The 137,752-nt window shown below is 46.0% G+C and overlaps 15 protein-coding genes and 5 long non-coding RNA genes across 43 annotated transcripts; 8 read left to right on the plus strand and 12 right to left on the minus strand.

Moving 5' to 3' along the window:
* The first annotated feature begins 10,724 nt into the window (after positions 1–10,724).
* LOC120667147 lies at positions 10,725–13,055 on the plus strand. 2 transcript variants are annotated; one of them, XR_005672081.1, is made up of 3 exons: positions 10,725–11,131; positions 11,924–11,992; positions 12,750–13,055. It is a non-coding gene; the product is annotated as an uncharacterized LOC120667147 (long non-coding RNA). The 2 variants fall into 2 exon arrangements; XR_005672082.1 differs by having other exon boundaries at positions 10,725–11,097.
* Positions 13,056–13,376: 321 nt separating this feature from the next.
* Positions 13,377–20,178, minus strand: LOC120667145 (pumilio homolog 1-like). 2 transcript variants are annotated; one of them, XM_039947193.1, is made up of 10 exons: positions 19,446–20,178; positions 17,190–18,424; positions 16,802–16,943; positions 16,605–16,712; positions 15,790–16,002; positions 15,591–15,701; positions 14,353–14,547; positions 14,041–14,215; positions 13,874–13,952; positions 13,377–13,757 (listed from the first exon to the last, which is right to left on the minus strand). In XM_039947193.1, exons 1-9 carry the CDS (start codon positions 19,839–19,841, stop codon positions 13,912–13,914), a joined length of 2,616 nt encoding a protein of 871 aa, XP_039803127.1. In that variant the 5' UTR covers positions 19,842–20,178; the 3' UTR covers positions 13,377–13,757; positions 13,874–13,911. The 2 variants fall into 2 exon arrangements, with proteins under 2 accessions (XP_039803127.1, XP_039803126.1); XM_039947192.1 differs by having other exon boundaries at positions 13,377–13,952.
* Positions 20,179–24,449: 4,271 nt separating this feature from the next.
* On the plus strand, positions 24,450–26,600 carry LOC120667148 (E3 ubiquitin-protein ligase RDUF2-like). Its single transcript, XM_039947194.1, has one exon. It carries the CDS (start codon positions 24,918–24,920, stop codon positions 26,109–26,111), a length of 1,194 nt encoding a protein of 397 aa, XP_039803128.1. The 5' UTR covers positions 24,450–24,917; the 3' UTR covers positions 26,112–26,600.
* Positions 26,601–37,347: 10,747 nt separating this feature from the next.
* LOC120663990 lies at positions 37,348–38,424 on the plus strand. Its single transcript, XM_039942947.1, has 2 exons — positions 37,348–37,850; positions 37,933–38,424. The coding sequence occupies exons 1-2, from the start codon at positions 37,603–37,605 to the stop codon at positions 38,072–38,074; spliced, it is 390 nt and encodes a 129-aa protein (XP_039798881.1). The 5' UTR covers positions 37,348–37,602; the 3' UTR covers positions 38,075–38,424.
* A 677-nt stretch (positions 38,425–39,101) lies between these two features.
* Positions 39,102–41,923, plus strand: LOC120663991. Its single transcript, XR_005670677.1, has 3 exons — positions 39,102–39,323; positions 39,524–39,683; positions 40,967–41,923. It is a non-coding gene; the product is annotated as an uncharacterized LOC120663991 (long non-coding RNA).
* A 2,750-nt stretch (positions 41,924–44,673) lies between these two features.
* LOC120668095 lies at positions 44,674–45,472 on the minus strand. Its single transcript, XM_039948039.1, has one exon. The coding sequence runs from the start codon at positions 45,337–45,339 to the stop codon at positions 44,971–44,973; it is 369 nt and encodes a 122-aa protein (XP_039803973.1). The 5' UTR covers positions 45,340–45,472; the 3' UTR covers positions 44,674–44,970.
* Positions 45,473–55,363: 9,891 nt separating this feature from the next.
* On the plus strand, positions 55,364–58,982 carry LOC120663992. Its single transcript, XR_005670678.1, has 2 exons — positions 55,364–56,262; positions 56,352–58,982. It is a non-coding gene; the product is annotated as an uncharacterized LOC120663992 (long non-coding RNA).
* Positions 58,983–61,396: 2,414 nt separating this feature from the next.
* Positions 61,397–65,063, plus strand: LOC120663995 (uncharacterized protein At5g02240-like). 4 transcript variants are annotated; one of them, XR_005670681.1, is made up of 9 exons: positions 61,397–61,676; positions 61,883–62,154; positions 62,283–62,319; positions 62,494–62,591; positions 62,736–62,797; positions 62,884–63,007; positions 63,205–63,396; positions 64,686–64,748; positions 64,859–65,063. XR_005670681.1 is itself a non-coding variant. In XM_039942952.1 (7 exons), exons 1-7 carry the CDS (start codon positions 61,484–61,486, stop codon positions 63,322–63,324), a joined length of 906 nt encoding a protein of 301 aa, XP_039798886.1. In that variant the 5' UTR covers positions 61,397–61,483; the 3' UTR covers positions 63,325–63,543. The 4 variants fall into 4 exon arrangements, 1 of the variants encoding a protein (XP_039798886.1); XR_005670680.1 differs by having other exon boundaries at positions 64,703–64,991; XR_005670679.1 differs by lacking the exons at positions 64,686–64,748; positions 64,859–65,063 and adding an exon at positions 64,348–64,585.
* LOC120663994 (scarecrow-like protein 9) lies at positions 64,304–70,199 on the minus strand. 2 transcript variants are annotated; one of them, XM_039942950.1, is made up of 3 exons: positions 69,839–70,199; positions 69,609–69,698; positions 64,304–66,074 (listed from the first exon to the last, which is right to left on the minus strand). In XM_039942950.1, the coding sequence occupies exons 1-3, from the start codon at positions 69,848–69,850 to the stop codon at positions 64,551–64,553; spliced, it is 1,626 nt and encodes a 541-aa protein (XP_039798884.1). In that variant the 5' UTR covers positions 69,851–70,199; the 3' UTR covers positions 64,304–64,550. The 2 variants fall into 2 exon arrangements, with proteins under 2 accessions (XP_039798884.1, XP_039798883.1); XM_039942949.1 differs by lacking the exons at positions 69,609–69,698; positions 69,839–70,199 and having other exon boundaries at positions 64,655–64,789; positions 64,908–66,591.
* Positions 70,200–70,772: 573 nt separating this feature from the next.
* LOC120663993 (scarecrow-like protein 9) lies at positions 70,773–73,640 on the minus strand. Its single transcript, XM_039942948.1, has one exon. The coding sequence runs from the start codon at positions 73,339–73,341 to the stop codon at positions 71,443–71,445; it is 1,899 nt and encodes a 632-aa protein (XP_039798882.1). The 5' UTR covers positions 73,342–73,640; the 3' UTR covers positions 70,773–71,442.
* Positions 73,641–74,870: 1,230 nt separating this feature from the next.
* Positions 74,871–78,479, minus strand: LOC120663997 (scarecrow-like protein 30). Its single transcript, XM_039942953.1, has 2 exons — positions 78,079–78,479; positions 74,871–77,382 (listed from the first exon to the last, which is right to left on the minus strand). The coding sequence occupies exon 2, from the start codon at positions 77,295–77,297 to the stop codon at positions 75,093–75,095; it is 2,205 nt and encodes a 734-aa protein (XP_039798887.1). The 5' UTR covers positions 77,298–77,382; positions 78,079–78,479; the 3' UTR covers positions 74,871–75,092.
* A 1,215-nt stretch (positions 78,480–79,694) lies between these two features.
* Positions 79,695–81,920, minus strand: LOC120663999 (respirasome Complex Assembly Factor 1-like). Its single transcript, XM_039942956.1, has 4 exons — positions 81,495–81,920; positions 81,293–81,396; positions 80,216–80,345; positions 79,695–80,132 (listed from the first exon to the last, which is right to left on the minus strand). The coding sequence occupies exons 1-4, from the start codon at positions 81,618–81,620 to the stop codon at positions 80,094–80,096; spliced, it is 399 nt and encodes a 132-aa protein (XP_039798890.1). The 5' UTR covers positions 81,621–81,920; the 3' UTR covers positions 79,695–80,093.
* Positions 81,921–82,201: 281 nt separating this feature from the next.
* Positions 82,202–85,234, minus strand: LOC120663998 (kinetochore protein SPC25 homolog). Of its 2 annotated transcripts, none has more exons than XM_039942954.1 (8): positions 84,869–85,234; positions 84,696–84,761; positions 84,187–84,333; positions 83,933–84,049; positions 83,756–83,845; positions 83,528–83,653; positions 82,882–83,066; positions 82,202–82,650 (listed from the first exon to the last, which is right to left on the minus strand). In XM_039942954.1, exons 1-8 carry the CDS (start codon positions 85,077–85,079, stop codon positions 82,639–82,641), a joined length of 954 nt encoding a protein of 317 aa, XP_039798888.1. In that variant the 5' UTR covers positions 85,080–85,234; the 3' UTR covers positions 82,202–82,638. The 2 variants fall into 2 exon arrangements, with proteins under 2 accessions (XP_039798888.1, XP_039798889.1); XM_039942955.1 differs by having other exon boundaries at positions 83,528–83,650; positions 84,869–85,230.
* A 4,527-nt stretch (positions 85,235–89,761) lies between these two features.
* LOC120664002 lies at positions 89,762–94,080 on the minus strand. Of its 15 annotated transcripts, none has more exons than XR_005670687.1 (7): positions 92,961–94,038; positions 92,313–92,818; positions 91,497–91,525; positions 91,353–91,405; positions 90,517–90,839; positions 90,288–90,341; positions 89,762–89,999 (listed from the first exon to the last, which is right to left on the minus strand). XR_005670687.1 is itself a non-coding variant. In XM_039942963.1 (7 exons), the coding sequence occupies exons 1-5, from the start codon at positions 93,376–93,378 to the stop codon at positions 90,752–90,754; spliced, it is 564 nt and encodes a 187-aa protein (XP_039798897.1). In that variant the 5' UTR covers positions 93,379–94,067; the 3' UTR covers positions 89,762–89,999; positions 90,288–90,341; positions 90,517–90,751. The 15 variants fall into 15 exon arrangements, 5 of the variants coding, with proteins under 5 accessions (XP_039798897.1, XP_039798899.1, XP_039798895.1 ...); XM_039942963.1 differs by having other exon boundaries at positions 92,722–92,818; positions 93,082–94,067; XM_039942964.1 differs by lacking the exon at positions 89,762–89,999 and adding an exon at positions 90,006–90,165 and having other exon boundaries at positions 92,722–92,818; positions 93,082–94,079.
* Positions 94,081–94,262: 182 nt separating this feature from the next.
* Positions 94,263–96,942, plus strand: LOC120664001 (PGR5-like protein 1A, chloroplastic). Of its 3 annotated transcripts, none has more exons than XM_039942960.1 (7): positions 94,264–94,750; positions 94,934–94,996; positions 95,099–95,185; positions 95,294–95,528; positions 95,655–95,728; positions 95,830–95,928; positions 96,713–96,942. In XM_039942960.1, exons 1-7 carry the CDS (start codon positions 94,580–94,582, stop codon positions 96,722–96,724), a joined length of 741 nt encoding a protein of 246 aa, XP_039798894.1. In that variant the 5' UTR covers positions 94,264–94,579; the 3' UTR covers positions 96,725–96,942. The 3 variants fall into 3 exon arrangements, with proteins under 3 accessions (XP_039798892.1, XP_039798894.1, XP_039798893.1); XM_039942959.1 differs by having other exon boundaries at positions 94,268–94,750; positions 96,383–96,781; XM_039942958.1 differs by having other exon boundaries at positions 94,263–94,750; positions 95,830–96,942.
* Positions 96,943–97,085: 143 nt separating this feature from the next.
* On the minus strand, positions 97,086–101,038 carry LOC120664000 (receptor-like cytoplasmic kinase 176). The gene is made up of 6 exons (XM_039942957.1): positions 100,252–101,038; positions 98,759–99,084; positions 98,516–98,651; positions 98,280–98,422; positions 98,072–98,195; positions 97,086–97,706 (listed from the first exon to the last, which is right to left on the minus strand). The coding sequence occupies exons 1-6, from the start codon at positions 100,316–100,318 to the stop codon at positions 97,288–97,290; spliced, it is 1,215 nt and encodes a 404-aa protein (XP_039798891.1). The 5' UTR covers positions 100,319–101,038; the 3' UTR covers positions 97,086–97,287.
* A 5,941-nt stretch (positions 101,039–106,979) lies between these two features.
* Positions 106,980–108,714, minus strand: LOC120667344. The gene is made up of 3 exons (XR_005672158.1): positions 108,554–108,714; positions 107,422–107,592; positions 106,980–107,319 (listed from the first exon to the last, which is right to left on the minus strand). It is a non-coding gene; the product is annotated as an uncharacterized LOC120667344 (long non-coding RNA).
* An 8,380-nt stretch (positions 108,715–117,094) lies between these two features.
* On the plus strand, positions 117,095–118,512 carry LOC120667338 (dehydration-responsive element-binding protein 2C-like). Its single transcript, XM_039947439.1, has one exon. It carries the CDS (start codon positions 117,254–117,256, stop codon positions 118,154–118,156), a length of 903 nt encoding a protein of 300 aa, XP_039803373.1. The 5' UTR covers positions 117,095–117,253; the 3' UTR covers positions 118,157–118,512.
* Positions 118,513–129,060: 10,548 nt separating this feature from the next.
* On the minus strand, positions 129,061–130,023 carry LOC120664007. The gene is made up of 3 exons (XR_005670694.1): positions 129,957–130,023; positions 129,325–129,613; positions 129,061–129,235 (listed from the first exon to the last, which is right to left on the minus strand). It is a non-coding gene; the product is annotated as an uncharacterized LOC120664007 (long non-coding RNA).
* An 8-nt stretch (positions 130,024–130,031) lies between these two features.
* LOC120664005 lies at positions 130,032–135,459 on the minus strand. Its single transcript, XM_039942966.1, has 8 exons — positions 135,214–135,459; positions 135,001–135,077; positions 133,012–133,112; positions 132,575–132,626; positions 132,266–132,333; positions 131,999–132,036; positions 130,454–130,528; positions 130,032–130,377 (listed from the first exon to the last, which is right to left on the minus strand). Coding segments are annotated over exons 2-7 (336 nt in total). The 5' UTR covers positions 135,003–135,077; positions 135,214–135,459; the 3' UTR covers positions 130,032–130,377.
* Between the last annotated feature and the right edge of the window lie 2,293 nt (positions 135,460–137,752).

Consider the following 137,752-nt stretch of genomic DNA (forward strand, 5'->3'; position numbering starts at 1 on the left):
CCAGATGGAGAAAGGAAAAAATGAAGGGGAAAGGAGAGGGGGGCGGAGAGATAGTGGGCCCCACGCACGTGGGTAGAAAAAATCGACCGCTAGAAGAAGAAAGTTACGGTCGGTTGTAATTTCAGCATTGGCCACCTGCGACTAGTCCCTTTACTCCGTACCCTAGAGTACCAAATAACAACACACAAAAACCACATGCTACTTATGGTGCATGCATGCCATGGTGTTGTGCATATCGTTCGTAGCATGGCATGGACTTTCCTATGTCTGGACTGTCAGTCATGTTACCTCTGAAGAAATGTCCCAGACGGCAATGGATGGAGAAGCTAACACCAGCTCTATTAAAATATGCGATCTCAACCTGGTTGGTTGTCCTGACGTTGCTGACATGCGAGCTGATCGTCGATTAGGCCAAAGCTCCACTGCTGGATGTTTAGTGGAGCAACAAGGTACTCAACAAGCTGACTTTGAAACAACTCTCGGTAACAATTCAAGTAGTACTGACACATTTTTATTGGGAAATAAGATAGTACTGAAATCAAATTGCTAATTCATACATTCATGATAGCTGCTGAGAGGCAGGTAGGAATGATCAGAGAAATGGTCACTTCAGCAATCCAATCAACAATTCAGTAACTTAACCAATTTACCCAACCGTCACAGAATCAATTTGATGCAGATGAGACCCTTTTCTTGATGACAAAATCAGCATTACAGAATCAATTTGCCTAACAATTGTTCATCTCTCACAATGTCAAACATTACAGATTCAATTTTATGCATTGCAGATCACTACGGCAGCCCCCCCGGCGGTCGCCCTCCTCGCTAGCTGCAGCCTCGACGGTCACCCGCCGCCTCCTCCACGCGCAGGACAGCTCACGGCGGCAACCTCCTCCACACGCAGGGCAGCTCGCGGCGGCGGGCCTCGCACGGCATTGCAGGCCTCTCGCGGCGGGCGCCGAGTGCCCTCCCCACTCGCGCGGTAGGGCAGACCCCAAACCACGGCCTCGCGCGGCGCCGCACCCTCTCCGATCACGGCGCCGGATCGACGCGCCGGGCTGGGCGGCCGCCCGCGTGCACCAGCGTGCCGTCAGGACCGGCGGTCGACCGCCTCCATGTGCCTCCGGCCGCGGCGGCAGGGCAGGGTAGGGCCTCGACCCCGACCTCGCGCGGCGACCGCCTGGTGGCCTCCTGTAAGGATCACCGGGGTATCCGACCCTAGAGGGAGAGGGGGTGAATATGGTCGCTAATCCCTTTCTATCCTAGGGCTCAATCTATTTGCATGAGATAAACCTAACACGTCTTACACATGCTAGTTATGACTAAGGTTTATCTATGCTACTCTCAACTTACCCCTAAAAGACTTGCAACCTATAGCCAATCCTAATCAAACTAACTAGGAAAGTAAAGGTACGCAAGATAGAGTAAATGCGGAAACATAATACGGTAAGTAAGAGGTAAGGGAGAGAATATGCAAACTCCCGTGAAGACACCAAGACACACGATTTAACGTGGTTCGGTTAGGACACCAAGTCCTTCCCTACGTCCACGGCCACTTGTCCAACACGAACAAATGTGATGTCAAGTCTCTTCGCTTGATCACCGTCTTGCGTTTGCCACCAAGGCTCCCGGCAAATAAAGGCTAAGTGACCCCAAGTCACCAAGACAAGGCCACCACCACCGTCTCTCTCGAAGCGTCACCAACGGCACCGTCTTCACTATTGGAGCTTCTCACCAAGAGGGGTCTCCTTCCCCGCACAAAGTGTCGTTGCCTCTCCACACCAAGTTGGAGGGTCACACGACGAGTACATAAGATGCTTGCCGCAGCAAGACTTCTCTCAAGGGAGCTCTCGCAAGAACTAATCCCTATTACAAGCACTAAGCACTCTCACAAATGTGCTTAAGCCTATATGATGTACAATGAAGCTCTATGGTGGTTGGAGGTGTTCTTCAAGTGTTATATGCTTCCTTAGTCTCCAGCAACAACAAATGACCCGGTCTTGGGGGGCATATATAGCCCACACACCCCAAAAGAGCCGTTGGGAAAGGCTGACAAAAATTTTTATCATCGGTTAAACCGACGCTCCAGTTTTGCCAACACCGGATTAACCGGTGAGTGCACTTTCCCTTCTACTAGCCGTTACAGTCTTCCAACGGCTACTTGATCAATCGACCGACGCTCTTGAATTAAACGTCGGTTTAACCGGTGAGTGCAAGTTCAGAACCCCCGAAAAATGGAGTCTCTGGACAACTACACCGACGCTCACTTTTTCTTTATCGTCGGTTTAACCGGTGCCTCTGGGTCTGTCTTCACTTCAAGTCATTGCACCGACGAGTTGTCTTCAGGCATCGTCGGTTTATCCGGCGCAAAACCCTAGCCTCAGCTTCTGGTTCCAATGCACCGATGAGTACAATTTGGCTAACGTCGGTTTAACCGGTGGTAGCAAATTGTCTCTGTATTGTTCGTTTTGACTTGATTTCTTCATGGTCTCTTCGATTCTTGTCCCTTGGACCGAAGAGGCAGAACCACCGGTAGGGGCGGCCCTTCGGGCCTAGCTACGCATATCTTCTCTTTGTCATCACTTGAATCTAAAAGCCTGAGAATGGTCATCTTAACAATCATATTAGTCCAAGTGTTGTGTTGTCTATATCAATCACCAAAACATTATATTGAAATATGGCATGAGAGTCCATTTTCGCTACACCTCCACACTCGTGGCGGCGCGGCGGCCTGGAGGTCTCGGCAGCGGGGAGCCTCCCAGCTAACTCGCGGCGGTGGCCTGACACGGGCAAGCCGAATTCCGACGAATCGAGGGACGGGGGGTTGGAGGCGGCGTCGTGAGCGTGCAAGATTGGGACGCCGTCTCCTGTCTGTTAACCCCAAACGGGATTTGTTCTGTCTGGGTGCGGGCCAAAGGAACATGATCGTTGGATTAGATTTGGACATCCGAGATTCTCTAAATGTCACCTTGTGATATGCCTACACAATGTCACTCAATCTGCGTCCCCTCTCTATCTTCATTATCTCCACCGTCGTCCCAATCTCTCCCCACCACTCCCTCTATCTCTCACTCTCTACCGTCATCTCTCTCTCTCTCTCCCCCCCCTGCAGCAGCGGCACGAGCGCGGTGTGGTGGCTCGAGCCCCTGGCGGCAAGTGCACGGCCGTGGGGCGTGGCGGCAGAGCGCAAGGACCCGGCGCAGGGTTGAGGGTGCTGCGTGTGGCGGCGGTGCGGCGCCCAGCGCAGCTGCTGCTCCAAGCAGCTGCTTCAGCTTTTTTATTTTTTTTATTCAATCAGTAGGAGCGGGTCGCGGCGTGATCCACTCTTGAAAATCCATTTCTAGGGTTGGGTCATTTCCGTCACCCACTCTATAAATCTATTTGTTGGGGTGGGTGAGGGTATAACTCACCCTTAAAATGGATTTTGAGGGGTGGGCACGTTACCCGACTCTACAAATAGTATTTTCGAAAAATAGGGACGAGTACTGTACCCGTCTCTAAAAATAATTTTTTTACCCATCCTAAAACCCTTTTCACATTAGTGTGGAATGCATGGCAAGAAGATTAGCCGGCTGCAGTGTTGGAAATATGCCCTAGAGGCAATCATATTTTCTTGTATTTATGGTTAATAAAGTGTTTCTTGAATATTCATGGATGACAACTTGCATTGATTAATGCTTATGTGAAGTATTTGTGAAACTCTTTACTTGTATGAATATTCTAAAGTGTTCCTAGTTGGAGTTCATGTGAGGACACACATAAATATTAGACTAGCACATGTATTAGTTGATTGACTACGTTTCACAAGTCATGGATATGGTGATGTCAAACTAATAATGTGGGCTCATGTGAGATATGAGATTGAACTGACCCAACACGGGATGATGACTTCTCATTACACAATATGTACGCTGTGTCCTAAGACCTGAGATCGTCGTATGTACTCAAGATGTGAACCGACTTATTTAGGTGCCATCAAACGCTGCACCGTAACAGGATAGTCATAAAGGTGACTTTCGGGTCTGTCAAGAAGCATGCTATAAGACATAGTCGGTCAAGATGGGATTTGCCCATCTCTACAAGAGAGATATCTCTGGCCCCTCGAGTGATTTGGATCAGGAAATGCATGACCATACTGGGGTTAAGAGTTAACCAAGGATTCTGAATCACAGGATCGAGAAAGAGTGGTCGGCTTTAAGCTAGACCAAATAACGTGAGGCAAAGGGAACGGCATGTATATGATATTGTAGCGGCTCGTCTGATATGATCTTTGTGTGCGTATAGGAGTTCACATGTCTTGCTAGAGGTCACTGTCTACTATTGGGCCGAGTAAGAGTACTCGGACCATGTCTATTCACATGTGAGCCCATAGAGTCACACACTTAAGGGGGAAAAGCCTGATAGGGATGAGATCCGAATTAGACTGGACTTAGGTGCACTAATTGGCATTTTCGGCCCAAAAGGAGGCGCCCAAGGTGGGGCCCAAGGCAGCCCACCTAAGGGGCTATATAAACAGAGGGAGGAGGCGCCTAAAAACCCTAAGCTTGCTACTATTCACACGGATGAACAGTAAGGTGAACATTACCAACTGCACTTGCTTCTTCCCGTACGTGTGGACTTTGTGGAGGTGTTGCGCTTGAGCCGTTCGTGAGGAGGTTCACGCAACTGCACTGCCGGCTTCCATCTGCACTACACCGACGCACTACAGAAGTTCCGCAACCGCGCATTTAGTGGTAATCCCGTGATCTATAACTGCAGTAATCCTGATTTATGTGGTAAAAAAATTTTATTTTTACTATCCCATATTCCTACATGCAGGACCGTGTGTGGACGGTTGCGGCAAGCGGACAAGCCACAGTCCCGTCACCTGCGACTAGTCCCTTTCCATACCCTAGAGGCCTAGACTACCAAATAGAAGTAGCCAACAAACTATCAACGCACAAAAAACACAAGCTACTTATTATCTCTAACAAATGGTGCCTGCATGCCATGGTGTTGTGCATACATCGTTCGTAGATCAAACAAAATTGCAAATGAAAGATACATGAACCTGGGGCTGCGCGACTAGCTAGTCCCTTTCCCCCGTACCCCAGGCTACCAAGTAGAAGTAGTCAACAAACTCTCAACACACAAAAATCACACGCTACTTATTATCTCTAACAGATGGTGCATGCATATGACATGTGTTTTGTACAACAGAAGATTGGTCCAAAATGCTCATTGTGCATAGACTTCATCATCAAATGCAATGCATATCGTACGTAGATCAAACAAAATTGCAAATGAAAGAGAGGCATGAACTTGCATGCACACTGCACACCAGCCTGACCTGGACTGCGCTCTCAGCTCCATTTAAACAAGAAACATGACATACATACCAAAGAGTCCAGGACTTTTATTTTTTGTTTGAGAAAACCAAAGAGTCCGTGAATTATAGGAAGGCCCTAGTCAAATATTACAATAACATCAAAAAAAATAAACATTAATTAATTGAGCTTTGTTACAATGATCATAAAGTATTGATGGTTACTTTCAGATACTTTTGCCTTGAAATTTTTTCTGGCTGTTGATCAGTGAAAGGTATTTACAAAAATTAAATTAAATTAATATTCGGTCCCACTTTTTGGTACTTGGTCCCATATTTTTGTACCACCAGATACTTTAATCTAGGTACTTCCTACTTTGACCACCGTACGATTCTGTCAGATGGACGATTCTTATTTTTTCAATCATTGTAGAAATTCTTTAATTATATACATTGACAGATCTAATTAATAGCAGGGCTATTATGCAAGGAGACCACCACAGCGTCCGGGATGGTTGGATGGAAAGCAGCAGGCGCAGGTCGCTTCTAAAGTTTTTCATTCTCAACTTCCTGTTTATTAGCTCTGTCTTTCTCGTTTGTCTTGAGAAGCACATTTGTCTCTGGGCTGTTTTCTGCAGTTAGGTTCTGCTTGTTTTGTACTCTAAGTCATGGTTAGCCTGGTGTTGGACTGTCTTTTCTTATAAAAAATGGGGACATTGGTTGATACTACTATCTTACTATTACTAATTGGAGGCTCGTTTTAACACCTCCGTGTAAAGCCATCTAGGATCCTAGGTGGATATCAAAGACAGAAATCCTAGAAATTTTTATAGAAAAACAAAACGTCGAGCCATCAAGTCGGTATTGATGTAATCATCATTGCTACTAGTAGCCATTGAATCTACTCTTTCTAATGAATTGCCCACTATTATGAAAATTAGACTAAAATAACCCCCTATATCTATATCTTAATTACCACACCAGCCATAATGAAAAAATCACCCAAACAAATCGATTTTTTGATCATTCCTATCTTACTTTTGAGACCAATCACTAGACCTCTCAAGCATTGTAGTTGCACCCCATACGAAATAAGTGCCGACCCTAGCAAGTTAACGAGGAAGCTTACCGTTCTTCCTTCGGACGGTTATTCAGCTAGGCAGGATATCTCCTATGGATCACATTCTCAGGCTAATTTAAATCTTTCCTAAAGTTTACAAACTTACTTTTATCCCTTCACGTTACCAAACTCAATGCAGCAAAAAACTTGCACATCTGTTCGTTCAGAAAAACTTGCACATCTTCTCTTTGAAAAACTTGCAAAATAAAAAACTTGCACATCTTCTCCTCCCCGTCACCATCACGAAGAAGTTGTGGCCCGAGATGGATCTCCACGTGGTGGTGCCCATCCATCTGATCAGGAAGGAGAGGCTGGCCCAATGGTTAGAGATAGATCTCAATGGTGGTATGGCACTGTGCATGGCTGTGCTCACCGCCATAGTAAGATTTGCATCCATCCGGCCAGTTCATCTCATGTGAGTTACCACACTAATCTAAGATTTATATTTCGTACATTTCTAATGGAAGCTGTTTAAGAGTCTAAATATTTGATGGATTATTAACAATTTTAATCATTAGCTATAGATATTAATTCTTTTGTAAATTTATAATACTTATCTCTCACAATTACTAGCCCGTGTGGATGTACGGATTGATGGACCAGTAGAAACATATTCACTTATGTATCCATGAGGAGCAGTTACAAATAAAATATAACAGATGGAGACGAACATTAATATTTATCCAAATGCATAATACACTCATGAAAGCATTATTTATTTATGCATTCCATCAATTTTATTACTTACAGAAAATGCCTATTCTGCCATCAATTGTTGATATCACTTTTTTATTAGTTTCAAAAAATGTTATGATACTCCTTACAAGTTGATGTTGTAGGACTGGAACAACTGCACCCCCCCCCCCCCACACGTCGCCCTCACAGGCGACACAGGGGCGATTCCGGCGGCGGCATCCTCCCCCCTCCATTCACTGCCTCCGGTGGTTGCCGCGTCGCCGGCGGCCGACCGGCCGGGTAGCGGTGGCGGCCCGCGGCTGGACCGAAGCCAGCTAGCTTGCCTCTCATCTCTTCTCCCTTTTCCACCGAGCTCCAAACCCGGGTCGCAGCCCACCTCCACCCTTGCCGCCGCCGATCGCTGAGGGCCAGATCTGGTGTTGGGGTTGCCGGATCTGGTCGTCACATGGGCGGATTTGCTGTCGTCGGGCTTCACTGCCTCGGCGCCAGCGGCCTGCCCCGTGCATGCCCCCTATCTGGCAGTTCTTTGCCTTCGTGCCCGCGCCGGCCTTAACCCATGCACCATCGTGCCTGGCTCCCCGGTGGGTCGCTAGCGCTCGGTGGATGGGGTCCCGCAGTCGACGCTCGCCTTTAGTTCCTCATCGGCCTCGCACCTCCGGCCAGCCCTCGTGTGGCCAGGTAGCCTTCGCCGCTGCTCGGCCCGAGGCGGGGGCTGCCCAACCGGTGGCTCCGGTGGCTAGTAGCTGCGTTGCCAGCACCATTCGCCCTCGGGTTGCCGGTTTTATGCGCCTTCATCGGCCCTGGTGGCCGGGGTTTGCCGCGCCGTCGCCGTTCGCCATGGGGCTGTCTGCGGTAGGGTGCAGGCCGGCATGCTCTTCTACGCTGCGGCGTTCTTCGGCCTTCGGATCTGAGGAGGGAACATGGTGGAGGTGAAAGTTTAGATCTGCGCGCGGGCTAATGATGGTGACGCCCTTGGGCGCTGTTTACCTTATTAAATGTGTCATTCTTTACCACTCTTCCCTCCTCTCCGGTGAGCTTTCCGGGCGAAAGCCTTGACCTTTTGGTCGGACGACGATGACGCCTGTGGCATCACTCCCTTCCTGAAGGAGGCGTCGTTTTGAAAGCTCTGCTGTTGGTGGTGGTGGTCGTCTGGTCTTCTCGGAGAGCCTCCGCTTCTATGCGTGCCTTTGCTCGTTTCATCTGCATCGTCTAGGTTGCAATGGTCGTTGTTTGGCGGATGCTTTGCCACCCTCTTGTTGTTTGACGGATGCTCTGGCAGATGCTTTGCTGCCATCATCGTGTTGGTGTTCTCTTCAGGATGATGCTTTAGTGGTGGGTCGGGTGGATGCTTTGCCACCTTGATGTTGTAGTTTCTTTTAACTGGTCCTGATGTGGTCGTATCTAGATTTGTGGGTTGGTCTGTGTCTCCTCCGTTTTTTTTTCTTGTTCTTGTTTGTTGTACGGGTGGTGCCACTTGTTTGGTGGTGCCCTATTTTCACCTTAATAGCCTCTGCCTATTAAAGTTTGTAATAGTCGTATTGCTTTTTTTTAATAAAATATGTGCTCAGGCACGTTACTGAAAAAATATTGTGATAGCCATACTATACTATATATATGTACAGAAGAGAAATAGATCGATCTCTGTTGACAAACCTGTTGCTGAGACGATGAACTTTCTGGGTTAGAGTATCCAATGAAGAAATCACGCCATATGGATGGGCGGAAATTGGAAAATGCCAGTGTTTTGGCTCAGGCAGCTGTCAGCCTCATCAGGATGATGCCGCGGAATCCTGCTGCCATTGGCGGCATTGCAATGTGGTATGCTGCTGCCGCCGCCGCCACAGGTTGCGATACGTCCGGTGTGGCGCCGATATCTTCATTTGATCCTTTCCCATTACCTTTCTTCAACCAAACAAAAACAAGTTTATTGTCAGCACTGCCGTTACAGCTCTGGACTCGTTCCCTTTACGTTTGGGTTGCCGTTCTACAAACAAAGACCACCTAGATTCCTTGTGCAAATACGGAAAGCCTACGTGCTCTAGGCTGCACTTGTTTTTGATAGGTGCTCTCTAACAATACTTAATAAGCACACGAGGCACACGGGGTGGGAAAAGGAACACAGTTCCTATCTGCTCTAGCAGACTTCTTGTTTCCGCTTTTTGCAAGCTAAACCACTCAAATTGAAATGTTTGCAATAATCAAATTCTTGCAAAACTTCCACTCCTGTCAATTGTCGTCAGGTGATCGGTAGGGCCTTACTTTACTTTTCACTTTGCAGCAACTTTGACGACCATTTCCACAATTAGTACTACGTGCAGCTCTCTAGAAGCCGATGGATGTACGTTGTTCTGTGATTGTTTAATTAGTGCAGCTATGTACAGATCAAGTGAGACTTCTATGCTCAATTAGTGATGGATATGAATCCACATGCTATACTGATGATGAGCGTCCTTGTGCTCCGTACAGAGCAGGTTCAGATAGCTACCGTTTGACCTCTTCATCGTACATGTTTGGAGCTGCAAGAACATTCAGGGCAAAGCCCATACACACGAGGCACCGTCAAAAGCTTAATTTCTTTACACACGGACAAGGTGCCACAACACAACCACGTGGGTTGATCATGATAGAGAGCAACACATCTCTACTCCTAAAAATTCTGTAAGCGGGACGCTCCTTTGCGTCGTACGTCGCCGCGGTGCGACCGTCCCACTAATCGTTTTTCGTTCAGCCTCCGAAACCCGTCGTGGAGGTTATGAAAGGGAAGATAAGGAGAGAGAGGATACGGATGAGCTTGCCCTCGCCTGCGAGAACAACGAACGGAGCTAGAGGGGCGAGCAGCGCGGGTCGCGGCAGATCTCCAGGCAGCAGAGCAGGCGCACGCGGAGGTATCGACGTTGGCCTCAGGAGAGGCTGGCAGAGAGGCTGCGCGGGCGAGCGGTGTTGGAGAGGGAGGGGATCGGACGGGGAGGAGGGAGCGAGCGGCGGGACGAAAGATCGGACGAACGACGGGTTTCGGAGGCTGAACGAAAAACGATTAGTGGGACGGTCGCACCGCGGCGACGTACGACGCAAAGGAGCGTCCCGCTTACAGAATTTTTAGGAGTAGAGAAAAATGTTACAAAAAATATGTCCAGATTATGAAGATATCTCTTACAGTTGACAAGGCAATCATTCAATATTTTTATTACATACTCCTATATCATATGGGTTTCTCGGTTATGGCACCATTGTGATGGGTTACAATTTTCCGGAATACTCTGATGCAGTAGAATCCATGAAAGCACTTGGGCTTGCGCAGACATTTAAATTGTCGAGGCCAAGGGAAGGGAAAGCCATTGATTAAAGGTAAACAATTAAATGCCGTGTCAGTGTGTCACTACAAAATTATCGTAAAGTTTTAACCTTCATGGTGAACAATTTTTTGAATGCACAGCTGGTCATAAAATGTTGCATTGCATCACACTTCTGATAAGTAGTACAGATTGTTCTTTTTCTGAAAAAAGAAGCACCAATCTGTTGATTTCACCCAGTTGCATTGTTTTTTTCATGGAAATTACAGTAGTGAGATGTGGATTTTGTATGCTTGCATTATTATAATTCTATTACACAACATGCAACACAGCTCTACTTTTAACTAATGCTGGATCAGAAACAGTTCCAACGCATTGCTTAAAATTGACCTCTCTGTTGTCATACTATTGCTGGATAGTTAACAGTACCGGTGGATTGCTTAGTGCTTAGTACAGAGTGATCAATTATAGAGAAAAAAAAAGCATTTTTAAATCGTCAGTGGTGGTGTTGTGCCTGATCGATCCTGCGAAGCGAGGTCGAGATCATGTGAGATCCGTGACTGCTTTGCTGTTGAGTTCTAATGGCGATTGCGTTGTGGTGCTTGCAGACTTTCAGGGATGCCAAGGGGCTGTACCTTGCCAGTGATTCGGACGAGCAGCTGCTGACCTACATCCCATTCTTGCAGGTGTGCTGGGGCTAGATTGGTGCCCAATTGACAGGTTAATAAGTTCATGTTGGTTCTGCAAGGATCTTATGATTTCATGAATTAATGTTTGCTCCTGATTTAGTTGTTGTTTTGGTGCTACTTGAAACTATGATTTTTTTTGTTCCTTTGTGTTTAGTGTTCGGACTTGCAACTGAGTTGTTTGCTGATGCTAGATTGGAGGAAATTGGTCGCTGTTTGTCAGAGCTTTGGATCTTTGTGCTGTTTAATTTCTTTGGACCTTTGGATTAAGTTTGAGATTCAGGATTTAACCTAAGAAGTTTTTTTCTGATAAAAGATATGTCAGGACCATATACAAATTTATAATTTTGAAGTGCATGTTTCGAATGCAGCATGAACTTAAACCAGGGAACTTCTTATGTTTAACTCTGTTGATGTGGTTTATTGAAAATATGCATATCTTTACAGGAAAGCTAAATAGCTGTCCATAGCTTCTGTTTGTTGAATTGCTGTTGTAGGCAGATGAGTGATTTACTTGAGTTGTAACAGTACATACTAGGGGCCCTAGATGCTGAACCCAAATCCAAACTGACATGGGTGTGTCATGGATACTGCATGCAGAGTTGGTTTGTAACAGTTGGCTTGAGAAATTATTTTGACTATACACGGTGCCATCTACTGTGCAGGAAACCTTAACCAAAATAGAAATATCACTGTTGACTTGCATGTGATTTGTACAGAGTTATATCTAGCAATTTATGTTGATTTCTTTTCAAATGTTGGTATTACAAGTTCAATGAATATATGTGAATGGTTTCAGCTAAGTAATCATTGCTATTCCCTGCAGATTCCATAGTCTTTCAGTGTTGATACCTTGGGGTTGTTTCTGGTGTCACCGGAGTGCCTCGCCATGAAGGTATATATGTAACAGAAAAGTTTCTATATCGATGTGCTCACTTTGTTTGTCTGAAAAAATAACAATGCTGGTTGCATAAAAGGGAGCTAATGTTTGCATAGAAGGCTAATGTATCGGAGTGCCTCTATAACAATGCTCTTTGCTTAAAAGGCCAAAGGCAGTAAAATGATAATGTCGCAGTTTTGAGGTTCACCTCGATTAGCCTTCTATGCTATGTTAACTCTTAAATTTTTATGAGGATAGCACAAAGGAGTGAGCAGAACAGACAACAGAACATAAAGAGGTTGCCTGATGCTAAAGTGCAACTGTAAAGATTTCATGATACTAACTTGGTTTAGGAAAGAGGTTGGATGCATAATGGATACAAATATTATATTTCAATGGTGATTTTCTTCAATTCCAAAAATATTAGTCCCATTTTTATGTTGCATCAGATTGCTTTCAGTCAACATCTTTGCATTTTGTGAAAAAGTAACTGAGCTGTGAAGCAATTTTCTGATCACCTTAGCTTATTATTATTCACTTTAGTTTCTGACTTGATTCACTGTAGACTGTAGATGTATTAGTGAACTGCTGTTCAAACTAGAAAAGAAGTGTATTTCTTTCCTTTCTGATTTATAGAGAAGCTACGTAATGCTTGGGCCTTGTCTCTATCTTGATATGGTTTTCTTCATTGTCTCAAACTAATGTATATTGATGCTTGGTAAAGTGCATGGGAGAGCCCTAAGTGTACTCTTGGTTCCTATCAATTTCATAGGTCATGGCTAATAATTGTGAGCAATGGAAGGCAATGGTTTGTGGTAACTATGCAAGCAGACAAAAGTAGACCAACTCCCCATAAGATCATGTGTCGTTTCATGTGTTGACCATGTGAAAATTTTCAGTGTATTTTACCATGATCAACACCATGCCCTGAGGAGCCTTTAATTTCTGAACCAGTATCAATTCTAAATATAGTTTATGATTTAATTTTAGTGTATTCTGAATATATCTTCTCAATTGTAAATCTATATATTTTGGATTGTAAGTATCAATGAATTGATTTATGATTTTTTTTTCCATCCTTGTACAGGCTTGAGAAGAATAAAAAAATTGGGGCAACGATAATGTCTCAGTTGCTACATGTCTTGTAAATATTTGATACAATGATCATTGATGTTTATGGAAATAAATTATTTTGCCCGTAGCAACACACGGGCACGATCCTAGTATAATAGGAAATGTACAACTTCGCTCTCTTCCTTCAAAATTCAAATAAAAACAAGAACCATCATTCTCATCGACCAAAAAAAACAAAGTATCTCCAAGAGTGTGGCATTGTGAAATATGCATGCTGCCTATGCCTATAAATCACCTTGGAAATCATGTTTGTCTCAAGCAAAACTAGAAATGAAACATTCACATCTTCGACCTGGATTACATGAGACTCCATTAGCACAAGAAACAAGTCATAATACATACCAAACAGTCCAGGAAAGCTGGTACTAATAATTCAGCTTAACTGTAAAAGAAGGCTAGTGCGCCTCTGCTTATGTTACAACAAAGGCCAAACAACAGGAAGCCACTACTATATCAACAGATACAACCAGACGGCTTTTCTTTTAGACAGCTAACAGCTTACTTTCTCTCACTCTAGAGCTAAATTTAATTTGTACAGCGGCAGAGTAATAAACGTGCTTCTTACTCCCCTCCATCTTCCTCCTCTTTACAGCAGCTTGCAGATCAAACTTGCATGCATCACTCCTCCCTTGATTCTGCGTGGGGTCTTCAGCTAAAGGATTAATGTACACTCTTCGGCGCAGACATACAGTATTTATTTCCGGCAAGGCTAAAATGGCCCTTTTATAAGGTTTTCAGTAGAGAAAAAACGTGAGTCCAAACCTAGCAACTGTTAGCTGTACAACTAGATCATTTGCCCTTCAGGCAGCAGTGCATGCTGGTTGAAGCCCAAGGCGCTTCTCTGCAAGCATAAGAATATAACATTGTTAGCCCCCTGAATACTGACACAATGTGAAGTTACTGCAGTAATAAAGATAGCCCATATATACCTCCAGCAGCAACAAGTTTCTCTACGCGTGCTACTATGTGCTTCCCGTAAGTGTACTTCTTGAGGGTGTTCAGGTGTGTTTTTATCCTTGTAAGGATCATCTCTCTCTGCTGATCATCACAAGTTTCTAACACCTTCTGCACCACATAGTTAGCAAACTGGTCTTTCATCATAACCTAGCAACCACAACACAAACCATTTCAGTAAGGCCTGAAGATACTGCAAACTTGCAACATATCCATTAGCCAGATAAGTGGAAAAACATTTGAACTGTTTCGCTTAAGAATTTTTTACAGAATGGAGTGTTCCATACCTCAAGAGGTTCACTTTCACTAGTGGATCCAAGCATCTCACCAATAAGAACCTGGCGCTCTACAGGATTTCCAAAGGCTAAGCACTTCTCAATGACATTTGAAGCAAACTTTTGCTGGCTCATTTGCACAATTTGGCCAATTAACTTCTCAATAATAGCAGATCTCTCATGGGGTTTGCCGTGTTCCAGAACATGCTTTAAATTTCAGCACATAGCTAGTTAGAAATAAAATATTGAAAAACTGAAACACCTAACATAAATAAACCAAAGGAGAAAGTCCGGAAGATCTTAGAAGCATGACTAAGAATGCAACAATGGCTATCCCGTAAAACACATCGACATTGTAAGTTCCACAATCAATCATAATTCCTAAAAGAAGAATATGTACACTGGTTCCAGAGGGGCAAAAATAACACATTGGGATGTTATTGTGTTATTCAATTGCCCCAACAGAAACAATATATGTAGAGATATCCCCAAAAATAATTCCATAATATTTACAATTTTATAAACACAAATAGACATCAGCAGTCCAAATCAGGTTAAAGGCCATTTTTCTCCATAATAATACTATTTATTTAGAACTTGTGGAGAGTAATAACAACCTATCACCATATAGCTACAAAAATCCATCAAGTTTCCTACACATTAACTGGGGAAAGCATAAAAAGGAAACCACTTAAGATATCAGAACAAGACTTCAGCAATGGAATGTCTATACTGAATTGACAAAATTCAATTTGTGCCCAACCCAGGTGCTCAAATGTTTGTGGTGAAACAATTGCAACAGGTAACACGTAAAATTACAGTTTACATGAATTGAATGGCAACTAAATTCTAAAATCACTCAGTTTTTTTCTGAAGCAGAATCACTCTGTTTGACAATATCAAGATACTAGAGTAAAGATTGCACCTCTAAATTACACTCAAGTATGCATATTTATTTGTTACTAACTTCAAGAAGAGACTGCAAGCTCTAAAATTCACTTAACAGCGATTTCTGAACAGCAGGAGCAGCATAGCTGACAAACAAAATAGTTCACCTCCATATCATTGGACAGAGGGAAGGGGATCAACAATCCGCATTCCAATATTGATTGATACTAGTTATCAGGCAAGCAACATACTATGATCAACATAATAGCCTTGAGATGCTACTGCATGAGAGAGCACACCGAAACAAAACCAGGTAAGCAGGTACAGCATGTATCTCTTTCGAAACTGAACACGGCACTGACCTGAACAACGTAATTGCCATACTGGTCCTGAGCAAGCAAGCAGACAGACTGGAGAATCTCATCCATCATTATTTGCTGTGTTTTGGGATCATCACAGTGTTCCAGAACCCTCTGTAGCAATTCATGTGATATAACAATAAGAAATTACATACTACTACTGGTAAAGCTCTAAATGGATGAGAATGATGTATTAGCATACCTGAATAACTCGACAACCATATGGATGAGTGGATAGCATTACAACTTGGCCATAGAATGTTGAGACAATAAACTCAATAGCATGCTGAGGAATGCACTCTATGCATTTTTGTATTACATGGTTACCATTTTGATCACGTACACAGCGCATTACATGTCCCTCCAGCTCCGCAACCATTTTAGTCTGCAGATCTAAATCAACGACCTCTATAGCCTGCATATATATCATCAATAGCACAAGAAAACATATTGCCTGTTACAGTCATGTAGCTAATTATGTCAAATTGTCAATTATACAGATGCAAGGGGTTAAACAATTTTACAAGGACAAACAAAATGCATGCAATTAAGCTTTCTAGCAATCATCCAACATATTTTTTTTCTCACACAACTGCTTCAGTGGTTTGCTTCATGTGTTCTCATACTTAGTTGTTTGTTATATGGAAAAGAAAATTACGGACCAATAAAACTACACCGATATGTAAGCCAAATGACAATTTGATCGCTCAGAAACAACAAGCTAGCGAGGCAAAGGCATTGTTCGCCTACACGGCCGTTTACACGGCGTGTAAACGCTACTCGATGGGTAGCCGTGTAGGCCGATTAGCCGTGGAAAGCCATATAAAACCGTTTCGACCGTTTATAAGGCCATTTAAACAGCCGTGTATTTCGACTATTTGCTACACGGTGGGTGACCGACCGTTCACCGTTTAATGTTTAGGCTAAAGGAGCAACAAGCTATGCTTATTGAATAAACACAAAAAGAACTTTTAAAAAACATATTTGTTAGGGGGGAATATTTCAACTGACAAGCACCTTCTGTATAACCCGGCACCCATACATCTGAAGACTGAGAGCAAGGACACGTCCAATAAGTTGACCAGCCAATTCCTTTATCTGGGCAGTGCTTCCATGCTCAAAAAACTGAGGAAAAAAGGATCAATGAGAATTAAGAGAGGATATAACACAGTCAACCTCAAACAGATATATGGGAAGCACTTTCATGTCCCTACCTTTTGAACAACGTAATTTCCAAATACATCAGTCATCAATGTGAGAGCTTGGGGCATGATTTCTGAAAAAACCATGTCTTTTTCTTCAGTACTGGCTGTTTCTAGCTTTTGTTGTATGAACCGACTCCCATATTGATCCGCACTACAAAATGATTAAAAATTAGTAAGACAACACAAAAAAAAGCTTTCAGGAAGTAAAAATAGGGAGTAAGTCTACTTTGTGATGGAAAACATTAGCAATAAGTGACTGGGTTACTATATAGTTTGAAAATGTGCACTCGCAAAGAACTCCAAAATTATGGTGTATCCTTTAACAGTGCAAGTCACTAAGATAATTGGCATGTAAGTATAATATGATGTTTATGGCAACATAAATGAGAAGATGTACCTGAACTCAACAACATGGCCAGCTATTTCTGAGAGTTCATACGATTTACTTTTGTTGCTCTTGAATTCCTCCAGAAGAGAGGGCATCAAATTGGCATCCATCTTCCCACCCATGCCTGAATTCCATGAACCAAAGGAGCTACCAAAGTTTCTCATTCCTGACGGAAAGCGCATGTTGCGATCACCATGCCTAAGCGGACTGCCTGGTGCAATAGGTGAAGAGGGGAGAACAGGACTAGTCAATGGACTTCCACCATAACCAAGGTTAAATCCAAGATTGCCATAGTAACCATATTGCTTTTGTGACTGAAGTAAAGGGCCAAGGTTAGCTTTCTGAGGACCAAGTAAGTCCATGTAAGAATTCCCCACATGGCCCCTGTCCATCAGTGGATCATCACAGGTAGCTGCAAGTTGAGCAAGGTACTGGATATACGCTGGATCAATAGGAGTCTGAAGAGAAGGTGATGCAGTCGGACTTCCAATTCCACTGTAGTTTAGCATGTTAGACATACCAGCTAAATTTTGTCGAGAAGATACAGTCCCTCCAGGGGAACTAGAACCAATCCCAGGGGAAGCAAAGCCAGATCCAAGTGACAAATTGTCAAATGATGTGAAACTGCCAGCATTAATCTGGTTTCTCATCGTAGATGAATTGGCTAAATTTGCCGAATAGCCATCAGGTACTTTAGACTGTCCATGCTCAGGACGTCTCATGTAGGAGTGCTGCTGATTGCCATTTGCTTGGTCACCCTGTCGATCGAACAGAAACTTCTTGACATTATCAACGTCCTGATAGAGCTGAGACTGGTCCATAGTTTGCCCACTCATTGTCCTAGACGATAAGCTCATCCCAGATAGAGCTGCCATAAGATCATCAGGTTCACCTATAGCAGATGAACTACGACGGAAAGAAGATGAACCACCATTAATCTTCTTGTCATTAGCACTAACTTTCACACCAATTGGAGGTAGAGATGGACTAGGGGCCCTCCTCACAAGCTCAGGATCTGGAGATGCACTTCGAGAAAGAGGTGACCCTAAAATAGAAGCGTATGTATTTGATGATAAATCATTGTTCTGAATTTCATCCAAGCCTCGTGAATTATTACTAGAGTGCAGGCCTCCCATAGCTCCAGGTCCACGATGTAGGCCATACTGTATTCCAGAAGAACCTAGCAAGTCATTACTATTGTGGTTGGCAGTCTGCCTATCCATATCCCGTTGGTATGAGTCTTCCTGCACCAATTACAAAAAGATGCACAAATCTGATTTAGATTAAAACTAAAGCAGAAGGAAAGAGCCGCAACAAAAACAAGGAATCTTAACATGTTGATGCTCAAGACAGGAATTCAAGGATTCTAAATTACATAGTCGTCAATAAGAATAAGATTGACAAAGGGCATTCTACTGAGCAAACCACAAAATTTAGAAGATTCTATGTAGGACTAACAGAGACAATGGCTCTGCCAATGCATAAATGTGTTGCAATTGATAAGTTACAACAGAAGGTTGCCAAACATAGAGGTGCATCCAAGTATTACACTAGTGAAATATGAAGCAGTACTTCCCAGGATCGGTATGTCATTTCGAAAACCACTAACCATGAACTCTTTGGAACTAGATTAGTTAATTAGTATCATGACATCTGCAACACCTTCATGAGCAAAATCAGAACAGCTTGCTGAAAATGTTACTTAGCTCTCTAAACAAGGAAAGTGAATATATTCTGTCCCTTGTGTAACTCAAACCATGTATCTTTCTATGTATGATATTCTGATCACAATAAGTCAGATCATATAAAGAAGTACACCTGCAAGGCTGCAACAGATCAACAGATCCCATAACAGTATAATAAAGACAACACCAAAAATCCACAGGTCTAAAGTGCAATCACGCATTCACACGGACACGACAGTGACTGCACAATGACTGGAAACCTAATACATGTCAAACATAGCAAAATCTAAGAGATGGAGCATCATCTGCCATACAAAAAAAAGAAACGGTTGAAACCAACAATAGAAGAAGCAAATAACGATTAAAAATAGTATTTCACCGCTAGTTATACACTCCACTATAAGTGGGATGGACTCAGACTCGTCACTCAGCAGTCAAAAATAGCAGCATGACACGCAACTAGTACAAGGTCAAGGCATTCTCACAAGACGTATACTAGCATAGAATGAAGATACATGTAATACTTAACAAAAACTATAGAAAAAAAAGGAAAGGGGGAGAAAAGATTCGATCTTTCCACCTGAAAGACGTTGGAGAAGCTCCTCTGGCGACCAAGATCGATCCCGGGCAGCCCCACCGTCCCTTCGGCAGCCGCCGCCTGCGGCTGCTGCCTCCTGCCGTCCCCGATCCCGCCAAGGCCGGAGGAGCGGAGGCGGTGGTGCGAGGAGCGCCAGTCCTCCTTGGAGAGCAGCGGCGGCGGGAGGCGCGGGTTGAGGTGCGCATTGGAGTAGTAGTAGCTCTGGTAGGCCGGGTCGGCGCGGACCTCGTCGTCGAGGAAGAGGCTGCCGGCGGCGGTGGCAGCGCCCATGGCACCCTCGACGGTGGGCGGCGCGGAGCCGCTGCGGAAGACCTCGAAGTCCCGGTCCGCCTCCGCGCCGAACGCCTCGCCGCCGCGCGCCGCCATCTCCGTCACCATCGCGGTGGGCGCAGAAAAGCCAAGATCTTTAGGGTTTAGCGCGCTAGAATCCCGCCATTATCGTGCTCCCGCGACCAAAACCGAGAAAGCCACAGCTTTTAACAAAAAACTATCCGCGGAATGAGCACTAGCCGAGATCGGGAAGCGGCAAGAACCGATTTTGGCTGCTCAGGATGGACAAATCGGGGACAGAGCTTCCATCTGCGGGAGAGAAGGCGTTCGAATTCGGTGAAATGGTGCGGATTTGCGAGGGATTGGAGCTCCCCCTTTCCGCTGCAAGTGTGAGCAGTGGCGTGCTGGTAGTGGGGGAAGAAGAGTAGAGACTGGAGAAGAAGGGAGTCGGGCCTGGTTGCGGCTCGATTAAGTACAACGGCCGGAGCGATTTGGGTCGTTGGATTCGGGGTTGGACGGGAGAGATCTCTCCGAGGGCTTTGGGTCCTAGGGTTTTGTTGCTGGGGCAGGATGTGAGAGAGAGAGAGAAAGTGAGATGCCAAGCTTGACCTGCTCTCTTTTTTGTTGTTTAGAAATGGAAACTTGGTGGTACTACACTAGAACCTGCGTGCTTACTCCATTGGTGTGTGAGTGTGACTGACTGAATATGTTGTAGAGTAGAATTCCTTTCTTTTTTTTTGTTCATATATGTTGCTGCTGCTACTTTGGTGATTGAAAGAGATGTTTTCAGGTCAGTTTCTCAAAAAAGTTCATTCTTCATCAGGCAGGATCCATCCCGGGCACCCTTTTCCTTTTCTGCTGCACCTTAGGCTGCATTTGTCAAATGCCGTTAATTCTGTTCAGACAGATTACCAGCTCGAGCTTGTGTTACAAAGACAAATACAGCAGAAGTTTGTTTTGTTTATGGCATGGTACGGTTAGACCAGATTTGCGTGCAGCGCAAAGAATCACAATCATAAGCCGTGCATTGAGGTACAAGTTAGTACAACCAAAGGACACCAGTGTATCTTCTCTTCGTCTGCGCCCCCCCCCCCCCCCCCCCTCTTGTCTGGATGAACAATAACAACCTTCACAGCATAAATCACCATAGAATGAAAGGAAAAAGGCTTTTTTATTTTTTATTTTTACTGATGGGTCAGAGACTCGGATTGTCATGCTGTGGAGAGAATCTGTAATCCTGGCAATGGAAAGGAAGAGTCCAAAAGTCCAGCGGAGCAGTGTGGTAAGAAGAAGTAACCGTGGGTGGAAAGTGAAACTGTCAAAGTGCTTGGAGCTGGTGAGTAGAGTAGGGGTAGAGTAGTGACTAGTGATGAGTACGTGCACGGCGCAGGCAGGCTGCTGCCGCTCGCGTGCGCGCTGTCGCATGGGCAGTGGACCGGGGAGGAAGAAGATGGAATATGATTATTCAAAAAAGAAGATGGAATATGGAGAGCACGTGACGGATCGGACAGTGGATTAGCCGCTCCAAATCAACCATTAGCGCTAAGCAGAGGAGGAGAGGGGAGGAGGAAGGAAAAAGGTGAGGAGAAGAGGGGCAGGCCAAAAGAAAGAAGGCGTGCCAACACCAGCAGCCCGTGCGTGCATCTCGAGGCGGTCAGTCGGTCTACCGTCACTCAAAGGTTCAACTCTCTGTTTTTCTTTATTTTTTCCATCGTTTTTTAGCCTACTGTAACAGGGGGGAAATCTAATCCGATCCATCGTTCTATATAAAAAAATCGAATTAGCAAAACAGAAAGGGCTAAAAGACACTTAATCGATGACACAGGCGGTGAGCCGGCCAAAGCTGGCGCTGTGTAAAATAAGGAGTAAGGCCAAGACAAGCTCCTTTCAAGGCAAAAAAAAAAGGATAAATAAACAAAGAAAGATCCATCCAGAGGTCTTCGCTTCATTCTTTTTCTAAGGCACACAAAATTATAACAACCTCAGGCGAAGAATCCAAAATCTTGTATTAGTTGGCCCATTGTGCCGACGAGTCCAGAATCTCGTAGATGCAGCCCATCTAACTCAGCATTCCGGCCCAAGAACCTGACGGCTCGTGGCATGGGCTAAATTCACTATCCATCGACTTGCAGCCCAACAGTGTCATTCTACGTTGAACTTGAAAGTTGAAAATTTGAAATGGAATAATAACCCTGGTCTCACTGAACCACCAGTTAACTACTGTACCATAGTGTGGAGCAACAAAAGTGTTATCGGGCTGAAATTATTCTCGCTGGCCTGCAAACAGCCTTTAGGCGATGGTTCCAAAAAATGTTGCGCGCGTGATGTATAGTTATTGCGCACATTTTGCCTCTTGCATTTTTGACAAACACCTGCTCATATATGCATTCATCAACATGATTAGGCTAATTAGTTTGCTTATCGGCAGCATCTCGACTCTTGACTTTAGCTTTGTCGAAGATGGCTATGGAGTCAATACGACTCGATCGAGGTCCAGCAGGATGTGGCCAAACCAAGAACGACTTGCTTGCTTTCGTGCTATCAGGCCAGCCGGTAGCTGGGACCATGCATGCTCTAATGCTCGGTTGGCAGCCACTGGGCTCCATAGACGGCGACCCATGCATCGGCCGAGGTGGCAGGTAACGAGCTTTGACTAAATCGACTGTCAGACCGCCCCTTAAGTTCTGAAGTTCATCTCAAACACAACTTGTGCAAGAAAAAGAAACAATACTATACTATAATACAAACTAAAATCTGGCCCAGAGGAGTGGATACGCACTATTAATAATTAAAGCAAAACAAGTGCTTGGTCCACATGGCATTCAGATGCAGGAGCAGGCTGGCTTAGTGGTTAAGCATATGCACATGCGTCTCCTTTCATGTATGGGGGTAGACATCATGCGTGCAAACCAAAAAAAAAAAGTAATAAAAAGCGAAGTCTTGCACCCCCAATCACGGAACTGGCCGGTCATCAGTGTGAGGATTGTATGCGCCAAAGCACTCTTGACCTAGAGCGCCAAAACGCCCTTGTCTCTCGCAACATTGCCCGCGGATTAGATTAAATTACACTATTAGTCTTCTTAACCTGTTTGCATTGCTTGATTTAACTAGCTAACTAAGAGCATGTACAATATGGGTTTATTAGCCCGTTCATGGCAGCGCCCATCCTATGTGGATGAGAGATAAATAAGGTGAGAGTGTCGTGTGCTCTCCAGCAAGAGACGCCTCTAGTACGAGAAACAAAGCACAAAAGTCCATTTCGAAGCCAAACCTGTCTCCAGCACAAGAAAGAAAGCACAAATGCATGCAAAACTTAATGTTCCTATGCCCCACAGGTTACAGTCTGAAAGACAAATTATTGTAATATATGTTTCCAAGTTGTGTCTCTGGATGGCATAAAAGGGGCTTAAAGCCGTCTTGCTCTAAGGTACTAGCAAGGTGCACAAAAGGAACCGGTTTAATGTGCCATCGTTTCCTGATAAAGATGTGATATTTCAGAGACGAGAAAAAAAACATGATTACATTTGGTGCCTTTGACCTATAAGGTAGAAGATGATTTGTACGTGTGAGCTTCCAAATGCAAAGCTTAAGATGGGGGTGGAGGACCAAGCGAGAAAGCAAGCAAGCAAAGCCCAGGCTCCAGTAGGAGAAGATCAAAAGATCATCGGAGGAGCGAGAAGAATCCAAGGCTTCCCATCAAAAAAAAAAAAAAACCAAGGCGGGGCACGCGTGACGGAAATACCCTCATGTCAACTGCCTGTCAAGCGCGTCGACGGAGAAAAGTTGTTAACGAAACCAAAGGGCATTCCGGTCAACCTTGGCGTGCGGCGGCCGAGGAAGCCAGCGGCGGCGGTCCGCCGTGCACATGGTGCTGCCGAACCGGATCGAGTCGGGCCAGACCCAGACTACGCCGAGCTGCTAATCTGCTGGTGACAGGTGGGCCAACGAATAAAGCGGTAGGCGTGCGTGCCATCAGCCCCAGCACGTCGCCGTCGTCGGCTCGTCGCCGCCGTCAAGGGAGCTGGGGGATGGGCGCGCGTTGACCGGCTCCGGCCGCCGCCTCTGCCCGGCCCCGTCCGCGACCGGCCGGCCGGCCGGCCGGCACGCCTTCGCTTTGCGTTTGCGTTGCCTTGATTACTCCGTGTCTCTTTTCGTCCCCGTTCTCTGCTGGTCAAAATACAGCCTTTTGCAAGCGTGTTGCGTAGCATCGCATTACGTTTTATTTCTTTTTTCTCTGGCACCAGCAAGCAAACTCTGTGGCGGTATTTAAGACTTTTAGCCCTGGTTTGGCTGGGAAATCGACGAATTATCAGACCTCGCAAGCAGTGATGGTGTTTCTATTCACTAGTAATCGAGTTCACTAGTCATCCGTAGGCATCCCAAGAGGCGAGGAGCTATCATCAATTCATCATCAGTGAACGTAGACGCGCGATGACCTGATCGATAACAGGGCACGTCGACGCAGCAGCACTTGGTTGCGAAAAGTGTGATGACTGATGACCGCTACCGCACGTGCGAAATGATCGTCCCAACAGAAGCACAAAAAGAAGAAAAAAAAGGGGACCTTTTCAATTGCGTGTGGATCGAACCCGGGAGGGAAATTTCGCGACGCCGTGGTGGCGTCGGCGAGGACCGCCGAGGACGACGACCGGAGGCGGCGGAATCATCCTCGTCGACGCGGCCGCGTCTGTCTGATCAAAGTCTGAACGCGCTTTCCCTCGCCCGCGTCGCCTTCCGGGCAGCGCAGCGGAGCGGGAGGCCACTCCCTCTTGCAGCTGCTCGCTTTTTCATTTCCTTCCGCCCGCCGGCCGGTTAAAAACCTCCCCGAAATCAATTCAATCATCGACCAAACAAAGGGGGAATCGGAATCGGTCGCCTCCTCTCCTCCCCCCACCACCAACCCTTCTTCCTCTTCCGGTCTCTCTCTCTCTCTCTCTCTACTAGTCTCTACTGCCGCCGTCGCCGCCGCCCGTCCGCTTCCTCTCGCAGCTCCCCTGCCTCCTGCAAGCAGCTGCCTTTCTTTCCGCTCAGCTCCCTGCTCGCGCGGCCGGCCGGCCGGATCGGCGGCCTAGCCTCGGCAAGTCCCCTTGCTGTGCCGGCGGTTTCCGCCCAGATCTGAGCCTCTCGCCCCCCCCCCCCCCCCACAAAGGCCCCGTCTTCCGCCCAAAGCCGCCGCCTTTCGCGATGGCCTCGTCCCCCACGGCGGCCCCCGGGGCGTCCTACTGGTGCTACCAGTGCGACCGCTTCGTCCGTGCCGCGCCGCAGCAGGAGGGCGGCGGCGGCGACTCCCCGTCCGCCGCCGTCGCCTGCCCGGCCTGCGGCGGCGGCTTCCTCGAGGAGATGGGCGCGCCCCCGCCGCGGGCCGCCTACCTCCGCCGCCCGCGCGCGCACCACCACCACGCCGCGGCGGCCGCCGACCTGCGCCTCCGCCGCGCCCGCCGCGGCGGGGGCGGCGGCGCCGGGGCCGACACCCGCGCCTCGCCCTTCAACCCCGTCATCGTGCTCCGCCGCTCCCCTGCCGGAGGGGACGCGGACGACGTCGCCGCCGCAGCCAGCAGCTTCGAGCTCTTCTACGACGACGGCGCAGGCTCGGGCCTCCGCCCGCTCCCCGAGAGCATGTCCGACTTCCTCATGGGCTCGGGGTTCGAGCGCCTCCTCGACCAGCTCGCGCAGATCGAGGCCGGCGGCCTCGCCCGCGCGCGCGACAACCCGCCGGCCTCCAAGGCCGCCGTCGAGTCCATGCCCGTCGTCGCCGTCGACGCCGCGCGCGTCGCCGCCGACTCCCACTGCGCCGTCTGCAAGGAGCCCTTCGAGCTCGGCGCCGAGGCGCGCGAGATGCCCTGCAGCCACATCTACCACGCCGACTGCATCCTGCCCTGGCTCGCGCTCCGCAACTCCTGCCCGGTCTGCCGCCACGAGATGCCCACCGACGCGCCGCGCGCAGGGGCGCGGGCCGCCGGCGAGGGCTCCGAGGAGGAGGCCACCGTCGGCCTCACCATCTGGAGGCTCCCCGGCGGCGGCTTCGCGGTCGGGAGGTTCGCCGGCGGGAGGAGGCCCGAGGAGAGGGAGCTCCCCGTCGTGTACACGGAGATGGACGGCGGATTCAACAACGGCGGCGCGCCAAGGAGGATCTCCTGGGTGTCAAGGCAGAGCCCCTCCACGGAGAGGGGAGCCATCAGGCGCATCCTGCGCAGCGTCTTCGCCTGCTTCGGGCGCGGCCACTCTTCTTCGCGGGCCTCGTCCTCCCAATCACACGCGATGCCGGAGCTCAACGATGCGGCGTCCGACCGGAGCGCCAGCTTCAGCCATGGGTCAAGGAGCCGGAGCACGAGCTGGCGGCTCGAGGACGGCCACGCCGATGCCATGGTGCAGAGATGAAAACTTACTGCACAAAGCTTGTTGCTTGCTTGCTTGCTTGCTTGCTTGTTTCATTCATGTATTTACTTACTGCTTAGTAGTACTTAGAAGAAGAAGAAACACGAAGGATTTGTAGAACAAAGCAATCGGCTTATTGGTGATGTACATAGGAGAGCAGCATCTCATCTCATCTCTCTAGAGACGATGTATGATGGATTGCTACTTGCAGGTGGGATGGGGAATTATACTGTTCACCTTAAATGGTGATCCTGCAATGGGCATTCGGTGAGGTGATGAAAATGTTCTTTCATTATTGGTAGCAAATGGCTAGCATGATTGATGGTTCATTCCATTGGGTTCGATGTGGAACCATTCTTTGCGTTTGTAAGAACACAATGAATGATTGTTTCATGTTCTGCTTCATCGCTGGCTGTCGCACGGTTCCATAGAAATCTTTTCTTTTCGTTTCTTTTTCTGGAATAAATGTTCAATAGAAATCTTGCAGCCCAAGATATTTTTCTTTGTCCAGTCTCCTTTTTTCTTGTCCGTTTTGCAGTCTTGCAGATGGATACTCTTGAGGACTTTGACAGGCTTCTGGATGGGTTCTGTGTTGTTTATCGCTGTGATTAGTGATCAACCAGGTTCTTGCGATGCATGTTATTTTTGTCACAAGTCAACACCTCTCTATTCAGCTCATATGTCCAAAAAAGGACAAGATCATTATCCATTTTCCTTGCGTCCTATGAATAGACTGCCTGACGGAAATCTTGAGTTTTGGAGACAAGGCGTCTCATATTCAGGAATTGGGATATTTTTACTTCTTTAGTAGGTGTTGGTCGGTTGGAGTACTCAGTAGGTATCAGGCTATCCGCAGCGGGGCTCTCCATCCCGTCCTCGAGTACCGGATATAGAGAATTTTTGCTGCAGCGGGGTGCGCTACGTCGCTATGTATCGTTGCAGGCGAGACTCCGCTCGCCAAATCGAGCGCAGATAGCGGCCACGCGCTACGCCGCCACCGTGGCGCGGGTCCCGCACTGTCCAACGGCCTCGCGCCGAGAGAGAGGTGGGGTGGGGGGTGGCGAGGTGTCCGCCGCCGCCGCGAGAGGAGGATGCGCCGGCGCAAGGGAGGGAGGGGGCCTCGCCGTGGGAGTCCTCCACCTCCGGCGCAAGGGCGGGTCGAGTGCGGGCTGCCGCGCTTGCCCCGTCCTTGCCGCGTCCGCCCGGCCGCAGCAGCCCCCCACGACGTGGCCGCCTCACAGCGGTGCGTCCGTCCTGCCACGCCGTGGCCGCCTCGCTGCGTCCGCCCCGCTCGCCGCGCCACCGCGGCCGCCCCTCCTCGCCAGCGGAGGGAGCTCCACGGGGAACCCCGAGCTCGGTCCACACGCCGGGCCGCGCGAAGGTCGCCCCGCCGCGGGCCTCCACCGCCGCCGCCCCTGCTCGAGCTCGCGCCGTCCCGCCCCGAGGGAGAGGGGAGAAGGGGTGCCGCCGCCGCCGCGGCGAGCTGGAGCAGTAGCAGGGCCGCGGCGAGGCGAGCTCGAGCCGAAGCAGGGGCACCGCCGCGGCGGCGAGACTGCGCGCCGCCCACGCCCGCCCGTCCGCTCTGCCCACACTGCGTGCCGCCCACGCCTGCGCGGACGCCGGTGCCACGGCCTCCGGGATAGGGGGTGGAGGGACGAGGGCCGGTGGAGGGAGAGGGGCGGCACGGCGACCCGCCTCGCTAGCTCCCCGCCCTCGCCGCGGCGGAGGGAGGGCGCCAAGGCCGCCTAGCCATGGATGGCGCGGGCGTGGGAGGAGGAGGGAGCCAGGGCTGGGAGGAGGAGGGAGGAGGAGGGGCGCCGCCCGCCAGAGCAGAGGAGGGCCGAGACGGCCACCTCCCCAAGCCGCCGCAGCTCGAGGTCCGCGGCGCAACGAGGTGGCCGCCATGGCCCTGCGTGGAAGGGGGAGGCGCCGCTGAGGAGGGAGAGAAGGTGATGAGGGCGGAGAGGAGAGGGAAGGCCCGCGGCGAGCTCGGCCGCCGCCTTGCGCGGAGCTCCCCGGCGCCGAATCCGGCCGCCGGAGCTCGAGGGAGGAGGGCGCGGGTCGCCGCCGCCGCGCGGTGAGGTAGCAGGGAGGTGAGTGAGGGCGGAGAGGAAGGGAAGGGGGAGGAGAGAGAAAAATAGGGAGGGAGTGGAAAAAAAAGTTGAAATGTGGGTCCCATGACATGGTTGTTGGTATAGAGAGGAGATATAGAGAGTGGATGGGTGCGGAGAAACTAAATATAGAGAATAGAATATCGATGACTAGGACGGAATATTCTATTTAGAGAGTGAATTTGGAGTATGGCGAGTGCGGAGAGCCGTCACAGAGTAGAAAGTCGATGAATTTACAGTCGGACCTGGCTCTTCTATTACGCAGCTGCAGCTGAAAAGGACCTGCCCTGCATATCTACATGCATGGTGCGTGCCTACGAATAAAAAGAGCTCCTCATGGGCTGTGTTCACTTCCCTCCCATTCCTCCAAACTTTCCAAATTTTCCATCACATCGAAATCACATCGAAACATTAAATATAGCAAATGACCCATGCATGGAGTACTAAATGTAGATAAATAAAAAAACTAATTGCATAGTTTTGATGTACGTTGCGAGACGAATCTTTTGAGACTAGTTAGCCTATAATAAGACAATATTTACCACAAACAAACGAAAAGTGCTATATTATGCTACAGTGTCCGATACGACCTTTCCTACCAGATTTTTGCGAATGTAAACACAGCCATATTTGACTGGCTTTTGCAGTAAGTTTTCCGTATCCTTCCCTCATGGTCATAGAGTCAGTGTAGTCCTTTCCTCCGGACCGTTTGAAAGTTCTCCGCAAGCTTTGCTGTTGTTGTTACTCCTACCACCATCCAGTTGCAGACATGCAGTACTCTCCTTGTACCCCTCCCTACTGCTCTCTGATCTGAATTGGATTTGGCCAATTGATAACCACCACGGCCATCCCCATTCAGACATTCACCAACCAAGTCATGCTCACTTCACTTCACCTGGGCCGGGCTGTATCGCATACTCGCATGGTCCATGCTATGCTATAAGGTAGTAGTAATAGTAGTACGACGGATCGTCAATCCAATGTCTGAACTGAAGTCTGAAGCTGTTTGTTGTGTTGTTTATGCACACGTAGTAGGTCCAGCGATGATTGAGGCGTGCGGCGGATGCTGCCACCGGTGCCTGCTCATGTTCATTGTTCTGGTTGCTGAGCTGCAAGGGCAACCGCAATGTGCGTGCAAGCAGCGGTACGGCCGCCATTTTTTCTGCCCGGCTTGTCTGCGTGCGTAGACAAATCGACAGGTATTAGCACAAAATCTTTGGTGCCATCATTCTGTCTATTAGTATACGCGGCGGTTTAACCGCCTGCCTCGGTTGTTGTTAGTTTTGGGTCTGAAACTCTGAATTCTGAAGCGACAAACGAGATACAATTCTGAAGTAGTAAGAGGTAGCTAGCTGGCGCTTTGTATGAGAGCCATGAGAGCCCGAAACTGACGACCAAAGTGGGGTGAATAGGAGCCGATCAAAATTTCTTTCGAAATCGATCCGTCGGTCTATATCCCGAAAATCACCACAAACCCTCAAATCCTAGATGAGGTGTGGAGTAGCTATAGAAGAAATAAACCAACACAAATCACCCCTAGGAACGAGTGAGAGAAAGCACGGAAGCGATCGAGAAAAACTACAGATATAGCAGTCAGGGACCGGTCAGACCCCTAGGTTCCAATGGGATTACAAACAGGCGGAGGCTAAACCAAAACCCAAACCTGGTTCCTTTTAAAAATTTCAAGTTCCTCATGCATGGCACTGACCCAATTGGAGTCAGAAGGAGCGTGTCCAACATCTTTGGGCTCAAAAGAGGCAACAAATGCTGAATGAGCAAAGCCAGCGATACTTGTTACCTTGGACCGTGTGACTCGCTCGTTGAGATCATCAAGCATCTGTTGAGGTGGGTGATGACGCCGAATGTGTCGCGGTGCTTCCCTTGTCGAAGTCGCCTCCTCCTCAACCAAAACTGGTGTCTCCTCATGTGCAACTAGGGAAGGCTGAGTCACCTGCTCGATCGGCCCAGGGAAGTGGATGTAGTCAGATCAGGGCCATCATCATCGTCCGAGCTCGTGGCGGAGGCGGCTGGGTCCACAGCACGCGTGGTAACCTCAGCATCACCCTCCGCAGCTTCTTCCTCCTCATCTTCAAAGATGGGGGCGCCGAGCTCATCATCTCCTGCAACCTCAAAGACAGAAAAATTGCACGGTGCAGTCTCATCGAAAGTGACTTCACAAGTCTCTCTGACGATGTTAGTATCAATAATCAGCACACGGTAAGCTCTAGAGTGAGAAGTATAACCGATAAAAATACCATCAGACGATAGAGACTCAAACTTATCAAGATTTCCTTCCTTCAGCACAAAGCACCGGCAACCGAAAACTCTGAGATGGTCAACACGGGGCTGGCGTCCAAATCGCAACTCATATGAAGTCTTATGCATGAAAGCACGCAAGAAAATACGATTGGACACATAACAAGCGGTGTTAACCGCCGCCTCAGCCCAGTACTTTCTAGGAGTCCTATGCTCATCGAGTATCGTCCTAGCCATCTCTACTAGCGTCCGATTCTTCCGCTCTACAACCCCATTCTGCTCTGGAGTGTAGGGAGAAGAATACTGGTGTTCAAGACCTTGATCACTGCAAAAGGTGTCAAAACGAGCATTTTTGAATTATGTGCCATTGTCACTGTGAATCGCTCTCATGGTCTGGGGTAGCTTATTTTTCAACCTCAAGATCAAGTCTCGAACAAACTCGAAAGCCTCATCCTTGGTTCTCATGAAAAAGACCCAAGAATAGCGAGAAAAGTTGTCCACGATCAAAAGAACGTACCACTTCCCACCAACCGACATCACCCGAGAAGGACCGACTGTGTCCATGTGTAGCAACTCTCCAGGGTGAGTGGTTATCACTTGATTAACAGATGGATGGGAGGTGGCAACCATCTTCCCGTGGCGACACGGGTGGCAAACAAGGTCCTTTTCAAACTTCAATTTGGGCAATCCTCGGATCAGATCAAGTGAGCTAAGTCTCGACAACAAGTCAAAACTCAAATGTCTAAGTCTCCTATGCCACTTCCACAAATCAGAAGAAGGATCAACCAACAAGCAACAAGAAAGGCCAAAAGGAGTTCTAGAGAAATCGACCAAGAAAACTCGGTCACGAGGAACGATCCGGCAAACCATGTCTCCTCTGGAATCCAAAACTCGAGAACAACCCTCCTTGAAGCGAACTTCAAACCCCTCATCAAGAAGTTGCGAAACAGAGAGCAAATTGAACCCAAGGTTTGAAACCAAAGCAACTTCTCTCAGGGTAAAGCGATCAGAAACTCTAACAGCACCAACACCACATACCTTGCCCTTACCATTATCCCCAAATATGATGTATTCTTTGTGGCGCGTTGGGGTGAGGCTGGAGAACCATTTGTCATTCCCGGTCATATGGCGCGAACAACCGGAGTCCATGATCCACCTGTTCTCCAAGCCTCCAACCTGCACATCAATAGTGAGACAAAATGGTGAGCAAATGTCTCAACACTGGGGTTAGCAAAGTGTGAAGCAAACCAGTGTCGAGCCATTTGCTCTACAGAAGAGTTAGCAAAATCAGTAAAAGCGTATCCCCTGTCCCGTCTACCGCGAGGCTGACGACCACCATCGCGAGGAAAGCATGGTACATCGTAACCTCCTCCAAAGCCTTGGTACCGTGGTCCATAGCCATACTGAGGACGACCATGAGCACGACCGGCAAAGCGACCACCCGCTGGAGCACGGTAACCACCACCGTCTCCCTGTCCTCCACCTACACGGCGCGCCCTAGCATCTTGTCTACCACCACACTGAGGAAGACCATGCACCCGAGTAGAGTACATGTCCGAGTTGCGTCTCTCCTGCTCACGCCTCACAGCCCGCTTCCTCCTGAAGCAAAACTCCTCCAAGTGACCATCTCTGTCACAGAACTCAAAGTGGTACCTCACCTCTCTCTTGGGAGGTGGAGGCCCGCCTTTGGACGGGGAGGAGCAGCCCCTTCTTCGGGGCAACCTGGGCTGCGGTATCAGGGAGCGTATCGAGGGGATTCCTCAGCTCATTGGGCTTTGGAACCCAAACCTGCTTCTGTGGAGGTGCTTTTGATGGTTCTTTCAGCACACCATCCACGGGGTCAACAAGTGAATGCTGCGTGCTCGTACTAGCAGTGTTTAGAGCACTAGGAACTCCAGCAGCCTTGCCGATCTTACCATACAGCTTGTCAAAGTCTGAATTCGTGTAGGTGTAACCGACCCCAAATCTATCACCACGCTTAAACTGCTTGATCATCATGCCCAACTGCGGCTCACTACTAGAAACCCAACTAAGAATCGCCCTAAGGTATGTGTTCTCATTCTCTAAGTTGGCTTTCTCAAGCACATCACTAACAATAGGAGCATCCTTGGCCAGTTCAAGCTCATGCTTGGCCTTGGCTAGCTCATGAGACATGTCAGCAAGCGAAGTCTTGGCAATATCCAAGTTTGCAACGTTCTCATCATGCTTGGCACGGAGAGCAACAAGATCATTCATGTGAGATATGCAGCTAGTGCACTCATCCTCACCAGATTTCTCTCTAGCACAAGCCAGCTCAGCCCTAAGCTTCTTATGCTCTCTAGCTGCTTCCTTAAGTAGCCTTTTCTGATTGTCGAGAGCGGCGTACAACTCCCTAACCTCAGTGTCAAGCAGGTCGATGGTGGAGTTTACCTCTGAATCACTCTCGGATCCAGGAGAAGAGTCGTCGTGCGTCGGTGTAGCATGTCCACATGGAGACGCACGAGCACCATTGGCCTCACCCGCCATGGTGCAGAAGCTCTTGCACCGACCAGCCGCCAAGCAAAGGCCGATGAAGTCGGTGGCTTCCTTGTCCCGCTTCTTCTTCTTCTTGTCATCGTCGTCGGAGGTCGGTGAAGAAGAGCGGTCGGTGTCGGAGCTCTTGTCGAGGTTGCTGAGCTGCGCCAGGAAATCCTTCTCCCGCTTCTTGGCCTTGTACTAGAAGCGCTTCTTGAGCGACTCCTTGTCGAAGCGCCCTTCCCGGTCACGACTGCAGTGCTTGTGGCGCCGACGCTCCTTGTTGGAGCCTCCCTCGTCGCGGTGGCGGTGGCGGTAGTAGTCGAGGTTGTTGTTCTGGCCACCGCCGGACTTCTTGGGGCAGTCGACGACGAAGTGGTTTGGATCGCCGCAGTGGTAGCACCCGGGGTTCTTCCTCCTCTGCCTGTTGTGGTAGACACGCTGGAACTTGTTGAAGAGGAGGCACAAGTTGTCGTCGCCCAGCGTCTCTAGCTGCTCATCTGTAACAGAAGGCAAAGAGACAAGAGAAAAGCCAAGAGCAGAGTTAGCGTTAGAGCTCGATCCACCTGGGCTAGTCACAAGAGCGATGCTCTTGGAAGGAGGGGCACCATTGAGCTTGGCTCGTGTGTGGTTATCCACCTCGGTGGCCTTGAGCTTGCTGAAGAGCTCATTCACGGTCAGAGTCTCATAGCCCGCAGACTCGATGATCGTGTTCACCTTGAGATCCCACACAGAGCGGTCAAGTGTGTAGAGCAACTTGAGAGCCTTCTCATGCTCTGTGTAGTCAAGGGTATCAGCAGATCTGTTAGCATTGACTTTGTTCACAATCGATTGAAACCGACTGAATATGTCGCCAATGCTTTCACCCGGTTCCTGTGTGAACTTCTCATATTCACGCCGATGAGTCTCGAAAAGCCTGGCCTTAACCTGAGGTGTGCCCTCGTGGTAGTTCTCAAGGCACATCCAAACCTTGTGGGCTTCCTGAAAACCCTGGACGCGTGAGAACTCCGCACGAGAAACGCCAACGAACAAGACATTGACAGCCTTGGCGCTAGCCTCATGCTCGGTCACTTGCAGAGGAGTGGTCCGAATGGCAAGCACCTCGTAAGCCTAATTCTTGGTTATATCCCAAACCTCGGCTCCTAAGCTCTGCAAGAAGGCCCGTATGCGAACCTTCCAGTAGGCATAGTCCTCGCCAGTAAACACAGGGATCTTACCAAGACTCGCTATGGTCGTCAAATGGTTTTCGAACCGGTTAGGGTAATGAAAACATTAACTAAGCTCTGATACCAATTGAGGGACAGAAACTGGCGACCAGAGGGGGGTGAATGGGAGCCGATCAAAATTTCTTTCGAAATCGATCTGTCGGCCTATATCCCGAAAATCACCACAAACCTTCAAATCCTAGATGAGGTGTGGAGTAGCTATAGAAGAGCTAAACCAACACAAATCACCCCTAGGAACGAGCGAGAGAAAGCACGGAAGCGATCGAGAAAAACTACAGATCTAGCAGTCAGGGACCGGTCGGACCGCTTGCTCTGGGTGGTCAGACCGGTCGGGCTGGATTTAAAATTCCAGACCGGTCTGGCCGGTTGCTCCGACCGGTCAGACCGGTTGCTGCGACCGGTCAGACCGCTTCTGATCAGAACAGAAATTCCAGCCCGCGAACTCGAGGTGATTTCGAGATTACTCGTTCAAATCATCACCAAATGGTCTCAAAATTTTCAGGGAGGTACCTGGGATAGAGACGAACCTCTCCACAAAAGGAATCAACCCAAAACGCAAAGGATCATAAGAATTTCGTGGGGGAAAGAGGTAAAAGAGGGTTTTCCAAAAACTCCAAAAACCTCAATCCGAGGGACTCGTGATTCTCGGGGGTTTAGCTCTAGGCTAGAGGGTCGAGAAGCAAATCATGGAGTCCCTAAACCCACTAAGAGAAAGCTTTAATCTTAAAAAACACCAAAAGAGAGGAAATCAATCCATGAACAAAAGATGAACGGGAATACAAGAGAGCTGCTCAAAAGGGTCCTCGATTTCATTCAAATTCATCGTGATTTACAGAGGAAATCATCTATACAAGAGCTAGACCTCCACCCATTCATCCACCCTCTCAAATTTGTGGACCTAGCTATAATCTAGACCACGTTTTCCATAGAGACCTCGGCCTAACCCTAGAACAGAGAGAGGAGCAAAGAAAAACAGAAAAGGACTCGTGGCTTGGAGGCTAACCTATCCAAGGGGGTAGGTGAGATGTATTTATACGACCTCGGGGGTGACCGGTCAGACCGGTCTCACAGACCGGTCAGACCGGTCCCTTCCCAGAAATGACCTCCACCCTGACTCGTACACTAAAACGCCCGTAGGGGCAAAACCGGAAAGGGTACAAGATCTCATCCGACGGCAGAGTTTCTTTCTTCGACTCGAAGCCTTCTCCGCGATGCCGCCACGTCGATGCAGATCTGATCCGCGGTTTTGAGGGGTCCGCGAAACCAGTGAGGTGGCCGGTTTTGTAAAAACTGCCAAAACTCCACGCGCGGGAAGAATCCTGCCTCCACGCCGTGGCTCTAAACGCTGTTCCCGCCTCGGTCTTCTGACGGCCCTAGACACCGCCCGACGCCCGTCACCTCCTCGTCCGCAGCGAGGCCCTAAACGCCATTGACGCCCGTCACCTCCGCCAGTCCCGAGACCGACGCCCGTGCCTCCACGATTTGGTGTCTTCAACCGCCGTCCGCCAGCTTGGTTTTGTGACGCAAACCAAGAAACCCGCCATCCACCGGTGCTTGCGCCCTCGATCCAAGAGTGGACGCCACAGCTGCTGCCCGGCCCGAGCTCCGGTACCGGCTGCCCTTCACCGCCGTCCACTGCACGGTCCATCGGCCACAACACCTCCACGACAGCTCACCGTCGACACTCGACGCCCGTGTATCTGCAACCAAAGACCAAGCACACGATCACACCGCATGATTGACAATTCACTCATCACAACCAGAAGTGAGTACCGCTCATTCCTCAAGGCAAGCCAGAGGGGATGAACTTGATAGATACAGACAGACAGGCCTGTTTGCCGCAAACCGGGTCACCTGTTGTTCGATCGAGTCTACTCTTGGCACTGTAGCCTGCTGGCCATGTTTGGTTATGGGCTCGCTCACCCGACGGATTCACGGGGCAAGTTGCTTGTGGATGTGCTGCACAAGCCAAATCACATGCGGTGTCCGGGTTTCTTTCCCCATTGCTTCAAGAAACTGTTCAAGGGAGAAGGTTTATTTCCATGCTGCTCTTAATGTCTGACGATTATATGTATGTATATCCATTTCCTTTTCCCTGTGGCAACCATCGATTGATATCGCCGCCTACCTGCTTTTCGAATCGTATATATAATAATCGTCGCCTTTCGTGGTTATCACGGCGCCGAGTGCTATCTTGGATCCGGTGACGATGGTGGCGGAGGAATCCATTCAATTCAAAAGTCAGTCGAGCCTAGCGATGGTCCTCCTCCTTCACGAGTGCCTCATGGCCTCTGCAGGCTGCAGCCACCAATCGAGTTATCCATTCAGTCATCGGCTTTGGCACATATATTGGGGAAAAGAAAAAGAAGGCAGGACAAAACAATGGATACATGCCTGTCCCGAGTCCTGGTGGTTGGCTCGGCATCTGCATACAACCTGCTGAAGAGAGAGCATGGCATGTTGAATTGTTGATGGCTGCTCCCATGCCTCTCTGCTGGCTGGTTTATGCAATTGCAAGCTAGCAGCACAACGAATTGCATGTATGATTGCTGCTGCACGGCACTCAAACGGACCACATTTTAGCAGTATTTTAAAGGGAGTAGCAGTCTCTGCCGCGGCAGTTTCTTGTTAAGCTCAGGCTCTGCTCTGGCTGCCGCCGCAGCTTCTTGTTGAGCTCAGGCTCTCTGCTCTGGTCTCCTCTAGTATGTATGTACCCCGAGTCCCTGATGCGATTCTTCATTACCGTGGTCGATGTATGCGTGTGATCTTTTTTTTTTTATAATGCCTTCGAATATCAGACCATGTGTTGCTCCATGACATTTGTACTACTCACGATTCAAGGAATGTGGTGTTGCATACAAAATAAATAAAATAAAAAAACAAAGTTGCTTTTTTTAGCAAAAAAAAAAACAAAATTGATACACACTGTTTTTTTTTGCCTTCGCATGGGCCGAAATGAAGTTGGTTGGGCTTCTCATTGTTTACATCCACCCATAGGCCCAAGCTATTAATTCGGCAACTTTATTATTTTTTTGAAGACTATTAATTCGGCAACTTTATAAAACTGAGTCTCAAATTCTCAATTATTCCATGATGATTGATGAAACACGGCAGCGTAAAAAAGAAGAAGAAAGATGGGCAGGCGGCCACTGGAGCTCGTGCTGACGAGGACTGGATGACTCAGAGGCTGCCCGCCCGCCCGCCCTCGCGCTTATCCCCAATCCAGTTTGTGAGGTCGCGGTTCATCCTCGTCGCCACCACGCACCTCCAACCTTAACCCCTCTCCTCGTCGCGAGCTACAGCCAGCTTCCTCGCTCGCAGAATCCTCTCCATTATTAGTACCTCTTGGCTCCATCATCCATCTCTTGCTCTCTTCGATCGGTGGTGATCAGTGCGCGCGATCCACCAATGGCGGCTGCCGTCGTGAACGCACCAGCGGGTGGTCGTTGTTGCACGGTGGCGGCCCGCTCCTCCGCTTGGCAGCAGCTGCCGCCGTCGATGAGGGCGCCGAGGTCAAGAGCGGCCGGCGGGCGGCTGGTGGCGGTGGCCGCGGTGGCCGACGTGGCGGCGGAGGGCAACACGTACCTCATCGCCGGCGCGGTCGCCGTGGCGCTCGTGGGCACGGCCTTCCCCATCCTCTTCTCGCGCAAGGACACGTAAGTGTCGATCACCTAGATAGCGGCCGGCCATATCCATGCTGCTCCTGCTCCATCATATATATCCTTGTGCGGCATGCAGGTGCCCGGAATGCGACGGCGCCGGCTTCATCCGCAAGGCGGGCTCGACGCTGCGGGCGAACGCGGCGAGGAAGGACCAGGCCCAGATCGTCTGCCCCAACTGCAACGGCCTCGGCAAGCTCGGCCAGATCGACAAGCAGTAGCTCTAGCTACCTCATGCATGCATGCTAATGGCTAATTCACCAACTACTACGTACTATAATATTACCGTGAATTCCATGCCATTCCGTTCCATCCATGCCGGCTCCATCAACCCCTACAACAACAGAGAAATTATATACGTGAATAATGTTCCAATAATTTCCTTTCAACTGGTGCGTGCTGTATACGTACGTGCTCGTTGGATCATCAGCGTGGGAATGAATACTGTACACTGTAAATCTTTTGTGACAGGTTTTGAAATCTGAATATGTGTACGTGTTGGATGAATTAATGTGAATGTCTCATTTTGGTCTGTAATTTCTTTTGGTCAGAAAACATTAGTCTGAATATATATATATAGTAGCTCTATTTAATACATTGGGTATAGAATAAGCTATTCCATACCCGAGCCTTGCAGCGCGCCCGATCCGCCGCGCCTGATTTTTCCCGCCCGGTGTTCCGCTCCCGGTTTTTTCCCCCAACCTCCCCACGACCACCACCACCACCACCGAACACGAGCCCAGCCCACTCCCGAAGCCGTCCCACCCAAACCGCGCGGCTCGGATCCGCCGCACCTCCCTGCCGTCGGCGACGCCGCCCCAACCCCGGCGCCGCTCCTCCCTCGCGACGCCGTACCACCCTCCCCAGCGCCGCTCCTCCATCGCGACGTCGATCTCCTCCCGACGCGCCCGCCAACCGCGCAGCTTGGATCCGGCGCACCTCCCTGCCGTCGGCGACGCGGCCCCAACCCCGGTGCCGCTCCGCCCTCCTGACGCCGCACCACCCTCCCCAGCGCCGTACCTTCCTCGCGACGTCGATCTCCTCCCGACACGCCTGGCGCCGCACCACCCTCTCGTCGCCGCTCCCTCCCCCAGATTCGCCCCCAACCCCGGCGTCGCACCGCCCTCCTGAGCCGCACCGCCTTCCCGCGCCGCATGACGCGACGTCGCTCTCCTCCTCCCGGCGTGCCCACCGCCGCACCATCATCCCGACGGGGCTACTGACACCGGTGCCGCATCCTCCTCTCTCCCTTCCGCTGCGATATTTATTTCTCAATTCTGATTCTGATCTATATTGTCCTTGTCTGCCTCATGTGACTTGAATCATGATCTAGTTTTTTTTCCTCTCGCTGGATTTGCTGGTTTAATTTACGTCTTGCCCTCCATCGCAGATCCCCCGCGCCCCGATGCCACAGGCCTCCACCACGCCATTGTGCTTGGCCACCACCGATTCCGTCGATGTTCGCCATCCGTGAGCACACATCCATCTTTCCCATTATCTTATTTCTTCACTTGCCCCCTTTAAATACCTTACCAGGTGATTTCTTTTGATCTGTTGCCTTATTATTAATTAATATATGAGCCAAGAAATCCGGATTGGGTGAGATTTCATCCCATTGGCTGCTATTCCAGTCCCTAACGTGATGAGTTTGTGACTCTCATTGATGGCAGGATCGATCCAGATGCGTGGTCACCCATCCCTGGCTGACGAGCTTGTGACATGGCTGACGAGCTGGTGGCCATGAGCAGATGCACGTCGACGTGCAACAACACCGAAATGCCGAATCAAGCATCCAGCAGAGAGGACAAGTGCCGCGGCCCCTGCCCTCAGGTGCCTTGCCCGGCCCTTTTGTGCTTTCTTCTATTATCAACTGGTGCATTGTATTCTTTTTATGAAACTCCACGGGTGCATGTGTTCAGGAGGGGATTTTTTTGTTTGCTAATTAATCTCCGAGTCCAACGTACGTGGATAGTTGTAGATAACATCTCTTGGCAGAGTTATGATTACTAGATTAGCTAGGAAATTATTTGGCAGATTTTGCTGAATTTGTTGATTGATGGTTCCGTTTATTTTTAGCTGACAATTATAATACCCTGCCCGTGCCTAGACAGAGCTTGCAGCTGTTTTTCGTGGTTCTGTTGTGGATCTGTGTAACTAATGATGCATGATTAGCTTTATGTTTTGGTGGATTAATCAGATGCATAATTTATCAAAAATATTCAACTTTCGTCAGTTATATCATTGAGATATAAAAGCTGCCTTGCCATGGCCATTTTTGTTCAGTCAAAATAATTTGTGTCCATTGCCTTCCGGATCTAGACTGCTCTTAGTTCACAGGCTACAAATGAAGATTAAAACTGTTATTTTGGATGACTTAAAATCACACTAGTAATGAAGATGGTGTTCTGTACAATGTAAGGTTTTGCCATACAGAAATACTTTCTCCTATTTTTGTGTTACTGCATACAATCTTCTATCTGCAGACCATTTAATTTCCGTTGGTTGATTTACCTTGGAGGTTCTGATGATTTGTCCAGGTTGTAGTTCAAAATAGGTCATAGGTTGTTCCAATTGGTAGCTGCGTCATTCTTTTCCCTGTTTCATTATTTTATAGTTCAGTTTCTTGATGATTTGTTCATGTTGCAGTTGTGCCCCCCTTTTCTTACCTTCATTCTATCCCCCAGCTGTTTCTTGATTGCCTGTGTTGGTGGCGATGGTGTGTAATAATAATCATTAGGTTGAAAAATTAAATCGAGTACCTGCTGGTGTTTTCAGTCAGTTAGTATTCTATTCCCCTGCTGCTGCTTGATAACCCGCGTTGGTGGAGACGGTTAGTGGGGACAATTTGTAATAATGGTGAGAGGTTAAAGAATTAAATTGAGTAGTGGGTGTACCTTCTGGTGTTTTCAGCTTATTGGCAGTCCCAAATTTAGTGACCTAGTGTTTTCAGCTTATTAGCAGTCCCAAATTTAGTGATGGCTGGGTGCTGAGGCAACCAGTTCAGCTTCTTTTTTGCTTGTGCCCCATATTTAGTGATAATGGGCGTCATGAAGTATTTTCTGGCATGTCAGGAGCCTATTAGCCAGTACTAATCCTTGTGTACATGTGTGCAGATCGGAGACCCTTTCCACGAGAGCATCTTTGGCGACCATCAACATTTGTGTGCGATGTAGCTCAAATTGGGATGTCGATTGTTGCAATCTGTAGCTTCGTGATCCCTTTTCCTTCACGCGTCCTAAATCTCATGTGACTGAAGTTACCTTTGTTTTCAGGCGATAGGAGTTAGCTTTGCCATTCAGGCTATAGGAGTTTACTTTAGGCAGCAGTTCATGGATTTTTTTCTCACGATGTTTGTTTGGGCAATTTGAGCTATTCGACGTAGTGTCAAATCTTGGTCATTTCTTGATAGATCGTAACTATAACAGTTTATCTAGGTTGGAACATTTTGTTCTCATTGCGACGTGTTCATATTGTTCATTTAGTTAACAATGCTCTGTTCCAATGCAGCAGGCTCCACCATTGTTGCGGCGACGTATCTCGTTCATGGAGGGGGATGACTACTTGAACATAGATTTCCAAAGCGCCAGAGTTCTAGCATATGCTATCTAGTCCCTAACCGTGTCACTGTTTTTCCTTGATCCCTCATGAATTCAGCTTCTCAGGAGTTTGTCCACCCAGATGTTGATGCCTAGAGGAATATGATAGCAAGACTTCTGACAGCAACATCACAGTTCATCTTTTCAGAAATTGTTTGCATCGCTGCTTCAGATACAATGAAAAGAGAACTGGCTGCACACCTTTTTGTTTAGATGGCTTCAAAAAAACTCTGCTGATCCGAAGAAGTTTGAATTGTTCTTCTGATTCCAGAACATACAAATTGGTGAAAGCATTGTGGAAGTATTACTGCAACAATTTTGCACGATAACATTAGTTGTAGTTACCACCATTCTGTTTGATACATATTGGTGTTTACTCTGCACCTTGCCTCTGAGCAGTGTCAATGTTTAATGTATCCAATATCAGAGTTCATCTCTTCAGAAATCAAAAGTGTTACTGCTTTGGCTACAAGATGAGAATCGGCCATTTTTCTGTTCTGGTAGATAGCTTCAGGAGACTTTGCAAGTCCTGTTTTTGCTAGTAGGTTTGATGTACTGTGCTGACCTGATGCGGTTGAATTGCCTTACGAGTTTCAGAGCTTGAAAAAAAAATCTGAAAGCTTTATGTAGAAATAATGCTTGATTGAGTCTCCCTTATTGGCTTCTACCATCACAAGAAAATTGAGTTTATTAGTAAGAAAACGAATGCAACATCGTACTAGTAGTTGTTGTCAAAATATTATTGGGATTTCAAAAATAAAGTCCATGGTGTTATGCCCAGCGCATCTCGGCAGCACGGATGGAGACATGTACGCGTGGGTCAAAACAAACTAGGCACTGCGACTCCACGTGCGCGCGCCGGCAGGACGGGTTGGCTTGGATCGACACGTCGGGAGCACAACTGCTCGGAGACGTGCGCGCGCCGGCAGGACGGGACGGAAGAAAACCGGCCTCGCGTCAACAACAAAAAAAAAATCGCGAGCCTCGGAGCGACGCGTCGGGAGCCAGGCGCGGGGTGGGTGTGCTCGGGTAAGGGTATGAAATAGCGGTGTCATATATATATATATATATATATATATATATATATATATATATATATATATATAGTTCAATGGCAGACATAATAAATCACTGAGTAGTGCTACTAATAAACAACCGCGCTGATACTACTAATGATCAAGGGGTTGTTTGGTATGGGGAATGTATTATTAGGTCGTCGATCCATCGCCGCCTGCACTCGATGATCCGCTGTCAATCTTCTCCTCCAGCCTATGGCTATATATAGTGACCAGTGATCGTAGCATCAACTCGATGAAGATGACAATATAATATATGTACAATGTGATTACATATGGTAGCTAATAAGTACTAAACGCTCGTTCGTCTCTATCTTCTCGTGGCCTAGCTAGTGTCGTCTGGTGCTAACCCAGATGAAGGTCGCCAACAAAAATCACGTGGGATCTCCAACCCAATGCAACGATAGAAGAAGCCACCAACGGCATGCTCGGGCAAGAGTATGTAGGGGCGCGCCAGCTCCTCCCCATTTTCGTCGCATCGAGCCCACACATTATATTCCACTCCTTTTGTCATGCGGGATCAACGATTAAAATATTTTAATATAGGCAAAACCGATCGATTTGTGCATTAGTACCATGCATTTGCGTATTGCTAAAATGCAATTTAAGTTCAGTGTTTGCAAAATTATATCTTTTTTCTGTTTCCCCTTTTGTTAGTCTGTATATGCAAGTTAATCATATAATGATATACTATATGCTATGGGTTTTCTTCATGGTCGCGACAACCTGATCTTGTAATCGTGCAGAGCATGTGTTTCGGGGGTGCTCTCTCCCTTCCTTTGTAAAAAAAAATTCTTGCTTCCCTCATAATGAAAAACGTGCTTAGACACGATCGTGAAAAAAAAGATATATGCTATGGGTTTGCAAAATTATACATTTTTTCCATTTCCCCCTTTAGTAGTATATTTATATATGCATAATGAAGCTAATAAACCCATTACAAATTCGGGTCAAAGTTATTAGAGAATCTTCATTCACTGCGTTCGGCTGTTCTCCAGCCCTCCAGTGCTACAGTTTTTCTCTCTCACATCGCTCCAGCTCCAGCCTCCAACCACCAGCCAGGTAACAGTGTTTTTCTCTCACACCACTCCAGCTCCAGCCTGCCTAACGCAGTGATTAAGAATGAAACTAAAACGTCTCAAATTTCTGAAACGGAGGGAGTACTAATAAGTTCTTAAGAGCTGGAGCTAATGGCATATATGATGTCCGGCTGGCATGGATAAGCTAGCTGACATTAATTTAAGGCCAGTCTCAGTGCACAATTTCATGGCATAGTTATCTAGACGTACTGGGAACTAGGTAACTGTGCCAGATGAGTTTTATGGTGATCAAACTCTCCTCACATCCTATGAAACTTTATCCTTCTCTCACCTTGTCATATCAGCAAAATGATGATATTTAATACCATGAAATCCTCCATGAAACTCACCTTGAGACTGGCCTAAGAAAACTCCAGCCACTAAACATTCACTTTGATCGCTTTTATTTTTTCACCGTCCGTCCGTCATCAAGATCTGATGAGCTGACTGGTGGTGCCATATACAGAAAATCAATATAAGGATCCCAAATTCCCAAGCCTAGATCCATCGTCCCACCCTCTCGTTGTGCCCGGCCGTGTCGATCGCCTCTCTCTTGGTGTGAATGCGATACCTAGCCTGCATGACACCTTGCATTGTAGTGTACTGGCACAACTGTGAGTGCAGCCAGCTGATCCATCACGCACTTGACACACCAGTGACAGCTGCATGCATGCGGTTACTAGCTAGCTAGCTTTGTGCTTATCTTACCAAGCAATGCAAGCTTGTCACACTAGTGTCACTGCCGATGGATCATCTATCATCAGTTGCTGCCCGTTGTACATGCCGGGCGTACGCTAGCAAAGCAAAGCCAGCTGCTGTCCATTCATCCACCAAGAGTTCGGTGCGTGCATGCATCCAAATACAAAAGCATGAAACCAAGGAGCTAGAAAGGCGCTGAAGTTTCCGTTAGTTTCTTTCCTGCGGATCCGAGGTCAGTTTTTGTGACGGAATTCTGATGGGAGTGACAATAACAACTATGCCGTGGCATGCATCCTTGAGCGAGAATCACATGACCCCTTGAGTGAGAATCGAACATGAAAAATATTCAGATCAATGGAAGACGTCACGCGATCGAACTCCAGTCTCATTAATTCCAAACTTGGTAAAAACGAACAAGAGAGAAGGGAGGGATCGGATCGAACACTCTCCAATCTCCATCTATCTCCGGGCAGATCAAAGCAGACGCCTTGGGCGCCGGCGGCCGGAACGCCGGAGTATACATGGAGATAAATTAAATGATGAGGATGACGATGCATGATGATTCGGCGGCTGCATGCATGCATGCAGAAGGACGGCTAGCTAGCTGGCGGTTGGATTAGATTCGGCGGCCGGACGACGGAGCAGCTGCTACTAGTAGTGCTAGTTGCTAGTAGTCGGCGTCGTCGTGCCAGCAGACGAGCATGGAGACGCAGCGGCGCACGATGTAGAAGCGCGCCCGCTGCTCCTTGATCTTGCGGGACAGCCGCGCGCCGGCCCCGCGCCTCCTCCTACGCTGCTGCTGCTCCCCCTCGACGCCGCCGCTGTCCGCGGTGATGTCGGCGGGCGCCATGGCTGCCGTGGTGGAGTAGCTTCTGCTGAGCATCGCGGTGGCGGCACCGCCGTCGGTGTCCAGGTCCGCCGACGAGGACCACCTCCTCCGGCCGCCGGGCAGCGTCGTCGTCCGGTTGCTGCTGCTGCTCCTCGCCAGCTGCTGCTTGGTGCTCGCCGCCTTCCCCCTCTCCTCGCATGCTTCCATCTGCAGACGGGAGATCGATCGAATTCAGTGTCGCCAGTGACGAGCGAGAAGAGACCAACGATCGAGCGGATCAGGGACCCACCTGGCAGCACGCGGCGCGTCACTAGCTACAGCTAGCTCACCTGAGACCGAGAGGGGTGTGTGGCCTTTTATATATATAGCTAGAGAGTACCATAGATAAAAAAAAAGGAACCTGCTTGCATCGCGTGGCGGCAGGTGCTGGGTGTGAGTGCATGGGTCGGCCGTATCTGCCCTGGACTAGTAACTGAACTCAACAGCCGGGCCAGACAAGGGCGCAACCCAACAACGCCGGCGCCCTTTCTGTTCAGGAACGACGCCGCGGCCGGGATATATAGATCATTAGATTCGAAAAGAAATCCCAACGCATGCATCTTCGTCACCGATCGCGTGCGCTCGAGAAGACGAGAGCCACACTGTCTAATCTAAGGAAGAGAAAAGAAAATAAATATTGATGGAGTATCATGGCCAGTTTGATAATCTCTATCTCTATAATATGAAAGCTGAACCAAAAACAGGCAAACGGATAGGGCCACGTCGCCCGTTAGCCCATCGGCTGTCCGATCCAGCGAACTCACGACCCGTTCGATTGCGAATCTGTTTGGTCTGCCTGTTTCTTTGTCCACCTGAAATCTCGGGAACCCTCTCGGGTTCGTCCGTCAAGAGAGTGACGGCACGAGCGCCAACCACTGACGAGGCGGTGCGGCCCTGTGGCGTAGCCGGACACCACGACCATCGCGCACCACAAGTGCTGGCATTGCCGAGGCTGCGTAGCGAGTCAATCGCACTGGTGTTGGCATGGATCTTGCCCGTAGCGAGGAAGCTGGGCCGTGGACTGAGATGTGGCGGAGATTGGCGCACAGTTGCAGCCGATCGAGGTCGTCAAGGGAGAAGAGCTCCACCGACGTGCCGCCGCCGTCATTGGAGCTCCACGGCACTCACGTCGCCGGAGTTCCCCGACATCTCCGTCATGCATCCCCTATGGCGCGGCTCCCGGCTCCAACGTGCGACGAGCTCCACGCTCCAGATCCCGCTAGCACCGCCGGCCTCCACACGCCACCCGGCCGCTGCCGCCTTTGCCCTGCCCACCTCCCCGAAGTGTGCCCCTGCGCCGGCCGCGTCCCCACCCTGGCCGACTCCCCGACATACCTCCCCGTAGCGGCCCCAACACGCATCGGCCGCGGTTGATTCCCCCCTTGAGATACTGGGTCAGACATCAAGAAACATCCACTCAATGCACTGGTAAATGATGCTTAGCCTCATTTATTTCTTATTGGGTCTTAGCATGGGCTTGTAGTTGCCACTAGCACTATCACTGAACACAGAGCAACAAGAGCAACTCTGGCAGCATCCTTCGGCCCGCCCACTGTGTTCAAATCATTGCAATCAAACCAAAGTAGGTAGCCCTAGCAGCAGCAGAGCTATCATCGGCAGGGGCGGAGCCTGGAAATAATAGTTGGGAGGCTTCAAATGACTGCCTGTGAGCCGAAAGCCATCACACGTGAAGCCCAACAGATAACTAGGCAGTGTTGTGGGCCAGTTTCATGGATCCTAAAGGCATCTCGCTGCATCTCTCTTCCATGGCGTAGAGAAATCAAGGGGGGCTTCGGGTGGGCTCTGTAACATCCCTCAATTAGGAGTGCTAAACATGATTTGAAGATTCAAACTTGGTCAAAAATATCAAGCCCACGTGTAGCTTGCTCCCTCTCCCGTGCGTGCTCACCGTGGCCAATTTGGCCACGGCGCCGCTCGCGCACGCCACAACGACGCGTCGCACGAAGCTTCTCCCCTGCTCACGCGAGAGCCGAGCCCTAGCCCTTTTCCCCTGCTGCCCAGAGCGCGCCTCGTCGCCCGCCATGGCTGCCGCCGGCCTTGCACGCCGTGCTCCCACCTCCGGCCTTCCTCCACCCAAGCCGGCCACCGAAATAGCTTCTCCACCTCCTACTGATTCTCCACGGCCCAACCCCGCTTGCCCAGCCACGCCGGAACGCCGCCGCAGCGGCACAGTACCACTGCCGGCCGCCGCCCGCCATGGAACCGCCACCACGGACCACCTCCTCGCGCTCCAAGGCCACCTACAGGTCCGCGCCGATCTCCTCTCGCTCCTCCACCCCTCCCTCGCCGCCGGCCAGCCCTCCCATGGCCGGAATCACCGTTTCCCTTTCACCCCTCCCCTGTTTTTCGCGACCAGGGACTCCAGACAGCAATAAAAAGAATCCCAGGGTGTTTTCTGCGAAGTCCATGACTCAGATGAATAGTGCTTTAAGGACTTCTTTGTAATTTCTAGCTGTAAACTTTGAAATTCAATATCAATTCGTAGAAAATTCATAAAATAGAAAATCTTGTTGTTTTGGAATCCTCTTGAAGAGATCTATGCAGTAGAACCATAATATGGTAGGTGTTAGTTGCAAGTTTTTGCTGTAGAATTGGATTTGTGTTACTAGTGCATAAATATTGGTTGATTTTATCTTTTTCTTAACTACTGTTTGAAGCTAGGTATTGCAGTGAAACTTTTATGGTAGTTTGTTCTTATAACACTAGTATTGCTATAAAAATTTCATGATTAGTTCTTTGGTGTAGCTATTTATTTGATTTAATCCTTGTTTAGTAGACTTTAATTATGGTAAATAGTTTCTGTTCGTAATAAATCATGAAAATATTTCTGCATGTTCTTTTTGAGTAGCTTAGCTTGTCCAGGAAGTTTGAGCCTCAGTTCATGACAAGAACAGGAGCTAAAAATGAATCTTGCTAATCTACTATCTGTTTTGTTTATTTTCTCATAATTAATTCAGTATAGATAAAATCATGAAAAATTCACAGTCGCTAGTTCATTTCTGTGTCAACCTCCTGTTAAATTTTGAGCTTCTGTTTTGATCTAGTTTGACTTGTATAATTCAATCTTGTTCTAGGAGTTGTCTGAATGAATGAATTGTTCGGATTAAATGGGTGCATGAAATGAAATGATTTTTACAGAGTAGATTTCTCTTTGTACCTTTTGTTTAGAATATTTTTTACTGAAATTGTTTTTGTTTATGTACTGAGTTATTTAATTATTAGCAAGCCATGACCTGCATGTTATAGGAATCAACTACTGCTTGTTTGTGCAGTTAATGAACTTCTTTTGTGCCGTTGATCATGATGCCATGGGTAGTTAGAAATGTAGTTAACTACTATATAAACGATTGCCCATGTGATATGATTGTTGCTACTTGTTAGACTACAACTTTATCGTGAAGGAAAAATAATAGCATCTATATTGTTGAGCAACTCAGAACTGTGCATTCATACATATGCATTGCTGCATTTCATTTAGGTACGATAGATGAACCACGTGAGGGATGTGACATTGAAGCCGAACCAGAAGACGGTGAATGGTGGATACATCTTGAAGATGGATGGATGGATCCCGATGTGCATGACCGAAGAAAGATGCTCACCGAGCAGTTGTTCTTTAACTAACACTGACCTAGTGTTATTCCCAGGCAAGCCCCGGTGCACATCCGTTTATTTCAAACTATGACACCTATATTATGTTTCTATTACTTGTGCATTAGGTTCAGGAATTATTTGAAACCCTAATTGCATGATCTCTAGGTCTCCTCGAGTTATACTAGTATGTAGAGGACGATAGAAATGCTATGCTTAATAGAACTCGGTAGAAGACGAGTGATTTCGGGTCACTCGCGAGATATAGGATATCTCGTTATTTTGAGTATATGGAATATTGGAATAGGTTGGATAAGGAAAAGAAAATGGAGACCGGGCGGGGAAAGATTAGCCCCGCCTGTGTCGGTTAAGGACCGTTCGTTGCCTGGCCCTGTGATCGAGTTTGAATTGTACTAACCGCATGCCGGGAGTAGGAGGTAGTCGAAACCGGTAATCCGAGTACTGCCTTGTTTCGAAAGTACAGAACTTCATCACCACCCCTTAGGGCGAGTCGGGTAGTCGCGGAGAATTGGGATGCATATGTTTACTTTTGGTGGTCTCTCGTTGAGCCCGGCTGACTATATGTAGGTGGGGCGGTTCTGTAGTTCGAGGCGGGGAGGGGAATGGTTGGTTTGTATTGTCCGACGGGGCAAATACGGGCCGTGTTGGTTAGGTCCACCTTGCAAGGTTAAATCGGATCGATTGGCCGTGTCTCGCGGTTATGAGGGCCTTGGTCTCTTTGTCACACCGTAGCAAATGAGATAGGATATTAGAAACATTAAATGGATACTATTCTGAATCTTAATTTGTATGTCCCAACTTGAGTGTTTAGACAGGCAAACATTAGTAAGAGTTTATCTATTTAAAATATGCGGCTAAAACATGGAAAGTAAGGATACACCTCTAGTTGCTGTTCTGCAAAACAAACCACTGACCAAAGGCCGTGCATGTCTAGATATGTGGGCTAAGTTATACCCACTGGTCGGGTAAGTCTTGCTGAGTATTAGTATACTCAGGGTTTGTTGTTTACCCTATTTCAGGTATAGAAGCTAACCAGGATTCGCATCAGTGGGCTCGATGTGACGTCCTCGCGTGTTCATAATTATCGTATTGTTTTATTGGTTCTCAATCAAATTTCTTCCTCTCAGGTCATATTCTCTTCTGCTGCTGTCATTTATTTTATATAAATTCTAAATTTAAAGCTATTTTGTAAATATTTATGTTATTATCTATTGTTGTGAAATTATATTATGCTGGTACCGTTTGTGCTTGCCGTCGCGCGAGACTTCTGGTGTGTTTCGATCGGCCTGTGGGTTGGAAACAGGCTGTCAGGTTACACTTAATTAAGCTAATGCGCCTGATGCGTTCAAATGATGGCCATTACGCTTAATTAAGCCGTTTAACTTGGCGGTTCTGTCACAGCTGGTATCAGAGCTGAAATGCACCAGGGAGGGTACTAGCATGATTATTTTTAGTGTTTTCAAAATTAAAAATGAGTTTTAGAAAGATACGCCTCTTTGCGCTTAAGGGTTTAAGGAAGATTAGTACGTAAGCCCTATATAGTGTAAGTTAAATCAGGTGGCTCTATATAATATCAACTGATTTCCAGCACATTACATTTATGTCAAAACTTACTTTCTTACATAATATTTATTTAATATTGTATCGACGCACCTACGCTAAGGTAAGCAAGGTAAACATTCTTGGTAGTCCCTTAGAATAGCCCACGTGTTTCATACGTGCGCGGATCCCGTATGATGAGCATACGAGGATGTGATAAGGCTCAATTCAAATGAGCCTGTCGCTATCTGCCGCCTGATATGGAGTGCGGACTTCCCGCCGTGTGATTGCAATCACGGCCATCTCGTAAGGCAATGTTACGAGATGTAAATCTGTCATGCGATTGGCCATGACCATGTACCTTGGGACACGTTTACCCTTGGGTGTCCCGTAAGGCGATTTGTACGGGAAGTGAATACGTTGCCTCAGTAACGTATGCAGCGCTGTCCATGCAGCGTTAAACGCATGGGCGCCATTTCTATAGTGGATGGTGATGTATGTGTGAATATGTGGGCAACTGCATATGCGTTACCCATGTGGCGTAGGACACATGGGGGCCGTTCGTGTGTGCTGGCACGAAGGGTCCAGTAGTGGATATATATATGTATATCATGTGATTTTCTGCAGGTACACTAACAAACGATTGCGTGAGTTAGAACGAGTACAAAACGACTAGATATATAATAGGGAGAGTACGTATGTATGCCACCGAGTATCCACGTATATTGCCATATAATTATGTTGGCAAATTTTGGAGAGGACGAAATTAGACGAGCATGCATCATCATATCATCATGTGTGGAGTTTTTGGTGGTTTTTCTGGTGCATCCAATACTCGTTCACTAAGAGCATACATCGCTGTTTTGAAATTTTGCGCTATACTACTATCGATCCAACTTCTAGCTATCCAAATAAATTTTCCTGAAAAACTTGATTATGAGAAAGATGTGAGAAATTATAGATTTACATATTATAGAAATTTTAACGACCTTAGGGGAATGTTTATATGGATCTCCAGACTAAACTTGGCCCCTTTGATCCAGTGCCTTCTATGCTTATAGTTACGACTCAGTAGTAATGGTCAGGTCTTTCTTAACATTCTCATTATCTTCGAAAGTCCAAATAAAGATATTATCCTTAGGTGAAACCCTTGGTTGGTTATTTTGGTATAACTTTCATACCATAACTAACTACAATTAACCGATTAGTGGCTCAACGACCTTTCCAATTGATCCAAACAATGATCTTTTCTAGTATTGGTCCACATTAATTTGCCTCTAGACCATTCATTCAAATGCTCGAAGATAATCCATCCCAACTATCCTTAGTGACTAAAGACATTCTATTGTTCTTCGAGTATTGATATCCTTTATTCTTAATCATTTTGATTCCTACCCTTAATATGGATCCACTTGCATTCTTGCTCGAATCAATGTGAATAAGTTAAAGATTTTAATTACCTGCATTATAGTCATCCTGCAGGAATGAGGTCGCACGTTTGTTGCATTACATCGCCTTGCATTGTTGGGTCGTGCTAGGTTACTGCATGATCATGGGAGACATTGGTGGTAGTTCGGCTGACTATGTGTGCTCGTGCTTTTGAGTACATTCTCTGGTTTCTTCCGACTTCTATAATCTCTTTTGATCCATTTGTGTTATTCGGGGTGCTATTATTGATTCTTGGGCGGTGGAGATTTGTCCCATGATCTCTAGTGCCGCGACGGAACCTAGAGCCTCGCGTGTGTGGCCACCATGCGATTGTGCTACTAGGTGCGCGCTGGTGCTTGAGTGCATGTGGACGAAACTACATCGCCAATTCTTTTTGTGAAATCTTTGGAATCATTTTTCTCTAGTTTGATCTTTTAAGGGGGTAGGCCCTAGACAAATAACGACGCGAATGGGTTGTTTTAGGTTTGAGTTTCTGGGTTAGTAGTACACTAACTGGCATGGCATCATGTGCATCCTGCATCATACAAGTTAATTAACAAATAATATCGAGCAAGAATATTATTGAGAAAAACTTGTCTTGATGCCCTTTCTTTTCAGTTTCCTTGAGTTCCTGAAAACTCACCTGGATGTCTTTTCTATCTAGATTCACCATCAAATGGAGAATTTGATTCTTCTCAGAAATCTCCCTGATTCATATTCGTTGAGAAGCTTAGAACCTCTATTCTTTAAAAATCCTACTTTCTGTTAGTATGAGAATAATCAACCGGACCTTTTCAGCCAACTTTGATGGTGATTGTGTCCACATATATTATCCACAGACACTTACGGCAAAAGCTGAAGCCCTGAAGCTTTTTAGTGTGGAAAAACAATTGATTAGCTCACCCCGTGTTACAGTTAATCTCCAGTTAGGTAATGCCAGTATAGTTGCTATAAAACTTATGTCTTCCAGAACCATATCGAGCAAGGAATTAGCAAATCAGCTGGCAATATTTATACCATTAAAATCAGCTATATTGATTAATCTAGAAACTAGCACCACATCGGCCGATCCTTGTCCCTGAGTTTATCGATTGTTCTCCTTTACTGCATCTCCCTTTAAATCTCGGGACGAGATTTCTTTAAGGGGGTAGGATTGTAACATCCCTCAATTAGGAGTGCTAAACATGATTTGAAGATTCAAACTTGGTCAAAAATATCAAGCCCACGTGTAGCTTGCTCCCTCTCCCGTGCGTGCTCACCGTGGCCAATTTGGCCACGGCGCCGCTCGCGCACGCCACAACGACGCGTCGCACGAAGCTTCTCCCCTGCTCACGCGAGAGCCGAGCCCTAGCCCTTTTCCCCTGCTGCCCAGAGCGCGCCTCGTCGCCCGCCATGGCTGCCGCCGGCCTTGCACGCCGTGCTCCCACCTCCGGCCTTCCTCCACCCAAGCCGGCCACCGAAATAGCTTCTCCACCTCCTACTGATTCTCCACGGCCCAACCCCGCTTGCCCAGCCACGCCGGAACGCCGCCGCAGCGGCACAGTACCACTGCCGGCCGCCGCCCGCCATGGAACCGCCACCACGGACCACCTCCTCGCGCTCCAAGGCCACCTACAGGTCCGCGCCGATCTCCTCTCGCTCCTCCACCCCTCCCTCGCCGCCGGCCAGCCCTCCCATGGCCGGAATCACCGTTTCCCTTTCACCCCTCCCCTGTTTTTCGCGACCAGGGACTCCAGACAGCAATAAAAAGAATCCCAGGGTGTTTTCTGCGAAGTCCATGACTCAGATGAATAGTGCTTTAAGGACTTCTTTGTAATTTCTAGCTGTAAACTTTGAAATTCAATATCAATTCGTAGAAAATTCATAAAATAGAAAATCTTGTTGTTTTGGAATCCTCTTGAAGAGATCTATGCAGTAGAACCATAATATGGTAGGTGTTAGTTGCAAGTTTTTGCTGTAGAATTGGATTTGTGTTACTAGTGCATAAATATTGGTTGATTTTATCTTTTTCTTAACTACTGTTTGAAGCTAGGTATTGCAGTGAAACTTTTATGGTAGTTTGTTCTTATAACACTAGTATTGCTATAAAAATTTCATGATTAGTTCTTTGGTGTAGCTATTTATTTGATTTAATCCTTGTTTAGTAGACTTTAATTATGGTAAATAGTTTCTGTTCGTAATAAATCATGAAAATATTTCTGCATGTTCTTTTTGAGTAGCTTAGCTTGTCCAGGAAGTTTGAGCCTCAGTTCATGACAAGAACAGGAGCTAAAAATGAATCTTGCTAATCTACTATCTGTTTTGTTTATTTTCTCATAATTAATTCAGTATAGATAAAATCATGAAAAATTCACAGTCGCTAGTTCATTTCTGTGTCAACCTCCTGTTAAATTTTGAGCTTCTGTTTTGATCTAGTTTGACTTGTATAATTCAATCTTGTTCTAGGAGTTGTCTGAATGAATGAATTGTTCGGATTAAATGGGTGCATGAAATGAAATGATTTTTACAGAGTAGATTGCTCTTTGTACCTTTTGTTTAGAATATTTTTTACTGAAATTGTTTTTGTTTATGTACTGAGTTATTTAATTATTAGCAAGCCATGACCTGCATGTTATAGGAATCAACTACTGCTTGTTTGTGCAGTTAATGAACTTCTTTTGTGCCGTTGATCATGATGCCATGGGTAGTTAGAAATGTAGTTAACTACTATATAAACGATTGCCCATGTGATATGATTGTTGCTACTTGTTAGACTACAACTTTATCGTGAAGGAAAAATAATAGCATCTATATTGTTGAGCAACTCAGAACTGTGCATTCATACATATGCATTGCTGCATTTCATTTAGGTACGATAGATGAACCACGTGAGGGATGTGACATTGAAGCCGAACCAGAAGACGGTGAATGGTGGATACATCTTGAAGATGGATGGATGGATCCCGATGTGCATGACCGAAGAAAGATGCTCACCGAGCAGTTGTTCTTTAACTAACACTGACCTAGTGTTATTCCCAGGCAAGCCCCGGTGCACATCCGTTTATTTCAAACTATGACACCTATATTATGTTTCTATTACTTGTGCATTAGGTTCAGGAATTATTTGAAACCCTAATTGCATGATCTCTAGGTCTCCTCGAGTTATACTAGTATGTAGAGGACGATAGAAATGCTATGCTTAATAGAACTCGGTAGAAGACGAGTGATTTCGGGTCACTCGCGAGATATAGGATATCTCGTTATTTTGAGTATATGGAATATTGGAATAGGTTGGATAAGGAAAAGAAAATGGAGACCGGGCGGGGAAAGATTAGCCCCGCCTGTGTCGGTTAAGGACCGTTCGTTGCCTGGCCCTGTGATCGAGTTTGAATTGTACTAACCGCATGCCGGGAGTAGGAGGTAGTCGAAACCGGTAATCCGAGTACTGCCTTGTTTCGAAAGTACAGAACTTCATCACCACCCCTTAGGGCGAGTCGGGTAGTCGCGGAGAATTGGGATGCATATGTTTACTTTTGGTGGTCTCTCGTTGAGCCCGGCTGACTATATGTAGGTGGGGCGGTTCTGTAGTTCGAGGCGGGGAGGGGAATGGTTGGTTTGTATTGTCCGACGGGGCAAATACGGGCCGTGTTGGTTAGGTCCACCTTGCAAGGTTAAATCGGATCGATTCGCCGTGTCTCGCGGTTATGAGGGCCTTGGTCTCTTTGTCACACCGTAGCAAATGAGATAGGATATTAGAAACATTAAATGGATACTATTCTGAATCTTAATTTGTATGTCCCAACTTGAGTGTTTAGACAGGCAAACATTAGTAAGAGTTTATCTATTTAAAATATGCGGCTAAAACATGGAAAGTAAGGATACACCTCTAGTTGCTGTTCTGCAAAACAAACCACTGACCAAAGGCCGTGCATGTCTAGATATGTGGGCTAAGTTATACCCACTGGTCGGGTAAGTCTTGCTGAGTATTAGTATACTCAGGGTTTGTTGTTTACCCTATTTCAGGTATAGAAGCTAACCAGGATTCGCATCAGTGGGCTCGATGTGACGTCCTCGCGTGTTCATAATTATCGTATTGTTTTATTGGTTCTCAATCAAATTTCTTCCTCTCAGGTCATATTCTCTTCTGCTGCTGTCATTTATTTTATATAAATTCTAAATTTAAAGCTATTTTGTAAATATTTATGTTATTATCTATTGTTGTGAAATTATATTATGCTGGTACCGTCTGTGCTTGCCGTCGCGCGAGACTTCTGGTGTGTTTCGATCGGCCTGTGGGTTGGAAACAGGCTGTCAGGTTACACTTAATTAAGCTAATGCGCCTGATGCGTTCAAATGATGGCCATTACGCTTAATTAAGCCGTTTAACTTGGCGGTTCTGTCACAGGCTCCCCTTGTCTGCGTGGGGGTAGGGGGGCTCGAGCTCCCCCCCCCCCCCCCCCAGCCCCCACGGTGCATCATCCCATGAACTCTTACCCAAACTAGGATGCTTAGGTGTGTATACTTTCCCACGCGCCTGTTGGTGTTGATAATGTAATTCCTACAGTGAGGAAGTACTCTCATGAATTCTTCCAATCTCGCAGGAAAAACACTTTTCATCTTGGACTTGATAGAATCCAATGTCTGGAGAGCTTGATGTGCATCACCTGACAGCTGTAGTATCTCTGATTCTGCTCGGATCAGAAGCAGCTTCATAAAATTGAAATTGCGTCAGTATTCAGCTCCACAAAAATGTAAAATAAATAATTTTTTTTAGGGTAATGTAAAATAAATACATGTACATTACGTATATAAGATTATGTATTCACACAAGCAAGCAAAATTAAGGCTAACGTTTGGAGTTTTTATTGGCCCAAATGGATCTGATTTCATTCACCAAGGCCCAAAGGGCAGTCTTACATATATATAGAGACCAAGACACCTCTTTAACCCAGACCTACCTACATGGACACAGGAGTCCAGAAAATCCTCCATGTGATCCCAGCGAAGAAAATGCGTTGCATATGAATGAAGCTTTCGTCCTCTCGAGAGAGCTTCTTAGGCTTATAGGCTCCTACCACTAGCCCTGTTTGGCTTAGATCTTGTTTAGATGCAAAATTCAAAATTCCAAAACTATCTTGCGGCACATGCATGGAATATTAAATCTAGATAAAATAAAAAATTAATTACATAGTTTGCTTGTAAATTATGAGACGAAAGCCTAATTGGACCATGATTAGACAATAAATTGCAACAGTAAACATGTGCTAATGACGAATTAATTATTTTTAATAAATTTGTCTCGTAGTTTATAGATGAGTTATGTAATTAGTTTTGTGATTAATCTATGTTTAGTACTTTAAATGTGCTAAAATTCTATTTCAAAAACTTTACACATGGCATCTAAACAAGACCTTAGAGCTTTTGTTGTTCTTCTACAACTCCCCATTTTATATCCTCCTATTCCTTTGTCACTTCTTTGCTGCAAAAAGAAAAAAAATCAACCAGCACTGTTACATAGATGAAGACCAAAGGAATGCACAAGAAACTTGTTCATGTGATTTAGGCAAAGTGCAGAAAGGCTTGAACCATTTACTTGCCCTGTATAAGATGAGCAAGTCCGAACTCTGTAAACGTGCAGTCCCTTGCCCCGAGTAATTACAACCTTTACTTCACATAAACGTTTGAGTTTTGACCAACAGTTATATTTATGATCAGGCAAACTTAGTTCCTTCCTTCTTTAGATATACAATTACAATTATACCATTTCATTTGACGAGTAGAGATATGCCTAATACATATTGATGGCATATGTTCAAAGTTGATCAATGTATCACAATAAGTGCAATTAACTCCAGTTCTGTATGAATAATCGACCTCCTATAGGCTTCCTATTGTTAGAATTTTGGGCTAGGTCCATTGACAAATTCAGAAATTTCTAATAAATCTCAAAGGCCCATATATGTGCACGAGGGAGGTTGTGGTGCAACCTATAGTTCCACCTTGCTTGTGAAAGGTGAGAATAGCTAACTTAAATAGCGAGACTATACTCACATCTCCAAGCTATGTGTGTTGGAGAGAAAGGGAGCTCCACTTGCGCGCTAGCCCCGCTCGGCGGTGCGGGGCGTGGCGAAATACGCAGGCGTTTGCCGAAATCCGGGCTCCTCGCCTTGCGGGGGCGCGACTTCCTTTTGCTGTATTTTTTGGTGACTTGTGCTCTAAGTCTGTGAGATATAGAAACCTAAACCGACTTGGATTCCAAGTCTGCGAGATTTGGAAATGCTAATCAAAGGTTGGTTTGGCTTCCCTATATAAATGACCCATCGCCCTTCACCAGAAATAGATCAACTCGAGTTAGGGTTTTGCCTCCTTCTTGCTGGCGCGACTTCCTTTTGCTGTTTATTTTTTGGTGACTTGTGCTCTAAGTCTGCGAGATATAGAAACCTAAACCGACTTGGACTCCAAGTCTGCGAGATTTGGAAATCCTAATCAAAGGTCGGTTTATCTTCCCTATATAAATGACCCATCGCCCTTCACTAGAAATAGATCAACTCGAGTTAGGGTTTTGCCTCCTTCTTGCTGGCGCGACTTCCTTTTGTTGTTTATTTTTTGGTGACTTGTGCTCTAAGTCTGCGAGATATAGAAACCTAAACCGACTTGGACTCCAAGTCTGCGAGATTTGGAAATCCTAATCAAAGGTCGGTTTGGCTTCCCTATATAAATGACCCATCGCCCTTCACCATAAATAGATCAACTCGAGTTAGGGTTTTGCCTCCTTCTTGCTGCTGCACCGCCTTCGTAGTCTGCACCATCCCGAGCGCCGACGTGCACCGACGATCGGGAGAGCAGGTCTCTGGAACCTCCGTCCTCGAGATACTGCACCGGCAGAGGGCGAATAAGGTTTTTGGAAAGTGCCCGACGTGACTGCTCAAAGATCTTCATCACAGCTCGTCCTTCATCCAAGCTAGGCGCCGCGGCGAACCGTCGTCTGCGACACTGGCTGCTGCACTCCGTCAACAACACCATCTTCGTCCGGTCAATTCCATTCGTCTTCCCAAAAGCCAAGGCTTAGTACGTAAACTATTTTTTCCATTCAATTCTTAATCATGTTCTCGAAGTTAATGATCCTGTTATGCATTGCCACTAGTATGATAGAGTTGTTCATGCTAGATCTAGTTATGTTCATGATTTATTTATTTCAAAATTTAATCATGCAATTGCCTAATATTTCAACACGTATAATCTAATAATCCCAAGAAAGATTGTTCAACCAGTCCCATCCCTGCTTCTAATAATATAATCCATTGCTGGCATTCCACAAGAAGTCTGAACAGAGCCAATTAACTGCTTCTTAGATGACTCAGTTTAGACCCCATTATATTGCCCCAACTCCAATCCACAGGTATCTTAAAGTCTACTAGTATATTATTCTAATTGAATTCACCCATCTACATATACAATCTCTCTAGCATCACAAATGTAAGGTAGACGGTACATACCAGCATCTTCTTTGCCGTTTTATTTTCTTTTGCGACAATTTTTGTGATTTGCTGCCTTCAAAAGAACATAATTTTTTACAAACTATGTCCATGTACACTGTTACCTTTGGTAGAAGTGATTACTATATCCTTAAATTGAAGTATAGTTTATAAAATCATTATTTGATTTTGTAAATTTAACAAACTCTGCATAATCACTAGTAGCCCACATTGTGAAAAATTATGAGCAGTTTGAGATGAATTAAACATTTCACCTTGTAATAAGAATCATGGCTAAGCCTTCAAGTTTTGACTTTCTGCCTTACATTTTTTTTTAAAAAAAATGATATACAAGCTGTTAGCCATATATTATTATTTTGACCCTATAATTGTATATCTCCAGTCCATAACTCTCAGTCCATAGGGGAACAAAACTACAACTATCTGAATAAGGATGCATAAGTGATGCTATGTGATAATGTTCATGTTAACTAATATCATAGTTCGCTTGGATACTGAAAATGGAATGAGAAATACAACTCAGACCAAACGCTGACCTGAGGGGTAATTTCAGAGAACGATGTGCATTCTCCATGCAATTTACAAACAATTGTAACTGGAGGTCCTGACACTGGACATATCAGCTCCATAGAAGCTTTGCCACCAAGTGTCCAAATATCAGGCCTAGGCCAGTGTTTTTTTGTTACAACTGGGAATACATTGATTGAACTACTCCTTCCGAACTGTAGAAGAGTTTGCTCCTGAATTCATACAAGACAGGACAAGCACAAGGAAGCCTTTGGTTTCAATCACCTCTGATAACAGGAACATCAAAACCAGCTACACTCCTTAGGGAGAAGAAGCCAATATTTCTGGAGATAAACCACCAAAGAAGCTGCTGAAAAATTTCCTTCAATCAGTGAAACAAGTAATCAAGGAACAAATGAGACGTATATAGCTCTTCCCAGAAGAGATATATAGCTCTGGATCAACTAGAATGAAGTTCCTTTGCAACTTTGGAGGCAGATTCCTACTAAGGCCTGTAGATGGCAAGCTCCGGTATGTTGGTGGTGAAAAGCATCTGATTCAGATCAGTCAAGGATTATCATGGGAAGAGGAAGGACTAATCAGCAAGACAACCAAGCTCACATAGTCAAGTACCATTTCCCAGGATAGCAAGTGAATGTTCTCATCTCTGTTGCCTACGATGATGATGTGCACCATATGATGATGAGTGCATTGTCCTAAAAGAAAGCAAAGAACGGCCAACTATATACCTATTTACTGATGAAGATGATGAGCACCATGTACATTTTGTGGTGGGAACCTCATCAGATAAAGATGGTTTTTGCAACTTGTTGACTGATGAGTAAGTTTTATTGTAGGATGGAACAAGCAGAGGATCCAAGGGAAATGCTTTAGCACAGTATATTGTAATGGGATCAACGAAGATGATTCTTCAAGAGTGTACAGGTTCTAGGTCTTGCTGCAAAGTGGCGTGAGCAGAAGGCTCATGTTGCATGGTTAACTATCCAACGAATTAAGTATCTGCATTCTCGACTTTTAATGCCACGTAATTATAGGTGTCAAAACTATATTCCCTCCTATAAATATAAATGATTTGTTACATTACTTCTTTATATTTTCCATCACTGAATAAACACAAAAATATATATGATGATCAACTATGCGAGGAAGGCAGCAGGGGCGCATCTCGGCTTCCCCCCCCCCCCCCCAACCCCACTAATGATCTCCATATGGTCTTATATATGAATATATCACGAGCTAACCTAACATAAATAGATGCGCGGCGTTGCCGCGCGTCTGTTTTCTAGTTAATTCTAATTTTCTACGGGGAGTTGATTCTCTGAGAGAAATGATTTTCTAGCTTAAAACAATTCTAAAATTCCTTAAGATTAACTTTATAAACAATAGATTTAGTACGAGAAGTGAATAAGAAACTACTTTTTCGAGCTCACGGCTTCTCGAAGCACTGTAGCACTGCGTTTTGTTGATGACACACCTACTACCATAAAACAGCCCTTCATCCTGACGAAGCGGGCCCAATTTCAGAACGGTCCAAAGCTTTGCCCAAGAAGCGGGCTCTCCCACGCAGGGCCCGGCCCACGAATAAATGCGGCCCAAGAAGCATACACGTTCATCATCCACCCGTCCCGACTCACGAGCGAGACGAAAGCGATAAGGAGACGCACTAAGCTGACCGCCGCCTGCTTGCTGCCCACTCTCGCCGGAGAACCATGGCCACGCCGGCGTGTGTGCGGGTAGCTTCTCTGTTCATGGGCGCACCTCTTCGGCCCCCTTGCCAGACTTGCCACGTTATCTCTGCGAGGCGGGGGGTCAGGAGGGCCGGGCTGGCAGTCTCGGCGGCGGCCGCGGCCGGCGGTGGGTCGCCGCCCACCGTGCTCGTCACCGGCGCCGGCGGCCGAACAGGTAGCTGTTCCTTCAATTCCCCACTCATATGCCGTTCCTTTTGGATTGCAATGTACTAAACAGAATTGGACACTGCACATTGCCTTTTGGATTTGTAATGTGGCAAAGAGATTTCTTGGGATCAAATCCATTCTTGTGTTTATGTGCTCGTAACCTGATTCATCTCCCCGACTGCATCCCCTCAAATCCTCTCGCTGATAATCCAGGCCAAGTTGTGTACAAGAAGCTCAAGGAGAGGGCGGGCCAGTTTGTGGGACGAGGGCTGGTCAGGACCCAAGAGAGCAAAGCCAAGATCGGAGGTGCTGACGACGTGTTCATCGGCGACATAAGGGATCCCGAGAGCATTGCTTCTGCGATTGAGGGCATCGACGCGCTCATCATCCTCACCAGCGCGGTGCCCAAGATGAAGCCGGGGTTTGATCCTAGCAAAGGAGGGCGCCCCGAGTTTTACTTCGAAGAAGGGAGTTATCCTGAGCAGGTAACTGAACTGAAATCGTTTGTATCTCCCCACAAAATGGAAATCATTTATATCTCGCTCGCATTAGCCTTGCCAGCTTGTGAATCTCTTTGAAGTTAACGAGTTGCATTGTTTGTCACTGGTTGAAGGTGGATTGGATTGGCCAAAAAAATCAAATAGATGCTGGTAAATGTTTCCCCTCATCTCGCATACACGTTCTTTAAAGTTTCAGTTGGCATGCCACCTCTCTTTTTATGCTAATCTTTTGGATACTGATTTCAAAATGACTGTTGGTGAACATAATTGTTCTTTGTGTCTCTCAACTCCTCTCTCTCTTTTTTTTATCTCGTATTCATGCAGCCAAGAACACTGGTGTAAAGCACATAGTTTTGGTTGGATCCATGGGCGGAACAGACATCAATCACCCATTAAACAAGTTAGGAAATGGGAATATACTGGTACATAGCATATCCATGGCTTTTCTTCTTTTATGTTCTGCTCTACCTTTGTGTGTCCATGTGTATGTATCTTGTGCATGGGAATATCATCTGCATTATTGCATTGTTTGAGAACTTCCAACTAATTTTCTACTGAACTTGTAGGTGTGGAAGCGCAAGGCAGAACAGTACCTGGCCGACTCTGGTCTGCCATATACAATTATAAGGTTGTGTACCATACAGAGACTTGTTAAGGCTAGTATAAGGCTATATGTCCGTGTTGATAATATAAACCTGTCCTTTTTCCTTGCAGGGCTGGAGGTTTACAAGACAAAGATGGTGGCTTGCGAGAGTTGATTGTTGGGAAGGATGATGAGATCCTGAAAACAGAAACAAAAAGTATTACCAGGGCAGATGTTGCAGAAGTTTGCCTACAGGTTAGCTTTGTACAACAAAAGACACATGCCTGTAGATCAATGCTTTTCCCCAATACCAAATGTGAAGCTGCAGCTTGCTGCAGTTACTATTTACTATGTATATAATGCATTGCATGTGTTGATATCACTCCCCATGGAGCTCTTATTGGTAAGTGCTAACTCTATTGTCTGATCAATCTGTGGCTTTTCCATGCCAGGCCTTGCTATTTGAAGAGGCAAAGTTTAAGGCATTTGATCTGGCATCAAAACCTGAAAGCGAAGGGACGCCAACTACGGACTTTAGGGCCCTTTTTGCACAAGTTAATAGTCGCTTCTAAGAAGATAAGATTGTTCTCGACAAGAAATGAGGGCAACTTTTTATAGCGCAATATGAATTTGTATTGAGTAAGGTTAGTTTTCTGTTTACTAAGTCCCTAAAATATAACCTTCGTTCCATGTAGTGTTCTTTTCTTTCTTTAGCCATGTTTGGATTTATTTCCTGTCATAGACAGAGGATTCTGCATATAATTTCAATGAAATTTCTGTTAGCTAGTCAATTTATGGTTATATGGATGCATGAACTTGTCATTTTGGGGTTTTGTGCTCTAGAGGACAAATTTCGATGAAGTTCTTAGGTTACTTGGCCTAATTTTGACTTTTGAGTTAATTCATTTGCCAGTTTGTAAAATGTATATGCCAACTTATTAGGCTTCTAGAAAATATTTGTGTAGTATACTTTGCCCCTTGGATTTTAAGAGCATCACCTTTTCTAAGCTTTTATAGTATGGCCCTATTCATTGTATGTGTTTCTTGTGGGTGGGTTGGAGTTTTTTTTTTAATTCTTGGGAGGGGCCGCCAGGGTTATGATGTTTCTGCACAACTTAAGTCTGCGAGCCTTTACTTAATCCAAAATACAGCATCCTTTTCTATGAAAGCTATGGAGATATAAGCTTTTATTTCTTCTCTGACCTAGACTAATTTAGCAGATGAATTCTGTTATATGCTAAGGCAAGCCATTCTGTATAGTTATTTAAAGAACAGAGAAAAAAATAATACTATCTGTTGTTTGCCATTTAGGCTTTGTTTTTTAATATCAACATTTTCGACTGCAAAATGTGCCTAACTTTCATGTCTCCAACCAAGATTGATAAAGTACAGCAGTTTCACAAGCAAGTGCTGTACAAATACTGCATTGCAAAATAATGATCTGCTAATTTCATATCAAACACAAGCAAAGCAACTACAAATTGCTCAGCCATCCAAAATGTTCAAAAGAGAAATCAGTGCTTGTACTTGCTATATCAGTTCTTTCGGATATACCCATCATGTCCTTCATAAATCTCATATAACACCTTGTGTAGGGTGGTGTGTAGCTCAAATGAGAGCTTACAGGATAAGCAAAAGCCAAAGAGTCCAAGATCGCACAATGCCTTCATCTAAGGTTATTTCTAATATTCAACAATATAAGTAATAATTTGCAGTACTCAAAGCATCTGCTAAAGATTGTCTAAAGTTCCTCACAAAGTCATTCCAAGTGTAGCTGACTTGTATACTGATTACTATACTATTCTTTTGGTTTCCATGAGGACACTGCATACATTATCCTCCCTTTCCATCCCTGTACAAGCCAACCATTATCTTCGTTGATGACAAAGTCGTCATGATAGTTCTTCTTCTTTTCATCTATTGATCTCTTCAGGATTGCTTGATTAACAGGAAGTTGCTTGAACCCAGCCTTAAGACTTCTTGCTTTCCACTGTTTGTAAGTCTCTGGCCTCTCAATCCTTTCTGCACCTTCGCATGCTACAACATTAAGAATATCCGTCCCAAGGAGATCCCTCTCTATTAATATCCTCGCTTCATCATTCTCAGCTACAGTAGTATTGTACATGTCAAACAATGAAGAGTAATGGAACAATACCTCTCTGAATCGTGGAAGAAAGAAGGGGGAGTTGTAGAATCCATTTATCATGCCAAGAATGAGAACTTCTGGATTAATCTTTTTCATGATACGCAGTACTCTATCCCTTGCACTATCTATGTCTTCTGTCTCATCACCAAGATATTTTGTTTGGTACATACAGTTGACTATGAGCACCTCATCCTTATCAATGTTGAGATCCTCGATGCAGATATTTTCCCATCTCGAGGCTATACCTTGATACTGAAAAGGTACATTGAACATTTTTGCATACTCAGCCAACCGTTTTCCTGTTGCGTCAATCATTGCACAGGGGCGGAAACCTGGCTGGGGCACACCTATGCCCGTGATACGAAGCTTTGGGGGGCCACCTTCTCGCTTTGCGAAGCGCTTGATTAGTGATGGCCACTGAAAGCCCATTGTGATGCCAAAATCAATGATATGCACCTTTGGTCGCCTGTTCAATACATCAGCAATTGTTTGGTTGGAGAAGTAGTATGCTACCTTGGGAAAAGGGCATGCTGCAACAAAAAGGCGGTAGGCCTTTAACATGTCTGTGGCCCTTGTTCGTTTCTCCATCAGTTTCTGGTACATTTTGAACCCTGTCCCGGCCAGCCGTGCCTCAAGACCATTCGCAAAGTAAAGTGCCAGCCTCTGAGAACTATCTCCGTACGGTGAAGCATGTTGCCTTATCTTCTTCAGTAGCTCACCAGCAAATGGAAGGTTGTTAACAACTATTGCTTGTGCACACTGGATGAGCAAAGCCCTGAGGTCAATCCCCTCTTCTTTCTTCTTACCTCGTGACTTCACTTGCCCTTGGCCATATTCTTTGCTTTGAACATTCTGTCGACTGTTGCTTGCTTCTTTCACCTTCATTTCTCTAAGGTAGGCAGCATCACTATGAACCTCCCAATCACAGAGCAGAACACTATCAAACGTTTCGTCCCGAATTGTTTCACTAGCCGAGATGGCCAAATGCTTACTGTTCCTCGCTTCCGACAACTCCAAGTCTGCATGAGGATGATTCCATATTTTGTTTACATGCTTGATTTTTTGTCCAGTTGCTGCCCCAATCATTTGATTGTAATCAGAATGTCCATTACTATCCAGATCAACCACCAACTTCTCAATACTGGGAACAAGCTTATTTGCTTCCTCAGCACCTCTCTGAAATTGTGAAGACAAACGATCACATTCGGAAACCCAATCATTGGCTACAAGTTGCGTACCCTGTGGCCCAAGAATATCACTAGCAAAGCTACCACTGCCTTCCCGTTCGGTATAACTGTTGCTACTATCTTGGGGACAATCTATATGACTGTATGTATGGATCATTGTCTCCTTAGGTGATGATGATGGATATGCCTGTCCAAGAATGTCATAAAATGGCTTCTCCGTGGCCTGAAGTGCATCATGTTGTTGGTATATGCTGGCCCTCTCATCAGTGTCCTCCATTAATAGTCGGTTTATGTAGTCAAGAGTCATATTTGAGTTTATCTCACAGTACTCAGGACTTTCCATTGCACTATATGTCCACTAGATCTAGCTTTTTTTAAAAGTTTATGATCGAAAAAAGATACACCTGCCTTTCACAAGTGTTTCTTGCCCATGCGAAGAGGGATTTGCCTTCCAAACCTAGCTGCTAAAAATGTACTTTTGAAGTTGACAGTGTCCTGTGTAGTAGCTGCTGTGGCAAAAGGATAAAAATTGGTCAGCATGCTGCGAGTTCTTCTGTTAACATAACTGTAGGAGAGAATAGAGATGCGTAATTGATGGATTGTATTGCATTGAGGACTAGGCCGGTATATATTGGGATACATGACTTGGAGGGCAAGCCTCCTACTGTATGGTAGAGTCCGGATACAATCCTAACTACCTATTATAGAGATATCCCAAATATACTCTAATATCCCCCCGCAGTCACAGCGGGAGCACCGCAGATGGTGAGACTGGAGAAGAAGCCGAAAGCAGGAGCCAACAGACTAATATCCCCCCCGCAGTCATAACGTCGGTGTGGTGCGGATGCTGCGACTGGAGAGAAACTGGCAAAGCCTCATGCGGATGATAGCCCTTTGTGCCGATGTCGAGGTAGCCGAGGTGGAGGGTGAATAGCCATGGTCGACGATGCCGCGCATAGGGTAGCCGTGGTCGACGTAGAGCTGTTGAGGTTGCCGAAGACGAGGTAGCCGCACATGAAGCCGCGGGCACACGAGGAGGCGCCATGGTGGTGGCGTAATGGAGAAGACGCCGTAGACGAAAATGGCGACGCGTCGAGGCAGTCGTAGAGGGAGCGATGCCGAAGTCGATCCAATCAGGCCATCGGGCGACACATGCCCGAGTTTGCCAGGCTCAGGAACGCATCGGGGACGATGGGCACGCACCGGTGTTGCCAATACCGGATGTGCAAGCGAGGATGCACAACCAGACGCCGTCGCCGAGGGGGACCAGCAGAGAAGGCCTCCATGGCGGTCGCAGGCGCAGAAGAAGGCGAGGTAGAAGATGCCAACGCCTGCTGTTGCTGGAGTAGACGAAGTAGTCGGGGACGAGATGGCGACGCTGGCGACGTGGTTGTGCTAGACGAAGCGAGGAGGGGAACCCAGATTTTCCAGCACAAGGCCGAATGATCCGGATGACGCGGCGGCGGCGCTCGAAAAAGACGGCGACGAACTCGTACAGCTTGACGAAGACCATGCGCGGGGCGCGCAGCAACGAGTCGACAATGAGGTCGGGGACGTGGTCGACAGCGGTGAGGAAGCAACGGCGGAGAGACCACGGGGTGACGCCACTGCTGCCCGAAGAGGCGACGCAGCGACAGCCCTCCGTGCTTGGTGAAGGGCGCGCTCGACGAGGACAGACGTCACGGGAGCCGGGTGGATCACGCACATCGGCTGATCAGACCGAGTAGCGTGAGGCGAGACGACGGTGGGTGAAGTCGGTGAGGGCGTCCCAATCGGTGAAGGCGACGACGAGCCGGCGAAGGTCGACGTGCGGACGAGGCGGCGATGTAGGCGGCGGCGCAAATAAGCACCCCCTAGGGTGCCGGCCATCTCGCCATGCCGCAGGGTCGGAGGTGAGGAAGATGCCGGTGAAGTCGACGCCGACGTCGAGGTAGAGGCGCAAGGTTGACGGGCAGTGGGCGACGCAATCCCGATCTCTGATCGGGCGAAAGAAAATGATGTAGCAGCAGCTCGTGTAGTACCTCTGGGGTGCGCATAGCACAGGAGGCCCCTCAACCTTACCTGCTTCCATATTTGTGCACCACGGTCAAGGACCAGAGGCAAGAGAGAAAGGAAACAGAACAGAGGGACAGAGGAGCAGGGTGGCACAGCGGATCCAGAAGCAGCCGGGGTGGCCAGCGCAAGGCCAGACCGACGGCTGTGGGAGCCCGGGCGAAACCCTTCCCTACTGCTATGGCGGATGATGCAGAAGGGATCTACGAGGCGGATCCTGAAGGAAGGCGGCGAGCGGGCAGCTCCCCAGCGTCCCCGCCGGTTGCGGCGACGGATCTCGCCAGGGCGGCGATGGATCCCGCCGGATCGGCGGCTTCCTGCTACGAGCGGCGGCGGGCCAGATCGAGCGACTCCCCTCCTGGAACCTGGAGCGGCGGCGGGCGGATCCCGCAAGGGGCGGCGGCTCCCAGCTAGGAGGGGACGGCGGCTCCCAGCTAGGAGGGGACGTCGGATCTCCCAGCTAGGATCCTGCTGGAGTGGGCGGATCCCGCCGGCCGGGCGGACCCCGCCAGGGGCGGCGGCGGATCTCGCCAGGGGCGGGGTGGAAGCGGAGCAGCCACCAGGAAGTCCGCCGGCGGCGAGGTGGACGCGCCACACAGTCCCTGATGCCACCACGGCAGCACGGGGTAGCACGAGCGTCGCAGGAAGGCCGCGCTGCCACCGTGGCAGTGCAGGTCGTGGTTGTCGACGACGGCTTCCATGGCGGATGGCGAGGTACACTCGATCTGCTACTGCTTGACGCGGTACGGCGGCGGACTAACGGGATCCGCCGCAGAGATCGAAGAGGGCGCTGCCCCCGGCGGAGATCGACATGGGTGATCTCCCCGGGGGCGCACTAGGAGGCCGTCGAGGGGACGCCCTGAATAGGCGCCGTGGGAGACGGCCGGCGGCGCGCAGGAGGCAGGGGTGCGACGAGAGGCAGCGGAAGGTTTAGGTCAGGATCTGAAATCATAATCTCGTGATACCATGTAGGAGAGAATAGAGATGTGTAATTGATGGATTGTATTGCATTGAGGAATAGGCCGGTATATATTGGGGTACATGACTTGGAGGGCAAGCCTCCTACTATATGGTAGAGTCCGGATACAATCCTAACTACCTATTATAGAGATATTCCAAATATACTCTAATAATAACAGTGAAAGTCCTGCTCACTCATTAGCTAGCTTGAAACTTTGTTACCATAGTTTGGGTCTTCTTGGAATCAAATTTGGGTCCCTATTTCTTTTATTTACAATGCCACCTGTTTCCTACTAAGTTGGTCGAGTTTCTTTGTTTGTGCCCCATTGAAATTTGATTAAAAAAATATAAATTCCTCTGCAGCAATAATCCCAGAAGTAATCTCAAAGTTCACAGGCAGACAACTAACCAGCAAAAAGATAATTTTCATCTTTTGCATGAAATGTAGAATAGTTCTTAAAGTGCAGGGACCTGGCTCCACTTAATGTTGAGGATAATGTATATTGCTTACTTGGCTTGTAAAGGCATAACTTTGGCAAAGGTAAGCTGCTGGGAACTCTGGAAGAGCACCTTCTGCTGAGAAAAATGTCGATGTATCCTTCTGCTGAGAAAAATGTTGATGTATCCATATTTAGGATATGAATTTTTTGGTTGCATAGGAACATAAAGTTCAAACAGAAGGTGCCCAACGCAATTATAAAAAACACTTCCTCTTAGTCAATTGCTGTGAATAGCACTTACCTGAGGAAGCATCTGGTTATATTTCTTCAATGTCTCTTAGCCCAAGGAGATGGTGGAGGAAGGTCAAAACCATGAATGCTTTACAGGCATAGAGAGTATTGGTTGTCATCTGGTCCTTATGAAAGGGGCTGAGGTTTCTTGTGCTGAGGATGAGCTTTCTTGTTGATGCAATTGAGAAAATAGTTTAGTGCTGCTCTTGGACTTTGCTTCTTGTCATTTTTTCTCAACGCGTTTCTGTTATGGACGGGTTTCATTTCTTGTAAGCATCTTCTTGGCTTTCTGATTTATTAAAATATGATTGTGACGTGAAGCTAACGCACAGTTTTCCAAATGTCTTCTCGATACACGTTCTCTGTCACAAACTAGCAACCTTATTATCGAGCCAGACCGGGCTATTTATTTTTTAAGTCTTGCCCAGATGCCTCAGAATATGACGATATAGAAATATGCCATACCAAGTTTTTTTTTATATCTTGGAAATGATAAATTATAAATTAAATCAAGATAAACATTGTATAAGGGTGTATCATATCTGTGTGATCAAATTGAACTACACCATTCCAGCTATTGATTCTTCTTTATGTGAAAAACATAGATCTAAAGCTACAGCAAAAAAAATTGTACTAAAGCATACCATATTATATGTTCATTGTGTAGATCTATTCATTTGGAGTCTAACACAATTTGATTTTCTATTTTATGATTTTTCTGTGATTTACTATGATTTTTCAAAACTGATTTAGGGGGTAATTTGACCGGTTTTGGAAAGTTCAGGGGATGATATAGACGATTTCATAGTTTGGGGGGTTATGTAGACCAACCCCATAGTTGAGGGGGTGATATAGACTTTTTCCTTAAGAACATTGTTGTAGTTTGGGGAATTTTCTAGCTGGGCTATTCTCTCCATAGCCATTCTCTTTTATTTTATCTCCTCCACTTTACACAATAGTCCTTATACATTTACTAATTACAACAATACACCAACAAACATCAAAATGGTGGGGGGAGAGTATTTTTGGAGGTACTTTTCCAGATTTATTTGTATCATAGACACAAGTTTTAGAAAGATGGGAGTGCCAACAGCAGTATCTCCGTGTCATCCCCTTCTGAGATAACCTCTAATTTCATCCGACAAAAGAAGCAACTTCCAGATTCATTATGTGCAAGCCATAAGCACCTTCAAAGCATGCATACGAAGAACTGTCTGAATCCTATTAATCAGCGTATGATTCATTATGCTTCCACTTGGATAAATAAATTACACTCCCTTTTCATCCTCGTAGCAGCCAACAGCTGTCTTCATCAGCGGAAAAAAAAAATCATGAGAAACCCCTTTCTTCACATCTCATATTAAAATGAAGATGACTGGATTTACAGGAAGCTGCTCAAATCCTTGACCTTGAGGCATTTAACTTGCCACTACTTAATCAAAAGGAGCATCTTATATCATTGTTTCAATATCGACTCATCCAACGGATGAAGCAATTTGAGGTACTTTGAGCCTTTCTGGTGAAGATTGAGTAGCTAGCTCAGAGCTTTGAAATTACCTTAAGTTCCTCGCAGCATTATAGTGTAATTGACTTGCAAACAAAGATCAACTTCGACTAGTGGTTATTATATGATTCTTTAGGTTTCCATGAAGACAGTGCATGCGTTATCCTTCCTTTCCATCCCTGCAACAACCAGCCACTATCTTCATCGACGAGAAAGTCTTCATGATAAAGCTCCTTTCTCTCTATTTCCTTAAGAATGGTTTGATTAACAGGAAGTTGCATGAACCCAGCCTTGAGGATTCTCGCTTGCCACTGTTTGTAACTCTCCGGCCTCTCGATCCTCTCTGCACCTTCACATGCTACAACGTTGAAGACATCTGCTCCAAGGACATCCCTCTCTATCAGTATCCTTGCCTCATGACTCCGTGCAACAGTTGAATTGATCATGTCAAACAGTGAAGAGTAATAAAACAAAACCTCTCTGAATCTTGGTAGAAAGAATGGGGAATTGTACAGCCCATTCACGACACCAATTATGAGGACCTCTGGGTTCATCCTTCTTATGGTACGCAGTACCCTATCCCTTGCGCTATCTATGTCTTCTGTCTCATCACTGAGATTTTTCGTTTTGTGCAAGCAGTTGATTATGAGCACCTCATCTTTGTCAATGTTGAGGTCCTTGATGCAGATGTTTTCCCATCGTGAGGCAACACCTTGGTACTGAAAGGGTACATTGAACATTTCTGCGTACTCAGCCAACCGTTTTCCTGTTTCCTCAATCCTTTTACAGGGGCGAAAACCTGGCTCAGGCACATCTATACCGGTGATACGAAGGTTTGGGGGGCCGCCTTCTCGATTCGCAAAGCGCTGGATTAGTGATGGCCACTGAAAGCCGAATGCGATGCCAAAATCAATGATATGCACCGTTGGTTGCCCCACCAATTCATCAACAATGGTTTGATTGGAGTAGTAGTATGCTACACTAGCGAAAGGGCATGCTGCGATGAAAAGGCGGTAGGCCTTGAGCACATCTGTAGTGTTTCTTCGTTTTGCCAACAGCTTCTGATATATTTGACTTCCGGTCCCAGCTATGCGTGCCTCAAGAGCATCTACAAAATAATTTGCCAGCCTCTGAGAACCATCTCCATACGGTGAAGAGTGATTCCTTATCTTCGTCAGTAGCTCTCTGTCGAATGGTTGGTTGTTAGATGCTATCGCCTCTGCACATTGGATGAGAAGAGCTCTGAGATCCATCGCCTCCTCTTGTTGCTTCTTAGCTCGTGACTTCACTTGCCGTTGGCCATGTTCTCTGCTTTGAGCATTCTGTGAGCTATCATGTGCTTCTTTTGCCTTCATTTCTCTAAGGTGGGCTACATCGCAATAGATTTGCCCAGTGCAGAGCAGAACACTGTCAAAAGTTTCATCCCGGATTGTTTCACTGCCTGAAACTGCCAAATGCTTACTGTTCCTCGCGTCCAACGACTCCAAATTCATATGTGGATGACTCCTTATTTTGTTTACATGCTTGCCCTTTTGTGTAACTATTGCATCTGTCATTTGTTTGGAGGCAGCGAGCTCACTGCTATCCAGATCAACTGCCAACTTCTCAATAACGGCGACAAACTTATTAGCTTGTTCATCACCTTTTGTAAATTGCGAAGACAAGTGGTCAGTTTGAGAAGTACGATCGTTCGCTGTTAGATGCATACCCCATGACCCTAGAAAATCATTGATCAAGCTACCACTGCATGCCCCTTCACGATAATTGTTGCTAGGATCATTGGATTTGGGACAGCCTACTCGACTATCGCTATTCATCACTGTCTCCTTTTCTGAAGATGGATATGTCTGTCCAAGAATGTCATAGAAGGGCTTCTCCGTGGCCTGAAGCGCATCAGGTTCTTGGTATATGCTGCAGGCTGTCTCATTAATATCCTCCTCCATTAATATTTTGTTTATATATTCGAGAGTCATATTTGAGTTGATCTCGCAATGCTCAGGGTTGTCCATTGGGCTAGAGCTTTACTATGATTTACAGAAGATGGACCCAACGTTTTGCAGGTGTTTCTTGACCAAGCAAAGGAAAATTTGCCTTCCAATACTTAATTACCAAAAATTGTACCTTCTCAATTTCACAACGAACATGTCCTGTGTATAATCTGCAATGGAGAATGGATAAAGGTGTAACCGTACTGTTATTTATTCTGTCAAGTGTCAACAGAACAGACTGAAAGCCCTGCTCTATCGCCCTTATTCTCCTACTCTTTGTCTAGTTCCAAAATAAGTGTGTTCCTTATGAATTGCTAGAAAAAAAAGATAAATATGTTTGAACAACAATCCCAGAACTTAACCCGAAGTTCGGAGCCAGCTAGGTGCACATAGTTTTTGCAAGACCACTGACCAGCAAAAAATAAGGCTATCTTCTGTATGAAATGTGAAACAGTAATTTTAAAGTTGTAGCTATCTTGATCGTATAGTATATAAAGGATAATCCGTACTGCTTGTATGCATGTAAAGTCACACCTTTGGCAACATACATGGAACTCTGGAAGGGCACCTTAGTTAAGGAAAATGTAGGCGTATGAACAATTTATTAGGTGCTGTTTAAGCTGCACAGAAACATAAAGTTGAAACAAACTATAGCCAAAAATGTATTTACAGTAAACACTGCTGCTTAGTCAGCTGCTGTGAACAAGCAAAATTACACGAGGAAGAACCTGATCATAGCTTTCTTCAATGTGCCGGAGGAGATGGTGGAGGAAGGCCAAAAACCACAAACATGTTTTGCAGGCATGGACAGTATTGGCTTTCTTATGGTCCTTAAGAGAGGGGCTTAGGTTCCTCTCTCGTTGTGCATACGGTGAGCTTTTCTTGTTGATGCATTTGTCAAAGTGTGTGCTGCTGCTCTTGGATTTTGCTTCTTGTTGTCCTTTTCGATACATCATTATTTCTGTTTATTAAAGGCATGATTGTGACATGAAGGTACGAAAAGTAATCTCCAGCATGATTGAGAAAGAAAAATGTTTTTTTATAACGTTTTCTGTCACAACCTAGGCAGCATTATTATTCGGACAGACTGAGGAGCCATGAATTTTGACCAGATGCCTCAGAGTCTGGCAACAGAGTCTTATAGCTTGAGGAATATGATAATAAGAAATTAAAGCAACAAACTATCGCCAAAGCTAGAGTGATTTAGATATTACAGGCTACCAGAGTTGAGAGCGAGAACTTAAGAAACAAAACGAAAGAAAACGCCTAGGGGAAATAGCAGCTAAAACTAATGCATAACTGCATAAGCAAATGCTCCCTCCTGTCAGTAATAGATGATGCCTTGACCGACCAAATTAGCTTGCTTCAAACCTCTGATCAGAAACATCATTTATTCCGACCGGAAGTAGCATCATTTATGAGATGAGTATTTAAAGAGGAATTTTTTTGGTTCTTCGCTGTGGCTTCTGGAGTTATTTATCTGCGAAGCAGATGTATGTAATGAGAGAAAAGAAAAGGAGGCACGTAGAGCAATCCGTTTGGACCATATATAATGACCAATCCGTTTAGAACATATATAAAGAATGGCAAAAACAAAGAATTACAGCCACCTTCTTTTGTTTATTTTTCCAATATTTCTTTTGTCATAGGTCAGGTGAACCAAATAAACCAAGATGAAGAGTTCCAAAACCGAAATTGCATCTCTGGGCGCGTTGTGTTCAGAAGTGCATAACAGGATACAGATAGTGCATACGAAGAACTGTTTGAATTCCTTACTGATCAGACCAAGATTCATTGGGCTTCCATTTGGATATTGCATGCATCACTCTGCCTTTCCATCCTTGTAGCAGCCAGCCACTGTCTTCATCAGCAAAGAAGTCCTCATGATAAATCGCTTTCTTCATTTCCAGTATTGAATTCAAAATAGCTGGATCGATAGGGAGCTGCTCGAACCCGGCCTTGAGGCACCTTGCTTGCCACTGCTTGAAAGTTTCTGGCCTCTCAGACCTTTCTGCGCCCTCACATGCTATGATGTTTATCGCCTCCCGCGCAAGCACTCTCCCCTCTAACAGCTTTCTTGCTTCATTATCCCGTGGAGCATTCGCATCGAACATGTCGAACACCGAAGAGTAATGGAACAGAAGCTCTTTGAAACGCGTTATAAAGAAGGGAGAACTGTATGACCCATTCACGACGCCGAGAACCAAGACCTTTGGGTTTATCCTTCTCATGAGTTTCAGCACCCTATCCCTTGCGCTATTCATGGATACTGTCTCATCGCCAAGAGATTTCATCCGGTACAAGCAGTTGACTATGACAAGTTCGTCCTCCTCGATGTTGAGATCTTCAAGCTGAACGTTTTCGAATCGTGAGGAAATACCCTGATATTGGAAAGGTACCTTGAACATGTTTGCATAATCAGCCAACCGCTTCCCTGCCTGCTCAGTGATCTCCAAGGTGCCGAAACCTGGTCGAGTCACATCTATGCCTGTAATCCGAAGCATTGGAGGTACTCCTTGCTCAGCAAACTGCTGGATCAGTGAAGGCCATTGAAAGCCAAAGCATATGCCGAAATCGATGATGTGCACCTTCAACCGCCCCCTGGAGGCTTCAATAATAGTTCTGTTGGCAAAGGCGTATGATGCCCGGTGCAAAAGGAAAGCCGCAAGAGAAAATTTGTAGATCTTAAACACCTCTTCATCAGGTACTCGCTTCGCCAGGAGCTTGCGGTACAGCTGACTCCCGACCCCAGCCAGGCGTGCCTCAAGGCCATCCACTAAGTAAAAGGCCAGCCTCTGAGTGCAATCTCCATCTGGCGACGAGTGCTGTCTTATCTTCTTGATGAGCTCAGTGGCCAACTGACGGTCGTCGGCTGCTACAGCTTGTGCACAGTGGATGAGGAGAGTCCTGAGATCGACCACTTCTTTGCTGATCTGCCTCTTGCCCCGCAGCTTCTGTTGAGCAGTTCCTTTGCTTTGACCTTTCGGTGAATCCTTACTTGCTTGCTTTGCCATCGATTCTCGAAGGCTTATTGTGTCGTTGAAACAATCAAGACGGTAGCAAAGCAGAACGGTGTCAAATTTTCTGTTTTCGCTTATTTCGCAAGTAATCGTATTCGTATGCTGTTTGCTGCTGCTCCCTTCCCTGGCATTCAAGTCTTGGATATATGGATATTTGCTCCCCCTGTGGTCTGTGATCTGAAAGACTGCATATTTGCTCTTCTCGACTACTTTTGCCTTTGTAGTCAGCCTGCAGATGGAAAGCTTGCCGCTGTCCAAATAGATGACCAATTTATCAAACCCCTTTGCATCTTCGGCACTTCTTATGATTTGAAAGGCAGGGAAACCAAATCTAGCAGCCCTCCCAGTGCTTGTCGAAGGCTGATATGGCATGAAAAGACTTCTGCCATAGTTATATGGGCTCACAGGAGCTGGTAAGGGATGTAACATGCTATGGCTGGACACATCACTAGTGGAGCTAGTTCTGCGAGGCCGTTTTTGGTAATTGTTCCTACTCTCATCTGGGCCATCTGCTTCATTGCTGGTACAGAGTGGTGGCCATGAAGGCGGGTATACCTGCTCTAGAATATCATAGAAGGCCTTCTCAGCAGCATGAAGGGCGGCTTCCCCTTCATGCAAGCCAACCCTCTCATCGACATCCTCCATCAGCATCTGGCTAATGTTGTGAAGAGCATTGTTTGATCTGATCCTTTGGTGGTAGTCTGGGCTTACCCCTGCAGAAAACTGAAGTTGGTTTTGTCCGAGGTTGCTAGTGACATTATACATTCCAGGGATGGTGACCAGGTCGGAGATTTCTGCATTTGATTCATTATGGGTTGGCTGGGGAAAGAACTGGGAACCAGACAGACTGTAGTTATATGCTGTGAGTTGCTGCTGGGAAGAAGAGGAAGATCCATCACATGGTTGTTCCGTTCTTGTAATGGTGTGCAGGTCATCAAAGAGAGGTTCAATCACCATAGAGTTTATTAACCACAGGGAGGATTTTCCCTTAACCTTTATACAAAGATGATTGTTCTGAAGCAACTAATGTTCAGCTTCTTCTCTGCAACAGGGAAAAGAAAAAAAATAGTCTGTATGAGTCTTCAATTTACTGCAAGGATAACGACAATAAAATTCACCCTTCTAATTTCTGGAACTCAGAATAATTCATGCGCCTACCACTAATTAAATGGTTTGGGAAGAAAAAGGTTTTACAAGAAAGGTTATTTAGATCAGCTGGGTTATACTAAGCCACAACCAACATGTGCCATGTATGCCTAATATACTCTAACAAGAACTTATGGGTCACTAGTGGTAGCAATGTTATAACTGATGTGTTGGTAATGATGGGCCACAATAGTAGCATAGATATTCTAATACATAGGAGGAAAAGATTTGTAAAATGAATAGGAGTCATTAGATGCAGTTGATTGAATGGATTTAACCAACCCTCGTACAATTTGGTCAATATGGAAAGGACAGCAACTGGTGCTTTTAAAATTTAAAATTAGTATAGATAATTGTTTTAGTATGTCATGGTGAGCAACATGTATGGCTTTTCCTATTACAGATTTTGTTTTTTGATTCAGTTCCTGAACTGCAAATGAAGAAGACTCAACTTATAGAAGACAGCACAACTTATAGCACTTCTTGCAGCAAAAGAATGATCCTGATTTTTCTAGTTTTATTTGAACAGGAGAATGCCATAAATGCCAACTTTTTTGACATGAACAATCATTGAAAGTATGCTTCAACATACCTTTACCAATCAGCAACAGGCAACAGCACCAATGTCCAAGTCCTTGCGTAAAAGGTGGCAGAGGGAGAAGAGGACATGTTTTTCTATGTGATCAGTCAGGCTTATATAGAGATCAAGATCGTTTAGACTTGAGATGTCCCATGGTGTTGCCACATTGAGCACAGAGTCCGTGGTGTCGATGTAAACTAAATAAAATTTGTTGGGATGGTGACATTCAGGATGGAGACAGAGAATGCTCCAGATTGTTGTCACCCTTTTGCGTAAAAAATTAGGCAGAAATTGTCTTCTCATCCTCTTAATAATTCAGCCGCTGGAGCTTGGATGGTCGATAAGGGGCAAAAATTGGGAGGAAAGAGCGAGAGCGATTGACCAGCTGGTTAGGATTCAGTGCTCTTGAAGGAACTGAAAAGGTCATCCGCCCAGCAAACTAGCGTGAAGGTTAATGGCGTACCAATTCCTGAAAAACTAGTTAGCCCTATAGGTGAAATCTTGCACTCTTCACCTAAATGATAAAAATAACTCTTAACTTGATGGTAAACGAACTTGAAATCCGAAGAATTTGGGAGAGAATGCCCCAATACTTGAGCATGATACCATGAACATAAAGTTTTAGTTCACCCATAACAAACTTAAGTCGCAACATGTAAGTGGAGAGAGGAGCTATAAGAAATGCCATAGTGGCCCAAGATTCCATAATGCTACCACCCTGCTTTCCTGTGTGCAGCAGATTGTTTTATGTAATTGATTGTATTTCATGGACAGCAGATGCATATACTTTTTATGCGGTCTCCAGGTTTCAGTCCATCTGTAGCAAACTACAAGGCACTCAACATCAATACAAATATATATTTGATTAAGCAGATGAAGTCGTACAGTAGTACGTAACAGCGTCCGAAAACCATGATGAAATGAACTTTTCCTTCTGTTGATGATGAAAACTAGAGTAATGGACTGGCAGCGACTGTCACCATTAGCTGTACTTGCATACAGCTAATGGTGCCAAAAGCAGAGTAGAAACAAATGGATCCAGATTGGAACGGTTGAACCAATCAAAAGTCATTATCTTCAATCGACTTTACTAAACAATAAAGAAATTCCCTGGAAATGGCGCCGGCAAAACAAATGCAGATGTATATGACAGACATAATTGTCTAAGCAAATTCACTTCTCAATAGTTCATCATGGTGCAAGATTGTTCCAACCTGTGCTATATTCTGGCATGCTTTTGTAAAAGCATTTCCATACGGTGTTGGCAGGCAGCAGCCCAAATAGCCCCCACCATCTGGTGCATTTTTTCCCACGGAAGATTTTTCATTTAACAGATCTTACCGTATTGGTGACAATAATCATGCAGCAGTCTTCAACATCACTTTGGAAAGAAGCCCAGGATTTACTAGACCAGAGCTCTTGCATTGGGTTTAAGGAATGATGCTTCTGACCAAACAGATTGGAACCTATCCAAAGTCAAAACGTCCTCTTATCAGCGACTCCAATGGAAAAACACATTGATACAGTCGAAACATGCAGTTGATTATTTCAAGCTTACTCCACTATTGGTTCAAACATAGTATGGTCAAAACGTCCTCTTAAGTATAGATTCTGCTTCTCACCAATAGATACAAGTGTCTTCCGATTTTGGCAATATAGTATGGTTCATCTGACAAAATAAGCTTTCTGATAGTTCACCCAACATCACATATAAAAAACTTAGAACAATGATGCGTTAAATGTTGTACATCGAATTCATGGCTTGGGCAACTGAATAGTGTTTGACTGCAAACTCAGTGATCAACATTTTCTCCTCCGATTGAAGACTTCATTGGCAGTGTTCTACCTCGCACTGAGCTAAACCCATAGTACCAAAATTACACTGGGGTTGGGAAATAACATTACAACTCCGACCCATTTTGATACAATGCTTGTTCTAAATGCTCCTTAATCTACACTTTCCTGGTGAGTTTCTTCTGCTGACACGGTGAGCAAAGATCGCATGGTATGTGCAGCAAAGGAGCTTCTCAAAAGTGAGCCAAACTGTATACTAGAGTCCACGAAAGCTGCAAGCAATAAGAAAGGTAAATGAGGTGTCAATGACTAAATCGACATCAGATCATTCCTATTGATGAAGTAGAATAGTTACCAGGAAAAGGGTGAAAGAAGCAAAAAGTCCCTCCTGAAGTAGCGCCCCATGGCCTCCATATTCCTCCTCGTCAATCTTCAAAATGTATGCGTAGTACCAATAAATAATGCCCGTCGAAATAGCCATAAATCTGAAAAAGGCCACATGATAGGTTATAACAAATCCATAGTAAAGGCTCACGTGCTTTGAGGTCAAATAAACACCAGCCTAAGTCATAGTGCTTTTACAGAACCATGAAAACAGTAGCAACGGATAACTGCATTTAGGTCTTGGCAACAGTCATTTTCTATGGCAATCAGAATCAGTATGTCTATTGCTTAGCACTCATCCGAAAATAAAAGCAGGTAACCAGCCATTGCTCTGTTCTGTGCATCTTCCCTGTTGCTAAAGATACCTTACAGGTATTGTACAATCACTCTTGACCAAGACTGGTGCAAACCCATGCATTTCAACCCGAAAATAGTCAAGACCAGAAGAATATGCATCCAAGGATGAAATGTTTGTGCACACAAGCTATATACTGCCGCAGTTGTTTTTAGTGCCGCTTAGGAATTAGAAGCAGAAAATAGCCAAAGTTGAAAGTTCTACATTCTACAGAGGTAGCTACTCCGGAGCAAATTCTGCTTGTGTCCAGTTAATCGGATCCCAACTGGCACGCAAATTCAAGCGTTAACAACAGATCTGACCCACATGTGACTACTAACAGTGGTGAAATCATCCCTCCCTGAACTAATAACATGATGAATCGAGGATTACACTCGTAAACTCCAATACTCTAACACTGCAGTTTAATATCCAACATGTGGATATAGTAGGCTGGTTTATCCACTATCTAGAAAACATTGATTGTGCTCAGTCGCAATGTCCATGACGTATAAAATTGATCCGAGTTTTTGATCGCCAGCAAGGGAAGTCATGCCATATAGTAGCAGGTTCGTCCATTCACGGGTTTTTGCTCCATTGTACATGAATTGCATCTAAGATTACCGAGGGAAAGCTAACAGATCTACAGCGCAAACCTGGAGCATGAGAGAGAGAGAGAGAGAGAGAGAGAGAGAGAGAGGTTGGGCGACTCACAGCGCGATCCAGACGGCGCCGACGAGGGGGACGGCTCCCCAGAGCAGGCCGCAGAAGAGCCCCACCGCCTGGCGGATCCAGTGCACCGCGTCCAGCAGCTGGTCCTGGCAAAAGCCGAGCAGAGATCGAGCATCAGCGGCAGCTACGCTACGCAGGGGCCGAGATCAGGAGTAGCCAGAGCGGCGCTGCGGCGGGGGTGTACCTTGTCCCAGGTGGCCTCCGGGTCGAGGTACCTCGCGAGCTTGGAGGAGAGCGCGTGGGCGCCGTTCTGCTGCTGCGCCGGCGCCTGCGCGCGCGACTGCTTCGCCGACGACCTGGCCTTGGCCATCTCTCTCTCTCTCTCTCTCTCTCTGGAAGCAGAGGCGGGTGGAACGGCGGCGGGATCCCCGAGGCGAGGCGGGGAGGGTGCGGATCGCGGCGGCGCACGTGCACGGGGCAGTTCCAAATCGAGGCAAGGCCGCAAAGCAGGGAAGGGGGCAAGGGGCAGTTAGCTGGAGGCGGGCGGCGGCGCTCGGAACCGGATCCGCTGCAGTAACGTCCCCTGCAGTTGGGTCACTGCCACGTGGGCCCCACTGCGTGCAGGCCCCACACGCAGTGACTCAACTGCGGGGGACGTAACTGCAGCGGAGCCTCGTCCGCGGCGCTCCCTTCCCTTCTTTTTCTACAGCCGCGCCCCCCGCGGCTTTTGGTATTTGCGTTTATGCAATTATGCCCCTGGAGGAAGTGAAAAGGGACGAACCTGCTACTAGGAAATGGGTTTTTTCACTGGATCAGGTGATGCACCTGATGATTGCTGACAATCATCATTGAAGCATTAAAAGGAGCATGTACCATCCTTTTACGTATATAAGAAAGTAAAGATCCACATGGAAACACGGAATTTAACCCTAATCAAGAACAACACACGAGTTGGTACGGGCATTGGTACATCCCGTATAGCATGGAACAGCACATTGGTACATTCAGACTCAGCGGCCAAAGTGTACACTCACCAAAACAAGTAGTACTTGGGCAATTGGGCATGCTTCAGTGGGCCCTCTGTTAGTCATGGAAATTTCAGAAAACCAAGTAGTCACTTTCTACTCATGGTTGTGGAGATCTCAACGACAACACTTATAGCAGACTATAACAAACTATTTACAGGCAAAGTTAGCCACTCTGCCGAGCCACCACACCCACACCATAAGGTTCCAATTAGAAGAAGGGGGCAAAAAGCACCATAAGAACAGTAGAATCACCACGCCATATCAGCTAATCACATGGTTCCTTCTAGGCTTCCACCGAATCGCAGGCAAAAGAGGAGGATTCATCAGCTTGTCCAGGTCAGAATCTGCTTGGCTGCCAGCTCACCGCACGCCCTGCGCAAACAATGCGAAAACTATGACACGGAATTCAGCAGCAGTTTCCTTTCCCCTCTAGTAAGAATGATCAAGAATAGAATCCCAAAGAGTTCAAAAAAAAAAGAATAGAATCCCAAAAGCATATTTTCTTTTTGGGGAAATCATGTTAAAAGCTTACATAGGCCTAATAATATTGCTTTGGCTTCCCTCTAGATAATCACTATCAGTCCAGAGATACAGTCAACTTGCCTTGACACGTGAGGAACGACGAAAGCTGCCAGGAGGTGTTGCTGATCGGGCTGTGGCTCCTCTCTTAGCAGGAAGAGACTGCTTCGGAACATCCTCACTCCTGCCGTCAACTGAAGTCACCATGGGAGATGGAATTGGTGCAGCAGAGGCATCTGGTTCAACAACTGGGCTTATAGGAAGAGCTCCTGAGGAATGCAGTGACGAGTTAAAGGATAACCCCCAAAAAAGTACAGAACATGCACTTTAATCTGCAAGTTCATTCCACAATGGGAAAGAAAAATGGAGATCTGGTTTTTAAGTTGGAAATCACCCACTGTACTATTTGCAACATTAGAAATATCCTTTGGAAATTCCACCACGATCAGAACTAGATAAGAACCAACCCATAAAACCTCTGCAATTGACAGTGCACAGTATAATTCATTTATGTACATAAAATGATGTATTGGGGGCAAAGACACATTTTTACTTGGGAAGAAAACAGGTCTACTCTGCTTAACCCCATTGCCCCTTACTAGCATTTGGTAAAAAAGAAAAGGCAAAAGTTCATGTCAATTATCAATTTATTATTATGCTTGTAGAAGATGTTTATGAATCTGACACTTGTTCATATAATTGTACCAAGGATATAAATATTATTGGTTACCATTCATTGCAGATGACTGGAATTTCTCTCTGATGATCCTTAAAAACTTGACTACATTATCACTCAAATTCAAATCTGTCACAAGTTTCTCAACATCTTTGATGTGCGGATCACATTGGAGCACTGCTGTGACAAAAAAAAAGAAAAAAGAAAAAATACATGTGAAAAATGGAGAATGAGGTATCAACAAAGGCAGTTGACAAAATCTCATAAGGAGCTTCAACTCACAGTTATATCTATCTTTATCAAAATTTATGCAAATTGAGTATTCCTTCTCTGGACTTTGTGGGTCAACCTTGTTGAAAACAAACTTCACACCTTGAGAAAACAAACAGAATGCTTGTCAGGGGATATGGCATCAACTTCATGTATTTAAGCATAATATGAAATTTGTCTATTGCTTACCTTCTTCTCCTCCAACAGTCTTGAAGCCAAGAAACTTTTCATACCAGAAAATAGCTTCTTCCATCTTATCCTGCACTGCTGCATCTTCATTACTACTTGCTTCAAGTGGTTCAAGAGCTGACATTGGCCATAAATAAAGTATATCACTGGGCTGGCATATTACTTGACATATTAATGATGACTTCTGTGAGCAATCAGGCACAACAACAACCCCAAAACACAAAAGTAGCATGGGAAGGCTAGATAAGGTGTACCATGAAGTTCCTCGGATATGACTGTGGTGCGTTTGTCTCTCTTGTCCCTCAGATCTGCAACCAAGTTACCGAGCTGCTCGATCATAGCAGTAGCGTCTGAAATCGACTCGGTGGTGAGTTTGCCCTTTGATGCCTTGCACAATTGAACTGCAAAGGGCGGAGTGGAGTTTACACACACCATACTTCAGCCTCCACAGCATGGTCTCATGAACCAACCAATTGCACAATCATCTAGCAAGGTTAATGATGCCATGTGTGTGGTTTTCAGGTCAACACAAGACACAAAAATTGCACATATCATCAGAAATTCAGAGTAACAGAGAGGATCGTGCGGCATTCATTTTCTGTCCGGCAGCCGTGAATGGTAAATTAGGTAAGCGTGACCCGAAAACCGTGAATAACAGAAATGGTAAATTAGGTAACCTAAATAAGGGGAAGGTACTGCACAGTCCAGTCCTGAAGTCCATCACGTTAGAGCCCAAAATGCGTTAGAGCAAGGTTGCACGTACCGGAGAGAGTTTCGGTGAGCTGAGATTGGAGGTCGCGCAACTCATCCTTGAGTCCTTTGAGCTGCTCTGCGCCACCCAAACCACACGGAATCACTAGAAATGCTGGCACGGTTTCCGCGGGACTGAACTGGGATGAGGGAGCGGAAGGGGAGGAAGGGCGACGTGGCACTTACCCCGGGTGCCTTGGCGCGAGAAGGCCTGGAGGGCGAGCGAGTGGGCGGACGGTAGCGTGGCGGAGCCAGCCTCCCAGTCGCGATGCGCCGCCATCCGCCCCCGCAGCGCCGCCGCCGCCGTCTTCCTCCACTGCGGATCCAGACCTTCCGCCCCGCCTCCGCCAGGCGCGGTGGCTACGACGGGGGCCGCCCGCTCGAGGGCGGCCGCCATGAGCTGCTCGGCTCAAGCGGGCCCTGCACTCCTCCGACGACAACGGCCGGTGGTGCCTCCGCGTCCGCGGTGGCGAGCGTCTCTCTCCCTCCTCTCTCTGGAGAAGAAATGCTGTTTTTTTTTGCGAGAGAAGAAAGGGAGGGAATTCCAGAAACTTTTTGGAGTTGGGGTTCGTGTTGGGGCAAGGAGATCCGTAGTTGGGCTGGGCTATCTTTACTAGTGTTTACGTTGGCGTTTTTTCTATTTTTATATTTTTTAAAAACATATTTTACAAAAATATATTTTTGGTTTCACAATTTACAGTTTTAAGTTCTATCGCATGGAGGCCCCTATCGCCCGGTGGAGGGGCGGCAGGCAGGCCGACCGCCCGGCAGGGGGCAGCAGGCTCCCCCCAATATAAAAGCTAAGGTCTCCCAACACCTGCATTTGCAGCAAACAACATCCATAGAGGGAAAAAGGAGAGACGTGGTGTGAGGGAGGGAGTTGCAACAGCGAAGTCATATCAGATTCTACACTTGTGATCTGCAGGTAAGTTACGTATGAATCCATTAATATTGTAAAGCAATTTAATTTAATTAATGCTATAGTATTAAAATTTCATTTCAGTATTAAAATTTCAGTTTATTATAGACTTGTTTCTAAATTTATTATAAATTAAAATAGAATTAAGTTTTGAATAGTGAAATATAGTATTAAATTTGTTTCTAAATATTGCAGCATAAGGCAATTACTGCCTCCAATTTTGGAGGATTTTCATGGACCGAAGAAAAATCTAGTATAATACTTGAGATCATGACACATTTTGTAATCAGTAAAAAGTTGGGTGTATTAGCGGATGGTACGATAGAGATGGTGTTGTCAAAATTAGTTGAGTTTAAATATTTCACATTATTTCGAGGTATTACAATGCAAGATGTAAAGGAACACCTGCTAAAACATCAGAAGATATACATGAGGGTATGTGAACTAGCGAATCATCCTAATGTTATTGGATTCTTACAAAATACTTGTAAGATATGGATGCGATCAGAGGTGTTTGAGATGCACATTAAGATAACTCTTATTCAGTTCTAATCCCGTCCGTCATTTGTGATCCATATTTACGAAATAGTAAAATTATTGTGTAATTATATGTTAGGATTACCCCGAGGACATGGAGTTGATTAACAAATCGATACCAAATTTTCATAAATTTGTATGTATCTTCAGTGGACTTATGCCGCAAACTAGACGAATGAGGTGGAGAAGATCTTCGGATGATAGTTCTTGGCCTCCGCAAGAACAGATGACCGGAGGTTCGTCAAGTCATGCTGCACCACCTCAAGCACCAACTTGTGTTAACTGGGATGACGATATAGATGACTTCATGCCCCCAAACCATGGCCTACAACACATAATATTCCTCCCCTGTACACGAACCTAGAATCAGAAAAGAGAGAAAGGGAAAGACAATAGGTTCGTCACTTCTTTCCCCACGTCTCTCCTTTTCCCTCTATGGATGACTTCGCTGTTGCAACTCCCTCCCTCACTCTATGTCTCTCCTTTTTTCCTCTATGGATGTTGTTTGCTGCAAATGCAGGTGGGGGGCCTCAGCTTTTATATTGGGGGGAGCCTGCCGCTCTCCTGCCGGGCGGTCGGCCTGCCTGCCGCCCCTTCACCGGACGGTAGGGGCCTCCATGCGATAAAACTTAAATTTTAATTATATATAGGTCCCTACCGCCCGGTAGACGGGTGGCCGGCCCCCCGCCGGGCAGTAGGGGTATAAAACTGTAAATTGTGAAACCAAAAATATATTTCTATAAAAAACGTTTTTAAAAAATATAAAATAGAAAAAACGCTTTACGTGGCGACTCGGGTCGTGGGCCAAGAGGGTACGGAGTCGGGCCGGGCTGGATGGCTTATTTTTGAAAAAAAAAAGGGCTACAGGGAACGTAATTGTTCCCGGGATAAGAAGTGAAACAAGGGGGATTCTAATTTAGGGAGGGCTCCTACAATCAATCTTCCGACCATACGTTTTTTCTTTTTTATTTAAGTAAAACTTTATCGTTCTCTGGTAAAATCTTTCCAGAAAAACTTTTTGATAAAAAGATTTTGGAGAGAAAAAGAAAAACTTTGATCAGAAAAATTTGAAAGAGAAAGATTTGAGAAACCATTGAAGAAAAAACTTTTACATCCAAACTATTAAAAGTTTGGGAAAATCATTTACATACTAAAATAAAAAAAGGAAAAAAAAAAGGGTTGTTACATCGGCGAGCTCATGGCCGCTGCCACCATGGGAGCCAGGGGAGCCCACGCCCCGCTCGCCGTGCCGCTCGTCCCGGAGAGGCGAAGCTGCGGAGCTCCCCGGACGGAGACACCGGCCTTGTCCAGGCCGTGGAGCCGAGGACGGGGACACGGGGCCGCACATCCATGCCCGCTGAGGCGCCGACGCCGCGTCCACCGGCCATCCCCGTGGCGCCACCGAAGGTTGCTGCTCCGCTGCCGATGTCGGCCGTCGCGCCGTGCTCTCCCTGGCCGAGCTCAGGACCGACGACAAGGCCTGCGCCCAACCACCGAAGGTCGCTGCTCCGCTGCCGAGGTCGGCCGCTTGTGGCAGCTCGGCATCCGAGTGGCCATTGTCGTCGGGTTCCTGGGAGCGCGGTGTCGAGCCCCGGTGTCCGGGGAGGCGGGGGCGGCGGGGCGCTGCCCCTGCGGTCTGTGTCAGCTGCGCGGGGGGAGGGGGGAGGGCGCTCGGGGGCTGGTAGGCTAGGGTTTTGTGTCTTGGGGCGCTGGACAGTGGCCTGTGGGCTGGCTGGGCTGTGTATATTTGGAGTTAGTGGGCTTATATCGGGCCGGCCTGCTAACTCCCTACCGGGCCGGGCCAGCCCACGGGCTGGGGTGACGGCCCAAGCTCGAGCACGGTTGACAGGCCGGGCCAGCCCGGGCCCGGTGGAGAGCGGGCCGGGCCATGCTTGGGCCGGGCCAACGGGTTGAGGGCTGCATGGACATCTATAGAGAGAGGGAGCAGAAAAGAAGAAAATAAAAGGAGAAGACTAGATGCTGGATGGAGAGAGCGATGCTCATGTGGGAACCGGCCCCCCCCCCCCCGAATCGGTCTGTGCCTGACCTTTTGTAGACTGGGCGGGCGCTGATCTGATCGACCGTGAGATGGCTTCCATCCGGGCAACTGTAGAAACAGTACTAGGGGAAAGGTAGAAGTCTAGATCACCCCCCAACTATGAGGGGTGGACTACATAATCTCCTCAACTATAAAACCAAGTATTCTACCCTCTGAACTTTTCAAAACCGGTCAAATTACCCCCTGGGACGGTTTTGAATGGTGGTTTGCTACAGTAACACAGTTTTGCCATTTTCTTTTTTTATTTCGGTTGAATCTTTGAAAAATCATTAAATGAAAAATCTAATTTTTTTTGACTCCACATGAGTAGATCTATACAGTGAACACATAATATGATATACTTTAGTAAAAAATTTTCTTTTAAAATTTAGATCTTTTTTTTCTATAATTAAATAGAATAATTCATAGCCGCAGTTTCTATGGCTCAATTGAGGTGAAATTTTTATGGTGGCCTTACTATTGTGTGCTTGAATTGTAGTAAAAATTTCATACTCATTAGATCATGTATAACTTAGTTATAGATTTATTTATATTTAACAAGCATAAATCTAAGCATAAACGTAGCAAAACCACCGTTCAAAAACCGCCCCAGGGGGTAATTTGACCGGTTTTGAAAAGTTCAGGGGTAGAATACCCGATTTTATAGTTGAGGGGATTATGTAGTCCACCCCTCATAATTTGGAGGTGATCTAGACTTCTGCAGAACGATGGCCGTGTCATTGTTCCACGTTCCAAGCTGCTAAGGACAAAGGCTACAGCTACAATTAAGATTATAAAATAATACTACTACTCCCGCCATTCCAAATTAGATTATTTTAGCAAATTAAAATACTAGCTCTTACTATATGCACATAGATAAATTTTATGTCTAGATATATTGCAAAAATTACATATCTAAATTTGCCAAAACAATCTACAATTTGAATAGGAGTGAGTAGTATTTTTTTTAGATCCGTCTGGTTTTGGTCAATTGAAATCTCGCAATCCATGAAGAAGCTAGCTACTTCCTTCCTCACAAATTATTAATTGATTTTAGTTTTTTTAAATTTATAAGTTTTGCTATGCATCTAGCTATAAATAAATATATATAGATAGATGTATAGTAAAAATATGTATTTATAAAAAACTAAAATGACTAATAATTCTGGATGGATGGAGTAGATTTCAATCTCCTGGAGCACAGGAAGCGTGCGAGTGTTTCGCCTCATTCGTCGAAGATGAGTAATATAGGACTGGAAACTGGGTAAGATATAAAGATGAAACGACTGATCTTCGGTGATGGCAGCCGGTGGTGTAGGCATCGACATCACGCAGAAACGGACACGGCAGGAACTCCACTCGTCTGGCGCCGGCTCTATCATCAACTAGTGCATTGCGCGGGCGTTGAGCGTGCATAATTTCTTTGTAATTTTTTTAGGTAATTACTATGGTAGTAGAAAATGTAATCTTGCAGTTGCATTTGTTACATATTTATTCTCTCATTTAGATGTTCTTTAAACAATATGGAATAAGGAATCGAAGTTTCAGGATAAATTTGCGCACGCTCATGTCAACTTTATCGATCTGAATAATAAAATTTGTACATTTAGTAGACTCATATTGCCATAGAGGACAAATAAGAATTTTTTGGTTATGTCACAACGAAATATAAGAGTTATTTACAAGGAGTTTTAGATTTATTGAGATAGTAGCTATCAGCTTCATAGTCTAGGATAAAAATCTAAAATATGGATATAGTTATTACAACGGAACAAAAGACTTCTGCAAGGGGCTTCATAATTCACAGAAGGAGTGGAGATGTCCTGTAATATTATAATGTAAATAGTATCATGTAATATTATAATGCAAGAAATATTAGTACTATAATTAAGTTAGAGGCCTGGGGAAAGTAATAAAATCTGGATTAACAGTATGCATGCTGTAAAGAATCACTGAAAGCTCTATAGGAGGGCGAAGGAGTCTAGCATGCTGTAAAAAAAAATTAATGTTATTATGTTTATGCGATACCTATATGATTCAATAGCTATATATGATACCTATATATGATATTATATTGTACGATAACTAAAGTCACATGAAGAAGCACTAACCTGCTTGTTAGAGATAATCAGTGCTTATTTATGCACCCTTGTGTAGCGCTTGACCTGAATGAGCACACTGGAGTTAAAATATTGGGTTTTTATATTATTTCACTTTGCAAATCAGTACATGTTTGGCGTGGGGAAGGTGGACAAACAGTAAAATTGACCAATGGTGTACGAAGGCAAGCAGGAACAACAGGAGCAGTGAGAAATTTCATGGAACGAACGAGAGTGTTACCTTTTTGACTTATGAGGAACGGGGCCAAAGCAGCGGCATATTTTTTCCCTTGCAATGGAGGGAGGGTAGAAGCAGCACATTATGAGAACATCTGAATCATGTGGAGGAGCTGGGGAAGGAACAGAATGTGAACCAGAGACTCCATGATGCAAGAGACGCCCCCTTCCTTGCCTGCACCGGACCAGATGGGAAAAGAAGGCAGGGCAGTCAAAATTGGAGGCCGCCAGGTACAGGTCTAGTGTTGTAGGCGCAGGAGGGGCATGACACCATCAAGTCTTTCAAATACAGTAGAATGGCAGTCTTTTTTTTTCCTTGCTTTGATTCTGCATAGGTTCACAAGCAAATGGGTTAAGAACAAGGAAGTGAGAATGGTATAATCGAGTTTAAGGCAACATTCCAAGTTTATTTTAAAGATTTTACCATATGTATAGCAAACATGGACTACTTGATCAAGTAGTCCGACACAGAAATTAGGAAATCTTCATCATACCTTAGTGGATATGAAAAGAGAGGGGAAAATAATATATGAATCAAATAAGTAATTGTAGGAAAGGGACGAAGCTATGTTATTTTTAGGAAAATATATAGAAGCCATCAATGGCAGCCCAGCAGCAAAACAAAAGGAAAGTGGCCCCTAATGTTGGCGAGTTATCAATTATTCTAATATATAAGCATGCTCCATTAGTTCATCTAAATAATCTGAATAAAGGTATTTTGTCAAGAAAGAAACATTTCCAAATTGTAAGCTTACTGTAATCATGCATATCTAGATTATGAACAGGTACTCATCTAGACAAATAAAATCATCAAATCATTCATAAGGGATTGTTCCATACTTTTGAACAGCGACAACTTGCGAAAAGATTTCAGCATACTGCTCCATGCATCTCTGTTAGTGGAAGAATTAAAACAAATATTGGGAGGGATGGTCTTACTTTACCTAGGAAATGCCAGGAAGGAATGGAGCGGAGGGGATTTACCTTGGCGCTCGAATCCAGCAATTCCTTACCTGCAATTTTTGTGTTGATCACTGAAAAGGAACCAGTCCTTGAAGGAAATAATTTTTTTGTTTATATCAAATATTTCCCTGAGGATAAACGTAATATGCACGTGTTTACATCAATTCACTACATGACCATAGCAAGAAAAGCTTGGTAAAGAAGTAAAATTGCTTATGCTATTTTAGCTATCTCAATGGGCATTTTTTTTTGTTGCTGGACATCTCATTCTAATATTTCAGTTTCAGCAGAGTAAAAAACCGCATGATCAGTCCCTCAAAATATAGTTTTAGCTGTGCATCTACAGATACATTTTATGTACTACAACAAATTGGGCCTGACAATGTTTCACTAAATGAAGGGTGAAGCAAGCATGAGTAGCAAATATACTTGGAGGCCTAATGCAGTGTCTTAGCACTATAAATGTTTAAACATGCTGGGAACCATTAATACAACTAATACTTGTGTTTGTGCAATAGGCAATAGTCATTCACATATATGAAAAGGAATATTTGTTCATATCAACAGAAATTCTGGACCAACAGAGCGCTTCCTAAACTTAATAGTAATCATGCACATATATGGGAAAGAATATCGGTGTCGTATTACCCAAAGCATTTCCTAAACTGAATAATAATCATGCGCATATATGGGAAAGAGTATCTGTGTCTTATAACCTTTGGTAGTTCATTTTATTTTTCAAGTATAAAATGAATAACAGCTGCATGCCTGGATCAACTACATCTGGCCCAAGAACTCATATGATTAATAAAGTTTGAAGAAAGTAGCTCATAGTACCTGTAAATGTCTTGAACAGCATGGGAGTACTACCTCCCAAATCTACTTTGGTGGTCTTAATGGTGCACAAGAAAAAGGTGGTCTAGTTAGAAGAAGATACAACATCGGTGATTGTAATAGCATTCTATTTCTTAAGTATAGTGAGTAAGTGAAGCATAAATTGAATTCTGGCTTAGGAACCTAATACTGAGAGGAGCAAATGGTCAGCGTAGTTAGCTAAGAGGCACAGTCTATGTCGTATTAGTGGTACCTAAAATGCAGGAAAGGTAGTTCGTTTGAGCAATGCTGTGCTAGTGGTAGAAGCAGAATACCAGTACTACTGAATATTAGTTAACCTTTTTACTGCATTCAGATCTTTGTGCGTGACAACATTTTTTTTGGTAAATCAAAGAGGTGAGATTACAATGACCTGTCAGGTGCTCCTGAGGAGAGGAGGTTCCAATGGAGCCATTCAGGTTAGGACTTTCATATTCAGGGCCAGGTACAACCTGACCATTAGTTTCAACCTGTTAAAGGTTACTGTTAGGATCTAGAGGCAAACAAAAAAAAGTAAACTTAGCATCTAATTCTGCAGCATCTATAGCTGAATGCTCTGCGAAGAAACGTCATATTTTAGGTAGTGCTTCCTGCATTGGTGAGGAATCATACCTTTGTTCTCGTCTGCTGCAGTAAAGTGGACTCCTCGTTTACTGTCTCTAGGCTGGTTCTTGGAACAAAATGAAAGGGGGCGACCAGGAAGAGATGACCAGTAAAAAACGGAGGGGCGCACCTGAGATTCAGGAGTTCTGGGCGGACAGCAATGGCGGACGGCAGACAGGCCGCTGAGGAAGAAGACCACAACGTCGAACAAGGCGCTGAGGAGGAAGCCAGGAATCAGACCAGCGCGCGATAGCAGGCGGATCCGCGAGGGATGGAGCGGATCTTGTGAGGCAGCAGCCGCGGGGCCGCTCTTGGGAGGCTCCGGCCGCGGGGCCCGGCGGCCGCCGGAGGCCGCAACCGGCGCGGGTGAGGGCGGTAGCCGGAGGACGCAGCCGGCACGCTTGACAGCGACCGCGGCCGCAGCCATAAGCCGGCGTGCGTGACGGCGGTGGCTGCAGGAAAGGGGAGTGCGCTGAAGCAGATCCGGCCAAGGAAGGCGTAGATCCGCCGAGGTTTAGGGCGGATCCGGCCGCCGGACTCCCAAAGCGGAGGTATTCGCTGCTGCTGGTCTCGTTGACTGCGCGTGGAGGCGGAGCTCGGCGTTGGCTCGCTGCAGGGTTCCGGTGCGGAGCACGGCGGCCGCCGCCATGGCCCCGCACGGGCCACTGCCGCGTTTGGGCGCCAGCCTCGCCGTGCGCCGTTCTGTCGTGGACGGCTCGTGGACGGCCAACAGGGAGAGGGATGGCGCGGGGAGGGGAGGGGAGGGCCGGCCTCGCTGCCATGGCCGGGGAGCGCGCGGTGAGGAGGGATGGAGCCGAGCTCACGCAGGCCGGCAGCGCGCCGGGGAGGGAGGGAGGATGGCTGCGCGCCGCCATGGGTGGGAGGGAGAGGACGACGGCAGCGCGCTCCTCCGGAGCCAAGCTGAGGCGAGCAGCCGGCGCCTGACCCGCCGGGGCCGCTGTTCGGCCTAGCCGTTGCAGCTCCGCGCGAGGAGAAGAGAGGGAGAGGAGTGGTGGAGGAGTGAGGGAGCAGGTTGGGGACGGCGCAGGCAGTTGGGAGGAAGAAGCGAACGCAGACAAGGAGAGGAGTACACGGCAGAAGAAAGAGCAGAGCGAAGAAAGAGCAGAGCGAAGGGAAGTTACAATCTTTATCGTCAGATAAACATCGAATGGACCGTAAAATTTTCAGTGAAGTGGCTAGGCTGAGAGCTCACGGAGCCCAGCCGGAATGATACATAGAAATTCATCAGCAGAGCTCGTCTCGGCCGCTACTCTACTCTACTACCCGGCTCGTGCTAGCCATCCACCACCTGCAGGCTGCAGCTGCTGCACAAAAGATCTGGCCCGTGCGATGCCGTCGCCCCGTTGAGCGGAGCCACACGTTGGCCCCCGGCCCTTGGCCGTCGCGGCGCGCCGCCGGGCGGTGCCCTCCACGCAACCGCCGCCCGCTCGATTTCTCCTGCTGCCCGGAGCACGACGGCCAGGTGATGCCTGATTTGGTTGCCTTCCTGTTGCCTTCGCGCCGCGCTCCATTCCCACGCAACGCATTCCCTCCGGCCCCCCACCCCAAGCAGGAGAGAGGTATCCACGACGGGAGCGAGCGCTGCCGCTGCCGTTCGGCTTGAATCTATGGCCGCCGCAGCCCGCGTGGCGCACGGGAGCGGCCGCCTCAGCCGCCCGCGCCCGCCGCGGGTGGGGATGCGCGGCGCGTGGGCGGTGGCGGCGGAGGGGCCGTCCTGCCTCTACGTGGGGCCGATCGAGACCGCCAGCCAGGAGAAGCTCGAGGCGCTCTACCACCAGGTGCTTTACTAGTTTGTTTCCAGCTCGGTTTCATCAGTAGTTTCACCTTTCGGATTCGAGGGAAACAAAAACGGTTCTTTTTTCATACCTAAATAGCCGTCCGCAGCAGCAAAGGCAGTCGATTGTTAATTGCGCAATCTGATTAGCCGTCATTTACATTATGATATCATCAACCGTGTGCAGGCCAGGGATTCCTACTATAGCGGTCAGCCATTGATCGTCGATGACATGTTTGACAAAGTTGAGGTAAACTCAGACCTCTGTAACAAATCAAAATTAACTGATACCTAATCCTCCACACATTTAGACTTCAGCTCTGTCTTCTCACAAATAATCTAACCCTCGCAGTTGAAGCTCCGGCTCTATGGCTCCAAATCTGTTGTGAAATACCCCCGTTGCAGCCTCATAAGGCAGTCAACTTATGCCGACGCTGAGGTAACCTTTCACATTATTATTCCATTAGAACTTGGTCCCATTCCCTCAACGCCAAGCCTAAGATGGCTTACACTTTGATGTTTCCATCGACCTTTGGGTATAGGGCAGGAGGACCAATCAATGTTTATGGCATTATCAAGCATCTGGATGTTGCTGCTCCTGTTTGGCACAGCAGCCTTCCTGGTTCCAAGTCTCTACACCCTGAGCCTTGCATTCGGAGACGCATTCGGAGCAAGGTACCTCTTGTACGGTGCAAAGTCCCTTGATGCTATAACAGGAGTTAATGACCTGGCTTTAGTTGGACTGGGCTACCTGGTTGGCTACCCCATTGCATCTGCTTCTGGTAAGAAATCGATCTTAAGTACTGCTATTTGGAGTTTCACCTTCACCATATCATGTGACACATATCTCATGTCTTAATTTCCACTCCTGGGGTTAACCATCTGATTGAATCTTTTTCCTCGGTCAGTTGGTGCACTGCGAGGCTTATTGTCAAATAATTTGGTTGCACTGAAAGGCTCCTGCCCAAATTGTGGTGAGCAGGTCAGCTTTAGCTCAATGACAGTAATCAATTATCATACTGCTTTTTATCGTTTATCTATAATCATCTGGCGATCTGAGAAACTTGAGCATGTTGCCGTCAGGTATTTGCATTTGTTAAGACTGATAAATCCATTCGAGCACCTCATAGAGCAGAATGTCATGTTTGTGAATGCCCACTGGAGTATCGTACTAAAATCGAGGTATGTGAAATACCTGTCATTTTCAAACCACTTTGCAGTGTTGGAATGTATAGTTGTGTATATTTTAGAATTAAAGGGACCGAGCCCCAGCCCATAAATTAATCAGGACCAGCGTTACAGGATCACAGCACTTACACCACCCTTGCTGTTTTATAGCATCACAACACAGACACCGCCCTTGTTTCCACAGACACCAGCTTCACAATGCAGATCAGTTAGAGTTCACTGAAAAACATCATCAGGCTACACTCCAGAGATGCAGCGCACATTTCCCACCAAAAGACAGATTCCTCTGGTAACTAATGAATATACAAGAAAAACGTACTGTGGGAGCTTTGATTCCAGATTTCCACAGGGTTTGGGAGTTAAACTATTTAGTGGATCTATATTTTTTGGCATCACAGAACAAAGTATATATATGTTTCCATTGCGGTGTTGGCGTGTTGCTATGCAGAAATCATTGTCAGGGCCTAGAAGAAGCTGGGTCTACGGCCGAGTTTATCTAGTGAAGCAAGGGCATCCTAGGAAACGGAAATGGATAAAAGACTAGAGTTCCAATGGCAGCTGATGAAGAAAATTAAGATATCTTGCGAGATGGCACTCCTGATCGACTGAATCATTTTTCAGATACCACTCTTATTGATCAGGGGAGGTTATTGTGTACGAATTCATTGAAAGATTGATCAAGCCATTATTTTGTAAAAACAAATAGTACATTCCTTTCTGAGATTTCCAAACACTGCAGATGAACCATGTTGCATTGTACTCTTTTTTTTTTATTTAGATAAACCCATGATACAATGATAAAGGATCACTCCAGAAACTAGGAAGGCATCCATGCTATCAGGAGGGAGGATACAAGTCTGAAACTCTGCACCAAATGTGTTTTAATCATTTCATCAAAGATGCGTGTGAATTAATTTATTCTGGATACTCAACATGTATAAAAAAAGTTACAAACTTGTTCAGATGCAATCAGCATTATAGAAGTGTATATGAAGTTTTTGGGATTAATCAGTATTCTCTCAGCTTGATTTGCGAATCTGGAACCTGTGTTGACTCCAGATAACACTTGATCAATAGCATCAGTTCTACGCTCGAGTTCGGCTTCCATAAGATCAACCAAAGCAGCTTGAGAAATTTTGGCAGTGGCAGAATTGTTGGCTTGAACAGAATTTCGTAACACTCCAAACTGGATGTAATTATGTATTTACATAGTGTACTTTACAAAGACTCGAAGATGTAGAAACTACATGATAAACACAAAACATTCAGAACTCTTGCCTCTTTACAAATCCCTCTATGAACCTATATTATGTTACCTACACCTGCAAAAGGAAAGGAAAATACTCTAGCCACTCAAACTGGTTTTGGTGAGGGGGCAGGCTTCCCCTTCATGGACGCTTTCACGCCATTGCTGTCCAAGCTCCGACTGCTCGGCCTCTTCTGTAGGTGGTGGTGCCCTCCCTCCTTGGCATCCTGGAGCTGTTCTAACGCTGTTACCACCTCATCCATGCTGGGCCTGTGCCTGGACTCCACTGAGAGGCATTGCAGTGCCAACGCTGCAGCCTTCTGCGCCCTAGCAAGGGAGTACTGCCCGCCCAGCCGGGGGTCCAGGATGCGGAATATGCGCCGCTTGCTTCTCAGGTATGGCCTAGCCCACTCCACCAGGTTGTGCTCCCCGCTCGGGCGGTTCTTGTCCAGTGCACGGCGTCCTGACAGCATTTCTAGGAGTACTACTCCAAAGCTGTAAACATCGCTCTTGGCCGTCAGATGACCTTCACAAGGTAAAATATAACTGGTTAGTAGGTTTTGTAATTAGATTCCGAATGACTCAAATTCTAGATTGGCTTTAGAATACTCGATAGCTAGTGGCAGCAGTATGACGGCGAACAAAGTGTGAAATAAGACCATAATGTTCGATCTACAATCCTCACAATTCAATTATATTTCAGATAGATTTGCTTAAATTTTGGCAATACAATTTCAACCATTTGAATGTGATCAATGGTACAATTGCATATGATGATTTGGAAACTAGAATGTGATCGATGCTACAATTGCATATGATGATTTGGAAACTGGAATGTGATCGATGGTACAATTGCATATGATGATTTGGAAACTGGAACCACCGCAGTACCTGTCGCAAGGTATTCCGGAGCTGCATACCCATGAGTACCCATCACTCTGGTGGAGACATGGCTCTTGTCACCAGTTGGACCATCCTTTGCCAGCCCGAAATCAGAGAGCTTTGCATTGAAGTTCTGCAGAAAACATAATGCTATGAGCTCAATTAACTAAGCAATCTCTGTTGGTCCAAAAGGATAAGACTATTGAATATTGCATACCGCATCTAGAAGAATATTAGAGGTCTTGAAATCACGGTAGATGACTTTAGCATTATCGCTGTGGAGAAAGGCAAGACCTTTAGCTGCTCCAAGGGCAATTTTCATTCGTAGGTTCCAGGAAAGCGGCTGGAAATGGGAGCTCCCTACATATTGAGAATTGAGACATTATAGTGCCATTCCTTCAAATTTGAAAAATAGCAGTTATAAGTTAGGAGAAGAAAAGGCCACATGCTTACTTCTGAACAGATGATTCTCCAAACTCCCGCGTGGCATGAACTCATAGACAAGGAGCCGCTGTTCATCTTCGAGACAGTAGCCAACGAGCCTTACAAGATATGGGTTTGACAGCGTTCCAAGGTAATTCACCTCAGTCTGCACATCGAAGGAGCGGCAGCATGTCACACAGGATGCAGGAATGGCATGAAACTATAGGATATTTTTGCCCAATAAACAATAATTCAATGTATGTAGATACTAACCAGCCATTCCTTGTGCCCCTGGTAACCTTCCTGGTTCAGCTTCTTGACAGCAATGACCATCCCTAAGCCTGGTCTAGTTGGGGCGAGTGTCTTCTCATCGATCCAACCCTTGAAGACAGACCCAAACCCACCCTCACCGAGTACACTGTCCGGTCTGAAGTTTCTGGTGGCAGTTCTAAGCTCATTGAAGGTGAAGGCCTTGACGTTTGCAGACTCCAGAATCTCGTCCTCGCTACGTGGGGTTGGCAGCATTGATGCAGACGAGGCATGGCTGCTGGAGCTGCTCAGGGCAGCCCCATTCCTACTGGCGAACTTGGAAGTTACCCCTGCTCATCACGAAAGAAAAAAGAATAGTTTCAGACTTCTGTCCGTCATATTATTAAATTCCGAGCATCTTATTACTAGTATGTATTTAGGAGTATTTGGTTTTCTTTCAGCATTTTAGGGAGGCAAAGGAAAGTTCATGACTTCATGGGCGAAGCCGGGACGTTATTGTTAAAAGGTCGCACGGAGAAAAAAAAAAGGAACTTTCCTTTTTACTTCCAGAGCTTGGCGTAGAGCTTAACTTTCAGCGCGGCAGTCAAGAACATTGAAAAAAAGGCGCCGAGATTTAGGCCCTGTTTAGATCCGATGGGGTGTAAAACGCAAAAAAATTTTGCAAAGGAATCTAGGTAATTTGAAGTACTAAATGAAGTCTATTTGCAAAATTTTTTGCACAAATGGGTTGTAAATCGCGAGACGAATCTAATGATGCTAATTAATCCATGATTAATCAATAATTAGCGAATGGTACTGTAGCATCACTGTTGCAAATCATGGATTAAGTAGCCTCATTAGATTCTTCTCGCGATTTACAGCCCAACCATGCAAAAAATTTTGTAAATAGACTTCATTTAGTACTTCAAATTAGCAAGATTTCTTGGAACTTTTTTGCGTTTACGACTTTTTTGCGTTTACGGGGTGGGAACTAAACAGGGCCTTAGCTAAAAAGTTGCATCAAGATTGAAGTTCGCCCTCACGATTTGACAAGTCATATAAAGTTAGCTGTACTAGCAAAACTAGCATTTACACTAGTCTCCTATCCTAAAATGGAAAACGAAAGGTTTGGCCTTTGTTCATGGAAGGATCCAGGAGGAAGAATCCAAGCTGAAAAGGGCTTTGCGGTTTTCTTTTGAGCACGCGCGGGCTGCAATAGGTGGCGTGCCAAACCACGCGATCACGGGTGACAGATCAATCCTACTCAACCATGATCGATCCTATACAACGAGTATGCAGCTTGCCTCAAGACAATAAAAAAATTAATGGGAGGGGATTGACATCGCCCTATACTATAGAAACAGTAGCTAGCTAGTGTACAATCGAACAGAACAGTAGAGGACAAAGAAAGAGCACAAAACTAACACGAAGGCATGATTGATTGAAGAAGTAAAATAAGTGATCCGAAGAAGTGGTAGGAGAAGAGAATTGGTGAAGGGAACCGAGAGGAGCCTGACCTGACGGGGAGAAGGCGCCGCGCGACGGGCTGTCGGAGCTGATCTTGGCGCCCCAGCAGTTCCCCATGGCGAAACACGGAGCCGATCGACCCAAGGTGGAGAAGGCGCCGGCTTCCGTCCGGAACCGTACCGGATCGGATCCCGAGAGCTCAGAAATGGAGCCGCGGAAGAAGCGCGAACTCCGAGGGACTGGAAACCGCAGGTAACCGAGGTGGCCGGATCCCCCCTCTCACTGAGTTCGCGGAAGAGAGGGGAGGAGAGGAAGAAGCGAGAGGGAGGGTGGTGAAGAGAGGAGGGAAGGGGAGGGGGTCCAGCAGAAAAGGCGATGGCTTTGCGCGGATGGACGGGATGGGACGACGACGGGATGGATGAAGCAACCAACCGAAGCAAGAGGGCGGATAGCTGCCCGCTATCCCTTTCCGGCTCACGCCCCCCGCGTTGGCCTCGAACCAAGGGGGGCCTGAACTTTCCCACCCGCCCGCCCGGCCGCCAGAGAGAGAGAGACAGGCAGGCGGCGAGAAAGGTAGGAGCTGGGTGGTGGTGGCCGGCCGATTCAAACGTCACGGGAACAGTGTTCCCTGACTTGCCGAATCCCGATTGGTGGCCTGGACGCCTGGTGTGGGATCAGATCAGATACTGCCTCCGCCGCCGCTCCGCTTCACTTCTAGAAGGAGGGGGAGGCGGCCATTAATGGCGGGGCGGGGAAAGGCGAGGGGTGGTTGGGTTGGGTTGGATCAGCGAAAGGAGGGGAAGGAAGACGGGCGGGGCCCGTGGCCGGTTTGGCCTCCTCGTCGCAGCCCAGCCAACCGGGCTTTTATTCGCGCCCACCTCCACGTGTCCACTCACTGGCACGTGGGCCCACCACCAAGGTGAGCAGCACGCTACCTCCCTGCCTTTTCCTTTTTCAAAATGCGCGGCCGCTGCGGCCGCCGTACGGCTCCATGGAGTCCAAAGGGGCGCAAGTTAAAGTTGACGGCTTGGGCTGAGCACCGTGTGGAAGCGTTTGTTTATTCGGAAGAAACAAGTTGAATTCAAACTTGTTTCTCGTCCATGGGGCAGACGTTTCGCAGGCGCGCGTGCGCGCGCGCCTGGCGACGCCCCGTGCGCCGTGTGAATCCGGTTCTTCCCCGGCTCCGTTTCGGAGGGGATCGGAGGCGCCGCCGTCGTTATTTTTAAACTAGTACGAGCATTGAGTTTTTAATTTTTTTTGTCTCCTTTTGTTCCCAACCGCCAGCAGGGACGAGGTCGCAAATCTCAATGCCACGCACATGTTCACACACACACAACGATAATGGTTCGATGTATTTCCAAGGGCAAAAGCAACAAGTAGGAAATAAATGAAATCAGTAGTAGGTGACTTGTTGAATTTGTTATATATATATATTTCGCCAAGCATAATACTTGTCATGTGACCTCACCTTATAATAACCTAGTACTCCCTTCATTTCAAATTATTCGTCATTTTACCTTTTCTAGATTCATAGATTTTATTGTATATATATATATATATATATATATATATATATATATATATATATATATATAATGTAGGTGCATAGCAAATTTAATAAATCTTGAAAAGATAAAAAAATTAATAATTTGAGATGTAAGAAGTAAGTACTGTATGCAGCTAACTAGCCAGATTCCGTCGCTAAATTAGTAACTTATATATAGGGGAAACATATCACTCACCTGAGTGATTTGAGGTATCCCCTCACTCCAATTTTTTCCTCCAAATCCTCTCTTATTCTGCATGTCTTCTCCAACTCCGATGATATTCCGGTGAGGTTAGGGTTCGGGTTAGGTAGGGGTATCAATTAGTGATCCTTAGGTGCCGCTCCAACTCTCTTTAGTTTAAAATTTTGTACTACTTCTCCAAAATTTTATGCGGTGAGCTAAAGAGAGTTGGAGGTGCACATAAAATTCACCAATTTGCACTACAAAGGTTAGGATTTCAGGGTTGCTAAGGGGCGGTGCTCACCGCCGCCCTTAAAAGAAGAGCCGGTGGCGGCAGGCCGGCCCGATAGTTCTGGTGAGCGCAGGAGCGACAAGGTCGGCGGCAGTGGCAACGCCACCCGGGAGGTGGAGGAAGGCGATAGAGGGGGGTTGGGGCACATGCGACAGCGGGAGGTGGCGGCTAGAGAGACCGCCGCAACCCTATTTCGCCCGCGCCGGAGTGGTGGCAGGAGGGCTGGGCGGCGGGTGGTTGGCCGGCGCTGGATGGACAAGAAGGCTAGGAAGAAAGATTGTCCGGAGGTAGAAGATGAAGGAGAGTCGCTGAATTACAGTGTAAAAAAAATTGAATGAGAAGAGCTAGGATTTCACTCAAGTGACGGATAAGTAGCCTGATCGAGCCATTATTATTCGTCTGGAATTGGCGTGCCTAGCCTCGTCACCGTCCAAAGCATCAAGCAATCTGTCAGATGCGCGTGGCTTATGGACAAAAGAAAGCTTTTTTCTCGCGGCCGCAAATCTCTCCGTCTGATGCAACCGCGCCAAATCGCGATGGCGACCAGACAACCACTCACTCGATCTGAGACAGGCAGACAGCGATACAACAAAGAGTTTTGCATTTCGTTCAAGGTTAATTAGTGTCTGGGCTGGCTAATCAACTGCCCCCTCGACCTCATCAGGCCAGCATGACAGAGCATCCAGGGAAGAAATAAATAAAAAAAAAATGCTCCGATTATTCCTTGCTACAACATAGTACTCCTCTTATAAGTGTACGGGCGTCACCTACTACTCCAGAAAATTGTTGGTAAGAGGGAAAAAAAGCGCTTCGACCAATAATTTCCCATCCGTGAATTGTTCAACAAAGCGGTAGGTGGTTTCGGCTACCATATCTTTTATTATTTATTCTATCTGTTTCAAAATACTAGTCATTTTGGTTTATGCATAAATTTTGCTATGCATCTGCACATAACTTATATTTTTCTATGTGCCTAGACAAATCAGAATGACTAATAATTTATGATGGAATGAATACTAGTGAAGTACTCCATGTGTCCCTTATTAAGTGTCGTTTTTAGTTTTCGTGCCACAAATTTGACTACATTTGTAAAAAATATGTGCAACATTTGCATCTCCAAATAAATTAATTAAAAACTAGACTCAAAAATGTATCTAATGATATCAATTATGTATCATAAATATTAATATTTTTTTATAAAATAATCAAAGTCATTTCTCAGGATGTGAGAAGATAAATATTTAGGGACAGAGACAGTACAAGTCAATTTATGCACCTAGAAAAACCATGAACTTGGTGGTTTCTTATTATGGTCCTGTTTGAATCTCGTTGCTAAAGTTTAGCAACTTTAGATCCTTTGCTAAAGTTTAGTAACTTTGGATCTAAATAGATCTTGCTAAAATCTTGCTAAACTTTAGTTGGTCCTAGAAAAAGCTAGCTTATATTAGTCATTAGCCAGCCAAGAGTTGCTAAAAGCGAGCAAAGTTCAAAATACTCCCGCAATAATCAGTCCACCCGTCAGCTTGGGGAAACAAAACACGGGTAGAAGATTGGTGCAGAGAATTAAATAAAGGCTATCATGATCACTTTAGAAGAGTTTAGCAAGAGGATCCAAACATCCATACTAAAGTTTAGCAACCAAGTTTTAGTTGGACTCTTGGAGACGGGACTATATACCCTCAATGCACATGCGCATCGAATTGACTTGTACGCCCATACGGTAGCAGTCCGATCCTGCATGTGGTAGGTCGATAGGTTTGGTTTGGTTTGGTTTGGTTTGGTACATCTCCAACGCGATTCTCCATGGAATTGTATGTATTCGAGTCGCGCGGTGAGACCGAGCAGCCGGCCGGTGTGAAGCTGCGTGCGCGCTGGTGCTTGCGTGCTGACAACCGCAGATAGATCCGAGGAAACTCTGTGTCATCTGTCTGGGCTCTAGGGGACACGCACGCGGCCTCCAGGGTGGTACTACCATGCTAGCTCTAGCTGCACCATCACGAATGTAACGCGTGTGTGCAAGTTGGAAGCGTCCACTGTCTGTGCCTCTGGAGTCGCGAATGTAACGTGCTTACCCGCCTGGTGGACTGGTGGTTGTGGATTCCTACCGAATTTTGTAGGAGTACCGTGCAGGTAGCTCTGACCCACGCACTTCGCAAATGATAAAAGATTTTTCTGTTAGCCCTTGTTTAGATGTCTTCAAAATTTTACGAGATTTTCCATCACATCGAATCTTTAAACACATGCATAAAGTATTAAATATAGCTAAATAAAATAACTAATTACACAGTTTGTCTATAATTTGCAAGACAATCTTTTGAGCCTAGTTAACCTATGGTGAGACAATAATTACCAAATACAAACGAAAATGCTACAGTGTTTTACAGCCAAAACTTTATGCATCTAAACAAGGGGTTAATACAATGACAAGTAGCTCTCGTGCGTATCAGGGGAAATAAAAACTAAAAGTAACTCTGCTCTACGCGAATGTGAGCGAGCCTTAGGGCACCCGCAACAAATTAACGGTGATTGCTCTCTACAACATTGTCAGCTAAAATTTGATTAAAAATTTATTAAAATCTTAAAACATTCTCAAATTGAAACACTTTCATTCACACATACACATTCGAATATACATATACACGAAATTAATCGGACTCATAGGCCTTAGCAGACCTCTCATACTCGGGCCGGACCTCGTGCCTAGTAGGGCCGAGGCTTATTCATGCCAGGCCGAGCCGGCTCATGTGCCGAGGCTCGGCCCAGGCACGGCACAAGGATCATGCCGGACCGACCCGAGCCCAATTAACTTCGTGCTAGGTCGGGTCCATGCCGGGCTAAAAGTCGGGCCATGGTCAACCCACGGACCTCGGTATTTAGGTGCATATATAATAATAATAATAAAAAGAGTATACACCGTGAGTGCGAGACAATCGGTAGGCTGGCGGGATTCGTTTTAGATAATGGAAATAGTACCCGGTTTTGACCCCAAAAAGGCTACAGACACAGTATGAAATAGACATGTGATGGAGTACTACTGGTGAAATAAAGCAGGAATCGAATTGATGGCAATTTGCTGTGCTAATGGTGCGTCGTCCTTGCAGCAGCGATGAGAAATGGGACGGGATGGGATGAATCACGCGCGCGGTGCAGCAGGGGTCAAAGTATAATCACGGGGATCATAGCCCGCCCGGGTGTATTAAAGATTGCAAGTGTACGTTTTTGCATGCATGAGCACGAGGTAGCACACGTCTTAATTGGTGCACACTGGGTTCACATATAGTACACGGAAAAACCATTTTGGACAAGTACAATAGCGTAGACAGCTGTTATCTCTTCTTTATCACAGATAGATAGGTTAAACAGCTTGTATAATGGATACAATGTATTTTTTTTGACTATCTGCTTGACATACAAATCATGATTTTTAGTATTTGTCATAATATAGGTTTTTACTCCTTGCGTGCAGTGTTTTTACTCCTCCATCGCCGAGGCGCATGCAGCGCTTCATACAACGCTTGCATTCCTCGTTGCTTCATCTTGGACTATGCGTGAAAGCCGTCGACGAACAAGACGACGGACGCGCTCTCTGTGTTCGGTAATTGCTTGGTTCGCAAAAAAAAAAAAGAACTGCATATATGTCGGCGAGTCGGCTATATGTTGTACTTGCCCTTACTTATTTGCAGCCACAAACCCGTTCCCTATATCGAGCAGGCAAATCGGAAATGAACCTCGATCGAGGAGAAATATTATCCCCGTGACCACCCCAATGCAGAAGTCGTCGTGCATGCACCAGCACCGGCAGGCAGAGCAGGACGGGAGAGCGGAAAAAAGTGCACGGTCGATGGAGCAGCGGCAAACGTTGGTGCACGTGAATTTATTTATTGCTAGCCGTGTATGAATGAAGGCAGCCAGAGTCAACGCTATACGCTGCCAGGGCAAAACTTCAATTCCAACGCTATACCCTGTTGCAAGAGTTGGTGAGCCTTTCCCCTTCTCTTTATTTGGTTTCTCATTTCCTTATCAAACGCTCTATTTTTTAAAAAAGAAGGGCAGAAGCACTGCCAAATCATGTTAGAAGAAGAAGAAGTCCGAGTCTTACAAAGATGTGATTACATGAAATGGAAATTTCAAACTCTCTACTATTTGAAGAGTTAAAATATTTTGAGTTTGATCAAATTTATACAATAACATACTAACATTTATGATAGTAAATAAGTATTATTGGATCTTCATTAAATATATTTTTATAGTATATCTTTTTGGTGATATAAAGTTTTATAATTTTTTTATAATTTTAGTTAAACATAAAAAAAGATTTTTTCTCAAAAAAATGTTGGAATGATACAATTTGAAACAAGGAGGGAGTACTTTTTTTTTTGAGAAAACACGGAGAGAGTACCTGATATAGCAGATTTGACAATTTCTGTGCTGTGCTGTGTACCCAGCTCGGCGAGATGTTGGCCCGGTACATCTTGTCTGGGCCAGGAGCCTGGTTCCGCCCTTCGGCCCAGATCACAGGCCTTATGCTTTTCGGTCTGGTGGTGGCCAGTCAGCCCACTATTTCTTCTTTACCCTTTTCCCTTCTTCTCATCTCCACTATATATTTCTTTTGGCTTTAAGTATACTAGTTGTTATGCACGTGCCCAGGCACGTGTTTATTTAGTGGTTTTGCACATTTCCAGTCACATGTTTAAAACTAATTCTATATTAACTCTATAGAGCTATATAATATACTTCATGGTATAAGAGTTCCACCAAATAGACAAATCAAGAATATATAAATCGTAAAATCCAATAAAATAAAATTAATAACAATAATAATGTAGCATAAGAACTTGTCTCAATCCATTATTGTTGGTTATTGATTGATATGGGAATTTAAAATATGACCAACTTAAAAAATGTAGCAAGATCCATCCATATTTCTTTCTCAGATCAGCCATGGTATGCGATTAATTTATCTAGATATATTTCTCCACGCAGGTGTTACATATGGTCTTTAGAGCTCCGGCTATATCTTCAAGAATGTTATCTTTGCTCTCGTTCCATAACCACTTCAGTAGATCTATGACCAACCATTTCCTCAGAACTCTCGCATCCTGGTATACAAGGCATCACCACAACAAAATGTTAGTTAGATGGCTAATAGCATAGCATCATCATAGCAAGAGCATTTAACTTTGACGAAGAGTGTTACTAACCACACGCAACAATTGATGAAATTGTTTACCATCCCACATGTCCATGAGACTGACAACAATAAACCTCGCCAAATTACTGGCGATTGCAATATGTAGTTGGGATTTTGATTACAGCTAGCCTCTCATGGAAGGTACTATTCATAATGGCCAATTCCTCAGTGTCTAGACCACCTGCAAAGGTCAAGAAAGGTTAAGAGCTTATCAATCTGTACAATAAGGATTTACCAGAATAAGTGCCTGCAGCTATGTTTTCAAACAAAATGGGGAAAATAAATTTTTAGGACATGTGACTATAATAAAAGGCAACAATTACACTAAGAATGGTTTGATTCATTGGCATTTGGCAGTGTTCATGATAATTGCAACATTCTACCGGTGGACAGCAAGAAAAGATATTTGAGCCCGATGACACGATAGCTTTCATTTTTTTTTGTCATCAAGTCATGATTCCAATTCGATTATTGCAATTACCATATAAACTAATCTGCACTCTAAATAAATGCTAAGTTGCTAATCCTACATCTGCTCAACATTTAAAACTCAAAACAGTAAGAAGAACATGCAGATGGAAAGAGAATGTGCTTAGGGAGAAGTTACTTTTTGGCATATCTGACCAGAAAATTTGACAGAACTAAGAGAAATATCAAGTAGACAAATACTTTACCTAATTATATCCTAGCAGAGATCTTAGGTCACAGATATAAGCAGAATACAACAAGAATGGTCGATTTGAACTTTTGGTTAAGACCACCTTCTCTAAAGTATTAACTACATACACGGGAACCCAAAATCAATCAGAATTAAACAAAGGGACGCAATGGTACCGAATCTAGATAATTCGCTTTCAAATGGTGATCAAAAGAAGGTCAATAGATATTTTCTGACGGCATAGAGGAACAAAGAACCAACTAATGAAAAGTAATCTGCTAAGATAAAACACAAAGTTTTCAAGTTGGTTCTTTTTTTTTCTATTGCTCAATATCTACAATTTTGTGAGAGAATTAATGAACTTGTTTGCGAATATGAACGAACGAACTTTAATATATATAAAAAAGAACATCTTTCAATTTTACAGATGTGACAGAGCACTTGCATCATATATATACTCTTTAAAGAAGCAATAGAGACTTACTCCAGGAGTGTATGGCTTTATTTCTGCAGGCATCCATGTGTCAGGAACCTTCATGTATTTCTCAAAGTCATCAAGCATGTTAACTGAAAAGATATGAGACTTGTCGAGCTTGTACCCATTGGCTTTTCCCCTTGCAAGCCCAGCTTCCTAGCAGTATGTCAAACAAAGATAAATATAATCAACTTAATTCCTTTAAATGAAGAAGATTTTTTTCTGTTTCAATCAACTCAAGGGTTAAAGAGGGAGCTGAAACAAAAACAATGGAGGAAAAGTAACATGGTTCAAATTATCAAAATATTTTCTTAACAATACACAATTGCAAAATCGTATGGACCACATCCCAGATGCAAGGATTGTGAAAATGTTCAAAAAAAAGTCAACTGTATGTTTGGATAAAATGACCATCAGTCCATCAATAAGAGAGTCATTAAGCAGAGAAGGAAGAGAAATGTAACTAACAAGAAGAAGTGAAGTACCTGAGGCCTGAGGGTATTATACTCAATAAAACAGTAACCATAATAATATTATGCATGTAGCACTTCGCAGATAAACTATCCTTTTAATTTTGCTTTAATTAACCATCAACTGTTGCAAATACAGGCATCCATTAAAGCGCATTGCAATTACAAAAAAATAGCATTTACTGCAACAGATACCAATATTTGGGCATAATTAAGTTAGAAATCTTCATCAAACCATAATAATGTTATAACTGATGCATTAATTTGTAAATTAGAATTTGGATAAGTCAAATGAAGTGTACTGCAGGTATCATGCATTCCATACCTGATGCAAAAGGCCGTGAGGCATTCTTTCCTGCAGTGTCCAGTTCGATCCCTAGAATCAATGCAAGAAGCAAAGCAAGACCAAAAATCACCAAATAATCTTCTATAGCCTCACGAAAACATAGAAACAATACTTGCCTGAAATTAAGACTCCTTTTTACCAAGCGGTTCAGAGTTTGAGTGAAATTAAGAGCTCAACTGATACAGTACAAAACAAGTATATACATGAGCAGTCTATATGCGATCACTGAAAGTAAGTACCGGTTCAGTCCAGGGTAGTATCAATGGCGATATTGACATAATGCAAGATTCAATAATGGTACTATCTATGAAGAAATAGAATTTCATACATCTTTGCCCCGTTGCGGGCTGTACCCGCCTCCGTGGTGCCGCACGTCAACAGTGGTGCAGCAGGCCATCGGCCTCCACATCGCCTCCACAAGAAGGAAGAGGAAGGAGATGACGATCCCACTGCGCCTTCCGCTGGATTTGCGCCGCCATCTCCGCCAGGCCAAGAGGCCTTCATCGATGCCGAGGTGGCCGGTGTCGCGGCCATCGAGGCCCAATTCCAGGCGCAAATGATTCTACTGGCTGTAATAGAAATAACATCAAATGATTCTAACAAATGTCCATAGCATCTATATTAAATTCAATGGACTAATGGTAAGGGTGTAGTATTCTTATAAGCATGCAGAAATAGAATCAGTTCTTGAAGCAAGCTCCCAGCGGTGCAAGAAGCACAAAATCAGTTCTCTACTTCTCAACTATTAGTTTATGAGGAAAATAGAAATAGATAGATCTGCATAGTATGCTTTCTAAGTGATCCTGAATTTGTTACATTTTACTTTAAGCATGCATGTTTCTACCTGACTAATTTTAGGATATAAAACAAAACACTAACAGATGTGATCAAATAAGAATGAAGTATAACAAAAGGGAAGGAGCCTTTATTTGAACACAATCATATCTGATCATGGAAGTTCTGCTTCTACTCCACCTAAACCATAAAAGAACTGGAATTGTGCATCCATCAGTTCTAGACATAAGCCAGGGGAAGGTTAATAGAACTATTTAGTAGTCTTGATATGCTAAGCATTGAGAAGTATATTAATAATGTTTTTCTAGCACTTATTGTGTTAAAGAAATGGATATCCTCTCATTCACAATAACAGGTCGCTAGTTGTGGTTGATGTATGTCTCCTGCTATATAACATGGAAAGAATAAAGAAATAACATTGCAAAGACCAGATTGCTCATGGATATAATGCAACTAACTCCAAGCATATAGGATAGTTTTGCTGAGGCACAACAGATGCTACTTATAGCATTCGGCTCTGTGAGGTGAAGCACAAGCGCAATGGACAACCACTCGCTAGGTCAATCTCCAATAGAAAATAAATACTTTGCGTAGTTTCTCTGAACATCCTATTGCAAAGAAAACAGAGTAAAAAAAGATAGCGGCAGTGACTCCATCCAGAAAGGAAAGATGCTTAAGCCATAGTATGTTCTCATCGCTCAAAAAATAAATTGCAGAGGTAGGTGAATCAGTGTTGCATTCAATTTCTTTAACAGGAGAGTCTTGCCGCAATTCAACCAGAATGTAGCAAGTGACTCTTGAAGAGGAACCTAAGGGCTGGATCGAATCCGCTGGTTCTTACTGGTACGGATATCCCCGCTGCAGATCCTTGCGCAATGAAGCAAAGCAACCAAATTCAGGAGATCTGAGAGGAGGAGATGAGGGCGCTTACTGGTGTGGTTACACTTGATGGCGTTGACGGGGTTTCCGTGCGCGGGGGTGTAGGTGAGGACGCAGGGGGCGCCAGACTCCGCCCTGATGTCGAAGAGCTTCACCACCGTCGCACGTCACCAGCAGCGGCGCCGCCAGATCCACGAACCCCATCGGGACACGGGCGGTGACGGCTCGTGGATTTAGTGTTCGGGAGGGAGGGCGACAGGGTGGGGTTTGGAGGTGCGGCGGCGGCGGCGGAGCAGCAGGATCAGGAGGAGGATCTCTTACCCAGCAGGCTTCGGCCTCACATCCACGTGGTATGGCTCGCAGCTGCCACGCTGCCTCCTTCACCTGGCCGGGGAGGAGATGGGTGGCAGGGTGCCGGTGCCGCGACGTCGAGGGCGGCGGCGTCGCGTGGCCACCAACGCCGCGTGGTGCGGCGGGGCGGGGGAGGCGCGTAATGCGGTGGATGAGGCAATGCGTGGTGCGGCGGGGGGTCAGGCCGGACGGCGGGTCAGGCGTGTCGGGCGGACGCGGGGGAGGGCACGACATCTGGAGGAGAGGAGGCGCGATGTCGAGGGTGGCAGCGTCGAGGGCGGATGCGTCGAGGGGCCACCAACGCCGCGTGGTGCGGCGGGCGAGGAGCAACGGCGGGGGAGGCGCGACGACCGACGGAGGGGCTGCGGGGGCTCAGGCGCGACCGGCGGACGCGGGGAGGGGGCGACGAGCGTACAGTCATGCACAACGGGACGACGAGCGGCCGCGTCGCGAGGCTGAAATCACGCGGGGGATGGGGCGCGGGTACAGGCGGGCGGGTATGTCTCGCGGCGGTGAAAAAAATGGGGGATTTGGGCGGAATCATTTTTCTTGATGATGTGTTTGCCTTTCACCAAATTCTGTCAAACACCTAGCCCTTCCAGATGGGCCTTAAAGAGGTGTTTTGTGAAAGAGATGGGTGGGTTAGTGTTGGTGAGAAATGACCTCATTTCTTTCATCCTTTATAGTATAGATAGAATAATATGTCCCTTTTAGAGCAATCGTTGTCTTTATTCAACAATTTTATTAGTGTTGATTCAGTATGTTTTATCTAACATTTTAAATATTTTTCCAACATGTTTTGTCATTATTAAATAAGTTTACACGGAATAATTTTACAAGAACATCACTTCAGCTTTTTCTTTTTGCCTCGATATTTCTTATTAACGACTAGATTTTTCCTAAGACATGTGAATTTACTTTCGTTGATCCCGCATTCTATTCAATCTTTTTATTAAGTTAAAAACATTTAATTGATCATTTTTTATCAATTATTTTGTTCCTTAAACATTTTCAATAAAAAACTGGCAACACATTTTTTCTGACAATGTTTACGGTTTCAAGCTAACTTAATGTTCGTTTGTCGATTATAAACATATTTTTAGCGCAGGGAGCGAGGCAAAAGCCTACTGCCCTACTGCATAGCCTTGGGCATAATTTCCGAAACCTCATACCCAAATTCGAAATACCCGAACCCGAACCCAAAATATACAAACTCTATTTCGGGTAGGACTTCAAGAAACCCGAATTTATTTTGGGTAATTCGGGTATACACCTCCGGTACCCGAATTACCCGAAATAAACAAACAACCCATTTAAGCCCATTAACATTGGCAGCCCAATAGCCCACAACTAACCCTACCTTCCCCTATTCCCCCTGAGCTCGTGATCCCCTTTCAGCCTCCCCTGCCCCCGACTCCCTATCCTCTCGGCGAGGTGCTCGCGTGGCCGCGTCGCTGGCCTCCACCGCGTCGCGCTCCTTGCCGGCCGCTGTTGGGCGTGCCCCCGCCGACCGCGTCACGCTCCTTGCCGACCGCTTCCGTCAGCCGCGTCAGGCCCCTCACCCACCACCGCCGGGCGCGCCCTCCACCGGCCGCGTCGACCGCAGCCGCCTAGCGCCCACCAGCGCCAGCCATCCCATACCCTAAGTACGACCTCCATGCTGCTTGACCGTGCCTAGCAATCTTAAATCAGGTAATAGGGATTACCCGATACCCGAATCCGGATTTTCGGGTACCCGAAATTTTGGGTAATCCTTATTTCGGGTAGCAATTTTCATTACCCGAATTACCCGTATAACCCAAATGCCCAGACCTACTACTGCATGTGAAAAGCACAATGAACAGCATTGTTGCTGCTGGGCTGGACAGTTAGACAGCCCAACTGCTACAGTACTTGTTATTTTTCTTTTCCTTTTTATTACTCTTCATCGTACCCGTACCCAAATCGTAATGCTGTGAGCCCAGTTGGTTTTGGTCACCTCAGGTCCTCAGTCCTCACCCAGTCATGTCATTCTTCAAGTTCTGTCCCACCTCATTCGCGCATTCAGGACCAGCACCCACACCCTGACACTGTGTACCCACCCAGCATAGTACCGGCCAAGCTTATCGTCGACGGCCGTCGTTTCCCCCGAGTCCCGAATCCTCACGACCTCACCGGAGTTGGGGAAGATGCCTCTGACATGACGAACTAACTGGTTTGATGAAAACTCGCTCGATTATCGGTCAGCTTTCCGCTTAGGCCTCCTCCAGCGGTAACCGCTGGTGACCAGCGATGTCGCCAGCCGGCACAGGAGCTGGAGCATATGTAAGTCCGTGTGGAGCATATGTAAGTCCGCGCGTATTGTTGGCCCAAAATCAGAAGAGTTGGCCCAACCGGGTGCACACTCGGAGGAAATCTTGCTACATCCAAAAAACTAGTCCAAGAGATGAGACTCTCCCCCACTTTTATGTTGGTTCAACTCTCCCCCCATAATCAATGTGGGACTAATTCAAACAATCTTCCCCGTCACACATTGGTGCCCCTTAGCACTGACTGGGCCCATACCACAGTCCACCAGTGACCGGCTCCACACACGAGTACATATGTGCCTTATACCCGCAGGTCCACCACTGACCGGTCCGATACACGAGCACACACGGGCCTGACACCCCCGGTCTACTGGGCTTCGGGTCTACACCACCCAAGTGTGCACGGGCACAGGAGATTGCGGACCCAGCCCTCATACCAATTGTCGGCCCAAAACCAGGAGAGTTGGCCCAACCGGGCGCACACCCGGGGAAATCCTGCTACACCCCAAAAGCTATACCAAGAGGTGAGAGACTCTCCCCCACTTTTATGTTGGTTCAACTCTCCCCCCATAACCAATGTGGGACTAATCCCAACAATATCTTTTTTTTCTTTAGCCCAAGAGGTGAGATATTCTCCCCCACTTCTATTGTTGGGAATAAACCCAGCGCGCGATCGTGATCGCGGCAGGGAGTGTGCGTGTGTGCGTGCGCGCGATCGCGTTCGTGGCTGGCTGTGTGTGCGCGCGCCAGGCCGCAGTGCGCGCGGGTGTCGAGTGCGGCAGCGTGTGCGTGCACGCAGCCGTCGCGTTGATCGTGTGTGCGATCGTGGAGCTGTGAACAGAGTCGCGCGGAGGACGGTGGTCGTTGGAACGCCCGCATTGTCCGCGGCATCCTCGGATCGTGGCGCACGCGTTTGAGCGCGTCGTGGCGGAGCTGGCGGCTCGTGCCGGTGTTCCTGGGCAGTGGGTGGGTCGTGGGTGCGTCCACCGGGCTATAAAAGCCCCGTTGTAACCTCGTGGTCATGTCACCGCAAGCAATTAAAGAACTAGGTTTGAGCGCGAATTGTCCCATGGGCACTATTCATCTTCTTCCTCTCGCCTCGCAAAATTCTCTCTGTGTGTAGCCTAATTCGTTAAGTGAGCGGTTCGGTGAGCTTGAGGGTGAAGTGGTGCGTCTATTGCGCACCAAGTTCTGGGCGGAGCATTGTCGGAGAGGTGGCTTCACCGTTGACCCTCTCGGTGGAGCTCTATTTTCGCCGTTCTCGCGGGCGATCGGCGTCGGGCGCTGCTCCATCACATGTGAGGGGAGCGCTCTCGCTAGGCGGTGGGCGCATCGTTAGTGCTGATGTTTTTCGCTGTTCATCAAATTAAACTATTCATTTAGCTAGCGACGTCGCTTTCTGTTGGAGGAGGCGGCATGTACAACGGTTGTCTATTTGCCGTCTCTATGCAGATGTTTTTGCGAAAAAACCCTTGGTCGGGCGAGTAGACAGATGCCTCGTCGCCTCGCGAGGCGACGACGGAGGCTCGTGCTCCGAGGGCCTGGAGACGGCTTGGAGCGTGTTGTACGCCGCTGCTTCGTCTCGGCGACACACCGCTTGGATCCACTGCTCCCGCTTCCGCGCGCGCGAAATCCATGAGTGGCTACGCGGGCCGGGAAGGCCACGACGGCGCTGGGCAGGAGGACCGCGGCTGCGGCGCCACCGACCGCCGGTCGCCGGCTGCTGCTCGCTTGCTCTTCTGATATGTCTATGTGAGTTCCTCTCAGCCCAGATCCAGGTCTCTCGCGGAGCGCGGCGCTGGGCAGGAAGACCGCGGCTGCGGCGCCACCGCCCTCCGGTCGCCGGCTGTTGTCCGCTTGCTCTTCCGATGTGCCTCTATGAGTTCCTCTCTGCCCAGATCCAGCCCTCTCACAGAGCGCCGCACTGACTTGGTGGTTGGTGCCGCGATGTGCCCCTCCTTGCATCGCGCCACACCGGCCATCAGGCTGTTGCATCGCGCCACGCCGGCCATCAAGCGCCACCACACGCGGAAGCTAGAAGAGAGCAGACATCGAGAGCTGAGAGAGAGACCATAGATGAGATAGGAGAGGATAGGAGGTCACGGGAATTTGCGAGTAAAGTTGCTTCTTTTCCATTTGGCCCATTGCTATTTTGCACTACAATTCAGAGCAATTTCTATCCAATTTTTGCATCCAAACTTTTCAAACTCCAAATACAAAAGTTACTGCTGGTATCAAGGCCTACAACTTTAGTTCAAGCACTCATATCAAAAGATCAAAATATTGGATGATGCAAGGATCTGAACATGGCTCGGATATATGAAAGTTGCAGTGTCCATGATTCAGTTTCTTCAGTTATTCTCCAATATTTCCATGGATTCGGTCATTCAGTTTCCACGCATATATGCAACACAATGACTACAAAAATCAATTATGTACTAGATCTTCATAATTTATATGTGTCAAAAGATGAATTGAATATCTTACAGACAGCCAAATAGACAATCTGTTGTACAAGCTGTCTGTTTAGCTGTCTGTGTGTATCAAATAGACAGCAGTTGTTTAAACTATTGTACATGCCCTTAGCCTATGGCTTGCATTCGAATCATGCATGTCCACTAATTTTTTAGGCCCCGTTCACTTCCCAAAAAGTTTGGGACATGAACTGCGCATCGAATTTTCGGACACATGCATGAAGTATTAAATGTAGTTGAAAAAAATAACTAATTATACAATCTAACTGATTAGCACGAGATGAATCTAATGATGTTAATTAATCCATAATTAGGTATTATTTGTCAAATAACAACGAAACATGCTAGTTACTTATTCACCCCCAAAATCGCGAACCGAACGGGGCTTACTCCGATGCGTTACTACGAAAGTCATCATGCGAATTCGTGCTACTCGCTCGCTGGCTCGTAAACCGCATCAAATTCCACACGTGCCAATTATCCCCAGTTGGTGTCGTGGCAGCCGCCGGCATGTGTCGCGCCGGCGCGCGGCCACAACGGAGCAGCACAGTTGTTTGCCGGCCGGCCGTCGCGGCGGCAGCTGCACGCCTGTCGAGGGGACAGGAGAAGGAGCGGACGGAGCAGAGGTGTCGAGGAGGCGAGGCCACACGTGCGCCTCCGCGGGGGCGACCTGCTGAGTGGATCGGGACCGGGGGCCCACCCCGACCTCCGGCTGACCTCACCCGGCCAGGGCCGCGGGCAGGCCACCTGGCCCCGGTGCTGCGACCACGGCGGCGCCCCACCCTACACGGAGGCGCCATGCAGTGCCAGGCGCCGGCCGGCCGCCCCGCCACCCGCCGGCCCCGCTTGTCTCTATCCATCCCCTCCCGCCTTCATTGCATCGGCATGCATGCCAACTGCACACACCCCATCCCCGGCCCCCCCGCCGCGCCTATAAATACCCGGCGCCGGGCAAGGCAAGCCTTCACGTACAGGATCGATCATCGATCTCCGGAAAGATTTGCATCAGCAGGCAGGCTCAGTAGTAGCCGCCAGTTCTATATAACTACCTAGGTAGGTAGGTAGGTAGCTAGTCGTCGCCGGAATTGATTGCTTGGCTGGCGGCCATGGATGTGGTGGCGCAGCAGCAGCGGCGGCTCCCGCTGCCGCCGTTTCACCAGCAGGGCGTGCCTGCAGGGGCGGATGGTGGTGGTGGCCGGCAGCCGCAGCAGCACCAGCAGAAGGGCGCCGGCAGCGGCGGCGGGCGCAAGTGCTGCCCGCTGCGGCGGTCGCGGAAGGGGTGCATGAAGGGGAAGGGCGGGCCGGAGAACCAGCGGTGCCCGTTCCGCGGCGTCCGGCAGCGGACCTGGGGCAAGTGGGTGGCCGAGATCCGCGAGCCCAACCGCGGCGCGCGCCTCTGGCTCGGCACCTTCGCCACCGCGCTCGACGCCGCGCGCGCCTACGACGCCGCCGCCAGGGCGCTCTACGGGGACTGCGCCAGGCTCAACCTCATGCCCGCGCTCCCCCAGGCGGCGGCGGCGGCGGCGAACAATAACATGGTGGTCATGAAGGCGTCCCCGGCGGTGTCACCGTCCTCCCCTGGGCGCCACCACCAGTACTACAACTACAAGCAGCAGGAGCCCGTGATGATGGCCGCGGCGATGACGCACTCCGCGCCCTGCAGCTCCGCCGACGACGCCTCGCCCAACTCCAACTGCTCCAACTACTCCAATTCCAGTTCCTCGGCGGCGACGACCCCGACGGCGGCGATGCAGCAGATGATAGCGGACGAGCTGGCGGCGGCCGCGGACCACCTCCACCAGCAGCAGCAGCAGGCCGAGGCGGAGGACTTCGAGGACTACGTGTCGCGGCTGCCCAAGGCGGAGGACTTCGGCCTCGGGGGCTTCCAGGAGGTGCCCCCCGAGGTGTTCGACGAGGCCGCCGGCGGCGGCATCTGGGACCACACCGTCGCCTGGCCGCCGTCGCCGGCCATGATGCTCGACTCCGCCCTGCAGGTCGTCCCTCTTTAATTGACTGGACGGCGACTCGACTCATCCGCCGATGACGCGCCAACTCGACTGCCTTGCTAGCTAGCTAGCTTCATCGATCGCCGGCCGTCGCCGCCAGCCTCCATCAGCGGCCGCCGGCGATCGAGGAGGGAGCTAGCGGGTCGATCGAGCTTGTGTAAGTGGCGAAGTGGATCGACGCGCGCGCGAGGACATGATCTATATGTTCTTTCTCAATTCCTCCTCTTTCCGTGGGTTTCATTTCGACCGATCTCTGCTTCAGGTTTGTACAGTATATCGACTAGTGTGTATGCATGTGTATGTATGAGTTGCGAGCTAGAGCTTTGTACTGTAGTGGTGTGGTACTGATGGTACATTGCACCTGGGTCGCCGTACGTACGTACGAATACAGTAGTGGTATTGTATAGCCAAAAATACAAATGCCTCGCGCGTGCGGGCTTTCACATATAAGTTATGTATGTACAGTGCTAATGTGTGTATAATGTAATGTACATATGGTACTCGAGCATTTGATAGCTACGTGCCGGCACTGCATACATGCACATCTCTTCTCTGGCCCTGTTTGTTTTCTTCAAACTAGCGCACGAATTTTATATGCATGTAGTACTAAATAAAATTTATTTGTAAAATTTTTCTAAAGATAGATGTAATTTTTTATAACAAATCTAATGACGGTAATTAATCGATGATTAGCTACAGTGATGCTACGGTCAAAGATTGGTCAAAGATTCTTTAGGGTTCATAGTGTTCTAAGGAAACGTATCCAGTGGAAACCACAATCTTCGTGAAAACTTTTGCAAACTATAGTAAAAAAGTCATCTAAATTTTAAAAAAAATCACACATGTAGATGATATGATGATACACAACTTTGTAAAATAATTTGTCCAAACTAGATTTTGTTTGTTTGTAAGATATAAAAGTAACAAATTTCTAACAAATCATCTGGACAGCTTTCTGGTTTGAAATTTGTTATTTTTATATCTCACAAATTAAGTCGAGTTTGGACAAGATATTTTACAAAATTGTGTATCATCATATCATCTACATGTGTGATTTTTTGGTGAATTTAGACGACTTTTTTATCATAGTTTGCATGTGTTTTTATGAAGTTGTGGTTTCCACCAGATATGTTCCCGTGTTCTAATTACGCGGTCAAAGATTCTTTAGGGTCCATGGTTGTGGCAGAACCGCCCAAATTAATCCGGCTCAAGTGCGCTAACCACCACCCTAAAGGTAATCCCGGCTGACACGCACTTCAAACGGAGTAATCCGGCAGTGCTGTCGGGTAAAGTCCCGAAGAATCCACCTGAGCGTCGATCGAACCCAAAGCTTACATGCAACTCACACGAAGATGAGTCCAGAGAGTACAACATTTCACAAATACATTACATTACAGAGTCTTAACTTAATTATTACAAACCAAGCTCGAAATCTCAGAAAGGTACTTGAAGTTCAAATTGAAAGTAGTTCAGAGTTCAACTGCAGCGGAAATAAAGCGAGTTCTAAATGACGATACAAGATGTCATGATGAAGCCCGTACATGACATCACTCGGCATTGTCATCGTTGGCCGGAGTCGTATCCCACTCCACCGACCAACCAGGAGGTAAAGTACATGGCCAAGTCAAGCTAGCTATCTGATCTTCAAACATATCACCTGAAACAAAGTTGAGCCACAAGCAAGACTGAGTATACTAATACTCAGCAAGGCTTACCCGACTAAGGATATACTTAGCCCTTAATCTAGACATGCAAGGCTTTTGGCTTGAGGGGTTTGTTTTGCCGAAAAGCAGTAAAGAGTAGATCCTTAATTTAAGATTTTAGCTTCCAAATTCTAGTTCAATTAACCAATCTAGGTGAGCATCTATCCAATAGCATACATGGTGGAAAATAATTATTTTGCATCATTCAACCATATTCATCATCCTCATTATTCCACTTCTTACTCTATGTGGCAAAAGAGTTAAGCAGTCCCAAATCATGAGAAGCGAACGATTCGAATCGAATTTGTTAACCTGGCCAGACAGACCTAAACACACGCATGGGAACCCAGTCCCCACGCAACATTTCCCCTTTCTTTCCGGTTCGTGGATCAGGGTCACCCCTTCGACTACAAGAGCCCCACGCCACGGTTGACGCCGGGTCGTGACCACGCTTGCACCCACATGTGGCCGCATGAGAAACATTTCAAAGAGGGTGAGGGAAAAGTCCACTCCCCGGGCCGATCAGGTACTTAAGCTTACCGATTACCATATTTCTCGGCATGTGGTTAGTACGTTCAAACGCTTAACCACCACTACCACACACTGTGGTCTTATCCATTTTCACTAAACAGACGGGGTATCACAAGTACAACAACCCCGCCCGTAAACCTTATGATTGCAGCATGTAGTAGACATTCAACTCCTATGAGCTCGCGAGTGACAGGAAATCACTCGACTTCTACCGAACCATTATCATAGCCAACTAGCGACCTATACATGCTAGTATTCAAATATGGGTACTTAAGATTATGCAACTTGGGTTTCAAACAATTCCTACAAACTTAAATGCACAAGTAGATAGGAATATAAGCAGTTGCATAAATTTAAAATAGATAGGACATGCTCCGGGGCTTGCCTTGCTAAGCAAAGTTAGCCTTGGGCTCTTCCGAACTTTGGTTCGGATCTTCGGTGGCTTCAGTTAGATTAGCTTGGGCTTCACGCTGCTCACTCTCGGACTCCGGCACCAGCTCGTACGTACCGTCGGCGAGAGTAGGCGTATCTATATGAAATGCGCATGCATGAGTTGTGTGACCGTAACAATTTATTATTTATTTCACTATAAAGTTGTAAAATTTTTCCTTTACATTTTCTTGGGTAATCGTTTATAGAGTATTATCTAGATTAACTATTTCACATTAAGTAAGTGAGGGTTTTGCCTTTTTATAAAAGCAATTTTCATGAACAAACACGAATTATTCCTAACTGTTGTTAAAGATAATTTCCAGTGCTAAGATTTTTATACAGAGTACTTTGCTGAAATACAAACCTATTGTCAAAAATTTCAGACATTTTCGTCAAGCAGATTAATCACTAACAATAGCGTAAGCTGCTTCTACTAGAATCAAGATTAAATTGTACAGGCGAAACCATGCGAGTACTAGTAACGAAACTTTAACTAAGTGTTGAGGATCTGATGATGAACCTACTATAAATTTTTCAGCTTTAAAAGAGAAACATACAAGGCATGAAAAATAAAGCAATATATAGTGGCATAGATCAAGATTAATTTGTACAAACCATTATACTTAGATACTGAGCCTCAAATTTTTACAGAGTGATTAGGTGAAGATAATAGACCTATGGTCAAAATATCATGTTTTCCAGTCATAGCAACTATTTTCCTTGATTTAATGTATTTCTCCTTACCAAAAATCATTTGGTCCAGTTGGGTTTAACTAAAAATTCTCAAACTTTTTATGTACAACCTGGGAACCAAACTAAAGGTACTGTAAAAGTTTTAACCTATGAGTCATATCATAACAACTTGGATAAATAAAACTATTTATTCTAGGCATACATCAAGTCCTAAATAAAACCTACAGCTAGGAGTGTCAAATGGATCTCAAACTTTTACACAAGGTTAACCTTCTAACATGCAACATACTGACCAAAAAAACGGTAGACATTCAGTGGATACAACTTGATATACAACAAAAGCTACATTGTCTTTGTATTTTAAAAAGAGCAAATAATATTGAGCAAAATAAAAAGTCCATGTAACAAAAGTTATAGATCTAGTCACAAGTATTCCATAACAGTTGAGTTTGCATTTTTCTGATTTTTCTACAAATTTAAATCGATTTTACAAATTCGCTATTTTTGGAAACAAAAAGAAAAACAAAACCGACTCTCGCATATATACCCCTGGAAAGTTTTGGTGACTTGCAAATAGGTCCCCGCCGGACTTAACAGGGGAGGGGCGGACCTTGGGGGCTAAAATCCGGCGAGGTCGCTCGCCGGCGGCGAGGGGGAAGTGGGGGATTAGCACCAGGGGCTCAAGTGGAACCCGTAGGTAGTCTCGGTGTGCGTGGAGGCGGTCTGTGGCGCGTCGACCACGGTGAGCAGGGGCGGGCGGCGGGCGGACGTGGCGGGGGCGGCGCTCCGGCGGCTTTGGGCGGCGGCGAGCTGGCTGAGAAGCTTCACCAAGGCACGAGGAAGGTGGTTGGGGGTCCGTTGGGGGCGAGGTGGGGCGGAGGAGGGGGTTCTGCGGCGAGCGGGCGGCTGACGGCGACTCTGTCCGCAACGGCGGTGCGCCGGTGGCGATGGGGATGACCGGCTGGGTCGAGGAGCGTCACTGGGATAAGGCGAAGCTGCTGGTGGGGTTTAATCGGGCAATGTGGAGGTCGAGGACGGCGGTCCGCGGCGAGCTCAGAGCTCGGGCGGCAATGGCAGATGGCGGCGCCGTGGGCACGCAAGGAGCTCGGGCTGGGCCTTTTATAGGCGGCCAGGAAGAGAGGAGGAGGGGATGGGGAGGGCCGGGGCACTGCAGGGGTGAGGCGCAAGGTAAGGGCGAGCGCGACACAGCAAGGCAGCAGCACGTGGTGGCGTGGCCGGGCGGCGAGGGCGCATCGAGGTCATTGATGGCGGTGTGCCGTGGCGGGGCGGCGAGGGCGCAGCGGAGGTGTTGATGGCGCGGCGCAGCGAGGCAGCAGCGCTCTCGAGTGGCTCTGGCGTGGCGCGGCGCGGCGACGGCGACAGCACAGAGTAAAGGGAGGGAGAAGAGAGAGGAAGAGAGAAGGAAAACGGTCAGCTCGAACAGTGATTTTGACTACGATTTTTTTTCACGATTTTCCATTCAAACTTGAAAAAATTTCAATACGAAAATTGTTCAAAATTCCAAATCCTACAACTCTCATTTCAGGCACATTTTCATTTGAAGCTCCATTTGAAAGTTAAAATTTGAAACTTAAAGGTAACCAAGAGTTCCCTACACAGTTTGGATTTCAAAATTTTCTCCAAATTTTGCATGTCAACTTGAAAAACTTTAAACATGAAAGTTGTTTGTCATATAAAACTTTACAACTTTGGTTTTAGGCAAAAGTTTATTTAAGCAACGGTTTGAATTTTACCTTTTATGCCTAATTAAATAATTTTCAAAATCAATATATGTTATAAAACTTGAGTTGAAACAACTTGTCATTTCATGTGCAAAATTTTATTTTCTCCTCTTGAGTTCAACTAGACTTTGGTTCATCATGATGTTGGTGAGATGTCTATGCAATTTCATAAGTATACTCGCAATGGTTAAAAAGTTATTCACGTGTTCTGACTTAGGGTCAAATTAATTTGATATGTTTTATTCCTAATTTTTGTTTATAACTTCCTTGCTCGTTTTAGGTCTAACCCATGCTGAATTGCCATTAACAGTTTGGGCGTGTTCTCTCAGTGGTTTAAATGTTACGAATGGTTCCCGAATTAAGGTTTAAATTTTGTTAACACACGTATAAACACGTGTAGGTGTTCAAATTAAACCCACATCACAATGCATCTTCGGAGGATTAATTCTTAATTAGCGTTTTAAGAATCTGGGTTGTCACAATGTAGAGGTTCTGAAATTAATTTTGTAAACTAACTTAATTTGACACTTGTAATTAATGGTCAAAGTTTCTAGCGCTACCAAGAGTTAGGGCAATCCCAATGCAGACTCTACGCATAGAGTCTAAGCCTCAAACACTCCGTCACAAGAAAATATACTTCCTAATGCAAAGTGTGTTACTTTGGTTTATATAGCCCACTTGTCTCTCTCACATTCATTCTTGATTTGCGTGAAGATTTGGAATCTAAATAAGACTTGGAGTCTTGATTTCCCTCCCTCTCTTCTATAAATATACTGTCATATCAGCAAAATACAATAAATAGGAGGCTTAGATTCCATGGTAGAGTGTATTTGTTACTGCCCTTAGGCAACCAAACGGGCCCTGTTGCACCATTCTCGAGTCCGGAGCCCTGGTTGTGCCACGTCATTCGTTCGAACCTTCTTTTTTACGCGACGCAGGATCTCGGCCTGAGGTGATCACAACTGTCCAACCTGTGTTTCTGGAGAGTTCTCGAAAGTTCTTCGGAACTCACTCCTCTACACGTCAGCAACGTTAGCACTTAGCAGTCTAATGCAAATTCACGTATGATTGTCTAATGCAAGTTCACGTGTGATTTTTTATTAGGTAGTGGAATTTTTTATTAGGTAGCGGAAATTTTTTATTAGGTAGGGAGAGAGAGAGGGAGAAGAGAAAATAGTACACTACTACAGAAAGTGCATATAGTCCCGGTTGGTAAGGAGCTTTTGTCCCGATTTTTCAACCAGGACTGCTCATCCGAGATAAATGTGTCCGACATTTTATCCCGACGGCTATGGAACCGGGACAAATGTAATTTTTAACAATAAAAAAAATTCAGCCTCCATCAGCCAGCCCGTATGCGCCGCCGTTCGCCGGGTCTGGCCGCGCCGCCCACCGGAGTTTGGCCAGGCCGTCCACGCGGCTTTCATCCCCTCCCATTCCCCTTGCATCCCCACCAATAGTGTCGACAAATTATTCAAAGAATCAATCACCAAATATTGAAGCGACCATACAAAATCAATAGATCCAGCAAATCATTCAAAGAATCCATCACAAGATACAATCCATACAATCCGATAAGCATATCTATTTCTAAAAAGTAAGAAAAAAACTGACGGATGGCTCCCGCGGCAGTGGCCGGCGGCGGCCCGCTTCGGCGCGCTCCGCGTGGCGGTAAGTTTCGCGCTTTGTGGTGGCGGCGGGCCCGCGCGCTTCGTGTCGGCGGCAGCGGCGGCGGCGGCGGCGGCCGGCCCGCGGCCAGCTCCTCACGGCGTCCGCGCGCTCCGTGGTGGCCGGTGCCCTCTGCCGCGGCGGCGGCTCGCGCGCCTCCGCTGCCGGCGGTGGCTCGCGCGCTGCGCGGTCGGCGGCGGCCCGCGGCCTGCTGCTCGCGCTAGCAAGATAGAGAGAGGGATAAGGTAGAGAGAGAGGAGAAGTAGAGAAATGAGTGGCAGATAAGAGCCACGGACTTCGAAACTATCAAGAGGGAGAGGCCGACCATCACCTTTTGTCCCAGGCTGTTGTTTCAACCGGGATAGAATCTTAGCCATTGGTCCCGGTTGGTGGCTCCAACCGGGACAAAAGGTCCGCGCAGTCTTTTGTCTCAGTTGGAGGCACCAACCGGGACAAAAGGCCCTCTTTTTGTCCCGGTTGGTGGCTCCAACCGGGACAAAAGGTCCATGTCCCCCCGCCGGCCCGGCTAGCCGTTGGACCCGGGACAAAAGCCACCTTTTGTCTCGGGTCCAAAGGCAGTCAGGACAAATGGCCTGGAACAAAGGCCTATTCTGTAGTAGTGGTATGGTTATTTTGCGAGACAACCATGCACCTCACTAAAATTTAGAACTATAAAATCACTTTCTCACTATTGCACGAGTTGTTGTTGTGTTATACAACTCGTAATATTTCATTTTTTATGTAGAAATTATGAATTATGTATTTACTATGAGAAAACTTACAAAATAATCCAATATATATTTGTTTGTTATATCATCTTAAGTTGATGTGGCAAAATTCGATCAATGTAATTGCCCTTAGCTAGGTTGTCCTCCATATCTTAGCCCAAAAAATACAGCCATCCAAGTGTCCTAGGTGGTCCGTTTGAACTTGCTCAAATATCATCTCCACCCTTTTTTTTTTTGAGATTATACAGTACAACTCAGATACTCACAACGCACACACACTCGCACTCTATGAACACATGTACGCAAACCGTAGCCCTATGAGCATCTTCGAAGACTGAGCCGGCAAATTCTCAAGATTGATGAAGTCACCACAGCGTCTCGCTGTCGATGAGAATATCGCCTACCACTGAATGCACAACGCTGTTAAATCCAAGAATATTCGGTCCCAAGAGAAGTTGAACCCAGGACCTTAGATGCTACCGATGCTCTTATAATCGCTAGGCTACATGCTACGTGGCAGTTTTGTCGAAAGTTCTTCATAAGGTTGTTGAGAACACACCATCCAGAGAGGTTTGGTTCTTTTACTTCAAAAAAAAAAAACAAAGAAGTTTGGATCTTGGCAGATTCGGCTATAGCTTAGATCATCACCGTCTCGAGATACTTGGATGTTGACAGACATTGTGTGCTTGGTTGTCTATTAGATCTCGGTTAAAATAAATCGTAGTCATCCAAATGTATGTAAAGTTAGGATTTCTTTCGAAAGTTCTTCTAGGAGTTATCTAGATCATAGGAGGCTCGGAGACCTTTGGGATGTTGTTTAGATCACAGCCTAGAGAGACTTGGATCTTGGAAGACAACTTAGATCTAGCATGCATGAGTGGCCTGCACTAATAAGTCACATGGTGTTGGCCTGCACCGTGTTGTTTAAATCACATCCACTAAGAGAAACTTGGATCTTGGCACACAGCTTCGATCCAGCACACGTGAGTGGCCTGCGCTACTAAGCCACGTGGTGTTGGCCTGCGCCGTATTGTTTAGGTGACATCCGCCAAGAGAAACTTGGATCTTGGTAGACAGCTTCGATCCAGCACGCGTGAGTGGCATGCGCTACTAAGCCACGTGGTATTGCCCTGGGCTACTATGGCATGACGTGATCTGGCCCGTGTTTAGTTACAAAATTTAAAATTCCAAATTTTTTTCCGGCACCTGCATGGAGACTTAAATCTAGACGAAATAAAAAACGCATTGCGACTGCTGTCTGTAAATGGCGAGACGAATTTAATGAACCTAATTAGGTTGTAATCAGGCGCTAAATTGCTACAGTAATGCTACAGTACAACCTCTAACGATGGATTAATTAGGATCATTAAATTCGTCTCGCGATTTACAGACGAGTTCTGTAATTATTTTTGTGATTAATCTATATTTAGTACTTCAAATATAAAAAGATGTCTTTTCAAAAAATTTACGGAGCGCAACTAAACACCCCCTGTTCTGCACCGCTCATACCACGTGGTTCGTTTGGGCCGCTAACGGCGCTCATTTAGGAAGTCCAAGCTTTACCATCCAAAGTTTCTCGAATGTTCTTTATACGTTGCCACCACCTATGGGGTATAAATCTTGACAACATACAAAATTCAACGCGGCATGATGTGATTTGCACCACTTAATTAAGCGCTTGCGTATGAAGTCTAGATATCGGGCATTGCTGCTCTGAGACTTGAGTGATGAGTTCGGATTCGAATACAAGGGTAGTATATGACACCCTCTCCCTTGAGTCTCGTTAGATGAATGAATCCTATGGTGATGAGGCAAATTCCATTGAAGTGCATGAGGTAATAACTGCCAAAATCAAACCTCCTCCACCTAGATAAGTGCCAAATGTAGGTGTGCTCCTCCACCATAGCAACAACTGGTAATAGTGGGAACAGTGTCAGATCTGGCAAAAACGTAGCAGAGTCGTCACGTGCGACGCTCGCAAAGCATTACCCGTTGCAGATCAGTCTATTGCCATCATTGATGCGTTACCACTGCCTAGTTGGCGCACATTGCACCGCGCGACTGTATTCATCTCGTGTTAAGTTGAAAAATGCACAGAATACCATTTCCCCCCCCTTCATTCATGGATCTGGGTTCTTCAAAGTGTTCCAGAATTTGTAAATTGTACTAAATTAAATTTAGCATGGGTCACGGGCAAAACCATCTTCGTTGGGTTGACATTAAAATAGGAAAAATTATGTCTAATTTATTTGAAGTAAACTCTCTATATATGAGGGCTGATATAGATATAGTTTTTTTAAACACCCATGACAATTGTCGATGGGCCGGTTGTTACTGCTAGACTGAAATTAATACTCCATTCATCCTGAAATGTAAGACATTAGAGAGTTTAAAATTTATATCTAAATGTAAGGCATCCTAAGATCTTTTGGGTCCAATCTCTCCATATTAATTCGAGTGGGCCAGGAAGTAATAAAATGAATGGAGATCTCCTAGATTTTGATGCGGCAACCAATAGTTAGCTAGTAATCTTGCAATTAATTAATCAAATAGAGAACTAATAAGAAGTATATGTACTTTTTTCTATCTTTTTTATTTTGTTGGCAAAAAAGCTAAAATGTTCTATATACTTTTTTCTATCTTTTTATTTTGTTGGCAAAAAAGCTAAAATGTTCTATATTTCAGAACGGAGAAAGTAGGATAATATGAAGAGCTACAATCTCAACAAATTACACGGCTGGGGGGCAGGATCAGCTAGCAAAGGTGGCGCGCGGCGGCGCTAGGAGTTGTAGGCTGCGGTAGCCCGTAGCTGGTAGGGGTGGTAATGGGCCATGGTTCTAATACTCTCTTCACAATTTTATTTGACCTTTAATTTTTTTAGCTCAAAATTAAATAAAATTAGAGTCCTATTCTTTTAGAGTCCGACCTTTAAATAATCTAGACAAAAAAAATTATGGCCTTTACCGCCCACAGGCTGCGGCGTGATCCTGACTCGTGGGCTGGCTCTCGGGAGCATCCATGCATCGATCGAGCACTCGCAGGCACACGTGCCGCCATGCATGGCGCGCGCGCGCAGTTTGTGTTGATCCACTGTATGTCTGTATCCTCTGCTTCTGCTATCCTATATGCATGACCTATAACTGTCTAGGATCATAGTATAATACAGTATAGGATACGCACGTGCGCACGTGCTGTTAGAGAGCAATACGGGTGGAGTCCGATCCCAAGCACGCGCGGGCATGCACGCCGACACGTCCGCGCGTTCCAGCCAGCTCCGGTCGGGTAACACTACTAAGCTTACTGTCAGTGACATCAGTCTCAGTACATAATTTTATAGTATATTTATCTAAACTAGTGGAGATGCACGTGACATTAATATTTAAAAATATCACATGTTAAAAATAATTATATTTATACATAACGTGAGATTTAAAATTGATATAACAAAGTAAAGTTGGAATACATTGAATCGAACGACTACTAAAACATTTAAATTCTGCAAAAAATAAGAAACTCATTGGTGTACTCATTGAACTCTGCAACATTGGCCACAACATAAGAAACTCCCCTTTGAAATGATTTCTTCTGCAAAAATAAAGCAAGAAAAATTGTAAATGACATCACATAATCTTTCCTACAGATTTGCAATAATTCATCACTGGCAGTTTAGTAACCTGGAAGACAATGACTGTGCCGTAGAGGCCCACGAAAATGCTCAAGACAATAGCCAACAAAACGCTGCCAACCACCACCAGCGGCCAGAAAAGGATGGTCAGGCCAGCGATCGGCACACAAACTGTTTCAAGGAACGGGCCTTCGCGGCTGATGAGGTCGTACAGCAGCCTCTGCCAGCCTCCGAAGAGCATGTAGGGGCTCTTGACCAGCGCGATCACCGTGTAGAGTGGTATGTCCACGACTAACCACAGGAGAGCAACAAAGATACATGAAGGCACATCCAGCAATCTGCAAACAGTATTCAAAATGAATTTACATTGTGCACCTAGAAGTCGCACTCTTCCCTAATTTTTTGAATCTGCCAATTGCAATATTGATTTCAAGAAAATGTAGGCGATGTGTGTTGCGCAACAACCATGATAGTGGGATTTGTGCAGAATATACCTCAGTGACAGTCTAACACGAGTGATGACACATTACCAGAACAAGGTATTTTATAGCAAAAAGAAGGGTAAGCACATCCTTTTCATGATGAACCCATCCTTATCACAAAGGATTACACACAACATGGAGGTAATCCTAAACAACCAAACAGTGGGAACTGGCAAGGAGTGAGAGGACAGACAGGTACCTTATCGAATCGTGGAATGGGGCTCACAATCATGGGAGCTCTCGCGCAACTCCTTGAGGTATATCGGCCCATGTCCGCGAAGTCCCTAACCACCGTGCAGTTGCCCTAAATCTTGCCCCACGTCCCATCCTGAACCATCTCCACGTTGTCAGTTATGAGGCATGCATGAATAACAGCCACGTCCCTAAGCACGGCAGGAGGCTCTGAAATCGAAACATGGCGAGACCAAGACGCGGCAGCACTTCACAAGGAGGGTGCGTGCCTTTGATGCCGTTGAGGAAGAAGGCAACGCGGAAGGAGAAGACCACGTAGGGGACGTGCAGCGACTGCTGCATCGACGTCATGGCCTCCACATAGTTGGCTGCCACCCACGCCTTAACCGAGTCCATCGATCACCGCCAATTGGAGACGCTTTGAGAACCTGCAACGCAATTGTCTGAATATAAACGTAGCGGGCAAGTATGCAACATGAAATCTCACCAATTATATGAGGTTACCTAGATTAGTGGCGCTTGACATGTCACTAAAAGGAGCTCTACCACCATTATTTCTTGATGGATCCATCTACTTGCCTGCAAGCATTACCATGATCAGGATGCACTTGAAACTCACATATTATGAAAATATGATGCCTAGAGTATACAATCAACTGGATTACATATACACACAGTACATGCAGCCAGTGTTTTCTCTAAACAAGAATACACCAAATATGAAATCAACCAGGAATTGAACATATTCTGCCACAAACATAGCATTAATTCTTAAAACAATAATTGCATCTGTTGCTTTGAATAGCTGAACAGAATAACCCGAAAAAGATCTTGAAACTTATACTGCATCTACATATATAGCATGGAGATCAAAGTACTTGAAGCCTGGCACGTACAGCTGAATTTTGCAATAGCTCATGGCACCATGAGAACACAAATCTGAATAAATACATCGTTGATTGATTACAGCACCATAATATGTAGCATGCTGATTGTGACGTGTGCAGAAAGGAGCCAGTACTATGTAGCATGCTGATTGAGAGTTTAAAAGAAGCTATATATATATGCCAGATTTATTACTTCAAACCGTACTGCTATCGCTCCTGAAATCCTTCTTGGCTTAAGACAGGAGCTTCCTATGTTTGCCTTCCAGTTAGCTTTAAACACAAACATTTCAATAAAAATAATTTCTCCTTGTATCTTCAAATAATTATCCATATATGAAGCTGCTCATAGCTTCTGTCAATCTTGCAAATTATGAGAGAAAGCTAGTATGAATACACAAAATAAAAACAATGGCCCCCAGAAATATGTTTCAAAATTCTCAAATGGCTCTTGTCTGATAGCTGCAAGTTCAAGAACATGTCCATCACTTAAAAAAAAGGAATAATAAGACCTGGTGATCTATCCTTTTGCTTTTGCTGACTTTATGCATCTCTTATTTTTTTGGTAGCGTATAGATCATAAACAATAATGTAGCGAAGAACGGTAAAATAAATTCATCGATGTACTATTATTGCCATAGTCTAATGAAACATTTGCATTGTCACCTCTGAAACAAAAACTGGAGGTTAGACAAGAGGATAACCAGCAAATGCCTTCAAAGTGCAAGCCATTATAGATGTATCCTGCTAGACACAAGGTACTGAGTTTGCTTTGCAATCTTTATTTGTTTAAATGAAATGAAGAGAAGACTGAAAAAACAGATGTATGGCCGTGTGTATCAATTTTGAACCATCTAAGGATGGTAACAGACATATTATCGTTTTTGAGGAACAGGTGCTTTGCCTTCTCACTTTTATTAGATGGTTAAGAGTAATTGCATGTTGTCGTGGTCAGGAGACAAGGCAAGGAGAAAACCAGGAAAAACTGAATCATCTTTCATTCCATGTCCAAATAGTATATCAAACTATATTAGAGCAGATTCTTTATGTGCCTGCGCAACTGAACATACATCTAATTCACATGAAAGAGCAGTCCGGTAGCATTTCTAGGCAACAAACTTGGATCATTAGCATGATAGAAAGAGACAGGCTTAGGACATCTCACCAGGAATGACTTCCCCCTTCCGTTCTTAGCGATCCCTCCTTCCAAGAAAAATCACGACAGCAAACAAAAGTCTGTGAAAAGCTCAACCAAACAGCTGAAAAAAAAGTAAGAAGCAATATGCTAAGACTTAACCATAAAAGTGAAAACATTCAACTCAAGGTTCATGAATGTACCATCACGAACTGCCTAATCTTCGAATTTATCATCGGAACATGCAGGAATCATTTCAGCACATCGTCAGAAGGAACTGATTGCTGGTGCACTCACCATCTGGCCCATCCAATCTCAGCCAAATTAAAGTAGCTGACGGCCTCAGCAGAAGCCTTGAACACACACTGCAGCATAAGAACATATAGTCCAAAGAAATTCAGAGAAAGTTCAAATCTATTAAAAAAAGCATAAATGAGTTTCCTTGGATAGCGCGTAGCCTGCATTTAGAAAATATATCTACTGCCTAAGAAAAATAAAATTTCCACAAGAAACTCTATATCGAAACAAAAAAAATTCACATCTATTTGTTTTTTCGTTTGTTAGTTGAATTAAAGGGATTCTCTTAGCAGATTAACTTGCGCATACTCTTGGAGATCTCCTTCTCCTGCATCCCTTCGACCACTTTCCCGCATTCCATCTATCATGAGAAAATTGATTGCCCATGTCAGATTGTGAAGCACTTGTCTATGGGTGTGTTTAGATGCACCAAAAATCCACCCAAAATTCAAACTTTCCATCACATCTCCATCACATCGAAATATTAAATATAGCAAATGACTCATACATGGAGAAATAAATATATGTAAATAAAAAAACTAATTGCATAGGTTTGATGTACGTTGCGAGATGAATCTTTTGAGCCTAGTTAGGTCATGGTAGGACAATATTTACCACAAACAAACGAAAAGTGTTATAATGTGCTACAGTGCGCGATGTGACCTTTTCTATCCAATTTTGAGGGATCTAAACACTGCCTATATTCCATCAGCACAAAGTGATCCTACAGCAGCAGAACATTGTACCGGGACGTAGCGGCGGTGCACTGCACGTACGTAAACATGGTCCCGGCGCGGCTCGGCTCCAAGCATTCGAATTCGTGCCGCTCATAAATCGCGTGGACGCCCTGCGACATTGATTATTGATAGATCACGCACACGTGTCGGTTTCGGCGGCGGGGGGCCCGCAACACCTGCGAGCTGGGAGCCGTGACACGCGCGCATATACGTGCTCTGCTCCGTTCCCGCGACCCACCACACCACCTGCGTGTGCTGCTGCAGCCTGCAGGTGCGTGGCGGGCGGGCGCCAACAAAAAGTGTGGATCCGAAGCCCAAACCAGTGAGACAGCTACCATCGGCCATCGCGTGCGTCCATGGATGCATGCGACGCGAGCACACTACTACCCCAAACCGTAATTGCCTTGGCGGACAAATACTGCCAAGAAAAATACCAAAATCGCCAAGGAAATGATTTTTGGCGGCTGGCCGCCAAGCAAAATCCGCCAAAAATAGAGCGCCAAGAAAATTCCATTAACTTGGCGGCCAGCCGCCAAGAATCATTTACTTGGCGGTTTGGCCAAAAAAGAAAAGTAAAGCACCATTAAAATTGCCAAAGTACCAAGAAAATGTATCACCCGCCAAGAATATAATTTTACTTGGCGGTTGATGGCTGCCAAGAAAAGGTATTAACTTGGCAGCCTTCAACCGCCAAGAAAATGTATTAACTTGGTAGTTGATGGCCGCCAAGGAAGGGTATTTACTTGGCGTCAAAATCACAATTTCCTTGGCTGACAACCGCCAAAAAAACACATACCACCAACTAAAAAAATGTAAATTATAGTTAAATAGTATTGTTTCCGATCCATAGGTAATTCAAATTGCATCCATCAAGCATTCAATCCATCTCAAGTTCCAGTGATCAAAGTAGTGACCAGCAACTTATCATCATTCTTTCAAATATTACAGGAACAAAATATGGCACATACAAATACATAGCCGTTGTGCAGCAACTTTACTGATGAGCAGAAATATTCATAAATATTCCAATAGCAAATGCGGTTTTTTATAATCAACACAGTTGAAAAACTATTAAATCAAACTAACAGGACTTGATCTAGTCAACACTTAACACAAAGGTAAAACGACACCCTATTCACCACTGCATACAGAAGGGATAAACAAACTAGAAAGGAAAGCTGCATATGAGTGCCCATGCTACTCCAAGTTGCTCTCAAGCCATCATGTCTCTCTAACCCATATAAACAAATTCTCTAAGAGCTAGCTTGATTGACAGTACTATGTACTCACACAAAACTTCACCCACGATCTGATCTGCAGATTTGGGTTCTTCACCTTCTGGTGTTTCCTTGGCATCCTGAAATTGAAGAGACAATAAAAATGTATGATATTTTTGTAATTTGAAGGATATGGCAGACATCCTTGAAACTATAGGCAATAGAGATTTCTGTCATTAAACCAATGGATAGGAGAGCAAAATATACCGAAATAATATTTCACCAATGGATCACATGAGAGCAAATTACACAAATCAGTTGTTTGTTTTGACACGTAAGAAAACAAAAAAAACATTATGTAGCTGCAACATGGTTTCACAGCTACTACTCTCCGTTGACAAAAAAAGTAATTGTACCCTAATTAAGGACATAAATGGATTTTTCAAATGAGGTAAGCTTCAGCTTATGTCAATCAATGGAAACCAATTGGTATGGTAGACCATTTAGCATCACAACATGTCATATCACTGTTGCCTTTGAACTGAAATGTCACATTTCCCAGTCTGAGAGTGAAGATTGAGGAAATGCATGTGTAAGTTAATCAGATCGAATCACACATTCACAAGATATTTGCTAGTCTAATTTGTCCAACACAACGAGAGCAACACAATATTTTGGTTAGAACAAATTGATCCCACCAGATTGGCCAAATAGCTACACACGCACATATGGCATCTCAGTGAAGAAACAACAGGGATTTGGGGAGATGGGAAATTGTCACATGTGAGCTGCTGGTGGTGCTAGAGTCGCCAACGAGGTCAAGGGCAGTGTGGATTGGACATGCACCAAGACTGCAACCTAATATAGGGGAGAGAATAGATCTTGAGCCGTGAAAGAAATTGGATCTAAATTAAAGAACAGACTGAAATTAGTAGCAACGAATTGGGGGACTCGGAGGAGACGAAGATGAGTATATACTCCATGGCCTACTCACGTGTGACGCTGGTGCCGTACTTGGACCCCCGGCCGCCGGGGAGGTTCTCGGCGCCCTCGAAGCAGACGTCGCGCCTTCCTTGGCGAGCACGTCCCAGACGGCGAGCCGCGCGGGGCGTTGGACGAGGCCCGACACCTCGACGGTCCAGGTCGCCCAGCCGTCGTCGTCCCTGCGCAGCCGTGGGATGGGCCCGTGGTTGCGGATGTAGTGAGCACTGTAGCCGCGCCGGCGTGGCCATGGTTCTTGCTACTGTTGGGTGAGGAGGGAGACTGGGAGTAGGAGAGTAGAGAGACGAGGAGATAAGAGCAGAATGGGTGGACAGGATTGCTTGGATTCCAAATTTTCAAGGCTCTGGTGCCCGCGCAGGAAGTTCAATTTTTTATTTTAAGTTTTGACGGATGGATGGTTTGCCGCCAATATTTTAGGTGCCAGGTTTAGTACGTCTCGTTGGGCCAGACCCATGTTTTAAGGCCCGTTCATTAGAATTTAACAATTATTAATTGCTCATAAGTACATATACTTTTAAATTATCAAAGGGTATATTGTAGCATAAAAATTATAGTTAAATTCTTTAAAGAAAAATATGCTTAGACAAAATATTATGTTAAATTTTGATGCAAAAATGACAAAGTTAGATATCACTTAACTTGAATCTTGCAAGAGAGGAGAAAGTTGACTATAAACATGTTGAGATGAACACCAAATGTAACAAACTATTTCCTTATTTCAATTTTTTGTGAAACTTATTTTGGGATGTTATAAGTATGTATTTTGGTCTCAAGCTAAATTTTAGATTTTTTCTATAAAGTTTGGGTATTATAAATTTTAGAAACTAAAAAGTGACTAAGACTATAGTGTGAAGTAAACAAATATATGAATTTATCTTTTTCCAAATTTGTATGTGGAATTTGAATACACAAATGCACTCGCATATTTATTTGTTTATCACTTAAAGATCGTTTTAGTAACATTTATAAAATGCCGAGTAATTTCAATTGATACACATAATACATTTAAATCAAACAATTATCGTATAGCAAAAAATTATAATTAAATTATTTTCATGGACCAACATGCTAAATCAATGTTATATTAAATTTGATAAGAAAAAGATAAGCTTAGCTATTGATCACCATATATCTTGATAGAGAGAGAGAGAGTTCACGAGCACGACATTTTTCTCTCATGTTTGAATCTTGCTCGAGAGGAGTAAGTTCAACAAATTTAAGTGCCATATATGTTGTTGAACCTAAAACAACACAAACACATTAATACTTATATATGTTGTATATGTTTAAGTGAAAATAAGGATGATATGCATGTACCAATTATTTCCTTGGCTGCCAACCGCCAAGTAATTGCACTTTTTTCTTGGCGATCCAAAGAAACCGCCAAGAAAATGCACCGTTTTCTTGGCAGCCCAATGAAACCGCCAAGTAAATCCATCGTTTTCTTGGCGACACAACAAAACCGACAAGCTATATATATTTCTTGGCTGTCTACTATCTCCGCCAAGAAAATTAAATTTTCCTTGGCGGTTTAATTTTGGCCGCCAAGGAAATTCTTGGCCGCCAAGGTAAATCCAGTTTGGTGTACTGCACGGCGCACGTGGGGTCTCTGGACTTTTTTTTTTTTTTGCTTTGCAGACAGATTGGTCCTGGTTAGAGTGCAGAGACACCGTATCGAGTTAGGCCTTTAGGTCTTAATCCAGTCTCAATGGAAGTTTGATGGAAGATTTTATGGCATTAAATACATTTACTTTTGCTGACATAGCAAAAAGAGAGAAAGATAGAGTTTCATGGAATGTGAAGAGAGTTTTGGCAACATAAAACTCATCTGGCACAATTACTTAGTTCTTAGTTAGATAAATGTGCCTATAAAACTCCCACTGAGACCGGCCTTAGTTCGCAAAAAAAATTTGCACAGTACCCGTCACATCGAATCTTCGGACATATACATGAAGCATTAAATGCAGTTAAAAAAATAATTAATCACACAGTCTAATTGATTAGCACGAGCTGAATCTTTTAAGACTAATTAGTCCATAATTAGACTTGTTGGGGATTTGACCTTTGGACAGACTCACGGAGGTCGATGCCACCCTCGAAAATGCTCCCTAACTCGTTTGCAGGGCTCCAACGAAGGAAGACGAGCACACCCGAAGAGCGACGGTCGCTCGCGAGATGACCCCAGGCCAGGGAACTCACCTTCGGGGGACCGAAGGATGCAGTTGCTCGCCTGGAAGCACAAGCTAGGAGAGCAAGATCTTCGGAAGAACCAGGGAGGTCACCTTCGGATACGATGGTCACGGTTGATCACTCAGAAGTGGCCGGAGGCCTGCGAAGAACCTCGGCGCCCGAAGGTTGTCAAGCATCAGGATGAGAAAAGACGAAGGACACGGGGACCTTCGTCGGGAGTAGGTGTAACGACCCGAAAAATCCACCAAATAAATCACACGCTAAAATTTTTCAAAACTCTTTTTTCGTCGTTGAGCTCAAAACCTCCTAAAAACCTGAACCCTAACACCCGAAAATCTTTT

The sequence above is a fragment of the Panicum virgatum genome, chromosome 3N, assembly GCF_016808335.1.
Source record: "Panicum virgatum strain AP13 chromosome 3N, P.virgatum_v5, whole genome shotgun sequence".
Taxonomy (NCBI): domain Eukaryota; kingdom Viridiplantae; phylum Streptophyta; class Magnoliopsida; order Poales; family Poaceae; genus Panicum; species Panicum virgatum.

Bases quoted from the DNA above. Each gene is read 5' to 3' on its own strand.
- LOC120667148 (XM_039947194.1), top strand. From the start codon at position 24,918: ATGGCCTCGTCCCCCACGGCGGCCCCCGGGGCGTCCTACTGGTGCTAC.
- LOC120663995 (XM_039942952.1), top strand. From the start codon at position 61,484: ATGGCCACGCCGGCGTGTGTGCGGGTAGCTTCTCTGTTCATGGGCGCA. The intron at 61,677-61,882 runs GTAGCTGTTCCT...CTGATAATCCAG, and splicing joins CGGCGCCGGCGGCCGAACAG to GCCAAGTTGTGTACAAGAAG. The intron at 62,798-62,883 runs GTTGTGTACCAT...TTTTCCTTGCAG, and splicing joins CTGCCATATACAATTATAAG to GGCTGGAGGTTTACAAGACA.
- LOC120663990 (XM_039942947.1), top strand. From the start codon at position 37,603: ATGGCGGCTGCCGTCGTGAACGCACCAGCGGGTGGTCGTTGTTGCACG. The intron at 37,851-37,932 runs GTAAGTGTCGAT...TGCGGCATGCAG, and splicing joins CTCTTCTCGCGCAAGGACAC to GTGCCCGGAATGCGACGGCG.
- LOC120663998 (XM_039942954.1), bottom strand. From the start codon at position 85,079: ATGGCGGCCGCCCTCGAGCGGGCGGCCCCCGTCGTAGCCACCGCGCCT. The intron at 84,762-84,868 runs GTAAGTGCCACG...TGGGTGGCGCAG, and splicing joins CTCGCGCCAAGGCACCCGGG to AGCAGCTCAAAGGACTCAAG. The intron at 84,050-84,186 runs GTACACCTTATC...GGCCAATGTCAG, and splicing joins CATATCCGAGGAACTTCATG to CTCTTGAACCACTTGAAGCA.
- LOC120663999 (XM_039942956.1), bottom strand. From the start codon at position 81,620: ATGGCCAAGGCCAGGTCGTCGGCGAAGCAGTCGCGCGCGCAGGCGCCG. The intron at 81,397-81,494 runs GTACACCCCCGC...GGCTTTTGCCAG, and splicing joins CGGAGGCCACCTGGGACAAG to GACCAGCTGCTGGACGCGGT. The intron at 80,133-80,215 runs GTAACTATTCTA...TATTGCTTGCAG, and splicing joins CTTCTTTCACCCTTTTCCTG to CTTTCGTGGACTCTAGTATA.
- LOC120667145 (XM_039947193.1), bottom strand. From the start codon at position 19,841: ATGGTGACGGAGATGGCGGCGCGCGGCGGCGAGGCGTTCGGCGCGGAG. The intron at 18,425-19,445 runs GTGGAAAGATCG...TAATTGGTGCAG, and splicing joins GCTTCTCCAACGTCTTTCAG to GAAGACTCATACCAACGGGA. The intron at 13,953-14,040 runs GTATATATGGGC...TTATGCTTGCAG, and splicing joins GAAACTTGTTGCTGCTGGAG to AGAAGCGCCTTGGGCTTCAA.
- LOC120664002 (XM_039942961.1), bottom strand. From the start codon at position 93,378: ATGGCTGCGGCCGCGGTCGCTGTCAAGCGTGCCGGCTGCGTCCTCCGG. The intron at 92,819-93,081 runs GTGCGCCCCTCC...AACCTTTAACAG, and splicing joins CCAGAACTCCTGAATCTCAG to GTTGAAACTAATGGTCAGGT. The intron at 91,526-92,721 runs GTCATTGTAATC...CAAAAATTGCAG, and splicing joins TCCTCAGGAGCACCTGACAG to GTAAGGAATTGCTGGATTCG.
- LOC120664001 (XM_039942958.1), top strand. From the start codon at position 94,580: ATGGCCGCCGCAGCCCGCGTGGCGCACGGGAGCGGCCGCCTCAGCCGC. The intron at 94,751-94,933 runs GTGCTTTACTAG...AACCGTGTGCAG, and splicing joins TCGAGGCGCTCTACCACCAG to GCCAGGGATTCCTACTATAG. The intron at 94,997-95,098 runs GTAAACTCAGAC...TAACCCTCGCAG, and splicing joins ACATGTTTGACAAAGTTGAG to TTGAAGCTCCGGCTCTATGG.
- LOC120663994 (XM_039942949.1), bottom strand. From the start codon at position 66,428: ATGGAAAGTCCTGAGTACTGTGAGATAAACTCAAATATGACTCTTGAC. The intron at 64,790-64,907 runs GTATTGTTCCAT...TTAATGTTGTAG, and splicing joins TTCTTCCACGATTCAGAGAG to CATGCGAAGGTGCAGAAAGG.
- LOC120663993 (XM_039942948.1), bottom strand. From the start codon at position 73,341: ATGGACAACCCTGAGCATTGCGAGATCAACTCAAATATGACTCTCGAA.
- LOC120667338 (XM_039947439.1), top strand. From the start codon at position 117,254: ATGGATGTGGTGGCGCAGCAGCAGCGGCGGCTCCCGCTGCCGCCGTTT.
- LOC120664005 (XM_039942966.1), bottom strand. The intron at 132,334-132,574 runs GTATGCGCAAGT...CTTATGCTGCAG, and splicing joins GGAGAAGGAGATCTCCAAGA to TGTGTGTTCAAGGCTTCTGC. The intron at 130,529-131,998 runs GTGAGATGTCCT...TAATGCTTGCAG, and splicing joins GAAGGGGGAAGTCATTCCTG to GCAAGTAGATGGATCCATCA.
- LOC120663997 (XM_039942953.1), bottom strand. From the start codon at position 77,297: ATGGTGATTGAACCTCTCTTTGATGACCTGCACACCATTACAAGAACG.
- LOC120664000 (XM_039942957.1), bottom strand. From the start codon at position 100,318: ATGGGGAACTGCTGGGGCGCCAAGATCAGCTCCGACAGCCCGTCGCGC. The intron at 98,423-98,515 runs GTAAGCATGTGG...CTCAATATGTAG, and splicing joins GGAGAATCATCTGTTCAGAA to GGAGCTCCCATTTCCAGCCG. The intron at 97,707-98,071 runs GTACTGCGGTGG...TACCTTGTGAAG, and splicing joins TCCGGAATACCTTGCGACAG to GTCATCTGACGGCCAAGAGC.
- LOC120668095 (XM_039948039.1), bottom strand. From the start codon at position 45,339: ATGGAAGCATGCGAGGAGAGGGGGAAGGCGGCGAGCACCAAGCAGCAG.